This window comes from Lepidochelys olivacea, assembly GCF_965140295.1.
Source record: "Lepidochelys olivacea isolate rLepOli2 genome assembly, chromosome: 21".
Lineage (NCBI taxonomy): Eukaryota > Metazoa > Chordata > Testudines > Cheloniidae > Lepidochelys > Lepidochelys olivacea.
The window spans coordinates 12,877,669-13,020,063 of record NC_140431.1 but is presented as its reverse complement, the minus strand read 5'-3'; the positions used below and the strand labels follow the sequence as shown (position 1 = coordinate 13,020,063).

At 47.0% G+C, this 142,395-nt stretch overlaps 5 protein-coding genes across 9 annotated transcripts in view; 2 read left to right on the top strand and 3 right to left on the bottom strand.

Annotated features, from left to right (window-relative positions):
* The first annotated feature begins 34,995 nt into the window (after positions 1-34,995).
* Positions 34,996-43,339, top strand: RBM15 (RNA binding motif protein 15). Its single transcript, XM_084611530.1, has one exon. It carries the CDS (start codon positions 35,942-35,944, stop codon positions 38,831-38,833), a length of 2,892 nt encoding a protein of 963 aa, XP_084467656.1. The 5' UTR covers positions 34,996-35,941; the 3' UTR covers positions 38,834-43,339.
* Positions 43,340-54,429: 11,090 nt separating this feature from the next.
* Positions 54,430-71,418, bottom strand: SLC16A4 (solute carrier family 16 member 4). Of its 4 annotated transcripts, none has more exons than XR_014709198.1 (10): positions 68,855-70,403; positions 68,113-68,225; positions 65,995-66,127; positions 65,050-65,193; positions 64,231-64,392; positions 62,944-63,531; positions 61,837-62,048; positions 60,406-60,499; positions 56,363-56,573; positions 54,431-54,629 (listed from the first exon to the last, which is right to left on the bottom strand). XR_014709198.1 is itself a non-coding variant. In XM_084611388.1 (10 exons), the coding sequence occupies exons 2-10, from the start codon at positions 68,188-68,190 to the stop codon at positions 54,582-54,584; spliced, it is 1,599 nt and encodes a 532-aa protein (XP_084467514.1). In that variant the 5' UTR covers positions 68,191-68,225; positions 70,443-71,418; the 3' UTR covers positions 54,431-54,581. The 4 variants fall into 4 exon arrangements, 3 of the variants coding, with proteins under 3 accessions (XP_084467515.1, XP_084467514.1, XP_084467513.1); XM_084611388.1 differs by lacking the exon at positions 68,855-70,403 and adding an exon at positions 70,443-71,418 and having other exon boundaries at positions 56,434-56,573; XM_084611387.1 differs by having other exon boundaries at positions 56,434-56,573; positions 68,855-70,405.
* A 309-nt stretch (positions 71,419-71,727) lies between these two features.
* Positions 71,728-76,348, bottom strand: LAMTOR5 (late endosomal/lysosomal adaptor, MAPK and MTOR activator 5). Its single transcript, XM_084611390.1, has 4 exons — positions 76,200-76,348; positions 74,586-74,647; positions 73,523-73,640; positions 71,728-72,099 (listed from the first exon to the last, which is right to left on the bottom strand). Exons 1-4 carry the CDS (start codon positions 76,232-76,234, stop codon positions 72,039-72,041), a joined length of 276 nt encoding a protein of 91 aa, XP_084467516.1. The 5' UTR covers positions 76,235-76,348; the 3' UTR covers positions 71,728-72,038.
* A 5,881-nt stretch (positions 76,349-82,229) lies between these two features.
* On the top strand, positions 82,230-112,795 carry PROK1 (prokineticin 1). 2 transcript variants are annotated; one of them, XM_084611548.1, is made up of 4 exons: positions 82,231-82,373; positions 82,537-82,659; positions 105,694-105,819; positions 111,304-112,795. In XM_084611548.1, the coding sequence occupies exons 2-4, from the start codon at positions 82,621-82,623 to the stop codon at positions 111,421-111,423; spliced, it is 285 nt and encodes a 94-aa protein (XP_084467674.1). In that variant the 5' UTR covers positions 82,231-82,373; positions 82,537-82,620; the 3' UTR covers positions 111,424-112,795. The 2 variants fall into 2 exon arrangements, 1 of the variants encoding a protein (XP_084467674.1); XR_014709210.1 differs by lacking the exons at positions 82,537-82,659; positions 111,304-112,795 and adding an exon at positions 94,263-94,334 and having other exon boundaries at positions 82,230-82,373; positions 105,694-105,782.
* Positions 112,796-126,770: 13,975 nt separating this feature from the next.
* LOC311510926 (adhesion G protein-coupled receptor E3-like) overlaps positions 126,771-142,395 on the bottom strand; it is a gene marked incomplete at its 3' end in the record, with an annotated part of 20,511 nt that continues 4,886 nt past the window's right edge. Inside the window, exons 5-16 of the mRNA XM_084611047.1 lie at positions 142,307-142,383; positions 141,666-141,773; positions 140,106-140,283; positions 139,573-139,692; positions 137,478-137,674; positions 135,325-135,495; positions 131,451-131,648; positions 130,166-130,401; positions 129,845-129,911; positions 128,823-128,914; positions 127,429-127,597; positions 126,771-126,959 (exon numbers count right to left, since the gene is read on the bottom strand). Coding sequence (XP_084467173.1) covers positions 126,771-126,959; positions 127,429-127,597; positions 128,823-128,914; positions 129,845-129,911; positions 130,166-130,401; positions 131,451-131,648; positions 135,325-135,495; positions 137,478-137,674; positions 139,573-139,692; positions 140,106-140,283; positions 141,666-141,773; positions 142,307-142,383 — 1,802 coding nt within the window. The remainder of the gene's footprint in view (positions 126,960-127,428; positions 127,598-128,822; positions 128,915-129,844; positions 129,912-130,165; positions 130,402-131,450; positions 131,649-135,324; positions 135,496-137,477; positions 137,675-139,572; positions 139,693-140,105; positions 140,284-141,665; positions 141,774-142,306; positions 142,384-142,395) is intronic.

The following is a 142,395-nucleotide window of genomic DNA, read 5'->3' as shown; positions in this document are numbered from 1 at the left end:
TGACACCTACCTGCCCTGGGAAACAGCTTGGAGACCTGCTTGCAGAGAACAGGTGCTGTGTAAGTGCTAAGTATTATTAGCGGACCTGTCAGCAATAGCACCTCAGACGGATGCAGCCAATAAACTCACGAGCAACAGAAACTCACTGAGTCCCAGAATAAACCGATTGTGTTGCCAAGACAGTGCTGAGGGGCTTGGGGCACGGGTGAAAAATCTCTTGTCGGAGAGAAGCGCGCCTGGGAGCGTGGCGATGTGCATTGACTACCGGCGTGGGGATCCGAGGAGGAGTGACGGCTCTCACGCTGCAGGTAGATGTGCACGTCCCATGATTCTCGAGGAAAGATGGCGCCACCTTCTAAATTCTCCCACTCCAAATGTAGATTGGGGTTCCTTGGGCAAGTGGAGAGGACACTTGGAATCGGGCAGCGGGGGCCTGCGAGTTAGATCTGGGCAGTGGCAGTTGGACCTGGGTGGCTTGGCAGCTGGAACTGAGTCGTCTGAACGGGGCAGTCTGGCAAGGGCGGTTGGATTGGGCAGGCACAGTTGGAACTGTGCATTCAGGCAGTCGGAATTGGACGGTTGCGGAGTAGCAGCTGGAATGGGCCCATGTCAATTTGGCAGCTGCTCTGTCTCCCAGAAATCCAATCAGATAAATATCCCTGTTTAATTAACTAAAATGACTTTAACTGGCCCAGAATAACCACAAATAAAGTAATGACGGAAAGGAATCCATTTAGCACAGCGAGTCCTTGTTTACAAGCTACACCCAGCCCGCTCCCTTTTGGGGGGTTCGCTCTCAAGCTTCAATTCCAGCTGCTGGCAACGGACAGGTCACTTTCACTCTGCCACTCAGAAGGATCCAGAACTTAAAGAGACAGTCGCTGCGCTCGGCCACCAAAGTTGCATGACGTCCCTACACCACAGGTGTAACCGTCGGAGCCACAAGTGGAATCAGGCTGCTGGGGACAACCCCTGGAATTGGGCAGTTGAGGGAGATTCCCCATTTAGCAGAGGAAGGGACGGCATTTGAGCTGCTCAGATTATTAGCTGTGATGCAGCAAAGGGAACCCTGTGCTCTCTGAGTGACGTGTTTGCAATCCTGCTTGCCCTGGTGTCTTTGTTCTTCATGATGCAAGGCTGGGCCCCTGGCTGGGTGGTAAGCAGCTGGGAGTCAGACCTGAGCACTCTGCATCGGCAAGCATGCTGGTCTAGGGCTCCAGCTAAACGACCGCCAGTGTAGGAGGTTCATTGTTGTCCTGTGTGTGTGGACTAGCTGCCACTAGCAGATTACAGTGAGTGTGGCTTGCACTCTGTGTTAGTTCAATCATTTATGTGAACAGACTTCAGCCTCTGGGGTATTTGTGAACTGTGTTTCCCCCTCCCCTTCCGCCGTCCCGAAGATATTCATAGCGCGTGATTGGTCCTAAGTCACATGCTATTGTTTCTGTTCCTTACCTGGATGGTGAAACTTTTCAGAACAGCAGAGTGAGGAGGAGCAGGGGATGCTCTTTGGTTATGAATTTCAGGCAAATCAGTGTTTGAGGAAACTCATTATGGTGTGTAGGGTTCATGACTATTGAATGCTACAGGAATAACATGGCCCCATGGGAAATGAAGGGGCAAATAGGCTATGGCTATTCGTGGAAATAGCGACAGGTCACTTTTTGTGCTATTCATCTTGCTCTACGAGGACCGTGGGAACTGGATGTTTTCACAGCAGCTGGAGATGGGCAGTTGGGGCTGGGCAGCTGAAGAGAGACCATGCAGTGACCCCGTAGAGAGGGGTGGAGGAGGCAGGGAGTTAATCCCCAGCAGAGGGGAAAGGTGCATGACAAAATGCCTTGCAGTACCTCTGTGGGGTCAGGAAGGGCAGTTATCCCCATTTTACTGCTGGGGAGTTGAGGCATAGAAAGGCTAAGTGACTTGGCCAGGGCCACAGAAGAAAGCTGTGGCAGAGAAAGGAACTGAACCCAGGATTCGCAGGTCCTAAACTAGAGCCTTGAGCACTAGAACATCCCAACTCTCCTGCAAGGGATAGCGCAGCCCCTGGAGAGACTGCGCCTAACAGAGGTGGCTCCACAGTGCCTCCTACCAGGTCAGTGGCGTAAGTGCCATGATCCTGCCTCTGCTCCCACTGAAATCAACAGAAGCATCATTGACTTGGATGGGACGGGGCGCTTAGTGAATAGGACTGGGAGTCAGACCTTGGGGTCCAAGCCCCATTGCTCTCACTGCATGGCCTGGGGCAAGTCATTTCTCCTCTCTGTTCCTCTCCTGGAAACAGACAGTGATGGATACCTGTCTTTTTGTAAAAGGCTTTAATATTGATGTTGCGTAAGTGCTCAAGACGATTGTTATAATAATATTTTATGCCGTGCTCCTCCTGAGTTAAAACTGAGTAAATATTGAATGAGGCCCTTGAGATCTGGCCATTTCTCTTTCTATTCCTGTCACTCGTTCTTCTTTTCCTCTATTGGCTCATGCTATCTGCCCCACCTCCTCTTTCCCTCTCCCAGCTGCAGGGCACTCACACATCTCTTTCCATTTCTCTCCACCTGGATTTTCTAACTGCAAACCAGTGGGATGTGGCGAGTGGAATATGCAGGGAGGGGGTTATCCTGCTTCAGTTTGTTTGCTGCCTGACTGGATCAGGGCTTTGGAGCAGCCCCCAGTGCTGTCAGCGGCTGGCTCTGAGCCACTGTTTTGTCAATGGAAGTATTTCTTATTCACAGCAGCATAAAGCAGATGACTGCAGTGTGCCCAGCCCATTCATGTTCTGTGCAGCCTGTGGAACAGACAGGAGATCTCTGACTGACTGGCCTACCTGTGGGCAGGGCTGGCTCTAGGTTTTTTGCCGCCCCAAGCAAAAAAAAATCCCCCCCCCCACTTTTTTTGTGTGGCTTTTACACATGTTTGCACTTTGCAGTGTTTTTTTTGTTTTGGTTTGGGGTTTTTTTGACTGTTTTTTAAAAAAAAATGAAAACAGAGAATTTGCAGTTAGTGAAATAAAACAATTTCCTACGAGTGTACTCATTTCAGGTTAACAAAATCACAATTACAAACAATTTGGGTTCAACTGTAATGAAGAACGTTAGTGTCTTCCGGTGCACCTCGTCTCTCATAAATTAAAAGAATTTATATGAACTGAATGTTTCTGGTTTTTCTACTTGCATCGTCTTTTAATAATTCAGTGAAATCTAAATTTTTTGCAATGGTGCTTTTAATTGAAATTAACGTGAGACCTGACAAACGATTTTGAGACATGGTGGACCTCAAATAATTTTTTAGTAATTTCAGTTTTGAGAAACTGCCCTCACCAGAAGCCACGGACATGGGTCATGTTCAAAGAACGCATAATGCTAGAGCAGGGTTTGGAGTGGAAAAAAATCATTTCTTGCTATAAATTCTAATAATTTTAGAGGAGAAGTTTTAGGACTTGTTAGCTCAGATAAAACTATTAATTCATCATATAATTCTACTCCATCAATATCAGCAGCGTTATCAGTACTGAGCGCTAAATGTAGGTCTTAGCAGTGCGTCATGAGGTCTTCTTCTGAACACTATTTTTAATATTTCCAATATCGTATAAAAATTCAAAAGTTTCACAATGACCGTGCAACTGATAAAAATCTTTCTTCAGTGGAAGTTACAGCTACATCCAAAATACAATAGAAACATTCAACTTTAAACCTTTCTTTTGGATCGAGAGTAGGATCATCGTGAGCCTCATGACGAAACTGTCTTGTTTTTTTCCGAGGACGAATGAATTGTTGAGGGGCACATGTCGGTTCAAAATCAAGATCCTCTTCTATTGTTGTTGCTTCTTTGACAGTTTCTTCAAATTCTTCATCTGAACGGTATTTTTTAAAATATTCCAGTGTTTTATTCAAAATCATCTTTGCCTCGGATAAGTCCTATGGTTATGTTCTGCATAACTTTGCTGGTCAAATTAATTTGATTTAGAATATTATGCCGAATAACTGTGCAACGTGAAGATTGAAATGCCATCATTTTCTGAGGCAATGTTTCAGCTTCACGTCGAAATGAAGGAACACACGACAAGTCCTGGCTCATTTCGAATAGTGCATCGTAAATCTCTCCTGATGAATATCAGAATGGTCTAATAGCGTCTATCCTGCTTTCCCATCTAGTTTGACTTAGAGGTTTAAGTGTGAGTTTTTGTTCAAGACGCTTCTTCAAGACTGCCCAACGGTGTGTGGAAGCACTAAAAAATGTTTTTAAATGGCTTGCACTTTGGTAAAATATGAAACGGCATCTTTAGATGATTTGGCGGCATCACTGACAACCAGACTGAGCGACTGTGCATGGCAAGGAACGGGAAAAGCTCGATTAGTTAAATTCAGTATTCTTTGCTGTACACCTGCATGTCGTCCCCGCAGGTTTGAGCCGTTATCGTACCGTTGGCTGCGTATATTGTCTACAGCTGTTCCACAATGTTCCAATCGCTGTAGAATTACATCGGTGGGGGCTTTCCCAATAGTTTCATTCCCTGGTATAAATTCTAGAACGTGTTCGCAAATTTTCGCTTCTGCATTTTCATCAAGTTTCGCAAATTGTAAAACTATTGACGTTTGCTCGGTTTTGCTCAGATCTTGAGCACAGTCAACTATAATTGAGTAATATTTGGCGTGCTTCAAATCCGATAAAATTTCATTACGCACTCCATTAGAAATTAATTCTATTATCTCATTTTGTGTATTTTTACCCAAATAATGGTTGGGAATCTTTCCATCTTTCACTGCTCAGCCATAACACTATCAAATTTTGCCAATAACTCAACCAATTTCAAGAAATTTCCATTGTTGCTCTCATATAAAATATCCAAGGATCCACGGAATGTGAGGCACTGTTTGGCTAGGAAATTAATGATTGCCAGTAAATGTTCCAACACAGCTTGCCAATGTAGAATTTCTGAATTTAGTAGACGTTGCTGTTCCGCATCGATTGTTATACCGGAACGTAATCTGTTTGACAGCTCAATCCAATTTGTCAACCAGTGTAAATGATTTTTTGATGTTTCATGTTCTTCCAAATGCTGATGCAAATTTCGCCAGTCATTAAAACCTGCAGTTGCTAAAAGAACGTCCGAGTTACAGAACGGTTTGCAGCAAAAACAAAAAACTGCATCTTTGGTCTGTGACTACACTAACCACGATCTATTAATTTGTTCCCCATTTTTCATTTTTTTCTTCGTACTGGATGGTATAAATCGACGATTGGACTCATTAAAAGGATATTCAAATGTAGAATCTAGTTTTGAAGGACGTTTTTTCACAATAATCATTAGCATTGCATCAGTAATTATTGTCGGCCAAGTACTTGGATCCGATCCTATGTCAGTCTCTCCACCTTCCAATAATTGTTCTTCAGTTTTAGATTTGGATAACAGTTCTTTGTTTCTGGACTCTTCAGCTGAAGAAGTAAATCTTTGGATGGATTGTGATTGTTCATCTTTATCAGTTAGGGAAGATAATCTTTGGTCGGATTGTTGTTCATCGTTATCAGTTGATAAAGATAATCTTTGGTTCAATTGGTCTTCATCAGTTCATGAATAATCACTTTCAATGCATTGCTTAGAGCTTTCTCCTTGATTGTCGACTTTTAAAAAATACTTATTTGAAGTACGAGAGAGTTTTTTTCTAATTTTTTGTCGTTTTTCTCTTTGTTGCCAGTAGGCAGCACTGGAAAGTCGTTTTCGTTTTTGTCCCGGCATTTTAGCCCTATAACTACTGGTACTGACGCGACATGGAAATTGGCGCGAATGGCGCCGATAGGGCGGCACAGTACAGACAAGTAATCGTGATTCCTGATTTAATCAATCGATAACCATTAACATTTACACATTTATGCACGTTCACATTATGAGGGACCATGTCACAATGTGACACGATATTTTTCACGTCACGCTCCTGTCGCACTTCTGGAGATTTTTTGGATCTTCATGTTTTGGTTTGTTTTCCATACATTGGTGGATTTTTCCAAAAAAAAAAAAAAAAAAAGGGTGGCCGGAATGCCGCCCCTGGAAATGTGCCCCCCCAAGCACATGCTTGCTTTGCCGGTGCCTAGAGCCGGTCCTGCCTCTGTGCAGCGCCCAGCCACTGTGGGGGAGGGAGCTAAGTAACCTTTCAGCCTATCACCCCGAAAGGGAACAGCTGAGAATTGCACAGCACTCAGGAGGGAAAGCGATCTAGTGTTCAGAGCCAAGGGACTCCTGGGTTCCCATTCCCAGCTCTGCCACTGACTGGCTACATAAAAACGTAAGAATGGCCATCCTGGGTCAGACCAAGGGTCCATCTATCCCAGTATCCTGTCTTCTAGCCAGTGCCAGGTGCCCCAGAGGGAATGAACAGAACAGGTAATCATCAAGTGATCCATCCCCTGTCACTCATTCCCAGCTTCTGGCAAACAGAGGCGAGGGACACCATTCCTACCCATCCTGGCTAATAGCCATTGATGGACCTGTCCTCCATGAACTTATCTAGTTCTTTTTTGAACCCTGTTATGGTCTTGGCCTTCACAACATCCTCTGGCAAGGTGTTCCACAGGTTGACTGTGCATTGTGTGAAGAAATACTTCCTTTTATTTGTTTTAATCCTGGGGCCTATTAATTTCATTTGGTGACCCCTAGTTCTGGTGTTACGAGAAGGAGTAAATAACACTTCCTTATTTTTCTCTACACCAGTCATGATTATATAGACCTCAATCATATCTCCCCTTAGCCATCTCTTTTCCAAGCTGAAAAGTCCCAGTCTTAATAACCTCTCCTCATACAGAAGCCGTTCCATACCCCTGATCATTTTTGTTGCCCTTTTCTGAACCTTTTCCAATTCCAATATATCTTTTTTGAGATGGGTGACCACATCTGCATGCAGTATTCAAGATGTGGGTGTACCATGGATTTATATAGAGGCAATGTGATCTTTTCTGTCCTATTATCTCTCCCTTTCTTAATTATTCCTAGCATTCTGGTCGCTTTTTTGACTGCCGCTGCACATTGAGTGGATGTTTTCAGAGAACTCTCCACAATGACTCCAAGATCTTTCTTGAGCGGTAACAGCTAATTTAGACCCCATCATTTTATATGTATAGTTGGGATTATGTTTTCCAATGTGAATTACTTTGCATTTATCAACATTAAATTTCATCTGCCATTTTGTTGCCCAGTCACCCAGTTTTGTGAGATCCTTTTGTAGCTCTTCGGAGTCTGCCTGGGACTTAACTATTTTTAGTAATTTTGTGTCATCTACAAATTTTGCCACCTCATTGTTTTACCCTTTTTTCTAGATGATTTATGAATATGTTGAATAGGACTGGTCCCAGAACAGATCCCTGGGGGACATAGGCGCCAACTACCCCTCTTTTCCGTGGGTGCTTGACCCCCACTCTTCCCCTGGCCCCGCCCCCACTCCACCCCTTCCATGAGGCCCTGCCCCGCCCCTCCTCTTCCCCCTCTTAACCCCCCATTCCAACCCCTTCCCCAAAGTCCCCGCTCCAACTTAGCCCCCTCCCTGCCCCTATTCCAACCCCTTCCCCAAATTCTTGCCTCCTCCTCCTCTGACCGCACCACATTCCCACTCCTTCCCCTTCCCCCCCTCCCCTCCCAAAGCTTGCTAATGCCGCCAAACAGCTGTTTGGTGGCGGCCGGGCAGGAAACACTGGGAGATGGGTGGAGGAGCGGGGACGCGGCGCGCTCAGGGAGGGAGGAGGAGGTGGGGAAAGGGGGGAGGGGAGCTTGGCTGCTAGTGGGTGCAGAGCACCCACTAATTTTTCCCCATGGATACTCCAGCCCCGGAGCACCCACGGAGTTGGCGCCTTTGCTGGGGGACACCACTATTTACCTCTCTTCATTCTGAAAACTGACCATTTATATCTGCCCTTTGTTTCCTATCTTTTAATTAGTTACCAATCCATGAGAGCACCTTCCCTCTTATCCCGTGGCAGCTTACTTTGCATAAGAGCCTTTGGTAAGGGACCTTGTCAAAGGCTTTCTGAAAATCTAAGTACACTATATCCACTGGATCCCTGTGGTCCACATGTTTGTTGACCCCACCTCAAAGAATTCTAGTAGATTGGTGAGGCATGATATCCCTTTACTAAAACCGTGTTGACTCTTCCTCAACAAATTTATGTTCATCTATATGTCTGACAATATTGTTCTTATGTGTAACTTCCTCCCTCCGGAGCTCAGCTAATTCACCAGGGATAACACTTCCTTGTTGTGAGATGTAACAATTCTTTGTTTATACAGGGCATAGGTATGTGGTCGTTGATGGGGGGGCTCCTCAGCACTACTCATAATAATGAATGAGCCAAACTGATTTCTGGTACTGAGGCCGTCAGTCGAGTTACAGCAGGCATGAATGTGATGCAGTGATTGTAAAGTGCTTTGAGATCCTTAGATGAAAAGGACAATCGGTCTGTGCCTCACCTGGACAGCCTCTCTCCGACACGAGGAGTGAAAGTGGTAGCTGGGATGAGGTTGGTAGATTTTTAATAGCGATGGGCATGATCCTAGATCGTCACACAGTGGTCCCTTCTGACCTTAGAATCTACGAATGGGTCTTAATCTTCAACATTCAGCCTATTCTCCCCCATTGCTAGAGTGCTGGATTCTCTGCTCATTGGCAGCAGGTCTCCGCCGTGGTGGTGGCACTATTTTCCCCTCCAGTCCAGAGGAGGGATACCTTTCAGGTTGTCCAGAGAAGGATGGTGGACTGAAGAAGGGACGGACATAGCTAGGTGAGCTCTGATCACAGGGGCTGAGCCCTAGAGCTGCTGCTAAACAGGCAGCAGCAGAACCCACTGGGAGCGTAATTTCAGTGATATTAGTTGGGACATTTGTCCAAAAGAGAAATTGCTGATATTGGTGGCAGAGTGACACAATTATTTGATTATACATGAATGTAGGAATGCCCAGAGTCCACCAGTTCAGTCTCCTGTCTGGAAGAGTGGCCAGCACCAGAAGTTTCAGAGGAAAGAGCCAGAAACTCTACCTACAGAAGATTTGGGCCCCTCTACAGCCCATGAACATCTCCTCAGAGACTGGCTTAAGACCTGAAGCATGAAGTTATAAATCCCTTCCCAAAACTCTCTGTGGGTTTTTTTTAAGTCCTAACTAAATTCAGATTCAGATCCCATGCCTAGTTATGCAGCTCATTTATATCCTAGTTCTGGTGTTTGCTCAGTGAGGCATCTTTCCTCTTCGCTTCATTATATTTCATGAGGCTCTCTGAGATCTTCAAATATGGACAAGCTAACAGTTAAAATGTGTTATTACAGAGAGAGAGGCGGTAAGCAAAACCCCAGATCCGAACACTCCTGGATTATGAAAGGACTCTATCCTTGCCTCCGTTCTTGTGTAGAGCTGACCAGACTGGGGGACCTCTCCGAACCTGGAATGACACAGTTTGCAACAATTCATTATTTTGATCACTTGGTTAGCAAAAAGATCACAGGAAAAGGTAGAAATACTGGCTGGCCAGCAGGTGGCAGCATATCTGAGCCCCTCCCCTCCACCTCACCGCAGGAACATATCACGTGCGTGTAATTGACCGTTATGCCATGACTTTTTTCATTCAATTCTACAGGCCTTTGGGAACTGTGGGACTGGGGGCCTAAAAGACAGGGGAATCGAGACCTAGGCGGCACGGTGGGTCAGTGCACTAGCCTTTTGTCTCTGGAGACCTAGGCTTAAATCTTGGCTCAGGGCATGTAAATTTCATCCTGTTGCCAAATATTTAGTACAACTTTCTCCTGGATAAAACTCATAGTCAGGATGTCCCAGGGGAGGGGGAAAGAACAGTGTTGACTTCACTTTTTACTATGATGGATTCCAGTACCTTCAGCAGAGACCAGGATCCCTACCTTCCAGTGTAGTACTGGATTTTTTTTGTTTGTAGCCCCTTCCCCAATGTGTGGCTCAAGCCCCGTCCCTGATGCCTATCACTTGGAGTGGCTTCTCCACTCTTCTTGTAGGAAAGTTTGGGGCTTGGGTTCTTTGTTGTGACGCCTGGTGCCTACACCCAGTGACCCCCTCACTATGCCTGGAACACAAAGGGTGCTGTCCCTGGGGAAACTGACTATTGCTATCGCTCTTAACAAGGACTATGACCCGGTGCACAAACAACAAAATACATTAATCCACGCCCCCAACAAATAAATGCCACACCCTTAAGTAACAGTATAACAAAGGGGACCTTACTGGCAGCAGGAAATAGAGGCTCTAGGGAAGGGAAGGGTAAGGTTAATTAATAAATACCACATTAATAAAACAAAATTTCCCCCCATTCAGAACCGTACCACAACCCCCAGACCCCACCCTGGCACTCTTCCAGCCAGATGGAATGCCTAGGATAAGCCTGGAGATGGGTGTAGCAGCGCTGCAAACTTTTGGCTGCTTAAAGAAAATGAATGGGGCCCTCTCCTGGCTCCCTGGTCTGGAGTCTTGTGGAAGTCTCAGATGGCTCTCAGTAGCCAGCCTTGGACTGGTTCTCTGACCACTGGTCTCTGTAGGGCTGGAACTGCTTGACCATGCACTAGATCCCATGGCAGTTCAGTGTCTTTCTTTATGGAGACCAGGAGCTAAGTAGAGACTCCCTGAGCTGTTCAGCTGCTTCTAATCAGCTCCAAACTCAAAAGACCCAAGACCTTGAAAACTGGAGTAATAGAAATGGGATGAAACAAGAATTTTTGCTATAAACTGGGGACCTATCAGTTGGAAGTGTCAGAGGAGGAGAAAGACCTGGGAGTATTGGTTGATCACTGGATGACTATGAGCCACCGATATGATGTGGCTGTGAAAAAGGCTAATATAGTCCTAGAATGTAGAGACAGGGAAGTGTTAGTACCGTTATACAAGGCACTGGTGAGACCTCATCTGGAATAGTGTGTGCAATTCTGTTCTCCCATGGTTAAGAAAGATGAATTCAAACTGGAAGAGGTGCAGAGAAGGGCTACTAGGATGATCCGAGGAATGGAAATCCTACCTTATGAGACGAGACTCAAAGAACTTGGCTTGTTTAGCCTAACCAACAGAAGGCTAAGGGGAGATATGATTGCTCTGTATAAATACACCCGAGGGATAAATACCAGGGAGGGAGAGGAGTTATTTAAGTTAAGCACCAATGTGGATACAAAACAAATGGATATAAACTGGCCATCAACAAGTGTAGGCTTGAAATTAGATGAAGATTTCATCATAGTGAAGTTCTGGAACAGCCTTGCAACAGGAGTAGTGGGGGCAAAACACCTTAGTGGCTTCAAGACTGAGCTTGATAATGGTAATGGGGATGGGATGATGGGACTGCCTACAATGGCATATGGCCGATCTGTGACTGCTAGCAGTAAATATCTCCAATGGCTGGTGATTCGACACTAGATGGGGAGGGCTCTGAGTTACTCCAGAGAATTCTTTCGCAGGTGGCTGGCTGGTGGGTCTTGCCCACATGCTCAGAATCCAACTGATCGCCATATTTCGGGTTAGGAAAAATTTTTTCCACAGGTCAGATTGGCAGAGACCCTGGAGTGTTTTGCCTTCCTCTGCAGCATGGGTCTCTTTTTGGTTAGAACTAGTGTAAATGGTCAATTCTCTGTAACTTGACATCTTTAATTCGTGATCTGAGGAGTTCGGTAACTCAGCCAGAGGTTAGGGGTCTATTACAGGAGTGGGTGGGCGAGGTTCTGTAGCCTGCGATGTGCAGGTCTGGCTAGCTGATCATAATGGCCCCTTCTGGCCTTAATGTCTGTGAGTCTAAGAGTGACACTAATTACATCTAGTCTCTTTGCTTCTGTGTCAGTCTGAGCCTGCCCACCAAGGGACTGAGCAGTCCTATCTCATAACTGGCCCAGCAAACTGCCTGTATAAATCACCCCAACAGAAGCCTTCCTATTGGGTTTTGCAGGAGTTTCCAGTCAATTCTGTCCCTGCCCCAGATTTTAAGGTCCAGGGGGTCTGGAGCTGTGGTAGTTATAGTCCATAGGGTATGCCCCCTCCCCTGGGGGCTCAGTCCAGTATGATCCCAGGAGCTGACAAACTTCAAGGTGGGGGGGTTATGATGCTGCCATTTTCCTGCTAGGTAATACAGACCAGCAATGCAGCACTTCACTTAATACAAAGGGCTAGGAGGTGACTGAGGAGGAGGGGAAGGTAGCAGGTAAAATTAACTCTGGATTTCGTCAGAGGAAAGTTTGGAATTAAGGGGGACATGCTGGATGAAATCCACAGGCTGGAACGATGGAGGGAAATGCACAGAGGAGAAGTGGAATGCGTTTCACCATCTACTGTTGTAGCCCCCGGGGCTGCAAATGCCACCCTCTAATAAACATACACAGGGCGCAAACAACAGGCCAACGTGGATGAATAAGGCCATGCAAAAAATAAAAGCAATCCAGGGTGAGGGTGACTCCTGCGCAAGTGATAAAGCATTGGGCGGGAGGGAGGAATGGAGTTCACAGTGTGACGTTACTTGGGTGTGAAAGGAACCGAGCACAAGCCCCAGGGGCACTAGCTGAAAGGCAAATTGCCCCAGCAGTGCTGATGAATGATAAGAAGTTTTCTCAAGTGCATAAGTAACCAGAGGTAAGAGCAGGGGACAGTGGGACTGCTAGAGGGAGTTGGGCGCATTAGGTACATTAAATTATTTCTCTCCAAGCAGTGCCAAGTAATAATCTCGCTTCCCCTTCTTTTTATTTATATTCTGGTAGTATCTGTAATATGTTAGCGGCTGTGTATACACACACGCAGTCCCTGCCCCAAAGAGCTCACGCTCTTAGAAATACATTTTCCACCTGAGGGTCTCAGTATGCTTTACATAGATTAATAACCAGATTGCCAATATCCTGGTGAACTAGAATTACCCCCATATATCAGTTGGGGAAACTGCGGCACAGAGACGTGACATGTCTTGACCAAGGTCCCACAGTGAGTCAATAGCAGAGCCAGGAATAGAACCCTGGTCTCCTCACATCCAGTTCTTTGGGCCTCACACATAAGACCAGAGGAAGAGGAGAGCAGTGGCTAGAAACAAACTTTCCTGTGGAAGGGAAAATAGATAATGAAGGCAGTCCCAATAACAGCAGGTCAAGATATCAGAGTGGGTGGGTTGACCTGCCTTCACTTTACAGTGAAGGGTGAAGACCAACTCATGTCTAGGTGCTACAGAAGTGACCGATGCCATATAAATGCCTCAAATGAAGAGACAGAGGATGAAGGGAGGGATAGATAGACTTAGACTATTACAGAGAAGACACACAAAGATGCTGTGGTCTTTACCATGGACACTTTTTACTCTGTGTTTTTCTTGTTTTCCTTTCTAAAATCAAATTGTTTCAGAGTGAAAGCCTAGAGTCACTCTTGGGTATGGAACCCATAACACTCTATTCAGTTCCTAGCCCACCTGTGCTCAGAGGAAAGGGAAATACCTCCCCGCGCCCCATAACTCACTTACCTGGGCATACCATGGAATGGAAAATGTCATCCTGATCCCCCAGCTGGTAATCAGCTGATACCCTGAAGCATGAGGGTCAAGAGCTCTTATCATTGTTTCCTTAGCTCGGAGAGCTGCAGATCCTATTTGTACTCATGTATGTCTAATCGTTTTTTTGGGGAAGGCTTTTGTCTTAATCCAGCCAGCTTGTCTCATGTGTAGGAGAGATGAAAATAAGCCGTCTCTGGAGAGCAAGGCGATCCGACAGAGGGAGAAAAGCAAAAGGGAAATTAAACCAAAATAGCTTCACGGGTCATTTAAAAATATCCCTACGAGTCAGTTAAAAAAAAATATCACAAGAATTCACCGTCCGTGGGTGAGGGAGCTCTGGACAGAATAATGTCTGTGGAAATGGCTTATGATACAGCAGCACGGTGGGGTAATTGACAAGGTCAGCGAGAAGGAATGTGGCCGTGTAGTATGCAGAATACGCTGCAGGCAACAATTCTGCATGGGCAGGGAGTGGAGGGAGGAGGCGGCTGGGCTAGTGGTGGGTGAATCTTGAAAGAGTGGGGTAAAATCCCAGGGGCAAATTCTTCCGATGGTTACACCTGCCCAAATGGGGTCAAGGAGCCGCACGTGGTGTGACCAAAACCAGCATTTTGCTCCCAGAAAATGAAGGTGAGGCTGTTCGTTCACAGCTGATCCCAACTCTCTGAACCCACTGGGTCAGACTGAGCCCTGTGCGAGAGGTGGAGGGCAGGTCTGTGGACTTGAAGAGCTCTTCCCACTTATTCCCAGGAGGGATGAATTTGGCTTTGCAGTAGTGATATGAGAACAGGTGTCCTGGCAAGATTTCTGCTATTTCCTGCTCCAGAGTGGGGTGGAAATACCATGGGAGCACTTTCCCATCAGATTTTGGTACTTCCCAGGCCTTGCCAGATCCTGGAAAGGCAGAGCCATCAGCAAGTATGGAAGTAAGGGGGAAAGAGTGAAGCAAATGTATCGGAGCCTCTTAAAAAGGTTTGTTCCAGGTTCAGAACTTGTCTGTGGGCCAGATCCTGAGCACCTCCAGCTCCCACTGACCGCTCCCCTCCCCCAGCCTGAGGTTTTCAGGAATCCAGCACAGTAACCCCCTACCAATAGATTATCAGCAGGGTTTGAAACTGAGATCTTCTGTACCAAAGCACAGGTGTCTACTGCTTGAGCTAAAGGAGTAACTCCCTCAGCTGGTATCAGTAGTAGGCTGTTTTCCTCCACATGGACTAGGGGGGGATGCAGCATATAGTTTAAACGTATTCCATCATTCCCCAGCAGAATGTGGCCCAATGCAATTTGCATGAGTAAGAAGTGTAGGACTTCGCCCCCCTGATGCCATCACCCATGGTGGTTAGAGACTGAGAGTGGATTTATATGCCCAAGGCACCTAGCTCCCCATTGGTTGGGGAGTTAGGTACCTAAATGCCTTTGAGGTTCTGGGCCAGGGTGCTTTGAGTAGAAGCAGTTTCAGGTGGAAGGAGGTAACTAGAAGCAACTGTCCCTTTAAGAAGGGATTTTACTCTATTTGTGTATCTATGATCTGGAAAGGGAATGTGCAGAAGTTGATGGAAACTGCTGATCATCCAAAACCGGGGGGGAAAGCATAGAAAGGTGCAGCATCAAAATGGTAATGAAATGCCTAACGAGCTGGAGAGACGAGGAACATGGGCAGATGAGCCGCAGTTGCAGTGCAGCGAAGGGAAATGTAATAGCACTCAGCTGTTGTGCAGCCCGCCAGCTCCTCAGCTGCTGTGAACTGACGTCGCTGTGACTTCAGTGGAGCGACACTGAGTTACATGAGGCCAGGGTCATTCATCCGAGGATCTCAAAGCACTTTCCAAACATTAACTAATTATACGTCAGCCGCACACCCCTTGAGACAGACAGAGATAATGGTTCCCATTTTACAAAGGGAGAAGCTGAGGCACAAAATTGAGAGGCAGACTGGAGAGGGGGCCTGACTCGCAACCCCTGGCCCTATGCACAGTAAGGCCTCCGAATGTAAGATGATCAGGTCTTGGAAAATAATGATGCCTTACCCTACAACGCCCAAGCTGTGTGATGGAGTCAGGGATTCAATGCATCAGACCTTTGGTACGGGGCTGAATAACACTAGAACTAAAAAGGAAACCATAAGTTGACATGATCATGTTTCCTGCATGTATCCCCTCTGGGCCTGTCACGAGACACAGGGCCAGATTCTCAGCTGGTGTAAATTTGGCATAGCTCCACTGAAGTCAATAAACTTCCCTCTTGCTGAGGGTCTGTCCCATAGGGTCAAAATCAGAGGCCTTCTTACACGTCACCACTGAATTGGGCCATCACTGTCTAAGGCAGCATGGGAATTGATGGGGACATACATAATGGAAGGGGAACTCTCAGTTTTCATCTTTACCCTCTAAGTGCAGAAGAAAGTCCCCCTCCCTAAGCTAGCTGCAAAGTCCCACTTTGAACACATCCCACCTAGTGGAGAATGACGCCTTCTTTGGTCTTGTCTGTGGTGAGGATTTTAGGGAACTCTCACCGCATTGCATCAACAAGAGGAGCGCTAGTGTAGACCAGCCATCAGCATTCTTACCAACACGCCTGACAGAGCGAGGTTAGACAACACAATGATAAAGATCCCTGAGCCCTATCCAACTGCTACCATTGCTACCATCTGCATTGGTGCTCCAATGATGATGGAAGACTTCCTGACAGTCCTCAGGGCGGATGCAGCCCACATGCTCCATGCAGCTGCCCCGTATAGCTCCTCTAGAGCAGGGGGAAGTTAAGCCTACAGTGAAACCAAATTCCACCCTGGGAAGGGGACTGTGTTGGCTGCCCTGCCTGAGGTTCATCCTTCTTTTCCTGGAAGACGTGGCCTTCCGCCCATCTCACATTTCGAGGTGAAATGCCATGTCCTGTATGGAAAGCGGGCAGGATGCCATTTTCCCCTTGTCGTTTTTCCCCAGGCTGCTCTTTGTTTCTCTAAGCTGTGTCTATGAAACCCGCCTTGGTTGAGTGTGACTCACTGTCCTCTATTTGGCTGGTCCACAAAGGCAATGTCGGTGTCTGATGCTGCATCTGGCAAATAGCCTTAGTACTTTAGCTCAGGTACCTTGTTCTTTTTCACTGCAAAGGGCCTGGGCTCAAAACTCACCCTTGGCCCAAGCATTGGGCTATTTCCTACCTATCTTTCCAGCCACACCAGGGTGGCAGAGAAAGAAAATCCATTGGACCCATCCTGGAGGTGGGGAGGGGGAATGTATTTGGCCCCCTCTCACTACACATCAGGTTGGGAGAGGAAAGAAGACACTTTGCCTGGTCACAAGGGCAGGAGAGAGATCTCCTGAGACCTAACACCGTGGAGCACAGGACTAGAAGACCATACATCTCCTCCCACATCTCCCAGAGTCTAGCCCTAGTGCTCAGCTCCCAGTCCTGGAGCCTGAGAGGGCCATGTGATTAACCGGAGGCCATGAATTATTCACAGCTTATCCTCTCAAGGAGGATTCAGTTCCTTTGCAGGAAAGGGTCTCCTGAAACAGCCACGGAGCCTCACCGAGAGCCAGCAGCTCTCTCATGGAAACCCAAGACCTTAGGGGCTCTCAACATCCTCTCCCTGTGCTTCATTGGCTTTGACATGCTGTCTCTTCGCTCTCCAGAGGTGACACGGAAGAAAACACGGTGGATGCTTTAATAAAGACAAGTGGGATTCTTAGATGCCTGCAGTGACTTTGGAGGCCCTGGCAGTCTGAATGCTGTTGAGTGTCCTGTTACAGACCTGCAGAGTTTATTGATTGCCAGCAAGCTGCATTCAAATCATGCATTCTGATTTCACTCATTAAAATGACAAATTAAGCTGGCAGCCCCTGGGTTCTCTTGAATTTTTTTTTTCCTTCTGCAAAGTGAAACCTTGCCCGGATTACTCATCGCTCCAACACATTAAGAGGCATTAGACAGACCTGGCACCTTTCGGAGGCGATGAAGAGGTTTGTTTTGTGTCTGTTTTGTGCTCCCACCTGGGTGTATTGCAGACGACCTCTCTGAAAGCTCCTGGTAGGGGACAGAGATACTAAAGGAGCAGGGGAAAAGAAGGTGGGCAATCAAGCTGCAGCCATGGGGCACCGAATTGGTGCGGCACGGCGGAATCAAGAGAGTTGAGTAAGCAAGACACAGGCTAACACAGCCAATGCCTAAGTAGCAGGGTGCTCACTATCTATGCTACTCATATGGCCTCCATTACTGTAGTATCTGAGCACATCCCAAAACCTAGTACAAATAACACCCCTGGGCTACTATCCCCATTGCACAGATGGGGAACCCAGGCACAGAGAGACTGTAATGTGCTCAAGGTCCCATAGGAAGCCTGGGGAAGATGGAGTGCAGGTCTCAAACAGCTTGGGCTCATGCCCTAACCACTGGACAACCCTGCCTCCATACCAGAGAGGGAGGATGCTCCTTTGTTTAAGGTGCTCGAACGATGTGGGTTCTGTCATCTGTTCTATCGAATGTTTCTTGTACAAACCTTGGGCAAACCGCTTAATCTCCCTGTGCCCTTTCTTTCTCTCACCTTGTCTGTACGGCCCAGAGTTTTCAGAAGGGCGCAGCATGCACCATCAGGGGCACTGGGTGCTGAGCAATGTGGAAAATCAGATCACTAAGGGAGGCGCTGGGTCCTGAACGCTTTGGAAAACCTCCCCCTCCCCCCCACCCCAGTGTCAGTTCGGAACCAGGTGCAGAACCACAAGGCGTGGTTCTCTCTCTTAGGGTTTTATTCTGCCCCCCATCACCAGAGTCTCTGAGCATTTTCCACGTAAAACTCAATAGCAGTTGTAAAGTAGCAACGGCAAAGCCAAAAAGTTGTTATAAAGAGGACCATGATCAATTGTTCTCCATGTCCATGGGGGAGTCGGACAGACGGCATCAGCTTCGTTTGCAGCAAGGGAGATTCAGGTTAGATATTAGGAAGCTATCAGGGTCGTTAAGCACTGAACAGGTTCCTTAGGGAGGTTGTGGAATCACCAGCATTGGAGGCTTTTAAGAACAGGTTAGACAAACACCTGTCAGGGATGGGCGAGGTTTACTTGGTCCTGTCTCCGCATGAGAGGACCATCTTATCATAGAACATGAAGGTTGGAAGGGACCTCACGAGGTCATCTAGTCCAACCCCCTGCTCAAAGCAGGGCCAATCCCCAATTTTTGCCCCAGATCCCTAAATGCGCCCCCCCTCAAGGATTGAACTCACAACCCTAGGTTTAGCAGGTCAATGCTCAAACCACTGAGCTATCCCTCTTGAGGTCCCCTTCCAGCCCTACGTTTCTATAATGCTATCACTCTAGTGGCATTTCTGCCTCCGTTCCTTTCAGCTCTGGGTTCCAACCCCCGCCCCCCCCACCACACACACACACAAACGCACATTGACAGTGCATTTTGCTGTGGCATGCGGACACAGTGCCCTTTGCACCATGAAGCAACGCTGCTGAAGTGGCCATGTGATGAGCATGGTCGACATGCGTGTGGACACTGCATTGTGAGGTGCTACCGCACCACAACCCCCTCCCCCCCCATGAGAAAAATCTCATGATGTGAACACCATGACGCTGCAGTGTGGCAAGTTTGTCCTGACAGCCGGCCCAAGCTCTTCAGGGGGGTATCCCTGGGGCCTGGCAGTGACCATTCTAGACCTGACTCACCTAGCTTCCTGGGAAGAGCTGCCTGGAGATGGTCAGACGTGGGGCATCATGAAGACACTGGATTCCACAGGCAGAGGAATGGACTGAGTTGCCCTGGGATTTTCTAGCAGGAAAATGTCCTCCGGATGCAGCTCTCAGTGACATGGGTGTAAATCAGGAGTAACTCCTCCTAAGTCAATGGAATTATACTGGTGTAAGTGAGAGGAGCCTACAGTGCCTGCTTACAGGGCTTCACACCGGGATGAGTTTCCTGAGTCCTCTTGGTACCATTTTGATGATGACAAGCTCAGCCATTTTCCTGGGCACCTCATGCTCATCATCTTTTCACCCTGAATCCTGTCTCCCAGCTGCTCCATTCAAGTAACTGACGTGCTGCTCGCTACAGGCCACATCCCTTTCTCTTCCGACAAGGTTACTTGGCTGAGCCAGAAAACCTCCCACACCTCCGCCTGCCACGCTCCCGCTGAGTCCTGTGCCACCGGCTGGATTTTCACAGCTTCTCCTGACACAGATGAACGCTGCTATTTGCTCAGAGAGCGAAATGCCATTTGTCCCCGAAAGGCGGCCAGCTGGGGGTTTGGATTTCAGGTCAGAGCAAGGGAGCAAATCAGCCTTTATTCAGGCGCTTGACAGGCCCAAATAACAGGGTGAGCCCAGATGAGACCCAAACCTCCATTGTTCTGGTTGGTTTTAAATACCACGATTGTGCTGGTTCTCTCCTGGGCAGAGCTGCCATCTGTTTGTTATTTGCCCAGCAGGACAAACTGATCATGTCATGACACGGTGATGCTCTGTCAGACGATGTGTCAACATGCAAGGAGAGTGCTTGATATGGATAAATACAACTGGGATGCCTCATCTACCCTGTGAGGCAGGGCGGGGCTATTATCCCTGTTGTACAGGTGGGAAACGGAGGCACATGGAGGTGAAGTAACTTGCCCAAAGTCACAGAAGAAGGCTTTGCTAGAGTAGGGACTTGAACCCAGGTTTCCCAAGTTCACGGCTAATGCCTTAACTGCTGAACCATCCCTCCTCTTTAGTCTATGGCTCAGCACTTTCCAGCAGAGAGCTCAACCCCGGAACCCTCTCTGGTCACATGTGAGATCAGATCACGCAGGCCTTGTGATTTGTAAGCTGGCTTACTCCTCTCTTCGCTTTTTCTCCATCAGTCTCTGAGGGTTAGGGTAGAAAGTGAACAGTTATCATGCTAATGGCTCCATACGTTCCCTCATTATTTATTAAACTCTAGCTCTAACGACTTGATTGAAAAACAATGCCAAGGCTATGCTCAGAATGAATAACCCTGGTGACAGAATATGTTCCAAGCCCCACACGTCTCACTGGGGAGAATCTGCAGGTGGCCCATTGGCTCCCTTGAATTCCCTTAGTTCCAGCAGGATGAGGGTCCCTGGTTTACCAGCCCAGGCTAGTGAAAGAGATTGGACACTGAATGGAACAATCAGGGACAGGGGATTCGTGTGCAGTTTCTGCCCTCTGCTGGCCACTGGTATGGAAAATGTTGGCCTGTTCTCTCACCTTTAGCCCAAAACAAGGATTCCGATGGCACGTTAAAGATTAACAGATTTATTTGGGCATAAGCTTTCATGGGTAAAAGAAGTGGGTTTTTTCCCACGAAAGCTTATGCCCAAATAAATCTATTAGTCTTTAAGGTGCCACCGGACTCCTTGTTGTTTTTGTGGATACAGACTAACACGGCTCCCCCTGATACTTCTTTAGCCAGTGACTTAAGTGAAGTTACTCCTGATTTACAACAGGGTGGACAAGAGGAGAATCAAGCCTCTAGCTGTTGGAAGAAAACAAACCAACTCATAGATACACATGAGGCTATTTTCATGTTATCAATCCTGGCTACTCCAGCTAGAGGGAGAGGCACCATTGATTAGGGGAAGCTTTGCACAGTTACTCTGCTGTTAAGAGCTGCCTTCTTTTGGGGCCCTCCTACAGGCTGAAGCTCAGCAAGTGAAGTCCAAAAGCCAATCAAATTAGGCACAAGAATGTATTTAAAAACAAAAGGAGTCTACGGCTTCACCCAGATGGGACAATCAGAGGAGGAGAGCAAGGCTTGCCCACCAGTGAGAGGGGAAATGACAGGAACTCTCCATGCAGAGTCAGAGGGGTGTGTTTAGGGGTTAGGGGTTTCAACTCTCCTTCCAGATGGAAAAGCAGAGGTGCGGTGTTATGTCCCAGGTTCCTGGGAAAGAGACTCAGTAGTGATGTATGGAAGTAGGAGCTTTACAGACATGTCTGCAAGGCACTGGTAGCCACACAACCTGGGGCATCACACCTTCTCTTGGCTCAGGGGCCAACCTGGTGAGGATCCTGTCTGGGCAACCTTTGTTCCAGTGCCTGGGTCAGAGGTCTAGCAGGGATGCCCCAAGACATTATGAAGGTCAGCAACAGACTTGCCCTCTCCAGCTGGTGAATTGGGAGAACCTTTCTCTTCCCTCCCAGCACTTGGTCACAGTGAAGGACTGCTCATTAGTGAGTCTTGTTTCCTAGGATGTTCTCAAGGCCCTGTCTAAGTGAGGTTAATGTATTTTGACATCCCTAAGCACCCGCTGTGACTGAATTGCAGCTTCCTGAATAATGGAAACCTAGATGGTTATAACAGTTCTAGCCAGTCAGAAGACAGATCCTCAACTGGTGTAAATCAACATTAGTCAATGGAATGACACTAATTTACACCAGCTGAGGATCTGACCCTGTAATCCTCATTGCATCTCCTCCTGTGTCAAACTGATTGTTCTGCTTTTCCAAGATCAGCTCTTTAGAATAGAGAGGCAGCAACAGCTGTGCGATGGGGTGCCTGCCCCACACTGGGCTCTAAGGGGCTAACAGAGCCCTAGGGAGGCTGTGCAGGAGGCAGCCAATCAGAGAAGGACTGAAAGGAGCAGCCAATCAGGGCCAAGCAGGCCCATATAAAAACAGGAGCTGCAGGGCAGAGGAAGGCAGTTCTCTGCTGGGAGTCCAGGGAGGAAGGACTGTGTCTCTGGAGGGCTGAGAGAACTGCCAGAACCCTGGACAGAGCAGTGCTGCTAGCAGGGAGCGAGAGGCAGCTCCCAGCTGGCTGCTGGGGTTTGCAGGCTGAGGCCCTGAGGCAAGGGCAAAGAGGATGCTGGGGCCATGAGGAAGTGGCCAGACAACTCGCTGCAGTAGCCAGTGTGGGAAGTGGCTAAACAACGGACTGCAGGTCCCCCGGAACGGGGGAACACAGTGTGTGGCATGGCCGGAGGGCTATGCTGCTGAAGAGAATGCCACGGCCCTTGGAGAGACATGGGAGAGACTTGGGTCCTAGAGCAGGAGTGACAGCGGTGAGGCACCACCCGAAGAGGGTGCACTGACATGCTGAGCTAATCCCCAAGACAGCCAGCAGGAGGTGCCACAGTGGTGAGTGAACCCCGTCACAAGCTGCATATGGCTTAGGGATGAGGGGAAACAGGTGAGTGGTGCCTCTCAACTCCCTGTCAAAGTTTATTCTAAGTAGCAGAAGAGGGGGGCTAGATGGTTGAGCCCATTGGGAGCAGCGTGAACTGTAAAATCAAGTGCCAGTCCCAGTCATGGAGGTGCTGAGTGTCCTTGTGCAAAATGAATTTGGTGGTCATGTGCACACATCCTAAAACCCATCCCCACAACCAGCATCAGTGGGCAATCCCAGCAGAAAGGCCGTGCTTCAAGGGGCATGGAGTCTGAAATGACCCCTCACCTCAGGCAGTATGGCGAAGAGCTATCAAAGGAAGCCACTTGCAGTGGACAAGTTTCATAGGTCCCACAAAACCCACAAACCATGCAACATATTCCTAAGAGCCATCTGCTGACACCTTAACTGCGTGCGGATACAGGGCACTTCTGTAAGAAGCATGAGGGGAAGATTGCTGCTTGCTTCTTGGAAGATTGCTTCTTGGACTGATTAAAAAACTCCATTTTCCAGGGTTCTCAAAAGCTGCCTTTCCTTTCATCAGTGCCAAAACTCTTACACAATGTACTGAAGCTGCTGAACATCCAACAACTGGGCTCGTTTTGCGGAATTCCGGCGTCTGACTGCAGTTCAGATGGAGATGGAAAATCGCAAGACATCCAATTTAAAAAGAGCAACTTGGAAGCAAAATTGAAATCACATTAAATGTCACAGTACTCTGTGGATGGCCCTTCAAGGATACATGGTCATTACTCACCCAGTGTGTCTTTTAAACTATGAATCATCATCTGATGCTTTTAAGTAATTACTGTATATTTCACTTTTAAACTGCAGCAGATGAAGAAAATAGGACCATCACAAATTCTGAATAGACACAGGACCAGATCATCAGCTGTTGCAAATTAATGTAGCAGTCAGGGGAGCTTTGTCAGTTTACACCCGCTCAGAATCTGGTCCATAAAACTGAAGTCAAGTTTTGTATGTTCTCCTGCTACCTCACCCTACTCCAAACCCAGTAAAGCAGCTCCAAATGGACAATAATGGTCAACGTGATTTGGAAATAGATTCTTGAGTAACCCTTAATTTGTTTCTAGAACACCGGCTAGACCTCTGTGCATGTGTCTTCCATACACTCCAGGACAATTATATCTGCAAGAGCTACCTCCCTTATGATTGTGCAACTAATTACATGTGGGTCTGTCTCTGACACACATCTTAAGATAAGGTTGAGACCCTAATTTCCATAGACACAGACATAGCCAGATTTATATTTCCAGTATACAGTTCTGATCACTCCTGGGTCCCTACTAACACTTGTGGGGCATGGATCAGTGTTCATGTCGCACTCCCTGTCAGTACCCGGCCTAATCCGGGGAAGCTAATGATCCAACCAGTGGACCAAATTTGGTGATGAATCCTGGTCACATGCCACCCAAGGCATGTTGTGCATAAAGAAGACTAACACATTGGAGTTCTTTACCCCTAATTTGAAATCCAGCCCCCCCAAATTCAGGAATCCCTGTGTTATAGGATACCAGCTCCTTTGAAAAGAGATGATAAAGATGGGGAGAAATGCCATCCAGTGGACTGTCAGGGAAAAAGAATCCCATTCAGTTCCACCTCTGGTTTCTACTAAGCTGCAGCTGGGGAGCCATTTTATTTCCATGGATACGTGACATATGGATTAATGTGGACATTTCGGCCAGAAACACAGTAAGTGACCATCACACTTTCCGCTATTGAGGGCAGAACTGGATATTTCAGACCGTTTAGGACTGATTTGATAGAATTGCTGCTTGATCAAAGACTGGGAGTGGATGTGTCATTACCCGATGAAGTGAGATGTAGCTCATGAAAGCTTATGCTCAAATAAATTTGTTAGTCTCTAAGGTGCCACAAGTCCTCCTTTTCTTTTTACACAAAGTAAAACTATTTCCCCATTTTATTCCCCCACTCCCCTTACTGTTCCTCACACGTTCTTGTCAACTGCTGGAAATGGCCCACCTTGATTATCTCTACAAAAGGTTTCCCCGTTCCCCCCCCTCTCCTGCTGGTAATAGCTCACCTTACCTGATCGCTCTCATTACAATGTCTGTGGTAACACCCATTGTTTCATGTTACCTGTGTATATAAAATCTCCCCACTGTATTTTCCACTGAATGCATCCGATGAAGTGAGCTGTAGCTCACAAAAGCTTATGCTCAAATAAATTTGTTAGTCTCTAAGGTGCCACAAGTCCTCCTTTTCTTTTGGCGGATACAGACTAACACGGCTGCTACTCTGAAACCTGCTTTATCAAATGAATTTTCTCCTTTTTTTTTCCCCTGGGGATTATGGCAACTTTGCCTTCCCCTTGTTGTGATACACTTTGTTTGCTTGTTTGTACATCAGGTTGACCTGTGAAACAAAACTGGTCAGTTTCACTTTCTGGTTCTCCTGATTAGCCAGCACCCTGCTGTAGTATCTAGAGTTCCAGCATTGGAAGAGAGTGTGGACATTTTAAAATAACTGCAGTATTTCCTTTAACTACTATTAAAGTTTCATTTGGATAGAGCGTCTACAGCCCAAAACGGGGAGTCAGGAGTTCTGAGTTCTGCCCTGGGTCTGCCATAGACTTGCTCTGTGATCGCTAGCAATTCATTTCACCACTTGGTACCTTGCTTTTCATGTCTGTAAAACAGGGAAGATGATACTGGGTCCACCCCCTCAGTGAAGTGCATGGAGATGAAAAACACTCTCTTAAGTATTATTAAGGTGCTCACCGTTCTTTAAGGCTCCAAACATCACAGTGAGATAGGTAACTACTATCAGACTTATTTCACGGGTGGATAAACAGAAAGCTGAGTAGCACTAGGTGAAAAAATGTACGTATTTTCAGGGGGGAAAATTCAAAAGGCTCTCAATACTTTTTTCTATAAGCTTGCACAAAATGCAGAATTTTTCAACAAAACCAAATATTTTCTTTCTTTCTGCTGATGAACAGATTTCAACCAACTCTAGAGTTGAATAGTATTTGGTCAGAGCTTGAGTTTGAAGGATCAATAAACCACCCTTGGTTTCCCTTTGGTTCCTTTCCTTTTTCTCCTCTGACACCATGATAAAAGGAGAGACTCTGCAAAAAGTAGCTTGAATCAAGATTAGGGTGTGTAATTTAAACCTACAAAAAGTGAACACTCTGCAAGGCAGGTTAAAACAGAACCATCAGCTTTCACTACGCCCTTATCTACATTACAGTTTTGTCAACGCAAGTTACACTGACAATCAAAAACTTGTATAATTACATCGTTTGGGCATGTTCACACAACACTCCTGGTGGCAGAGCGTATCCACAGTTGGGGCTCTAGCATCAACAGTCAGAGCAGTGCACCGTGGGTAGCATCCCATTGTGCTACTCGCCACCTTCTGCAGCTAGGTGTTGTGGGAAGGCGGAGTGGATCCCAGTGCATCATGGGTGCAGGCTCAACGTCCCATGATGCAGTTTTTTCTGTCCCATCATTGCATGAGCTTCTGACTGCGTTTTGCAGCATTTTTCAACAGCCCCTGTTTACTGTACACCCGCCGTCTCTGTCTGAAAGGATGGATCACACACTGCTCTCTACTGTTGTGGTCACAGTAAAACACATATCACGGATGGTCATGCAGTATATCATGAACTCCCACTCTGAACAGGAATCAGAATTGCCTGACCTGCTGTGTGTGCATCTTCAGGAACACTAGCCTGTACAGAAAGCTGAAGCAGGGACTTTCTTTCCCAGATTCCAGTGGGGGATGTTGAAATGCCCACGTGATCTTGGGAGGCTCAGCGTACCCCTTACTCCCATGGCTCATGAAGCCTTAAGCAGGAAACCTGGACAGCAGCAAGGAGTGCTTCAACAATAGGCTGAGCAGGAGCAGAATGACCATAGAATGTGCCTTTGGCAGATTAAAAGTGTGCTGGTGCTGCCTTTATGGCTGGTTAGACCTAAAGGAGGAAAATATTCCTATGGTCATAGCAGCCTGCACCTGTCCTCTTTGTTGCGCCTTGGTCGCTTCCTTATCTAGCAGAGGCACTCCACCAGTGTATAGGGGGTTCCCCTGAAGGCCACATCTGCAGAAACACAAGAAACAGAAGCATGACTGTTAGTTCACGCACAGCATTGAATCGTTATAGTAAAATATACCTCTTTTTACATATGAATCGCTTTCTCACTGTCCCTTAGCAATCACACACCTTGGTGAACACCCTAAATGTGGCCCGGGGGGCAGGGATGTTTAGCGTTCAAGATGGGGCAAAGTTTCTCAAACTGGGGTCTGCACACTTCTGGGGGTCTGCAAGTGTACTCCAGGGGGTCTGCAGGCCTCGCTGATCAACTCGTCCTACTTCCACCCAGTGCCTCCTGCACACTAGGGAACAGCTGTTCAGCAGCGTGCAGGAGGCGCTGGGAGGGAGGGGAAGGGGTGGGGATGGAGCACGCTCAGGGGAAGAGGTGGGGAAGAGGAGGGGCAGGGGTGGAGTGGGAGCAGGAAGAGGTGGGGCCTTGAGGGAAGGGATGGAGTGGGGGTGGGGCCTGAGGCTGAGCAGGGGGTTTGGGGGTCCATGAAAAATTTTAAAATCAAAATGGGGGTCCTTGGGTTGCTAAAGTTTGAAAACCACTGGTGGTTTTTTAAGGGGATCTCTGGAGGCAACTAGGGACAATATTGTAAATTCTGCTACCATTTTCCATAGGCGGGGGTCATTGAAGCCCCCTGAGGGTAAGCAGGGTAAGGTTCCAGGAGGTAAGACTCCTGAGGGTAAGCACGGATGCATCATGCGGCTTCAGTCCCTATGCTGCTCTCCGGTGTGCGGCTTTGGTCCCAGCACATATGATTGCCGATTGGCAAGGGAAAGTTTCCTACAAAGGGGGAAGGAACAAAGCAGCTCTGCCGAGGTACCTTCAGCAGAGGATTGGCAAGTACCTGCAGGAAAGTTTCCTGGAGATCTCGCTGAAGGATGCCCGTGAAATCTCTGTGTGCATTAACACACTCTTCCGCCGCACTACTTAGCTACACAAGGGAAGTTGGAGCACACGAAAACTGGTACATTTCTATCCCTTCACCCACTTCTAGAATATACAGAGCAAAAGACAGCTTTACCTCATATAACCGAGCAGCAGCAAAGTATCCACAGAGCTGTTGGCGGCAGAGGTAGAGTTGCAAGCAGAGATAGGGACCAAACTCTGTGAAGGGTAGGGCTTAGCATGGCCCCCCCACCCCCTCGGCAGCATCTCCAGCAGATCCCATTCTGAGGTGCCTGTCTCTCCCCATTCACTGAAGAGGGAGCCTATGCACCTAACTCAGGCTTAGGGGATCCCATTGTTCTTCCAATGATTTTCTAAGCATCTGAAAGTGAGGGCTGGTAACACTACATATTGCCACACCTAAATCCCTGTGTACTGAGACAGAGGGGAGCTGAGACTGGGTCTACTTGGTCCATATTAAAGGCAGGCAGTACTGCGACTGTAAGGGGGCTGAAAATGGACATGACTCAGGCAAACAGCGCTGAGACCAAAGAGAGGTTGTTCAATTCATACCACAAGCACTGAGATCAGGATGAGGAATGCAGAATAGGCACCATCAGTGCGGGCCAGAGCCTCACCCCCCAAACCAAGGTGGGGAACAGAGAACAAGCAGTCTCACTGCATGCCCTAGACACAGAGCCCTGAGCCTGGGGTGCCCAAATGGGTGTGAGCGACATTCTGGAGCTCCCCTTTCCCCCATGCTCCTGCGGGGGGAGGGAAAGGTGCAGGGTGAGACGAGCGCTATACAAGCTCTAGCAAGTAATGGTGCAGTGATTGGGCGCTACTCATGAAGTCTGCCTGCCCATTCTGCGCATCCATTCGCTTTTCTCTGTCTGCCTTCTCCACAGCTCCAAATGCTTCTCTGAACGTCTGAGCTTTCGCCAAGACAAGTCTCATCTCATCTTCTGGGAGAACCTCATTGCTCATGTTGGCACCAAGTGCCAGCCAGTTCAAGCAATTCTCTGCCTCATTTGTAAGTTTGTGGATTCTACTGCCATGGTTATTGCTTTTCCTCAGAGCCTGGCTGATGCCTGAAGCACCATAGAAGACCAATGTTCAATTCCCTGTTCTGCCACTGATTTCCTGTGTGAACTCAGACAAATCATTTAGCCTTTCTGTTTTCCTTTCTGTAAAGTGGGGCTAATAGCATTGTCCAGCTCACAGGGGTATTGTGATGATTAATGCATTAAAGTCTGTGAAGCATTTTGAGTTCTACTGATGAAAAATGCTATTTCAGAGCAAGGTATTAGTATCAGAGTAACAGCCGGGTTAGTCTGTATCCGCAAAAAGAACAGGAGGACTTGTGGCACCTTAGAGATTAACAAATTTATTAGAGCATCAGCTTTCATGGGCTACAGCTCACTTCATCGGATGCATTGAATGGAACAGATTCACAGAGCCAGAAGAGTACCCAGAAGTCACCTACTACAGGACAGGCCCAACAAAGAAAATAACAGAACGCCACTAGCCATCACCTTCAGCCCCCAACGCATCATCACAGATTTAGAACCTATCCTGAAAAATGATCCCTCACTCTCACAGATCTTGGGAGACAGACCAGCCCTCGCTTACAGACAGCCCCCAAACCTGAAGCAGATAGTTTCCAGCAACCACACACCACAAAACAAAAACACTAACCCAGAAACCTATCCTTGCAACAAAGCCCGATGCCAACTCTGTCCACATATTTATTCAAGTGACATCATCATAGGACCTAATCACATTAGCCACACCATCAGGGGCTCGTTCACCTGCACATCTACTAATATGATATATGCCATCATGTGCCAGCAATGCCCCTCTGCCATGTACATTGGCCAAACCGGACAGTCTCTACACAAAAGAATAAATGGACACAAATCTGACATCAGGAATCATAACATTCAAAAACCGATAGGAGAACACTTCAACCTTTCTGGCCACTCAGTAAAAGACTTAAGGGTGGCAATTTTGCAACAGAAAAGCTTCAAAAACAGACTCCAATGAGAAACTGCTGAGCTTGAATTAATATGTAAACTAGATACCATTAACTTGGGTTTGAATCGAGACCGGGAGTGGCTGGGTCATTACACATATTCAATCTATTTCTCCATGTTAAGTATCCTCACACCTTCTTGTCAACTGTCTAAATGGGCCATCTTGATTATCACTACAAAAGTTTTTTTTCTCCTGCTGATAATAGCTCATCTTAATTAATTAGCCTCTGACAGTTTGTATGGCAAATTCCACCTTAATCATAAAAAGAAAAGGAGTACTTGTGGCACCTTAGAGACTAACAAATTTATTTGAGCATGAGCTTTCGTGAGCTACAGCCCACTTCATCGGATGCATTCAGTGGGGAGATTTACATACATAGAGAACATGAAACAATGGGGGTTACCATACACACTGTAAGGAGAGTGATCACTTAAGGTGAGCTATTACCAGCAGGAGAGCCGGGGGGAGGGGGAACCTTTTGTAGTGATCATCAAGGTGGGCCATTTCCAGCAGTTGACAAGAACGTCTGAGGAACAGTGGGGGGTGGGGAATAAACATGGGGAAATAGTTTTACTTTGAGTAATGACCCATCCACTCCCAGTCTCTATTCAAGCCTAAGTTAATTGTATCCAGTTTGCAAATTAATTCCAATTCAGCAGTCTCTCGTTGGAGTCTGTTTTTGAAGTTTTTTTGTTGAAGAATTACCACTTTTAGGTCTGCAATCCAGTCACCAAAGAGATTGAAGTGTTCTCCGACTGGTTTATGAATGTTATAATTCTTGACATCTGATTTGTGTCCATTTATTCTTTTCTCTGATTTGTGTCCATTTATTCATTTCATCCAGACCACACCACACGATCCATTGTCTGCAGCCAAGCTCTACGATACAACCGCATTTGCTCCAACCCCTCAGACAGAGACAAACACCTACAAGATCTCTATCAACCATTCTTACAACTGCAGTACCCACCTGCTGAAGTGAAGAAACAGATTGACAGAGCCAGAAGAGTACCCAGAAGTCACCTACTACAGGACAGGCCTAACAAAGAAAATAATACAACGCTACTAGCCGTCACCTTCAGCCCCCAACTAAAACCTCTCCAACGCATCATCAAGAATCTACAACCTATCCTGAAGGACGACCCATCACTCTCACAGATCTTGGGAGACAGGCCAGTCCTTGCTTACAGACAGCCCCCCAACCTAAAGCAAATACTCACCAGCAACCACACACCACACAACAGAACCACTAACCCACGAACCTATCCTTGCAACAAAGCCCCTTGCCAACTGTGTCCACATATCTATTCAGGGGACACCACCATAGGGCCTAATCACATCAGCCACACTATCAGAGGCTCGTTCACCTGCACATCTACCAATGTGATATATGCCATCATGTGCCAGCAATGCCCCTCTGCCATGTACATTGGTCAAACTGGACAGTCTCTCCCATTGTTTCATGTTCTCTATGTATATAAATCTCCCCACTGTATTTTCCACTGAATGCATCCGATGAAGTGAGCTGTAGCTCACGAAAGCTTATGCTCAAATAAATTTGTTAGTCTCTAAGGTGCCACAAGTCTTCCTTTTCTTTTTGCAAATACAGACTAACACGGCTGCTACTCTGAAACCTTAATCATAGAATCACAGAATATCAGGTTGGAAGGGACCTTAGGAGGTCATCTAGTCCAACACCCTGTCAAAGCAGGACCAATCCCCAACTAAATCATCCCAGCTAGGGCTTTGTCAAGCCTGATCTTAAAAACTTCAAAGGAAGGAGATTCCACCACCTCCCTAGGTAACGCATTCCAGTGCTTCACCACCCTCCTAGTGAAAAAGTTTTTCCTAATATTCAACCTAAACCTCCCCCACTGCAACTTGAGACCATTACTCCTTGTTCTGTCATCAGCTACCACTGAGAACAGTCTAGATCCATCCTCTTTGGAACCCCCTTTCAGGTAGTTGAAAGCAGCTATCAAATCCTGCCTCATTCTTCTCTTCCACAGACTAAACAATCCCAGTTCCCTCAGCCTCTCCTCATAAGTCATATGTTCCAGTCCCCTCATCATTTTTGTTGCCCTCCGCGGGACGCTTTCCAATTTTTCCACATCCTTCTTCTAGTGTGGGGCCCAAAACTGGACACAGTACTCCAGATGAGGCCTCACCAATGTCGAATAGAAGGGAACGATCACGTCCCTCGATCTGCTGGCAATGCCTTTACTTATACAACCCAAAATGCCATTGGCCTTCTTGGCAACAAGGGCACACTGTTGACTCATATCCAGCTTCTCGTCCACTGTAACCCCTGTGTCCTTTTCTGCAGAACTGCTGCCGAGCCATTCGGTCCCTAGTCTGTAGCAGTGCATGGGATTCTTCCGTCCTAAGTGCAGGACTCTGCACTTGTTCTTGTTGAACCTCATCAGATTTCTTTTGGCCCAGTCCTCTAATTTGTCTAGGTCCCTCTGTATCCTATCCCTACCCTCCAGCGTATCTACCTCTCCTCCCAGTTTAGTGTCATCTGCAAACTTGCTCAGGATGCAATCCATGCCATCCTCCAGATCATTAATGAAGATATTGAACAAAACCAGCCCCAGGACCAACCTTTGGGGCACTCCGCTTGATACCGGCTGCCAACTAGACATGGAGCCATTGATCACTACCTGTTGAGCCCGACAATCTAGCCAGCTTTCTATCCACCTTATCGTCCATTCATCCAGCCCATACGTCTTTAACTTGCTGGCAAGAATACTGTGGGAGACGGTGTCAAGAGCTTTGCTAAAGTCAAGGAACAACATGTCCACTGCTTTCCCCTCATCCACAGAGCCAGTTATCTCGACATAGAAGGCAATTAGATTAGTGAGGCATGACTTGCCCTTGGTGAATCCATGCTGACTGTTCCTGATCACTTTCCTCTCCTCTAAGTGCGTCAGAATTGATTCCTTGAGGACCTGCTCCATGATTTTTCCAGGGACTGAGTTGAGGCTGACTGGCCTGTAGTTCCCTGGATCCTCCTTCTTCCCTTTTTAAAAGATGGGCACTACATTAGCCTTCTCTGTATGTGTATATATATATCTTACGATATGTTCCATTCTATGCATCCAATGAAGTGGGCTGTAGCTTATGCTCAAATAAATTTGTTCGTCTCTAAGGTGCCACAAGGACTCCTGTTCTTTTTAGGCATTGGTATGTGTTGCATGCAGGAGATGCAGTCCCCAGCACAGGAGAATAGCAGTAGTTCCACTGTATTCAGTCCCTTAGCTGGGGGTGGGGGCGGGGGAGGGGCAGGATTAGGAAAATTAAGATGCAAATATATTAATAATTATACTGTAGCTGTGACTTAATTATTCACTCTTTTTCTTCCCCTTAGGTTGTTTCTAATGTTGGCTATTATAACTGGCAGAAGAATTGTGCGGGTCCCCTCAATAAAGTTTAGTAAGGGAGAGCGTATCTGTAGCAAGCTACTTGAGTTAATAATCCCCCGTTAATACTGCCCTCTCTGGTTAGTGATGTTTTTAAGAGAGTTGAGGAACCAGCTGCTGCAATCCCTTAAAAAGGCAGCAATTAAAGGAGGAGGAAAATCAGCCCATTCATCCAGATCTGCCTCTCGTCTCACATTTGGAGGACGATGCCATTTGAAGGAAGAGGATTTGGCAATCGGGGTTTTAAAAAGACACTTAGAATCTTGCGCCCTTAAAAAGAAAACCTCACTCATTTCATTGTATCTGCTCTCCAGAGACATGGAAAGTAGAGACGGATGGTGCTTTTGTGGTTAAGGCATAGAGCTGAAAGCTAGAGTTTGGCTCCTGTCTCTGCTACAGACTCTCTATGGGGCCCTAGAATGAGTTGCTTAATTTCCCTGGGTGTAATTCAAAACCCATTTCAACTTCAATTAGTGGAAATTCTGACTGAATTCAGTGGTCTTTACATCAGGGGCTCTGTGCCTCAGCTCCCACTCATCTGCTTGGAGCTTGTATACTTTTTTCCCACCCTATCTTGCTTGTTTATTGTTAGCCCTTCAGGGCAGGGACTGAATCCACTGGTGGGAAAAAAATTAGGTTTGACAAATCTCCCACTTTAAAAAATTTTGAATGAAAAACAATGGGCAATTCTCGAAATGATCGGTTTGGATGTCTGCAAAACAAAAATATCATTTTACTAGTTTGAAGGGATATTTTATTTCAAAATTTTAGTTAATTCATGCAAATGAAAAGGTCAGATTAGAAATATGTTGACAGACCTGATCCCCTTTTCTCAATTGGTTTTTCCCCCCCACAAATTATCAAACCAATCTGGGATTTTTCCCCCAGAGTACAGGAACGTGATCTGGGTTTTTTTCGCAGATTATCAAACCCAATATGGGTGTATTATTGGATCCAATCCAAATGTTTTCCTCAGATTATCAGACCGATCCTGTTTCCCATCCCCCCCTCCATATTATCAGACCCAGTCCTGAGCTATCACTGAATTATAGGACCCAAACGCATTTTGTCCCCAGATCATCGGACCTGAGCCCAGGTGTTCCCAAGGATTATCGGACCTGAATTTGGGTTTCCCCCCCCATATTATCAGATGGATCCTGCACCCCTCCCCCGCCAATTATTAGACATGATCTTCTTTTTCCTAGATTACTGACTGGGCCTGATGCCAGGACCTCGCACATTACTGCACCTGGTGCCAGGATTTCTTCTGGATTTCCCAGTCCTAAGCTTTCCCCCTCCCCCGGATTACCAGGCCCGCTCCTGAGCTCTCCCCCTCCCCCGGATCACCGGGCCCGCTCCTGAGCTCTCCCCGGATCGCTGGGCCCGCTCCTGAGCTCTCCCCTCCCCCGGATCACCGGGCCCGCTCCTGAGCTCTCCCCTCCCCCGGATCACCGGGCCCGCTCCTGAGCTCTCCCCTCCCCCGGATCACCGGGCCCGATCCTGAGCTCTCCCCTCCCCCGGATCACCGGGCCCGATCCTGAGCTCTCCCCGGATCACCGGGCCCGATCCTGAGCTCTCCCCTCCCCCGGATCACCGGGCCCGATCCTGAGCTCTCCCCGGATCACCGGGCCCGCTCCTGAGCTCTCCCCTCCCCCGGATCACCGGGCCCGATCCTGAGCTCTCCCCTCCCCCGGATCACCGGGCCCGCTCCTGAGCTCTCCCCGGATCACCGGGCCCGCTCCTGAGCTCTCCCCGGATCACCGGGCCCGCTTCTGAGCTCTCCCCTCCCCCGGATCACCGGGCCCGCTCCTGAGCTCTCCCCGGATCACCGGGCCCGATCCTGAGCTCTCCCCGGATCACCGGGCCCGATCCTGAGCTCTCCCCGGCTCGGGAACGTTTTCGAAATTTTGACTTTTCGTCTGATTGGGGGAAAAACGTGAAAATCTCGAACCGGGCCCGGGGCTGGGGGTAGGAGGCAGACACCCAGTTCCCGCCCCGCCCCGCCCCGCTCCAGCGCCGGCAGCGGGCATGAGGCGGCCGGCAGGGCAGGGCAGGGCCGGGCACAGCAAGCAACACGTGCGTGCGCTCCCCTTCCTGACTGCCAGCCCCAGCGTGACTGACATCTCCCACAGCCTATCCGTGGGGCGGGCTAGTCTTTTCCATCCAATCAGATGGCGAGGGAAGATTTCAACCGACCAATGATGACCTTGGGGCGGGACAAGCTGCGACCCGCGCTGAGCCGGGAGAGACGTGGACTGCATCCTACCATATCGCTAGGGAAAGGCTTCCCGTGACCAATGAGAGCGGGGGGGGGCGGGATCACGGTGGCTCGCGACGAAACGTTAAGATTGAAGGAACCCTCATCTAATTAAATGTTAAGGGTGAAGGGTCTCTGACCAATGGGAAATGGCGGGGCGGGATGTCGGTGGCACAAGTAGAACCGTTAGCAATGTCAGATAGCTCCACCAATCATAGAAAAGAGACTCTGCCACCTGACCGAGGCGCGTGAAAGAGTCGGGCAGCGAGAGCGCGAGAACCGTTAGGATTGACAGATACACGGTCTAATCAGAACGCTGCGATTCCACAGCTGTCCAATAAGAGCCTTCGAGGTGGGCCGTCCGCCAGGGAGCCCCGAGAGCGCGAGAATCGGCGATGAGAGACAGACCTCCCCGCCAATCACCACCTCAGCGTGCTGCGGCAGGGTGGGCCTTCCGCTGGCGAACCTTGGGAACGCCCGGGCCGCTGATCGCTGACAGACTCACTCTCCAATGAGGGGGGCGGGTGATGATTTAACTGCCCAATGGGGGCGAGGTGGGCGGGGCCCATTTCCGCGGCGGGGTCCAAGATGGCGGCGGGTGTGTGAGCGCGGCGGTTAGTCAGGGAACCCGTCCCGGAGCTGCTTGCCGCCATGAAGGGCAAGGAGCGCTCCCCGGCCAAGGCCAAACGGTCCCGGGGCGGCGGCGGCGGCGAGGACTCGGCCTCCTCCTCGTCTTCGGCCCGGGCCGAGCGCAGCAGCAAGAAGCCCGGCGGCTCCGGCGCGGGCGGCAGCAACGGGGGGAAAGCGGCGGGCGGCTCCGGCGAGAGCAGCAGCAGCAGCCGGCGGGGCCTGCACCTGGACAAGGCCAGCCGGGGCGGCAGCCGCGAGTACGAGTCGGGGGCGGCGGCGGCGGCCAGCTCCGGCGGCGGCCGCCACGGCTACAGCGGCGGCAAGAACGCGGAGTCGTCCCGCAGCGGCGGCGGCGGCGGCCGGGGCGGCGGGGGTGAGTCCCGGGCGCCGCCGGCCCCCTCCTCCTCCTCGTCGGAGGCGGCCGGGGCGGGCGGCGGGAGCGGCGAGTACAAGACGCTGAAGATCAGCGAGCTGGGCTCGGCGCTGAGCGACGAGGCGGTGGAGGACGGGCTTTTCCACGAGTTCAAGCGCTTCGGCGACGTGAGCGTCAAGATCAGCCGCCTCCCGCCGGGCACCGGCGCCAGCGACGAGCGGGTGGCTTTCGTCAACTTCCGCCGGCCGGAGGACGCCCGCGCCGCCAAGCACGCCCGCGGCCGCCTGGTGCTCTACGACCGGCCGCTCAAGATCGAAGCCGTCTACGTCGGGGGCAGCAGCCGGCGCCGCAGCAGCCGCTCCCCGGCCCTGCTGGACAAGGATTCCCATTCGCCCTACGGGGCCGCGGCCGTGGGCGTGGCGGCGGCCGCGGCCGCCGCTGTCAGGCACCCCCCGGCCGGAGCCACCCAGAGGGCGCTGTCGCCGGCGGGTGGAGGAGGGGGCCTGGGCTACAGGGACTACCGGCTACAGCAACTCGCTCTGGGCCGCCTGCCCCCGCCACCTCCCCTGCCTCGGGAGCTGGAGAGGGAGCGGGACTACGGGGCTTTCTATGATACCCGTGTGCGGCCAGCCTATGGGCTGGAGCGAGTGGCTGGAGTGGCAGCGGCTGGGGGCTTCCGAGGAGGAGGGGGAGGTGCTGGCGTTGCTGGCGAGGAGGAGATCAGTCCTGAGGATGATCAGAGAGCCAACCGCACTTTGTTCCTGGGCAACCTGGACATCACGGTGAGCGAGTCGGACCTGCGCCGGGCCTTTGACCGCTTCGGGGTCATCACAGAAGTGGACATCAAGCGTCCGGGTCGTGGCCAGACCAGCACCTATGGCTTCCTCAAATTTGAGAATCTGGACATGGCACACCGGGCCAAGCTAGCCATGTCTGGAAAGGTGCTGCTGCGCAACCCTATCAAAATTGGTTATGGCAAAGCCACTCCTACCACCAGGCTTTGGGTGGGTGGCCTTGGGCCCTGGGTGCCACTGGCCGCTCTGGCGAGGGAGTTTGACCGTTTTGGCACCATTCGCACTATTGACTATCGTAAAGGTGACTCATGGGCTTACATCCAGTATGAGAGCCTGGACGCAGCACAGGCCGCTTGTGCCCATATGCGTGGCTTCCCTTTGGGTGGGCCAGACCGGCGCCTCCGAGTGGACTTTGCTGACACTGAGCATCGCTACCAGCAACCCTACTTGCAGCCGCTAACCCTACCACCGCCTGCCCACTATGAGCTAGTAGCAGAGGCAGCTGCCTTTGGGGCTCACCGTGGAGCTCCCCCAGACCCACTTCGGGGGGCACGGGACAGGACACCACCACTGCTCTATAGAGACCGCGACAGAGATCTCTATCCTGAGGCAGAGTGGGTGCCACCACCACCTCCTGTACGGGACAGGAGCAATCGAGCAGCTGCCTACGACCCACTGGAAAGTCTGGAGCGCCGGCGGGATGGCTGGTCCCTGGAGCGGGACCGAGGAGAGAGGGAGCTGGGCGGTGGCAGCAGCAGCAGGGACCAACCCAGGAAGCGAAGATTGGCAGAGGACGGTGGCCGGCACTTAGACCGCTCTCCAGATAGCGAGCGTTCATCTGTGTCCCGTAAGCGACATTGTTTGGCCACGGCCTCTCCCCAAGATCGCAGTCCTGATCTTGGTGGGAGCAGGGAGCGCTACGCTAGCGACACAGAACGCTTATCCTCCCGTTTGCTCCTGCTGGAGCGGCCGTCACCTGTCCGGGAGCCACGCAGGGGCAGTCTTGAAAGAGGTCCGAATGAAAAGCGTGACCGCAAAAACTCTGCTGAAAGAGAGAGGAAGCACCGCACCTCCACAGCAGCTGCTGCCCAGGAATGCAAGAGCCCAGCCAAAAAGGACGAGCGTACCACGGAAGGGGGCAGTGGTGGAGGGTCCCGGCTTAAACCTCCACCCCAGAAGCAGCAGCAGCAAGATGGAACGTCACAGGCTGGCGGGTCCCCCAAACTATGCCTGGCTTGGCAGGGGATGCTCCTGTTGAAGAATAGCAACTTCCCGTCCAACATGCACCTGCTTCAGGGGGACCTCAGTGTAGCTAGCAGCCTCCTGGTGGAGGGAGCAACTGGTGGTAAAGTAGCCCAGCTTAAGATCACCCAGCGTCTCCGCCTGGACCAGCCCAAGCTGGATGAGGTCACCCGTCGTATTAAAGTGGCAGGGCCCAATGGTTATGCCATCCTCTTGGCTGTGCCTGGCACCTCGGACAACCGCTCCTCATCTGGGGCCAGTGATGCTGCCACCACCTCCACACAGAGGCCGCTCAGGAACCTCGTGTCCTATCTAAAGCAAAAGCAGGCTGCCGGAGTGATCAGCCTCCCTGTGGGGGGCAACAAAGACAAGGAGAACAGCGGGGTCCTGCACGCCTTCCCACCCTGCGACTTCTCCCAGCAGTTCCTGGACTCCACAGCCAAGGCCCTGGCCAAATCAGAGGACGACTATCTGGTCATGATCATTGTCCGTGGTGCATCCTAAAGCCCTTGTGTTTTCTGTACCCAACCCTGCCTATTTCTCCTCCACACAGCCCTTCCAGTGTGTGCCAGGTGCTATGGGATACAGCCTTAGCAAGCCCCACAATTATTTTTAATTAGATCTTTATTTGTAGCCAATTTTCCCCGCCTGTTTTTCTGTAACTACATTTTTCTATAGTTAGAAGCCAAGGAGGTTTAGCCTTTAGCCTGAGTAGGATATTTTGAGGATCCCTTATCAGTGAGGGTAGCAGGGAGGTTAAGCCTGCTTCAACTAAAAATGAAAAATTCCCACTTTTTTTTAATTTTAACTTTTGTTCTTTTTTCATTTGATTTTTTTTTTTAAAAAAGCAGGTTTAAAAACTCCTCTAGAATTACAAACTTAAAAGACCAGATTTAAAGCACTAAGTCGTTTAAACAGACCAGATAGTGGACTGGCATCGACTCATTCTGAGTCTTTGAAATTCTGGGAAGGCCTTAGACCAGTAGCCCTAAGTTAAATAAGTCCTTTATCAGGAACCTGAATGGTTTCACTTTGAGTTGACTGACTCAAGGTTGATTTCTTTTAGGTGACTAGCACCTCATCTTGTGGTACACTGGAGCTCGAACATTGAATTCCTTAGTAGGTATTGATTTGAGGATTTCAGCCAGTCCACAGAAATGCATGCCCAGAAGGTGTGCTTTTAACAGGCGTGTTCCTGCTGTTCTGAGTTCCATTGTATCCCATATGTGCACTTTGGGTTTGTAGCAGTAACAGCATTTTGGTAAATAGGTGAGGACTTTGTCACAAACCTTGAATGTCTTGTACTTACTATTGTATGCAAGAAACAAGTAGGTGCTTTAAGAACAGCTAATCATTTGATGGGTTTTTGTTGTTGTTTTTACTGCCTTTTTCAGAGTTGCAGGTACAGTGGATTCCACAATGCAGACTCCAAACAAGTATACTTTTTCAGAGAGGGCTTTTAATTCTGTGAAAATTAAACTATGTAAAGTTCTCATCACCATTTTATCTCTTTGTTAATAGAAAGAAACTGCTGTCTGTCTTCTGAGGACTTCTTTTAGATACTGTACAGTGGGCCTTACGTGAGGTTTCATAGTCATAGGGACTGCAGTGTTTTTTATCATCTTGGCAGAATATTAAAAATTCTCCAAAATGTTGAAAAAGCAGTTCACCTTGTTCAGCCAACCTAGTTCATTTCATTTTTCTCTATGCTTTTTTCCCTTATTATCATGATAAAACCTAGAAAAAAAACAGATATCAAAACATTTTAAAGCCCCCAACTTAGCTAGTCCCCAAATGAAGTGTAAATATGAATATACTTATTTACACTGTACAAACCTCTTTGTAGAAACAAGAACATGATCTTTCACTTTTTTTGCCTAGGTTTATACTATGGTTTTTGAAATGTGGCTGTGTAAAAGTGACAGTCTTCTTACTCAGACCCTGTAGTGTGTTCATTGTTCTCTACTGACTAAAACTAGTTTTAGCTACTCCTTACTTTTTTCTAGACTAAAATTACAAACCTCATTTAATACTCCAGGACTTCTGGATTGTCCTTCAGCATGAACGTAATAGGCTTATAGAAGGCAGAATGCAGCTGTTTGTCTTGCTATTAACAATGAAAACTGTTATATTTTTGGAAATGGCACCAATTACATAAAGGATGCTCCATATGTTTTAGGTAATACAGCATATTCACCACTTGTGATAAACAATGTTTGATTTAGCAGGTGTCTATGTTGCATATTATCATGTAATTCATCACAGATGCTGTGTTGCCTATTTCACTGTATTTTAAGCATTTGTTGCATTTACAGTGAGTTTCCTCATTGTATTTGTGATACAGGAGGAAGTTAGAATCACTTTAAAGTACTGGGCTAATTACTCTTAGGGTTTTAAAGATCACCTATCCAACTTTACCACTGGGAATTCAAAAATGTAAAATACTAGCAGTAAGCTTGTTTGTATTCAATATTTAAACTTGCCAAGAGCAGTGTTTGTTACTGTCAGATGCAACAAAACACCTGTTAGTGTGTGTGGGGGGGTTGTTTTTGTTTTTTAAAGAAACCAACAAAACTTGGGGTCAAAGTACACTTATCAGCAAATCTCTGACAACTAACACTTAGGGAAGTCCTCCCAGGAAAGAGCAATCTAGATGCACTGTCCTTTTTCCTTGAAAATTATGCAGTCATGTTTGTTATCTCTGGCCTCTGAGCTTGAGATGTGCTATACTGAATATTAATATGGATTAGACAAGACTGTACTTCAAACTCCAGGTTTCTTGGTTTCTTATTTAATGAGGTATCTGCTTCTGTTAAATCTGATTTATTTGCTGTTCTGTTTTGCAAACAAGGATTTGAACACCCTTTATGGATACATAAAGTCAAAACAAGTAACTGGCAACATTTTGACCCAGCACTTAGCCACAGGCTGCATCGATTCTAATACAGCTCTTTTGGCTGTATTTTCCCTTATGCTATAGAAGCGCACAGCATTGGAGTAACTGTCCACTTAAACCTCCTTTGCCAGGGCTGATTGCTAGCAGAAGTCCAAATTTAATGCCACTTCTGTATAGAGCAGAACAGATGTAGCAGAGTTACATTTTCTGGTTATATTTGTCATTATGTGGCTCTAGTAAGAGCTCAGTATCTCTTCTAATGCTGTGTGCAGCTGATGTTCCTATATTTCATTAGTTACAATGTACTGAATTAGCGTGGAAAAGGGATGTCCCTTTCCTGAATCATCATTTCATAGTGTGCTTTATGCTTTGGGGAAAGAACCTCAAGTGACTCATACTTTTGTTAATATTTGCGATTTTTACAAATCGCAAACTTTATACAACTCTCTTGGCTGTTAGCCAACGGCTTTGTTTGCTTGAATCTAGTGTACAGTCTGTTTGCTGGCAGCTGTGGTGTGAATCTCAAGGCTACCTCAAACTATTGCAAGGTATAGACTCCTGTGGTTTAGACAGTGATGTCACCCTTGCAAGGATCGCAGAGGAGAGACGAGAAGTACACGCAACACAGACAAATAGGTCTTAAACCTTTTTAAAGAAGTATGAGTTCAGTTAGAGGTCTCTTCTTGCCAATAGTGGTTGAAGGTATTTTGGAGGCAGCCTCCTATGGAGGGCAGAGAAGAGAGAACACAAGTTCTTTGCGTAGCTTAAGGAACCATCTAGCTGATGTTAGCTGTGGTGTGTAGGGCCTTGAGTATTAGTGGGGAGTGGAGAACAAAATGGGGGGGTGAGGGTCTAAAGATTTCTGAGGTTTTGAGTGAAGGCTGCTGGGGACATCCTTTCCCAATTCAGTGTTGACAGCAGTGCTTATCGGGAGCCTGCTAAGAGCCTGCTATGAAAAGAAGCCAGACTTGAAGAAATCATTGCCATGTAACTAGAGGATTTGGGATTCTTTCCCCCTGCCTCCCATTCTTAATGACTTTCTACAAATAAAAACCAAGGACAGTGACTCCAATGAATCATTAAACTTGATATAAAAGTAGTCATTGTGTAGACTTAAGCAAAGCAAACCGTATCGTTTTGAAAATGTTAAATGAATTTAATTCCATGCAGTTCGAATTGTATGAAAATGATGGATTAGAAATACTACTTGAATAGTAACATCTTAAGTTTTGTTTATTAGGTGGCATCCTTGATTTGACCTCTTTGCTACAATAATGGAGTTGCATCCTGCTGTTGGAATTATACAGCAAAATGAGAAGATATCAACTTGTAACACTACATTTCATGTTTTTGTTGAGAAGTTGCCCTCAGGAAATGTCCTTTGAGGAAAATCAAGTGAATTATAAACCATTCAGTTGGTTTTCCTCATGGCTGATTTTTGACATGTTGCGTTACCTGTTAGAAACCTGTTGAATATCTTCAATCCTGTATATCTTCAATCCTGTAAACCTGGTTTAACAGCAGTCCAAAAAACCTGCACTACTTGTTATGCATCTATACATAGAAAGTGACTTCATTTCAAGGTTTTGTGCCGGTGGGTGGTATTGGTGCTTTTCCAAGTCCAAGTAGAATACTTAGAAAGGCCTTGTAGTTCTTTATGTTCATATGTATAGTGTGGGGAGGGGAAAACCTGTTGTTGTTTCAGTACAAATGTTTACCTTTTCTTTCCTCCTGCAAGCAAAGCTGGCGGACTGTGGAAGATAACATGGGATTCCAAGCTCTAATGGACCTTTGCGAAGACAAATTGTTGCTCGTGTGGAATTTACATGGGCCTCTTGGTGGAAGAAAGCTTATCTGTTTAGTATTTGTGCATTTTACTAAAATGGCAGCTTAAAAAAAAAAAGTTGTGTATCTGCTATTGTGATGCCAATGCCCGTGTTTTAAAGTGGAAAAATGACCTCTTTGCTTTGTGCTGTGTACACAAGATTTCTGGAAAAGTAAAGGAATACCCTTTTTATGGCTCACACAGCTTAAAAGTAGCTGTCACTCAAACATGCGCTCACAGTTGAGCTGATTTTGTTTCATTCTAAATAAATTGTTTCTTTTGAGGAAAATGTTTTTCTGCCTGGAAGTGAATTGACGACAAACCTTTGACCCCTTTGTTTGCAGCTAAGGGGTACTTGCTGCTGCTGCTCAGTTGTTGATCTGATAGTTGTGGGTCTTGAGCAAGAAGCAGGGAGACCATCACTTTCATATTGACCAGCCTGTTGTATCAGATCTGAAGAATCTAGTTCATTGTGTTGCTGTGGCACCTCCCTTTGATTGCAATGAAGGGGGTCATTTGCTGCTAACTCCTCATCTTTACGAGGAAACGGTGCTGATGCGGGCATGCAAGAAGCAGGGAAAACACCATAAAAGCCTCAGAACAGTGTGCAAGTCTGGGGCTTCGCTGGTTTGAAGAGCTGGAGTTCCTGAATTTTAAGTTTCTGATTTATTTTGTTCACCCAACTTGTTTGGCTTTAGTTTTGATTTTTTTTTTTTAATTTGAAGAAAAAGTTTGAAATTGCTTTGAATCATGCACGTAAACCTTTGCACCAAATTGCCAAAAGAAAAGAAAAATGAGTCTCATTAAAAAGTGTTAAATGTTAATAAAACCTTTCCTGACACACTTTGAGGAGCTCCTCCATCTCCAGGGGCTTGTCACCAGAGTTATGCAGTGATGGGTTTAGTTCTGAATGGATGAAGAATTCCAGAGAGCTAGCGTTTGTAATTAAAACGTTTGCATTGGTATCAGTGCCTTATTTTGGCCGGTTTTGAAGCAAATGTTCCACACGCCTTGGATGTGCATGCACCCTGATCGTTTCATAGGTACGGCTGCACGTTTGCTTGCAGTCACCTCAGTTTGTAGTACAGATTGAGAGGAAAAGCACCTTTGAAAAAATTGTATGCTGTAGTTCCTGCATTATCCTGTACGGGGGCTCCTGAGCTTTGGAAGGCTGTTCCAGTACAGGAGTACAACTCCGTGTTTGCTGCAGGAGACTTCGGGGCATTTGACAACACCAGAGCTCAAGAGGAAGCTAACACTGCTGCATCGTTGGCTTCAGAAACCTCTCGTGTTATATTTGCCAGTCTTTGTTAGAATTAACTAGTCGCTGTGTGACATGCAGATGAAGACACCTTGAGATGCGAGCTTGCTCTGGTTGCCTTGAAATCGTAATCTACTGTGGATAAAGAACCCTAGTCCTGTCCTTCATCCATGCAGGATGATTGCTAGGCAACAGGTCCTTATCAACAAAGGATGCCATGATTTTGTTCTGCAAGGTGTCCGTTCCCGTGGCAAACAGCTGTATAAATCTCTTATAAACAGGTAAGGGGGTTTTAAAGGTCAAACTGAATTGTGATTTATAGGGAGAAGGTTTTATTGATTTAAGTGGCTTTTTTTTGTTGTTTTTGTTTATCCTCCACCCCTGAGGATACCTACTAATTTTTACTAACGTGTTCACTCCAGATCAAAGAGCCATGACCACCAATCTTTGGGGACTGGACTGTACTCTTCAGTACCACTCAATGCTACTTTTTAGTTTGGTCCTGGGAGTTCATGTTAAAGGCTGCAAAGCACCTCTAGCAACTGGAGGTGCAAGACACTGGTCTCATGAATAAAACCTCCAGTTTTCTGGCAGCGTAGTGTATGTCTACACCTCAAAAATAAAACCTGTGGCAATGAGTTTTGGAGCCCAGGTCTGCAGACTGGGGCTTTTGCTACAGGGCTAAAAATAGCAGCGTGGCTGTTTCTGTTTAACCTAGAGCTTGGCCTCTGAAGCCTGGTGGGGGTGATGGGTTTCAGTGTCCGAGGGGGGATGTGCATGCCCTGTAGTGTGAACCCAGGTCTGTAGACCCAAGCTCTGAGACTTGCTATCATGGGTCTTTTTTTGCAGCATAGACCTACCTCTTATCCTTCACCTAATGCTTGAATGAAAACACTAACTTAACCCACAGTGCTACTTAATTTGTGTGCATCGGGGTGGGAAATATTCCTGCTTAGGGCCCCCAATGGGCTAACGCTGGCATGGGGAGTGTGTGTTTGTGTATATTGGTACACTGACGACTGGCCAGTGGTTCAACAAAGATGCTCCTCTGTTTGTGGTATGCTGGTGTAAGTGTAGGATTAAGCTGCATAACCCAAATGGTCTGGAGCTGTTCTAGATATGTAATAACTAGAAAACTCCAACTTCATATGGAGCTTGTGTATTCATCGTAGTCCGAAATAAGACATTTTTACTCAGTGTTTGTTCTCCCACCTTGCTCAGATATGCCATCTAAATCTTAAATTTGGTACAATAATTTTAATTCCATTTATAAAAGGTATGTTGACCGTGGGCCTGTAGTAGTACTATGAATCAGAGGTGTGATTGAACATTTTCAGCATTGACATGCCTGGATTATCAATCCCAGACAGGGTGATGGAGTTTTATTCATATAATCCAAATAATTGGGACATCTTCAAGAAGATGGATAATGGAGACAGGCAATCTGGGTGGGTGGATCAGCGATCTGGCATTTACTGTCAGATTTTGATGTCCTTTTGATGTGAGAAGCTGGAACTTCAACTTCCTGCAAACGCAATGTGATGCCCCTGGAGGCTAATCCATAAGAGGTCTCTAGCTGTATTCAACATCAGTATGAATCTCCTTAATTAAGAGATTATTTCTCCTCTCCCTGTATTATCAGATACTTATACCCCAGTGATTTTAATTAGTGTTGGCGTGTGGCGCAGGATGATTCTCTAATGGCAGTTCTGTAATAGTGAGTTATTTCTTCACAGGATTGTTCAGCCCCTCTGGATTGGTTAGAGGGACGCCTTAACGTGCCAGGTAACTTCACACTTTTGTTAAAATTAATAATTTTAAAGGTTAACAGTGCTTATTCGTTGAATTAATTTGGCTAGTGGAACTTCAGGTAAACAAGTTTAATGGGAAAATGGATTTATAAGATGAACCATTTAACTGCACTGCCGTGTAAACTGATTCTAGCCAAACAAGAGGAGAATTGGCTATTTGAATTCACACCCATGTTTCTTTGGAACTGTGCTCTTTATCTGCTGCAGCTGTGTTGTAAATAAGTTTAAAAAAAAAAAAAAGTTCAGTCTGCTCTTAAACCTGAACAGCTGCTAACGTTCACAGTAAGATTTGTGTAACACTTAACGCTATACAACTAACATTTTATTGCAAAATGGCAAGAAATTAGATCTTGGAGAGACACTGTCCCAGAGAACTGAAAAAAACCGTATGTACAGTGGTTTTCAGACTGTGAGTAGTTTGGACAAATATTTTGAGAAGACAGGAATGTTTTAGGCCGACTACATCGTAACTGAAGGAGTCTGCCAGGCATTCACTTGAACTGTGTTATTGCTCACTTGATAAGATACTATTCAGCTCTCACTCCAGTAAACCATAAACCAAAGAGGATCTAATCTAACTTCATTTTGAGCATAAAGGAGTCTTTCCATTGACTATTTTAATGGGAGCTTGGGCCCTGTACGAGGGACCTGAGATGTTTGGATATTAATTGATGTCGTTCTGATTAAGTCAGGGCATCTCAAGCAGGAACAGAGAACTAATTATATGGGAAACAGTCTGGATTCCTTTCGCTGGCTAGTCCTTGTATTGCCTCCAGTGAAGTGCTTACCCAAGTGATATGTTACTTAAATCCAAAAAATAAACTTGACTGGAGAATCAGTTACATTCATGTTAGTTTTACATCCTGAACTGAAGATCAGTCTGGCTTCAGATTTTAACTTTGGTTCAGAGTTGCTGCATTCTCAGTGTGATTCTTTGACTATTTAATGATGATGACTAAAGTATCTAGCATGTAGGCAGCATTATCTAAATTAATACTAAGAGATACATGTGCTGTCCTGTTCAGGGCAGTATCTCTGCAGCACGTGACAATGATGTCTAGTCTTGGAAGCAACCTTGTATTGGTTATTTCCTTGTGGGTTCTGCAGTGTGCAACAAATAAGCTTTTAGGTATTTCATGTTTAGGCTGCACCTTCTTTCTAATCTCCAGGTCACACATTTGAATCACATCAAACCTAGACATGACTACCCTAAATTGTTCTACTTCTTGACTAGATTTAGGGTGCCAGGTGGACCTCTGGTGTGTGAAACACCTATCCTTCCATGGCCTAGTGCTTCCAAAAGCTATTGTGAAGATCTGGATTTGATAGTGCTTCTTGACTCCTAAGTCCTCATACAATGGGCTATTGTATTGTGGGTGGTGATGAGGTCTCTAGCTCATTGTGGCCGAGGAATTGCTCTTTGTCAGTTATTTAAACTTAGCCCAGGTCAGCATATGTGAAATGAGTCTTCATTCAGTGCTATGAACTCCTTGTCAATTTCAGTGGAGAAGGAATTGAAAATGAACTTTCCTTTTGGCCCTAAAAGATCACCACTTTGTCAGGGTTGAGGCACGTTGGTGGGGCAATGTAAGGAAGCTAACGTGTTTCCTGAACTGCCACTCTTGCGTGGATGAATGAAAGACTTCATTCTCTGTGTCTGTCAATCCCATATATGTTCATCAACACTAAAATTCATTTGAAATGAGGATGGATGTATCAGCATGCTTCCTAACTGTCAAATATTTCTTAATAAATGCCTTTTGGTCTTTCATTTCAAACTGAACTAGACTAGAAGGGCCTGGCATGACCAGGAAGCTACCCTGACTGCACTGTGCTGATTCCACACACATACGGCTTTTCTAGATATAGCTTTCTAAAACACATGAAAGCAGTTGGCTCTAGAATGTTACTGAACTCTAGCATCTAAAACTAGATCCTCTATATCCATGGGGATTTTCCCAGTTGCAGCTGTTCTTTGCCCACAGCTTCATCTCATTGCCTCAACAATACTTGGACTGGATGGATTTCCCCCCCTCTTTGGGGGGGGGGCACTCAGTGACCCTGGGAAGAAGTTGCTATTGAGCAACATAGATGCTCTTCTTTGTCTCTCTTAGCCCAGGCTGTGATCCTAGTTCCTGCTGGCCCAGATGAAAAAATAGTCTAGGGCAGTGATACTCACTCCTCAGTGGTTCAGGAGCCAAATTAGTGATCAGCATTACCCAAAAGCACCATAGTAGTATGAATTCATTATTTCATTTACTATGGTACTATGTATTCATATTTAAACAGTATGTCAGGAAATATCGTGTGTGTGTGTGTGTATTCTCACTGCAAAATGACTGACCGAGTATTATCATCTTATCAACTACAGTCGGTTAATAACATAGTAAAAGCTGCAAAGAGCCACAGGAGACCCATTAAAGAGTTACTTGCAGCTCGCAAGCCTCAGTCTGAGTATCACTGGTGTAAAGGTAAAATTTTCAAAAGTGCCTAAGTGACTCAGGAGGCGGCCTCAATCCACCTTACATCGGGGCTTTGGCTCCTGAGGCACTTAGATGCTTTTGAAAACTTTACCCATAGATTAGACAGAATTTTTTGCCTTCCATGTATTACACCAATAGTTCACCAACTAGTTCAGAATAATGTGAACCTTTTAAACCCTAGACTTTAACCTAAGTGAAAACTCCTGGGCGGGACTTTCAGAAGTACTCTGTTGGCCGAGTTCTGTTCCCACTGAGGTCAATGGCAAAACTCCCTCTGACTTCTGTGGAAATAGAGTTAAGCCAACACCGAGCACTCTTGAAAAGCTCGCCTCCGGTTTTCTCGGGTTTTCAAGCATGCTGTAAACTACAGAGTTTTGTTTTTTAAAAGAAAAGCTTTCCCATTTTCGCTCTGCAGAACTTTGTTGGGGAAACTTTTTTCCTCATCTAAACCAATAGTGAACACAGATGCACATTCATGTTGTTTAGAGACTGTTGTTCCTAGAGCTCTGAGTATTCCTGTTATCAGTGCTTGTGTATGGGGACAAATCAAGTCACAACCATACAAAGCATTTGCCAAACTGAGGAGGGGAAAACCATCCTGCTTCCCAGTGCCTGCATGATGGGAAGCCATATTGTCACATCTTTTCCTGAGTGTGTGTTGATTATTTTTCACATCATGTTATTCTCAATTAGGGCACAAGTAAGCAGCAACTTAAGGGGTGTAGTTATGCCAAGTACTCAACTTTGGGGGTCTTGGTGTGTACCTTAAATCAGCCAAAAAAAGTGTGGGTGTCCAATGTAGCCGCTAAAAAGCATGAGTTCTTATTAAAAAGTTGTAAAACTTTAAATATGCTTTTTATTTCCCATAACTAATACTCACTATACATGCTTTACATTTTGAAACTGTACAAATATTTATTCTCACAGTATCCCTATAGGCAGTGAATAGCATTAGCCCCATTTAGTACATAGGGAAATGGAGGTAAAGTGGTGATGTAACTTGCTTAAGGTCACAGGTGGCCAGTGGCAGAGCTACGATTGAAGTGAGGAGTCCTTGTGCTCAAACTGGTTGGCCATGATGCCGTCAACTTTTTAAATGTTAAGTGGGTTTTAATTCTTCAGTTGGCTTGGGAATTTGTCACTTAGGCCTTGTCTACACAGGGGATTGACTGGAATAAGCTGTTCTGAAATAGCTCCCCATGTGGACACACTCTTCTGGAGTAAGTCACTTGATGCTGGACTAATCACTGTGCTTATTCCACAATAAATATTCCAGTCAATTTCCGTGCATAGACAAGGCCTTAGCTTAGCAAGCAGTTAGCAGCTGACATTGACAACATATGGTCTTATTTCAGAGTAGCAGCCATGTTAGTTTGTATTCACAAAGAGAAAAGGAGGACTCGTGGCACCTTAGAGACTAACCAATTTATTTGAGCATGAGCTTTCGTGAGCTACAGCTCACTGTGAGCTGTAGCTCACGAAAGCTCATGCTCAAATAAATTGGTTAGTCTCTAAGGTGCCACGAGTCCTCCTTTTCTTTATATGGTCTTATGTTTGGCTGTTATCTAAATTCTTTTGGTTGAAAAGGTTGCTGTAAAAACTATAAGGCAGGGATAAGACTTGTTTTGTGTACCTTGGAGTTGTCTAAAGCTATATTTTAAACCTTTACCTTGACTTTTGATGATCCAATGTAGGTTTCCACAGATATGGAAGTAGGAACTGAAACCTCGCCACTGAGATCCAGAGTACTAACAGATTTACAATGATTTCTGCTTTTGTGGAGACAGGTACTGGATCTTCAGATACATAAGGTAAGGATTTAAAATACTGTATAAACTCTTATTTTAACTTTTTTGCAAATGTGACCTCCTTTTTCTACAGAACAAATCAAAAAAGCCACCAAGATGAGAGAGTTTTTTAATTTTTTTTAATCTTGGCTGTTCACCATGACTAAGGTTTTAGATTTGTCACTGCATTTTTATCAAAAATCAGAGTAGTCACAATAAATTTAGTAAAAGTCAAGGATTTTGTGCTGATTGATTAAAAAATTCTGTGACAAATGAAATTCAGCTGTACCTTGCTATAATCATAGGCCAGCATCCTTCTCCTCTGCTCCTGCCTCCTTGCCATGACCACCCACAGCAGCACCCTCTGCCCTGGCACTAAACACTAATCCTGGCATGGTGAAAGGGGACGGCCTGAATGGGAGGGGAGGTTGTGCTGGAGAGAGAGTGAGCCTGACCACACTCGCCCCAGATGACAGCAGCTCTTGTCCCATGGGTCTGGGTCTGGGAGTTGAGTGTGAGCCCGACCTGTATTCACTCACTCCAGGCGTGAGCAGCAGTGAGTGTTGCTGCAACTCTGTATCAGGCCACAGTGCCACTCACTCAAATATCTGGCCATACCCCTGCTGTGCGGTGAGTGTGGGGCTGGCTTACTCTCTGACACTACCTCCCCTCTGGGCCAATGGGGTGTGACCTACCTAGAGCCTTCCCACATTGAAATCATTGAGAAACAAAGAAGTTACGGTATCCATGACATTCTCACCCCTCTGACAAATCTTTAAGCATGACCTATGAAATCAATAGGGTCTTAGTCCAGCTTCGACAGGTGTCCATATAACAAACTACAACCACATTTGACACTAAATAGCCCTAACTGGCCCTCACTGGCAATTTCAGCAGCAAGGGCAAGGATTTCAGTGGGCAATGATGATGAGCTCTCCTTTCACACTTCGAGATGGCCCCTTTGGGTCAGGAGTGAGGTGCAAGCAGCCAAGGAGGTATAAGGGAACTCACAGTATCTCGGCCTGGTCACTGGGTCAGTAGCATCTAGAGCTGTCTAACAGGAATTCTTCCTGAGCACTACGTTTTCTTTCACAGTAAAATGGCCCATTAGACTCCATGATAAGGAAACTTTTTTTTTTTTTTTTTTTACTATAACTTGCAAAATGGGTTATAGTCACACAGTGGTTAAATTGGCTGGGATCTATTTTAATTATTTATGGCACATTTGAGTACCCCAAAACCCATAGTAATTCTTATTCAGGAGAATAATACTGTGACTATTCCATTGGACAAATCCTGAGTTCATATTTTGATCACTCTTTCCAAATCCTGTGCTGATGAAAAATACCAACTAAGTCTTCCCCTTTGGACCTTTTTTTGAGGAGGAGCTTGGATCTAATAGAACTAGGCTTTTCAGTGAAGGCTAAGGGAACTCCTTCCATTGACATTAAAGGAAGTAAGCACTCAACTCAATTAGGCACCTTTGAATATCCCAGGCTGAAGGAATCATTTATCATCCCAGTGAGTCTTGTTGCCATTCTGAGTCTGGTTGTACCTTAGGATGTGGTATTTATCCTTTTGGTCTTTCACTTCACCATCTCCCAAAAACTGCTCTTAGACAGATCCTCAAGTATAGGAACAACAATATGAATCAACTCCTACAAGTCTCATTGATTATAAGAATTGTATTTCACTTTTCCTCATGAAAGCATCTAAGGGGAGCCTAAGAACATGCAAAAGGTAGGCTTGGGAGAGGAAGAAATGAATTGCATGGCTCAGGATAATGAGGCGAAAGAGCCTTTGTCATTGGTTCAATCATTGTTAATGGAAGCAGTTACTCCCTGAAAGGTGTTCAGTGGCCTATTGATATCTGTTTGATCACGCACAGTGCAGGTGCAGTGTAATGACCACTTAAAAGTGAAAAGCAAGATGGAGCACCTGGGAACCCGATCCTGCATTCATAGAATATCAGGGTTGGAAGGGATCTCCGGAGGTCATCTAGTCCCAACCCCTGCTCAAAGCAGGACCAATCCCCAACTAAAACATTCCAGCCAGGGCTTTGTCAAGCCTGACCTTAAAAACCTCAAAGGAAGGAGATTCCACCACATCTCTAGGTAACCCATTCCAGTGCTTCACCACCCTCCTAGGAAAAACTTTTTTACTAATATCCAATCTAAACCTCCTGCACTGTAACTTGAGACCATTACTCCTCGTTCTGTCATCTGGTACCACTGAGAACAGTTGAGATCCATCCTCTTTGGAACCACCTTTCAGGTAGTTGAAAGCAGCTATCAAATTCCCCCTCATTCTTCTGCAGACTAAACAATCCCAGTTCTCTCAGCCTCTCCTCTAATCATTTTTGTTGCCCTCCGCGGGATGCTTTCCAATTTTCCCACGTCCTTCTTGTGGTGTGGGGCCCAAAACTGGACGCAGTACTCCAGATGAGGCCTCGCTAATCTCAAATAGAGGGGAATGATCATGTCCCTTGATCTGCTAGCAGTGCCCTTACTTATACAGCCCAAAAAGCTGTTAGCCTTCTTGGCAACAAGGGCACACTGTTGACTCATATCCAGCTTCTCATCCACTGTAACCCATAGGTCCTTTTCTGCAGGACTGCTGCCTAGCCATTCGGTGCATGGGATTCTTCCATCCTAAGTGCAGGACTCTGCACTTGTCCTTGTTGAACCTCCTCAGATTTCTTTTGGCCCAATCCTCTAATTTGTCTAGGTCCCTCTGTATCCTATCCCTACCCTCCAGCGTATCTACCTCTCCTCCCACTGGCATTAGTGAGTGCTGCTACACAGCTGCCACACTAGTCTTGCCTGGCGTTCACAGAATCATAGTGAAGATAAAGGTATATGGCAGTCTAGGTGTTCTTCATCCAGGCTAGTGTGCTTGGGCCTCAGATGAGTAGGTGTTAAAAAGTCTTCAGCCCTGTCCAAGACAGTTGGCTCTGTTTTTAACACATTTCTAATATGCAATTTTATAGACATATAGAATCTCAGGCACTTTGAAAATTGAGACAAAAGCATCTGTCCCAAAATGTTAATCTGAGGTCAGGTCTACACAACAAAATCTTGATGGCATAGCTGTGCTGGTCAGGGATTTGATGAGGAGTGATTTGTTACCATCATAGCTGTGCTGGCAAAAGCCCCTAGTGTAGACACAGTTATACTGGCAAACTGAATTCTTGCTGATTTTAAATTATCCCAGCCCCCTTGAGGAAAATAAGCTATACTAGCAAAAGGGCAGTTCTGCTGTTATAAACTGCATCCTCACTAAGAGAGCTTTGCTGGTATAATCTACCAGTGTAGTTATACCATCAAAGTGCTGCTAGTGTAGACATAACCTAGGAGTAACCCACAAAATACCTGCTCTTGTTCTTTAAAAAAGATTTTGAAGCCTATTTAACTCATTGAGGTGTTCTCTTTCAGCACGCACAGTTTCTTTGAAATCAGCAGAGTTAGTTGAGAGCTGAACTTGACCCACTATCTTTAAGAGAATTTCCTTGCCTTGAACATGTTGTTAGAACCGCATTGAGTTGAAAGAGGACCCTTAGAAATCCCTGTCTAGTGCATATGTCTTGTGTCATGGATTTAAGAGTTAGTTCACACACCCAAATCCTAGGGTAACATTTGATGCTACAGTTAGAGATTAATGGACTGACTATAAGAGGTGTTCATTGCCTCATTTTCCATTGAAATTATTTGAAACTATGAGTGCTCTGAATCTTTGAAAAATCAGGTACCTTAATATTTATACTTGACAAATTTTGCAGATTTAAAGCCAAATTTTTCCCTGCTATAAGCAGGCACAGATTTTCTTTGAAATCAGTGGAGTTAGATGAGGGCTGAATTTAGCCCATTATCCTTACGTGAATCTTCTTGCCTTCAGCAATGTCTTAGATCCTTAATAAACTTGTAATGTTCAGTAGTTTTTTTTATTAAATATACACCACTTGCTTTCATACTTGAAATTACATGTTAAAGAGAGGTTTCTGTAATGGAAAATTCTTTTAATGGTAGAAAATGGATTGTGCCATTGACCAAAATAATTTTCATTTAAAAATACTGCAGATTCCAGAAAATTAATAAGTGTTCAAATAGCTGGTGATAGATATTGCAAAGCTTGAAGTCACTGCAGTGTGAAGAAAGCTAAAGCTGCTGTATTAGGTCTTGCCCTTCAGAGATCACTTTAAACATTCTTGTTCTGCTACCTTCAAACTGGTGTGAAGTGTCTAGATAAACACAAAGAGTGGAGGCTAAGTGAGAACAGAAATACAATATTCCCAAATATTTAAGGATACTAACGATATTTTGGGGCATAAATGGAATTAGATGTTTAACAATAGTGATGCTTGCTTGTGTGGAAAGAGCTGCACTGATTGCTATAAGTTAAGAGAAATCCCCCACCACGCTCCCCCCTTAGAGCACATACACAGATATCTAGAGTTTTTTCCCTTTCTGGGAATATTCAGAGAATATTCAATTTCTCTATCATTAGGAGAAAGTAAGAATATATTCCCTGCAATGCGCACACACCTCTTAATCCTTCCAGTTTTTTGTTTTTTTTTTCTATTTCTGTATGGAATGTAAAATAAGACTATCTGGAGACTCATTTAATACGTAGGCCCAACCAGATAAGGTTAAGCTAAAATTTTTGCCTTGGCTCCGACAGCTGCATGTAGTGTGTGCATGCCCCAGTCACTTGGAGGGATGTGGAGATCGGAGGAGCCTTTGATATCTGCCTTGCAGTCCTTTAAACCTGCTATTGTATGACACATTAGGCAGCGTGGCCTGGTACACAATGCACCCAACTGGGTAGCCCAGAGACCTGGGTTCTGGTTGTAGCTTGCTGCTTACCTTCTGTGTAATGCTGAGCAAATGTGTTCACCTCTGTACCTCCCACCCATTTTTTTTCTGTTTTGATAGTAAAATCTTTGGACCAAAAATTATCTTAAGTCATTTGCCCAGTGTCAAGTACAGTCTGGATTGGGCCTCGGGGACTATTATACAAATAACAGGAAAAGACCATCTGACCTAGTATACCTTCCCTTTTGCATTATACGGGAGTATGATAACTTATGGGGCTAGAAGTGAGTTGCTGGTTTCCCCATTCTCTGTATCAGAAGGGTCTCTTTTCTTGTCCCGTTCCTTTTCTAGGTTTTTTTTCCAACTCAAGAATTTCAGTTGTGCTGTTAAATTTTTAATGAAAATATACCCAGCACATCAAATAATTGGTTATATTGTATGAAAAGAAGATTGAATTTAACTTTATCATATCATAGTACCTTCTTTAATTAAATTACTTTTGGTTCCATCCTGTGTGTTAACAAAGATGTACCATGCCAATGGTCAGGAGAACTTTTAGCAGTCACAATGTTTTCTTGGTGCAGAAAAACCGGTTTTTGTGGACTCCATCTTTGTTTCACTGAAGCTTAAATTTAATCCTCTTTAGTGCACTCTCTTCCCCGGATCATTATTCCAGTTATTTTTAACCTAATTAACAAGATCCTCTATGTTTTAGCACTTTTGAGTGTCTCATCTGCTTTATGTTGAAAGGTGAGTCAGTTTTTAACTCCATATATTGGGCTGACTGGGTTTAGATAACCCTTCAGGCTAAGGACACTGGCTAAGCAAGCTGGAAAAGCAGAAATGAATTACCTAATACAAAGGCTCTTACTAATCATGTTAAACATATGAGATAACGTACACTGGGGGAAGAACAGAAGCTGTGAAGTTGTTTTAAGCGATGACTAGACTTCATGGCAAACTGAGGATATTTTAGGAACTAAAAAGTCTTAGCCAAAATGCATATCTTGCTGGGCTCATCTTGATCTTAAACACCACTTGCTCATGAAGTAACATTTATGGACAATAAGATCATTTGAGCCTTTTGTTGCGACAAATGTCAGTTTTCATTTTTCTGCCATGTTTTATTTATTAGTGAAAAGTCTGTCCTAATTATCACCTTCTGATCATATACTGAAGGCAGGCTTCTTTTCTTTCAACTGCAGCAGAGCCTCGCCACTAAGTGCTCACTTTGTTCAACTCCGCTTCTTTCCGTAGCTTCCACTTATGGGCTGAAGGCTCAAAGAAGAAGGAAATGGGTGCGATGAGATAACAGGTTCCAGCAAAGAAAAAGGAGCAGGCATATGTCTGAGTGTAGTCATACAGCCAACCTGCAATGGATGAGGGTTCAGTTATTAAAGCTGCTGGACTTTCCCACATATTATTACACCCTGGAAGGTTTACTAACATTGAAAACTGAAATGAGCTATGACTCATAACTTCATTGAGAAAATACTGAACCATAATGCGTACAAAAAGAAAAGGAGGACTTGTGGCACCTTAGAGACTAACCAATTTATTTGAACATAAGCTTTTGTGAGCTACAGCTCACTTCATTGGATGCATTCCAGACATTCCAATGCTCAGTATTAGATTACATATTAGCATTATGCCTACTGCAGGTTTGTTTTATTTGTACAACCCTAAATCAATCTCTGAATCTATTGAATCAAAGTGGAATGTGGTGTGTATTAATTCAAGAGTTTTTAAAATAGAGAATACTTTAAATGGGACTAACTAGTTTTTTCCACAGGTGGTACAAAACATTATTTAACTTGGTAAAAGCCACTGCTGGTGAATACCGTGACATCCTTGTGTTGCCACTGCTCAAGCTATGTCTGCATGTGCTGCAGTCACACCTCTGATTGCAGTGTAGACAGACACTTGGATATACAAAGCATGTTGATAACATGAAGACTTGATGAGCCAGACCCATGGAAGCCAGTGGAGTTACTCCAGTTCAGGATATGGCCCAGTATATCAGAGGTTCTAAAACTAGTCTCCAATCTGGAAGAAATATGTAAGAGCCCCTACTTTTCCTTAGCCACATGGCTGTTTTAATTGGTGGTTCTGTCTGTGGGGGGAGAGCCTAGACAGTAATAGAAAAATAATTTCTCAAATTTAGACGTGAATAAAAATAGGAAAATATGAAGAGGGGAAAAATCATTTTTAAATGTAATTAAGGTTTTTAATGGCCATGTTAAGAGATGAAGGCTAATAGGCGCTTATGAGCCTGTAGTTGCATCTCACTAACTGCTGCTCTGAACTCAAGTTAACTAATTGGGATATTTCAATTCCCTGCATCATCACTTCACTACAGTGACATCTTGTCTCATTTTCTCAGGGATATTGTTTGGGCCCTTCCTGAACTTGTAGGTTTTAAATGATGTTATCTGTAATCTAATGGGATGAGATAAATACTTTATTTCATAGGATGTGGTGACTTCATATTGTACAGAAGCTTGCTGTACAAAAGTTGGGTGGAAAGAAAAGGAGTACTTGTGGGACCTTAAAGACTAACCGATTTGAGTCTCTCAGGTGCCACAAGTACTCCTTTTCTTTCTGCGGATACAGACTAACACGGCTGCTACTCTGAAACCTGTTAGATGGGTGGGTTACTTTAAACTCTGGAATCATGGGATTAAGATGTCCAGCATGAAATGACATGAGCTCCAGTTTTTAAACCCATTATGGGTAGAGCTTACTGAAAAATACCTACTTACGTAAAGGAAAGAACACACATTCATGTTTTCTCTGCAACTCAGCTGATTTCAAATTCATCAGTAGGTGGTGCCTGCCTACCACCTCTTACCAGCTGGCATTACAGTACATTCTGCAGCACATACATCTGAGAGGCTTTGATCACAGAGAGCGATCTTAATGGTTTCTCTTTTTGCTTACTGACTGGAGAAAGCAGATTGCAGGTGATTAGTCTGTGAATTGGAGAGAAACTAAAGGGGATGCAAAGTTTCCTGTGGAAATCTCGAAAAGCATCGTTGCTCTAAACGTAAGTAGCGCTGTGAAATCCTTCCTCTGTAACTTAACGCTCTAACCCCTCACAGCATATGCCTTTGCTATATCATGCCTTTTATCACCAGTCATGGAGCTGGAGGTGCCTGGTGTGCTCTCTTTCTGCAAAGCGGCTTTTTGCTTTGAAGTGTAACTTTTTTGCTAAAAGCATGGTAGTTGGTTTGTATTGTTCCTGCGAAGCTTAACATGGTTCTCTTCCTATGCTTGTTTGTGCCTCTAAGAATCAGCCTGTTTTGTTCTCCTGTGTTATCTTTAGTTTTGTTTCTAGAATGTCAGAAGTTTTCACCGCTTAAACAGGTGTCCCTTGTATGATGAGCAGGTAAGTGGTCCCTACTTGCTGGTGAGGCATCAGACTTTTTAGCTCTGGGTGTTCAACCACTGCTTTTGACTTTGGATCTAGAAGTAAGAATTGGGAAATGAGTCTTTCAGGTAAGTAGCTCTTTTTCTAGTATTTGTTTTGTTGTGTAAAATATGCATCCTTCACCTCTTCTTGGTGTTGTGTATAGTGTACTAGGAGTAGTAGATGCTTTGAGTTTATGGAAATTTTTAAATTAACCTTCAGTACTGTAGATAAGTTAGGAATAATTCATTTAATCACAGGAAGAGAAACCCTAGACCCATCTTTAATAGCAGTAACAAGCCTCATTTATTTTCACCAGAATTCACTTCCAGTGTGAAGTGCAAGGAGCAAGTTTTTTAGCATAGGGTGGTTTGATTTCAAGGGAAAATCTTAGATCATAGGATTGTACCCTGAACATACAATCATGTGCTTGATCCTATAGAATCACAGAATATCAGGGCTGGAAGGAACCTCAGGTGGTCATCTAGTCCAACCTCCTGCTCAAAGCAGGACCAGTCCCTAAATGGCCCCCTCAAGGATTGAACTCTCAACCCTGGGTTTAGCAGGCCAATGCTCAAACCACTGAGCTATCTTTCTCCCTCCCCCAAAAAATCTTCCCTTCCCTTTTATGGGACACACAATTGAGGGGGCGGGAAAAATTAGATTGCTTCGTTCCTCTGCCTGGTTTCCTTTCCCTCCTATTGCTGGCCCTTTCCCATCTCAGCTGTATTGGCAGGACGTGGACTGCCAGGAGCTGCCATATGAATAGCCTGCACCCTCCTCTCGCACTCCCCTGCCCCCCCAAAATAAACTATTAATGGTTAGTGTTTATAAAAAATTAGAAATAAAGGGGACATCACCAATTAGTGGATATGTTACAAGCAGCTGAAAGTGCAATCGCCATGTATGATGCGTAGACCAAAGAAAATACAAAGTGAAGTAATTCCCCACATAAGGTACTTGAGGCAGACTTGGAATGAAGCAGATTATTGGGTGGGGATACATACAAGGAACAAGATAGATGACCTAATGCCATTCACTCACTGGTATTTGACCTGGCAGTTTTATCCATACACTGTAAAACACTAGCCTGGGGATAACTGAAGATACTGATCCCACATCCAGATATGAAGGTAAGGTGAAAGGTTCAGTGAAGGACAGGCTTTGCCTTGGGCAGAGGTGCATGAAACATGCCAATTCCCCCTCAATTTAAGTGGATAAAGAAATATGACTTTAATAAAAATATTCAATATAGCACCCAAAATGTGCCCCACACTATATATAGAATAAGATGGTATTTTGGGGAGGGGAGGGGGAAGGCTTATATTTGAGCCTATGTAAGCTGTTTAGCAGAGAAGATTTTGAATCCTTAGTCAAGTCAGGAGATGACAGCTAGAACCATTTCGGTCCCCTCTGTTCTATGCAAAGCACTGCAAATATAGCACCTTCCCCTCATGCTGCTGGGACCACATCACCCCTTCAGCATCAAGTTAAACTGAAATAACAGTGAGTCTGGTAAAGTCAGTTTTTTACTCTTCTTTAGATGATTACAATTCTTCTTCTGAAGGGAGGGTCAGAGCTAAAGAAAATGCTCTATGTTTTACCACCATTAACTCATTCACTTGCAAGTTAAAGCTTTTGTTAGGAATTAGTTTTACCTTTTGAAGAAAAGTGTCATCTTAACTACCTTTCACCTTGGCTCTCAAATGTTTCCTAGTAAGTACTTTGATGCTAGAGAAGAACTAAGTATTTTCTATCAAGAGAATAGAGGGAAAATATTGCTTATATGTTACCTGCTATAGGAGGTCCAGCGATGGCTGCTATCCCAGCAAAGAATGAGGCAAATCCTAAAGAACTGTGGAGTCTGGGGACACCTACAAGATCTACCTGTTTATGGAACCAGAAATAATTTTTACACCTCTACCCCGATATAACACTGTCTCCGGGAGACACAAAAATCTCACCGTGTTATAGGTGAGACCGCACTGTATTGAACTTGCTTTGCCCCCCCTTGTTCTCTGACCACCTCTCTCTAATCACCCCAACCCCCCTGCTCTGACCCCTATCCACACCCCCTGCCTGCTCCACTCCACCGCTTCCTGTTGCTGGTGACTGCGGGAAGGTTGGGGGAAAGGACGCCCTCCGCGCTCACCTGGCTGGGGCTGGGCTGCTCAGCTTCCACTGCTGCTGGTGAGTGAGGTGGGATCCCTCCCCTGAGCAACACAGCTGGGGCAAGGGAAGTGGAGCAGGCTGCTCCTGTTACCCCGCTAATCCCCCAGGCCACTGTGGGACCCCCAAAAGTCCCCACAGCTCCTGCCTCCCAGATCCTGGGGGGGAAGCCCCTGACCACCCCTTTAATATTCTGCTCAGAGCAGTGTGTTGGAGTTTTACTGCGCTGTATGTGAACCCACGTTGTATCAGGTTGCGTTAGACGTGTACTTTATACAATGTACAGACACATTAGAATGAAAAGTGTTTCTCTGGGGAGTCTCCTCTTCACTCTGTTAAAGTTTGAAAAGAGTTTGTCCATACAGAATTAAACCCAAAATTGACATTAGGATGCTTGATGCATTTCTAGCCCTTGGCTGTACAAACATTTGAAATTAGTAATCTTTGTCTTTGAAGATATTTTAAACTCACTCTCTTGGGATGTGATGCACAAGCAAGATTTGTACAGGTACATAGCTACATGAAAATGCAGCAATATTCTACTGCAGTTTGCCTTAACTGGTCATAGGCATTCATAGAATCAGACTAAGGTCAGAAGGGACCATTATGATAGTGTAGTCTGACCTTCTGCACAATGCAGGCCCTTCATTTTACTAATCTTGATTTATGTTACAAATGAATGAAGTTTAGTGTTCTTATTGTCTTTACTGGACAGAGTGCAATACCTAAGATGGAACTATGGCATTGAGAGACAGGACTTGGGAAGCCAAGTGATTGAGTTAGGTCACTGGAAATACATTGAGGTGCCCAATACTGTGCCTCTGCTGTGTCTGGCCTGCAAATGACTGTGTAATCCTAAAAGCAGTAAACTAACAAGGTCCCCAGTGGTTTGATTTTTGAGAGTTCTGAGCACACAACCCTCAGGCTGAAATCTGTGGCAGCTGTGGGTGTTCATCACTCTTGAAAATCAGGCCACAGGATTTCAGGTGTTTGAGATATTCAGTTGGAAGTGCAAAGCATTACTGTATTACCTCTTGATGAGATCCTTTACTCACCAGTACAGGGAGCAGCAGAGCCAGGTATCCACCACAGAATATGGCAAAGCTTATGGTGTAGACCATAAGTAATGGAAAGGATGTGGCAAGAGGACCCAGCAGGTTAGTGATGCCACACAGAATAAGGTAAGTCTTATGGTAATGATACTTCTTGATCCAGTTCTGATCAGCAATCCAACCAGAAAGCAATTGGCTGACTGTCTCTGTAATCCCTAGAGAGAAACAGAAAATTCTTGTGAAGGCTCTAGCCAAATCTTTTAGAAATTGGTTTTGGGCTCTTGATTCTTCATAATCTACAAAAACATTTGCGTGAAGTGTTTGTCAAGAAAATTCTGCTGATGTTTTACATTTAGGATATGACATCACAAGAGAGGAGAATGGGATTCTTAGATTGTTCAGTGCTTGGTAAGCATCCAGTAGGCATCTGGAGTTCAGAGAGGATGCTCTAAAGGGTGAGAGAGTTACAGTAAACCTGACATGTACAAAGACATCCAGCAAAATCAGAGATGACCAAACTTGGCATTCCTGATCAAACAAAACCAAACCCCACCTTAATCCATAATGAAGACGCATAAATTGAACACTTTTAAAAGTGCAGGGCCGACCTTCTGGATATGTTATATGTACTAGTCTCAAATTCAGGAAAGTGATGATTACCACTGAATATTCATTACCTGTATTCCTGCTAGTGTCCTTAATCTATATCAGTTGCCTCTTTAGCCCAAGTAGCCCCTAAATAACATTCCAAGGATGTTGATTTCACTTTACAGAGCCCTTTCTTTGTACAAAGAAAGTTTACCTAATGATTGAGAGTGAAGCTACTTTCCTTAATGTTATCTTATTTGCATATTTTGAAGTTTAATATCTTCACTCACACCACAAACTAGAAAAGTTTGATTTTTGAGGTAGACAGCCTTCATGTACAACAGCTGTACTTAAAATAGGCAGGCCTGTAAAATTCTTTGTTTGCATTTATGTAACAGTTGGAGAGGTCACAATAGCAGCCAGGATTGGCTGACTGCTATACTGTTTTTTGCTCTCAGGGGCTTATTACATTTCTTTAATACAAATATATTCTTAAAATAAGGTTAGGAGACTCTTACCTACCAGCCACTGAAATGAGGTAAGAGGCATCCATGCCATTTATGCCCAAGGTTTTGGCTCTTGCTGCCAGGTGAAAGGTGGGAATGAAGTAGGCCAGTTGGCTGAATAAAAATGACCAGGCAAAAATACAGAAGAAGGGATCTTTCAGCAGTGAGAAATCAAGAAGAGGCTGCCTGCTGGGAACTGGCCATAAGTGGGAATTCCATTCCTTTTGCAGTGGAAGGTGGTTATAGCCACAGTCCCTGTCACTGCCTCCATCAGGAGAGCAGCAGTTGGAGGTTTCTCTCTCAGGCCCTTCCAGACCAGCAGAGTTCACAGGAACTAGTGATCCTAATGTTCCAGCTGCCTGGAACCTGTTTGTGACAGTGGAATCTTGCATAGGAAAATCCAGTCTAGTATTAAACTGTGTTTCTGTGGTACTGATTTCATCTAGGTGGCTTGTAAGAGTTGCTGGATGTTTACTTTGTGTTAATGATCCACTGTCTACATTTCTACCAGAAAAGTCCTGGAGATTCTTGATGATGATAGGTCGCAGTAACATACTAGAAGGCACAAGGTTTAACATGATCCCTCCAAAGATCAGTAGGGTACCTGAGAGAAGAGGGGGAAGGAAGATAAGTGGTTTTTCCCCCCACTATAATGCTCTGATCAATACACTCAAACATTTGTGTTTAGAATTGGCTCTGTTTTTATACTGAACACACGGAATTATCTGTTGCAAGAAAAACAGTATTTGTCTTGCTTCTGTCCTTCTGTGAGACTTCTTCCCGAGGTGAAGTCACCTTCCTGCTTGTGAATAAGCAATGTCATGTCAAACAGAAAGCAGACTCTAGCTGGGAAGCAGATAAGAAACATAGCTACTCTCCATCCCATTGCCTGCCTAATAAATTAAAACAAGGGGAAGGAAAGAACTAAATATGTTTCAAGGTCTGTGTTTTTTCTCCTCTACTATTCTTAAAAAAATTAGTCTGTCTCATTTGGCAGACTCCACGATGAGCAGCGAAAGTACAACATTGCAAGAAAGTTTAGCAAATAAGAGAGGAATTTATAGTCACTGTTTAACACCAATATAACTTCAGTGACTGATTACATTTTGGAAGAAGGATCTCTTAAAGATTTAAGACAACCAGAGTTGCCATTCCTGATATGTCAAAGTAGCTTAGCCTCTCTAGCAGAAGGTGCTAAAAACCAACCCCACAATCTTTAAAACAACAATCCCTTCTAGGTCACCTTGAGTGATAGGTACCTGGTGCTGATGGTGAAATGTGGAAAAAGTAAAAACCAATTTACCTTGCCAACCATAAAAATCTATCAGAAGTTGAGTGAAAGGTGCTAGTACAAATGTCAGTCCCATTCCTGAGCGTGCAATTGCATTGGATAGAGCTAGTCGCTTTTTAAAGTACCTGGCAGTCATCACAGCAGCTGCTTGATACAAGCAAGCAAAGCCCAGCCCTGAAATAGAAGAAAGAAGGTCAGTGCCCAAGCAGTGACTCTTGTGGAGTGGAATTTTCATCTCATGCAAGTGAGGAGCAGAACTTCTAATTCAAGACCTACCCTCAATGAGTCACCTCAACTAACAGCTGTATTGTAAAGACAAGAGAGTCCTTGCTATATGTGGCAGGAGAGTGGATGTGACGCACACAAGGAAATGCCCAAGCTGTGCCTGTTTAGAAACAATGAAGAGTAGCAGGGATTGGTGACTGGCAATAGTGCTTTCTGGGAACCCAGGTAAAATGCAGTGGCGTGGCTCTCCAAGGTACATGGGGCAAAATCCTGGCCTTAGTGATCAGGATTTCACCCGTGGTGTTTAAAAAACCAAGCTTTGCTACATGTAGTCGGTTTAAAAAAAAACAACCTGAAATTCACACAGTGGCTGTAGTAAGTCAGAAGTGTCATTAGGCATTCCTGAATGTAAAGCCTGCAGGGAAGAAATTGTCTTCTTTTTGCAGCCTTTGGGTGATACACTAATAGCCATAGGATAATCAAGCAGCCACGTGGATTAACAGTTGTCTGGATCTGCTGATGCACTTTTGTAAATGCTTTCATTACTCAGGAAAGTGGCAAAAAGGCAGCCAGAGCGAAACTTGTGAGCTGTAGGAAGTTACTCACCCAATAGCAGTCCCATAGACACACACAGGAAGGAGATACTAGTGGCCTGTGTGCTGATCAGACAACCACTGCTAACTAGACCTGCCCCAATGATGGAGGTCAGCTGGTCCCCCAGCTTCCCACAGGCTATAGTGACCAGTGGACCTGGAAGATAAGTCAGTAGTGAGGTAAGCAGTTGGAGGATCTAGAGGAAAAACACAATAGCTCAAGGTACAACAACATCTAGGATAGTAGTCTTGATATTCTCTGATCCTGCTCTGAGAATTCCATCAGAGCTGCAAGGAGCACTCATGCTATGATCTATGAAGTAGGATAGTGGAGAGAAAGGTAATCAAGTCTCCTGTTTGGAGATGGTCAGGAAGGATTTCCTCAACCTTCCCCCTTTAGACAGCAGTGCTCAGTTAAATTGGTGGATTATTTCGTGGTGGGAGAGAGACTACTTTATTTTGAAAAACTGGGTATTAGAGGTAGGATACTGCACTAAATGGATCAGATTAGCATAGCCAATCCTGTACAGAGAAGCACAGTGACTTGTCAAACGCTGTGTTTATGCAAACCCTCTTCTTCAAAGATTTCCCTGGGCTACCACCACCAGATCAGCTCCCCTAGAGTGCTGGTGTAGACAAGAGCACTTCCCCCTAGTCAGCCAAGGGTCACTGTCCTTCAGACGGAAGTCTTCAAAGAACCGGTATGATAGTGCTACTGAACCCTGCTTTGGAGTGATTGCCCTCTAGCCCTGGAAGGTTGTTCAGCATCCAGGCCCAGTTAATTTTTGGACTCTCTAGGAGTGCTAACAAATGTGCCAATTGCACTAGTTTGTCACGTAGACACTAGGAGTTTGGCAGGTCATTTAATGTCAGCTATTTAATGCGATCAAATGGACGTAAAATTCAAAGAGTGTAGACCGGCCTCTGCTACTTTCTGAACTTGCGTATCCCTGCTGACCTGCTGAGAAGCGAAGAGAGGACATGATGGAGCCGATCCAACTGATTTGTTCTGAAGAGCCTCCCACCTCTTCTTGAAAGACCACAAAGAAAATTCCAAAGGTTTTCAGCATTCCCATCACGAGCACGTTTACCTAAACCCAAAGCAGATACAAGTGAAAGGCTGCACATAGTTGGAAATAGATTCCTGGCCACAATATCCTCTCCCTGTTCCTCAGGACTGTGACAAATCTTCATGTATTGGGAGAAAAGCTGATGACAAGTTAGAGTCAGGAAAAAAATTCCCTTTCCTCCCCTATAAATTACATTACACACACACTCCTTTTCCCTCCTCCCATTATTGCAAGTAGGTGCAATATTGGGATGGGACAGCGTTGCTGCTTTCTAAGCCATCTAGTAGCATTGCTTAGTGGCAGAAATTGGGACATATGTCTGGTAGGATTGTGAGAGAGACTTTCAGTGACTAGGTCTCAGTGGTGCCCACATTCTAACTGGAGCAAAGCCTACACGATATGGACATTTTTCCAACAAGAGACCAGAATGGCATTGCACTTGAGATGTGTTTAAAAATTCAGATTCCTTTGAACACTATTTGGCATATTTCTATAACTAGTTCTTATAAAAACTAGAGACTGAAAAAATCTTGAAATAGTTAAACACTTATTGTCAGTAATTTAATAAGTACTTGGGTGGCTTTTTAATTCTTGGAAATCTCAGTAGTCATTGACAGATCAGAGCTGATTGGCTTTTTGGCATGAGCATTGGAAAGATTTCCCAGTCAGAAACTGCCATGCTGCGTAATTTTCTTTTTCCAGTAGCTGACTGGAAAATAAGCAGGTAGTAGAATATACTGAACACACTTGAGTCAGGATGCCTAGCTTCTATTCATAGCATTGCTGTTTTGAGCTGTGATGTTCTGAAATATGGGTAATATAAGGCTCCCTACCTTGGAGGCTTAGCTAAACAAGCTTGTCAAGTGCTTTGACATCCATGGTCAAAATGTGCTTATAGAAATAACTATGTACTACTTGATGTTAACGTCCAAATTGCAGGTAAATGCGTTGTTGTTTTGCAGCCGCTTAGCAATTGATTCTTGTATACAGACTGTGAGCCAGATTCCAGGGTTGGCAATTTCCTGGGAAAAACTAGTTTGGGACAGAGCACTGGTAAATACCAGTTTAAACTGGGAAAAATAAAGTTGTTAGAATACTAATGAAAATTACTAAAAAATATAGATTGCAAAAAAACTTATCAAATTGCTAGATATAAATGTGAAAATAAATGAGTCAAGACATCTATAACTACCTTGAGAAAATACCTAACCAAAATGTATACGGACATTCTGAAGTTTAGTATTATGTATACTGCAGTTTTAATTTGTATTTGTAGAACAACCTAAATTAATCTCAGAATCTTCTGCCTTATGGAACCACACTTTGAATATGTAACTAAGGGTAAGCAATGTGGTGTACATTAATGAAACAGTTCTTTAAAATAGAAAATACTTTGAACTGGGGCTAACTAGTTGGTAAAAACCGTGATTTTACCGGGTTAAAAAACAGCTCTGGTAAATGCCATCCCTGCCAGATTCTCAGCTGCTGTAAATTGATGTAACTGCATTTACACTAGCTGAGGATCCGTGGCCTTTTTCCCCACAGAGCCTCATGAAGGAGACCGGAGTTGGGTTCCTCTATAGTTATCAAGCTACCAGAAGTAATAGGAAAGCTGTATGATCTTTACAGTGACAATGTGTACCTCTGGAGACTTGTGGGGTGGAGGGAGGGGAAGAGGAAACTGTCACAAGCAAAGAGTACCAAGTCCAACTGCTTTTTAATGAAGGACAGAGATCAATCCTTTCTCAGAACTAGTTACCCATTTCACTGTGAGCATAATCTCTACGTGTAAAGTTAGACCAGTGTGCTAGACTCATTAAAGTAGGACTCTAGCCCTCCTTCGCAATGTTAGTCTCTGCCATGAGCATGTTAGAATCAACACTGTGTGCATCATATGCTGGTTTTGTTGTCTAAGAAGCATTCTGTGTGAGAACACAACCTGTGAAAGCATCTCTTTCCTCCCAGGACTTAACTCCCAAGGGTCCCACAAGGTTCTCTCTACTTACCAGAAAGAAGTGAAGCACTATCATCCATCCCCATCCTCCATCAGGAGTTATGGGTTGCTGTTCCTCCTCCTCCTTCATTGCTGTTGGCCGATTCTCTGCCCCCTTCCTTTCTCCTGAAAATGAGAATTTCAGGAAATAGTCACACTTCACCTTACTGATCAGGCTCTTTTAGGGAAACAAGACTCAGGATTCACTTTGCAGGACTGACCTACTTCAAAAACAAAAGCTGATACTTGCTTCCATCTATCCTTCCTCCTGTTCACCAGCCTCTGCTGCTGCTGCCATGGGAGACAATATTTTGCCTTTAGTCAGAGATCACAAGTTGCTTTTTAAAGCTGGTTAGGCGCGGTTATACCTTTGGGAAAGAGGCACTTAAGTTTGCACAGTCACACTGTGGCAGAGCTGGAGATGGAACTCAGGTCTTCTAACTCCCACCCTTTTACTCCTTTCTAGACTATAGCTGTCCCCAAGTAAAGACGACTCCTGCATGTTCAGGTAAGTTTCCTTTGGCGTACGTATACATCATTGAATCTGTGCCAGAACTAGGGAGCCTGCTTCACCATCTGCCTGTGCCCCTCTGAACCTCTTCCCAACCCCATTGCCTCTGTGCTGTTTTATTCCTCCACCATTTATCTGTGAGGTTTCTGTCCATTACTGAGTTTGCTCTAGGAGTTTTGCCTCATAGTACAGCTGAGACATGCAAGGGGGTTAGCGGGATTGTAACCCAAAGCTTTTCTCTTACCGTCTGGATGATGCATAGCATAAGATGCTGCAAAAATAAGATTTAAGAAAAATAATCTGTCTTCATTTGTTGGGGCTAGCTACAGCCTCCTGAGTTAGTTCAAGTCTGTTCCTTAATTCCTCTCTGTACTAGGGAACACAGGGCTCATTCTTCTAAAAGAAGCCACGAAGCAAAGGAGGCAGAGCTAGGAAAAAAAAAGCCCCCTTAAGTGCAGGGCCTTTTGGACTTTATCCCTCCCCTCAGGAAGTAATTAGCATATCCAAGGCATTTCAGCCCCACCCCTTACCCAAGACTGAGGGTGGGGAAATAAAGCTCGAAGCTCTTTGCTAAAAGTATCCTGCTTGGAGGAAATTTGAGTCCTTAGAGTGCTGCCCAAAAACTGCAAGGGAAGGTTTGAGGGTGGGCATGAGGTTTTGCTTGTTAGTCACCATGCTGCCCAGTAGGTGGCATCAGTGTACAAAACCAGCTTCCAGTACAGGAGCCACATCTGAATTTGTGTGTGTCTATCACAGCAGGTAGAGATGGGGAACCAGAGACAGAAGGATTCCCTCCCTGCTGTATATCAGGTAGCATAAGGAAGATCATATTCCTTATTTCTTAATTCACTGTTATTGAATGTTTGTATAGTCCTGACACAAGGACTGCCTAGAGACCCTTGTGAGGCATGGTGCTTGGCACCTGCCCCAGTGCTTCCAGGCTAAAGGAATGTCTTCACTGCCAAAAATGGTGTGTTTTTACTGCAGGGAAACTAACATGCATTAGCTAGCCTGCTGTAAAACCCTAGTGGAGGCAACGCACTGTAGTATTCAGATAAGGTCAACCACTGATAGACCTTATCGGAATACTACCTCTCTATATAAATAAATATAAAATGTTGATGTTACTTGGTTATCTTGTAATGTATTGTCTCCTCTAGGATTTTACAGTAGACTAGCTAACATGTAATATCATACTGTTAAACAAAGGAAAACATCTTTTTTGCAGTGGAGATCTATACACAGACAGATTTGTGCTACAAACAGGGGAGGAGAGCTCAGTGAGTGAGATTATTAATTAGCAGTGGCCACAGGTGAGACCTGCTGCCCTCATCTGCAATCCTAGGCTCTCCTGCAGCAGCTCAGGTCACTTCAGAAAGAGTGGCATAAGCTTCAGTGCAGCAGCATGGAGGTTCTTCTGGCTGTAGAGGCTCCCATTGGAAGTGGCTTAGGAAATCTGCTACATGAGAACAGAAACACAATGGGAGCAAGCTTACCAGCCCCCACAATCCTAGACTATAGTATTCCTGTGTTACCCAATCTCCTCTATACTCAGCCTGCTTTATTCCTCTACCTTACGCAGTTATCCACTCCTGCTGTGTAAAGATTCGGTGCCCCACCCTATTTTAATTGGAACACCAAAAGCTTGTGATCCCCAGCACAGATCCTGTCAGATCTCAGATTTGGCAAAGCAGCCGCAACTGTTTCACTATCATTGTGTTTTAAACCCCCTCCAAAATACCACAGCCCTCACTCAGCAAAGAGCAAGCTGTACAAAGGGCCAAGAGCCTATAAACATGAAAATGAATTTAAAGAAAAATCTGACAACTTACCTTACTAGCAGATAGTTGACAGCTTTTCTCAGTATGTGGTGTTTGATGGAAGGGCTGGGGGAGAGAATACATCTGCTGTCTGTGTCCACTCCTCAGCGAATGTAACTTTTCCCCTTAAGTAACTATGTATTCATTCCAAATAAGAATGAAACTAAGAGGATCTTAATGCATCCTGGACAGTTTAAGAATATACTGTACTTTCTTTAATGCATTGTTTGGTAGCTATGATTGATCACTTGAAAAATTAAACTACTGGACATTTCACTTCCTTACAAAAGACTTGATGAGGTATTGGTCAAAGCTATAATGGAGAGAGACCATAATCAACAGAGCTGTAAGAGTACTACTTAGTCCCCATTGGCACTACAGGAGGCCTGAGGGTACCGAATGTAAAAGGAACAGTCAAACAGGAAGTCTGAAAAGTAGGGATCCTTTTGGCCATGTCCCTGTCAGGGATTGTATTGCTCGGAGACTTAGGACTAACAGTTGCACCATTTTCCAGCTAATAGCATGCTAAGAATCACTAGGTCTAGTATTATTGATTGATGTCAACATTATCCACTCTGAGGCCACCACTACCTAACTAAAGCCACCTTTCTTATACTGATTTAAAATCATGCAGCAGAGATATGTGTACCTCCATGGGTTCAGTAATTGGGACACAGTCAGGTCAAATTTGGCCTCAAATCTGGGTTTTGTAAGTAAACTTTTACCATACCTAAAACAAATTTGTTTCCACTTGAACACCAAGGGAGGGGCTTTTTAAACAATGTTTCCCCTGCAGCCTTTGCTGTTTTAACAGTATCATTAGGGGCTAAAGTGTGAGACTCCTGATGTGAAATTGACAGCTTGACAAATCCATTTCCAGTGTCAAAACAGTAACCCAAGAAGCAAAACCCCGTTAAGTAGTGAAGTTTAAACTTAAAACTTCAGTTTTAAACGAAGACTTTTGTAACAGACAAGGAAACTGTTTATAAATGTATGTATTTTTAGTCAATGGGATTAAAGGTGTCTACAAAGAATCTTAATGGGGCTTGGCTCTTTCTTTGATGTATACATGTAACCTGCATGAGTAAACTTTTCTGCTTGTTTATCTTAGAAAAAAATCAGAGCTTGCCTGATGTTTGAGAGACATTGGGAAGTCCAAGGGATCTTTATTGTAAGATGACCACCTTAGTTGGAGGGGGAGGATGATGAATCTAAAAAAGTCTCTCTCTCTCTCTCTATAGTTAGTCACTGAGCTTCAGACAAACCAGCATTCAACTGAAGCTTACAGAGTCAGCTGTGTGTTTTATAATGTATAATTTATTGAATTCAACAAGTAAGGCCACAGATTAGGGTATCTGATCATTACACAAGCAAGGTGAGTTAAACCACATTCCATGCTTGACAGTAAATTCTGGGCTGTGCTGGAAGTTAAAGACCCTGACTGAAGTACAGTACCAGTTTAAATAAGGAGGGAAGCTACCACATATTTAAGATTGGCCCAAATTTAGTTCTGCAAGCACTTTCTGTATTAGATCAGCAGAGGAAATAGATCAGTCCAACAACGAGTTGATCCAAGGGTGGAAAAGAATCAAGCTGATGGATGAAAGGTCAAGATGCCATTTTGTGCACTGCCACAGTGATGCTGTCATGCTTCTGGATCATGATGTTCCTGAAACAAACAGAAACCATTGTTCAAGACAGTTATAGCTACTACAGTCCTGAAGAGTTCTCACACTGCAGCTTATCTGCAGGTCACTAGTAGAAGTTTAGTATCTGCTGCATGCTGTCAGAGAGGAAGCACTGACTAGATCAGCATTTCTCAAATGCTGCCACCAGGGGCTTTTCTTCAGCCACAGCCTTTCCCACAGGGCTGCTGGCAGGGGTTGGGTCCTGCCCCCCTCTGGAGCCAGAGGAAGGTGGGGAACTCATGTTCCCCACCTTCCCAGGGGCAGCAGACTCCATCCCCCTCGATGCCCTGGCCTCTGCTGCCTTCCTGGACCCCCACTGCCTCCCTATCCACAGCTTCATTTACCTTCCCCCCCCCCCACCCTTTGCCAGGGCTGAGTAAATCCATTGTGAAAAGCAATATTTGCATGTTTAATATCACTTTTCACTGCCTCCTAGCTAACAAGGCTGCTGTTGTGAAAAGTGATTATAAACATACAAATATTACTTTTCACAGATGCAGACTTACTAGCTAGCAAGTCTGAAAAGAAAATGCAGCCAAAAAAACAAAAACCCCCCCAAGAACATGCAAAGCACATTTGTTTGTTTCTTTTCTGTTTAGGTCCAGTAAAGAACACAGACAACTGTACATGGTTTTTCACAGACTGAATAATAAAAATACATAAATTACTACGATTTGGACATGTATACGTGCATATTTATTTGTTTTTCTTAAAGTTAATTAGGAATTTTAGGAAAAGGTGTCATAGCGGCCACCAGCAAGAGTTCGTGGCCACACAGGCCACCAAAAAAATTGTTGCCAAGACCCCTGGACTAGATCCTGTGCACAGAGGACTAGGACTCCATTTTCCATCTCTGCCTACTCTGAAAAAGTTTGGGCTCAAATCTTCTCACCTAACTCCAACACCTCCACATACTCCAAAAGCTTGAAGTAGGGGAGATTCCTAGGAATCGGGTCTCCCTTTTGTGAAAAGTTTTCAGGAGGATTAAAACAGGATCGTAAGGTCTATTTAGGTAGCCATTACAAACATGATGCAGGAATGACTAATACGTAGCATTGTATCCTTATCTGGCAGCAGCCTCTCTGCTTTTTAAAGCATGCAGTAGGTATAGAAATAAGGTTACATTCACCATTGCCTTAGGGCCCCAATTTTAATAAGTAATCCACATTCAAGCTCCAGAGAAAGGCAAGAATGGCCTTCCTAGAGTTGCTGCCATATGTGCCACTGGGGGTGAAGCTTTCTAGCCTTATATCTGTCATTGTAACCAGGGACACATGAGCAGAACCACCTTGAAGTGAAAGAGGCTGTTGAAAAGATCTAATATTCCCAGAAGATCCTAATGATAGGATACAGGGCAAACCAAAAAGAAAAGGGAATGATAGACATACAACTCCAGATGCTCACCCATTATCTGACTCCAGACACACAACAGGAACATCAGTAGGATCTGAAGTGAGTTTGGCTGCCTGCTGGGCTAGAACTGAGATCACACCTGCATGTTCATCTGAAAGGGTTCCACGACCTATACAATACACAAGTCTTTATGTAAGCTGAAAAGCCCTCATTACTTTGCAGTAATTACATAGCCAGCCAGCCCAAGAATTTAGTTGAACTGTGTGCCCTAATTTAACCCATTTGTCAGGTTATCCCAATAACTGCTAAAGCATTCAAAGGAGTTTTCCCTGCCAGCATACACCACCATGTTATCTGTACCCTTCCCAGATAAATATGGTCATCACAACTGTGATTTTGGTGGATTTACATAGTCATATTTGCAGCATACCCTAACATTCAGTTTCCAATGCTGCCTTATTTCAGGCAAGCCCATTCTTTTAATTTTAACTCAAATAAGAGGCTAATCATTTTACCTATAAGCCCATCAACATACCTATGTCAATAGCAATCTTTACAATTACAATTCATTCTTGGGGTCCTCATTCCAAATGTTGAGCCACCTTTTAATTAAATGGCCAGTGATCAGATGATATTTGTTACCAAATCAGCAACAGCTGTGTCTTATACTTAGATTGTTGTGTGTGCTAGGACAAACTGGAACTTGGTCCATAGCACCAAGGAGCCCTAGCTACAGCAATACAAATAATTTCATTATTGAAACAAAGGCTAGTTGTTCCCCCTATATAGATTAGTTTTTTTTTTTTTAAATGAGTTAGTTGGCAATCACTGGTAAAGAGAGGCAGGCAGGCAGGCAGACCACATACACTTTGATATTTCAAGTATTGGGACAGGAGAAAGCAAGAATAAAACACAGGATTTTAAAGGAGTAAGAAATGGAGAGTTTTTAAACAGAAATTGCAGGGATATGCCCGACGCTGGCAGACAGCAGATTTATTTTTCTAGGGTGTATTTTAAAGCATGTACAATATTTCAACATTAAAACGTTCCTGGTACAACACAAAAGTGGAAAGGGGCCCATTTTCTGAAGCAAATCAGCTGCTTTGTTACTTACAGCCAAGGTTCAGGCCCTGTGAATCTGTGCACAGGACTCCAACGATTGAGGGATTCTTCATTCTAATAAAGACAAAACCTGAGATCAGCAATTTTTAAGTATTAGAGGGGAAAGAAACGAAGTCAAGACCGCAGTGTGAGCCTCACATAAATCTGAAACAGTTTAAGAAGTGCCATCTTTTCAGCCCAATAACAGGACAACAGCTCCCTTTGAAACGGTGTCAAAACAGTTCAGGGTGGAGGGAAAGCAGAAACTTTCATAACTGCAAAATGCATTTCATTATTTAGAAATGCTGGTTAATTTGATGACAGCTCAGTTAGGCAATGGGGTAAGCCTCACTGAGAATCCCCTGTTCAGAATGGGGGTTTGCTTCCATTGGAGCAAGAGAGCAGAAAAGCTCAAGGATTTTTGTCAACAGGAAACCCTGCTCCATGGAAGCAGGAGAGAGAAAAAAAGAGAGATAAGGAAGAAGAGAGGGTTCTCAATTACCGGGGAGAAAAGAGCAACACTTGCCAGTCCCTTGAAAAATTCCTACCCTCTGTGCCCCATAAAATCATCACCCCCACTTCCTACCAACCAGAAATCATTCTCACCCCACCACTCCCTCTTCATACCTACCCAGGTATGCCCATTGCAGATCCTTCCTATGCCAGTGCCCACTTACCCAACACATGCCCCCAATCCAAGTAACCCCAATGCTCTGCCCTCCCCACCCCAGCATCCACCCCACCCCTGGTGTCCCCAAACCACCCCCTGCCAACCCCCGCTCCCAGTACCAATCAGGTGTCCCCAGCCCTCCTCCGACAGTCCTCCTTCCCCTCGCCAGTGCCCCCGGCATCCCCAGGGCTCCCCCTACCAATGCCCCCCACCCCAGCGTTCCTCCTCCCCCCGCCAATACACCCCCCGCCCCCAGTGCTCCCCACGTTCCCCTCCCTCCAGCCAGCGCCCCCCGCCCCAGCGCTCCTCCCCCAGTGAGCCCCCCGCCCCCAGTGCTCCCCACGTTCCCCTCCCTCCAGCCAGCGCCCCCCGCCCCAGCGCTCCTCCCCCAGTGAGCCCCCCGCCCCCAGTGCTCCCCACGTTCCCCTCCCTCCAGCCAGCGCCCCCCGCCCCAGCGCCCCTCCCCCAGTGAGCCCCCCGCCCCCAGTGCTCCCCACGTTCCCCCTCCCTCCAGCCAGCGCCCCCCGCCCCAGCGCTCCTCCCCCCAGTGAGCCCCCCGCCCCAGTGCTCCCCACGTTCCCCCTCCCTCCAGCCAGCGCCCCCCCGCCCCAGCGCTCCTCCCCCCAGTGCTCCCCACGTTCCCCCTCCCTCCAGCCAGCGCCCCCCGCCCCAGCGCTCCTCCCCCCAGTGAGCCCCCCGCCCCCAGTGCTCCCCACGTTCCCCCTCCCTCCAGCCAGCGCCCCCCGCCCCAGCGCTCCTCCCCCCAGTGAGCCCCCCGCCCCCAGTGCTCCCCACGTTCCCCCTCCCTCCAGCCAGCGCCCCCCCGCCCCAGCGCTCCTCCCCCAGTGAGCCCCCCGCCCCCAGTGCTCCCCACGTTCCCCCTCCCTCCAGCCAGCGCCCCCCGCCCCAGCGCTCCTCCCCCCAGTGAGCCCCCCGCCCCCGGTCCCTGGCACGTACGTGTCCTCCAGGTGCTGCTCCAGCGTCCCCTCCATGCTGCTCGGCTGCGCCGTCCCGGGGGGGGGGGGGGGGGTCTCGGTCTCTCCCTTTTCCGCCCGCCCTTCCTGCGCGGCCCCACCCACGCGACCGACGCGAGTCGCGCTCCCGGACGGCGGCTCAGGAGGGTCACACTTTCCAAGGCGCGCGGCGGCTCTGCAGGCGCGCGACCGGGGCTCGGGAGGCGGGAGCGCGGCCGGCCGGCTCTCAGCGCCCCCTGGCGGGGCGCCCCGGGCTGCTCGAGCCCGCCTCGGGGCAGGGCTTCCTGCTGCGGCAGGCCAGCGGGGTGTGGCGCCCTGACCCCCGACTTTTCCACCCTCCTGTGCTCCTTTCACCGAATCCGAGACGATCAGGGGTGGAGGGGGCCTCAGGAGGTCACCTAGTCCCACCCCCTGCTCAAAGCAGGACCAGTCCCCAATCTTTGCCCCAGATCCCTAAATGGCCCCCTCGGGGATTGAACTCGCAACCCTGCCAATGCTCAACCCCCTGAGCTGTCCCTCCCATAACCCCAAGATCCACCTCCCTTAGAAACACCTCGCGTACAAAATCAGACCGCAAAATGTAAAAGTCTCACAGCCACTAGTACTGAACAACGACGTTTTTTTCTCATTTTTAACCCTACCACTGTCAAATACATCGACGGTACTTACATTTCCGTGTGACACCTGAGCTTGTTTTTCCACTTGTGAGCCTCGTTTGAAGCCCGGGTCCCACCACCCGAGCGTGTAACTTAGCTTCGCCGTGCCCCCGGTGGCATGGGGCCTCAGGCAATTGCCCTGCTTGCTGCCCCCTGCTGCCAGCCCTGCACTTGCAACCCCCCTAAACCTGTCCCATGACACCCCCCCGCCCCCCCAGGGGCTGCCACCCCCTCGGTTGAGAAACACTGATCTAGATGAGTTGAGTTCCTTCTGGAAGATCTCTGAGTGCCCCCAGGTGAGCCACTTCCCTAAGGTATCAGCTGTTGGTTACGGCGAGAGACAGGGCTTGATGAGTAGTCTGATTTGGAATGAAAAAAAAGCCCACGGCAGATGCCCAATCTAGGCCCGGCCCTGTTCCGTTGCCTGCTCCTCCTCTAGGCCCCTGAGCTCATGTGTAAGAGCTCTAACACCAGTACATGGCAGGTGTTTAATACTTTAACACACTTGTTTTCAGTAAGCGATAGAATAGAGGAGCCCATCTCCTGAGGTGTGACGCTCTTCACTCCCCCCCCTGGAGGGCATTACACTTGCATCCAAATGGAGACCGCACTGACTGGAACCGCACACCTAAATCCGGTATGCAGAGGCCTTTCCAAACAAAATACCTGACCAGCAGCCGGCACAAGCATACGCATACGCGAGCTAAGCGCTGTGTAGAGACTGGGTTCCAGGTCGCATGGGAGTTCATGGCTCCTGAGGGCTGAAACCACAGCTACTCCAATCCAAGCCTCCCCAGCTGCCGGGAATGGAGGGCGGGGGGGAGTTCATAACTACGACGCTTCCAGCTTGTCCCAACAGGAGGCGCTGAGGTGACAGCTACCCTGCACCAAGCCGGTGTCTGTTACTTTGCACCTTGTGTTGTCATTTATACTGCTGGAAGTCAGGGGTAAAAGGCTCCCAGATCAGCATGGTCTTGTTTTCTGCCCACTGGTGTAAGCGATGACCCACGGTGCAGGACAGGGGTGGCCAGCCTGTCGCTCCGGAGCCACGTGCGGCTCTTCAGGAGTTACTGTGCGGCTCCTTGTCTAGGCACCGACGCTGGGGCTCGAGCTCCAGGTGCCAACTTTCCCATGTGCCGGGGGGCGGGCCTCAATGGTCAACCCCTGGCTCTGCCACGGGCCCTGCCCCCACTCCACCCCTTCCCACCCCCTCCCCTGAGCCTGCCGTGCCCTCACTACTCCCCCCCCAGAGCCTCCTGCACGCCACAAAGCAGCTGATCGGGAGGTGCGGGGAGGGAGGGGGCGGGGCTGCCAGTGGGTGGGAGGCGCTGGGAGGGGGGTGGGGGAGCTGATGGGGGGCTGCTGACGTATTCCTGTGGCTCTTTAGCAATGTACATTGGTAAATTCTGGCTCCTCAGGCTCAGGTTGGCCACCCCTGGAGCAGGACAACGGTGAGTCAGACCCAGAATCTATAGGGCTGGGATTTTTTCCTCCCTGTTAAGCTGGACTCTGAAGCTGGTTTATTGCCCTATTGACGCAGGGCGGACGTGACGAATGGAAAGGAAGACGCCTTGCGTAAGAGACATTGGCGTAAATGCCTCCTTGGCTGCAGGGTGATGCGTTCAGGGCAGCGTGACGCTGGCGGGGTGGGAGTGCAGATTGGATCAAATCGCCATGAGTCGCCCCATCCCCACAGCAAATGGAATTAGGAGCTGGAAATGAATGGAAAATTCATTACAGAGGTCGCTGTTGGAAATTACAGATGGAAATTTATTCAAGACCATTCAGCTGGTGCTGAAGCCTCTCATCTATTATAGGATTTCAGTTCCTGGGAGATGAAGATGAGACCCAAGAACCTCCATTGTGACTCCCTTATTCCACAGGCATAGTCTGACTTCCATAGCTGGGGGGTGGGGGGGGGGCGAGGGAGCTCCTGCCAGGCCAATGGGGCCCTGCGTGAGGCAGGCAAATTCTGCCCCTGCCTGAAACTTGCAGGTTAGAATCATTGGTCAGGGCTTGCCCCACGTCCATATCTAAGCTGAGGGCCCAAGCCTGCAAGCTGTGGCAGATGCAGGCTCAGGGGTCTGCTCCATGGAAGAGTGATCGAGATCAGAGGCAAAGTGAACTGCGTTTGATCCACCTTTGGGTACCACTGGTTTAAATGGCATGCCACTAACTGGCAAGGTGCTTCAGAAGCCAGAAGCTCAACGTCAAAAACTAGACCATTAAGGGATGGTCAGATCTAGGGCTTAGTCAAATCCTTCCACACTGGGGCAGCACCTTCTCATTTGGGCCATTGATTTTATTTAAAGGGATACTACCCAATAACAGAACGCCACTAGCCGTCACCTTCAGCCCCCAACTAAAACCCCTCCAACGCACAGCAGACTGATACCCAATTCCTGTACACTACATTCCCCCCAACTCAGACTGGAATAGAAATGATATTCCAGCCTTCCCTTTCTGGCCAGCCCCAGTTGGTTGGTCCCAGCTTTCCTGTGTAATGATCTGAATTGAGTGTTGGGGGCTGCATATTAAATCAAATGGCACGTTAATTCTGGCACTTCAGCACTCTCGCCCTGATGAGAAAGTCGGAGGCAGCGAGAATAATGCCTCTCTTGATAGTTCCAATTGCCAGCAGCAAAATATCCCATCTGTCAGAGTGGCGCTGGCCCTCGCTGGCAGGCAGTGTCAATTACTTGGGGGAGATAAAAATTTATCACTCTGTGGACATGGAGATATGAAACAGAGCCAGACCTCCTCCATCATCCCAGGGAGCAGCGCATCCAGCCGCCCTGGGGCAATTCCCTCGCCCTCCTAAATCCTGCACTGCTCACCCTACATTTGCAATTCACCCCAGGCACTCGTACTCCATGAACATCACGTACACATGCCTAATGCTGTACACTTTCCTCTACCAGCCTACCCAGAATCCTGAAGAAAGCCCCGCAGTGCAATTGTGTTCATTCCCCCAGGAAAGCGTCATCTCTCTGCCGAGCAGCAGCAGATGTTGGGGGCCTAGCAGGGTAGCTTCCCATTGGCGGAGATCTCAGGGATAAGTCTGGGTATATTCGTAAAGTAACTTGTTTATTTACGCCGAAGACAGCAGTCCTGGAACAGAGGTGGGCACACAGGCAATCCCTTATTTCTGAAATCTCAGCCCAGCCACCGCTGCCCAGTTAGCAGCAAGCAACTCTGCCCCATGAATTGATGCTCGTTGGCGAGTTTAAGGCAGAGAAGAACCTCGCTAGCTGTTCTAAGACTACCCTGAACACAATATTGAAAATTCCAGGACCAAACACTGCTCGCATGCTAAGGAAAAGAACATGTACAGTTCTTTGTAACGGGACACTCTGGTGATTATCACCATAACAACAGTTGTTGTGACTGTCTGGTCAGAGGGAAGTACAGACAGAGAAGGAGACCCTGCAGGCAAATTGGGAGCTAAAGCTTATGGTCCATTGTTGTCGGCATTATCCAGGAAGAGGGGAAGTCTGACCTTGTGCATGTGTGTAGACTTTATTTGGAGCAGGGTTAGGGTGACCAGACAGCAAATGTGAAAAACTGGGACAGGTGTGGAGGGTAATAGGAGGCTATGTAAGAAAAAGATCCAAAAATCGGGACTGTCCCTATAAAATCAGAACATCTGGTCACCCTAAGCAGGGTGGGAAAGTCTTCTGCTCACACTACAGAGGCATCAGTTCACTGTCAGGTACTTTCTTTCATGTAAGTAAATAGCGCTGGGGTTGGCATCCCAAAGCCTCCACCTGAGAAGACCAGATCTAAGCAGTGGTGGCTTACAGCCATCAGAAGACCTTCCGAAGCGTTCTCTTGCCCTGAAGGCTAATGCCGGTCTGAATTAATGCTCCCTCGACATCTATGCAAATGGGTGCACAGCCTCTGCCCGGCCATTTGCAGCTGATGTCTTCGATTGACGGTAACATTGGCAGAAAGATATTTTGCAATGATGGGTGTTTGGCAGGGGGAGGGAGGAATTCTGCACTTGATGCTTCCTGGGGGAAGAACTGGGCATTAGTCAGGTTGGGACTGAACTGGGGCCCCCGGCCATATTGGTCACTCGTTTACACAAAGGGCAGCACAAGCTCAGAGAGGTTGTCCTGAGATAGCCGGTAAGCGGTAGGGGACTCCTGGCTGTAACCATGACGAAATAGCAGCAAATCCTCCCGTGCTAACACACAATCTGTTTGAGCATCTCTTTCGATACCCTTTAATATTTGCACATCAAGGTTGCTAAAGCCAAATTCAGTGAGGAGATGGTAAGCCCGAGACGTGACCCCTTGTGGCCATTTGAGCTACTCAGCTGCTACTGTGAACCGCCTAGGATTGGAGATCCCACAGCATTATTTGTACGCAGCTGGGCCACTCTTCAGCTGGCATCAATGGCACAGCTCCGACTTCAGAGCTATGCCCATTCGTACCAGCTGAGCTGCATCCTCTTCTTCCTGCGATTTCAATGGGAGGGGGGGGCGTCAGCTCTTACACCGTGTTGTTATGTGCGGGTATGCAGCTGCCAAATTCCACCCCAGAGGTGGCTGCATTTCAGGGTTTAAAGCAATTCCTGACTGTATCTATGATGTCTGAAGGCACGCTGTAATCTAAGATGCTGTTATAGGTATTATAATGACCAAAACACACACCCTGGAGCCCATGAGATATGAGCTTTGTTAGTAAGGAGATGAACTTTCACTTACTGTAGGTGTGAAAATGCCTTCTGGAGCCGATAGGGTGACAAGATGTCCCGATTTTATAAGGATGGTCCCGATTTTGGGGTCTTTTTCTTATATAGGCTTCTATTATCCCCCATCCCCAGTCCCAATTTTTCACATTTGCTGTCTGGTCACCCTAGGAGCCGATCCAAGGTCAAATTCAGCAGTCAGTCAAGAGGGACCCTCTGGAGGTAGAGTTGACCAGCCCCTTTCATTGTATGTTACACCCATAAAACTCTCTAGACTCACTGGGACTCAGACCCCTTATCCAGCTGTCATTACACCTCACAACTCTTCTAGACACCCCAGCTCTGAGTATGGCTCCCATGCCTGAAAACAGGATATATAGGAAGATACACATGTTGGCCAATGACATCAGCTCTTTAATTTGGGGAAACAAGTCCTGAGTCATTGTCTGGCCTGTGGTAGCTCCCAGAAGGGAGAGCCTGGAGCTGGGCAGCTGGAGGCGGTGAGAGCAGGGGTTGGTAGCTGTTCTCTTGGGGTATTTTGCAAGCCTGTATTTTCTGGTTCATTGGCAACCAACCATTCACAGCAAGTTGGACTCTGCCTTTTAAGCTCACCAGAGGCTGGGCTTCATGGGGACAAATTCCAAGCTCCTCAGCCAGGCAAAACTCACATTTAAATCAAAAGGAGTTTGTTGGTGAGAGGACTGGGTAGAACCAGAGCACTGGGCTTTTACATGCTATCCGGTTCCTCTATTCTCGGAGTGAGAGTTGTATTCACATTCTTGGCATTAAGTCGAGTTCATTTAAGGTGGGTATTGGAGTTTGCCAAGGGTGTGTCTTGTCCCCACTCCTGTTTGTGATTTTCATGGCCGGGATATCAAGGTGAAGCCGAGCTGTGGAGTGCATCTGGTACGGGGACTCGGAGGTGGCATCTCTGCTGTTTGCAGATGTTGTCCTTCTTGCTTCTTCAGACTGCAATCTCCGATGCACACTCGAACGTTTCGCTGCCGAGCGCGAAGCGTCAGGGATGAGTCAGCACCTCCACATCAGAGGTTATGGTCCTCTCCCGGAAGAAAGTGGACTGCTCGCTCCAGGTGAGGGGGGAGCAGCTGCTCTTAATGGAAGAGTTCAAGTATCTAGGGGTCTTGTTCAGGAGCAATGGCAAGCGAGAGCATGAGATCGACCGGCGGATGGGTGTGGCGGTGAGGCAGGTGATGTACCAATCCGTGGTGGTGAGGCGGGAGCTGAGTTCATGGACAAAGCTCTCGGTTTACATGTCGATCTATGTCCCCATCCTCACCGATGGTCATGAACTTTGGGTAACGACCTAAAGGATGAGATTGAAGTCTTTAAACCATGATTTGAGGACTTCAATAGCTCAGACATAGGTGAGAGGTTTATCGCAGGAGTGGGTGGGTGAGATTCTGTGGCCTGCATCATGCAGGAGGTCAGGCTAGATGATCATAATGGTCCCTTCTGACCTTAATATCTATGAATCGCGGGTACAAACGAAGGAAAAGAGGTTTCTCCGCAGGGTGGCTGGCTTACTCTCTGAGACAGGGGGAGGAGCTTGGCTATTCAGAAGGGCCTCACAGTAGAGCCACTATTCCTCCGGATCGAGAGGAGGTGGTTTGGGCACCTGATGCTTCCTGGTGGTTTGGGCACCTGATGCTTCCTTTGGAACTCTACCGGGCATGTCCCACTGGGCGGATGCCGTGAGGCCGACCCAGGACACTCTGCAGGGGTTATATCTCCTGGCTGGCCTGGGAACGCTGGGCAATCCCCCAGGAGGAGCTGGAACCTGTTGCAGAGGAAAGGGAGGTCTAGTCCTCCCTACTCTCAATGCTGCCACCCAGACCCTCACCAGGGAAAGCAGCGTAAAGGAAAAAGACGACGAAGATGACGGAGGGAGGGTGAAAGCAAAACAAACAGCAAGGAGGAGAGGAAAAGAGAGCGGTTAGCTTTACTCCTAATGCTCCATAGAGAAAGTATGCACAGGCTGCAGAGGGCTGGAAAGAAACAGGGGGGGCCTGACTCCCCTCTGGCTCATCCCAGTGTAAATCAGGCCTAAAGTCAACTGAGTGACACCAACAGCAAACAAAAACCTGGGTGCTCCAGTTCTACCCGGCCTTCACACACGCAAACGCCTTCTGATTTTAATGTGAGTTGTGCCTGGCTGAGGAGCTCGGAATTTGTCAAGGTTCTGCAGCCCGGATGGCCTGGCTCCCTAGCAATCAGAGATGAGCAATTGCATAGGGGCATGTTCAGGAAAGCCTCATTGCTCAGGCTTAGAGGTAGCTCCAATCCAGACGCTCCAATCCAGACGTGGGGAACACATGACCAGTGAGAGTTTGCCCCCCCATCTCCATTTTCAATGGCTCCCGTGCCCAAGCCCCTCAGGCTTTATAACATTCACCTTCTGGTTTTCAAATCACCCAAGGCACAACGCCAGACAGAAGGGAAACAGAGCAAACTTCACTGGCACAGATGCAGCCCCAGAAAGAGATGATCTGTCACAGTACAAAAGAGGCCCTGCCTGCCGCAAGCCTAAACAATGCACAGCCCACAAGTCGACCAAAGGATAGAGAGTCACTCCAGCGATGGTGCCTATTGATTTGGAAATGTCAGAATCAGAATGTTCACAAGGCCAGGATTAAGGGGAGACTTTTAATTTACCCTCCTCCCCCAGGGGAAATCAGGGCGAGTGGCTGCTTCTGAAGTCACACAACAAGCAGGCCCCTCAGCAATTCAGTTTGCTGCCAAATTCATCAGGGTTCATGCTTGCAGATGATCCATATTCCTCCCTCCCTCCCTCTCTCTGGACATAGCTGTTTCAGACAGGCCGGCGATGACTACGTGCTGTGTCCCAGATGAAGATGTTAAATGGGAAGGTTGGTTTTCCACCCTTAGAAGTGTCCCTCTAAGGCCTGATCTTCACTTAAAAGTTTGCTGGCCTAGGCTACCTACATTGGGTAGGTGTGAGGAAAAATACCACCCACCTAACCAACAGAGCAATGCCAGAAAAAGCCCTAGGGTGGACACAGTATCAGGGCGTGAATCTACACTTTCAAGCCGTTGTAATGGAAGCTGCATGCCGGTCCTTTCAGTGCCCTGTAGCAGCGTCCTCGGGGGACGTTACAGCGCAGCAAGCTCGTGTCCTGTAAATTCACACCCTGGCTTGCAGCCCTGTTACTTGCTCTGCAGACGAGCATAGTTACTCCGGCATCGCTGTGCCGGCAAACCCTTCCTTGTACGCACCAGACCTGAGGCCATGTCTACACTGGGCTAAAAAGGTGGGCTTTATAAAAAAGGTGTTCGCTACAATGTTGTAATTCAGACTTGTTTTATGCTATACGCTTCCGTCCGCGTAGCTACTGTTGTCCAAGGGAAACGTTCCTTCACTGACTGAAAACCCCCGTTCTATCGGTGTAGGCTGCATTACGGGGTTATGCCAGCAGCTACGGTGACCTTCCACCCCAATCACCGGCCTTCTCCGCTGTGTCCCAGTGAGGGTGAGAATTCACACCAAGGGAGGGTGAGGAAGCGTTAGCACTCTCTGCCACCTTCCCAGGCTGGAGGGTGGGGGGTTCCCCCCCCCCCCCCGGAGTGGCAGGAGAGCTCCAGGTTGCACTCTGGGCTCCAGAGATGCCACAAAGGCTGCTGAGGGGATGCTCCGGGTCAGCACATTGTTGGGCATGCCCCATTCGCAGTCAGCACCACCTAAGGATGGGCCTGGGATGAGCCGCCCCTCACACCCCCAGCCCAGGCACGAGGGAGGTTTTATTTGCTTTATACCCCAATTCCCTGGCTGCCAGTTTCATGTGCTAAATAGTATGGGGCAAACTGAACTGGAGGAGCCCATCAGTCAATTCAGCACAGGCAGAAAGAACTAATGGCTGGATGCTGAAGCCAGAAAAAATCCATCCGGAAATATGGCACAAATTTTTAACAGTCAGGGTGATTTACCCATTGGCACAAACTACCAAGGGAAGCAGTGGATTCTCCATCTTTTGAAGGCTTCAGATCAAGGCTGGATGTCTTTCTGGAAGAGATGTTTTAGCCCAATACAAATGATTGGGCTCAATGCTGGGGGCTCGGGGAATTGAAGGACCTGTGTTATGCAGGAGGTCCGATTAGGAAACTGAATGGCCCCTTCTGGCAAATAGTTCCCCCTGAAGATGGGATGGCAAAGAGGAGGTTGCATCAACCCCAGATCATCATATTCCAGCGGCAAATTTTTGCTCACTTGTTTCTATGTGGCTAAGCCTCATGACTAAATATTTCTGGCGGAAACAAAGAAGACGCTGTACCCTCAGGCAAAAAAGACATACCTTTCGATTAGATCCCACGGCAGCTGAGGTGCACCAGACAGAAAAGAACCCTGGCAGTGCACTGATCAGAAACAACACCACAAACAATCACCTTCCGTTCCACAAGAAGAGAAGCCAGAGGGACCAGATGGCTCAGGGGATAGTGATTGGAATTGCAGCTTCTGGCTTATCTATTCATGGCCACCTCCAACTGGTAGAGCACCAAAAATCTTAGCACAGCTGTTGGGGGACATTAAAGATCCCAGAGCCTTTTATGTGAGAGGAGAAGTCCCCATGTTTGTACAGCATCGAGCACAATAGGACCTCAGTCCTGATTGGTGTTTTTGGCTGATTGCACTCTAAACACCAACAACCCCCCATCCTCGCCAAATTATAACTGAAATGATTATATCCTGCTGCCCTAAAACGCCTTTGCAATTTCAATAGGAAACAGTATTTTTCTCCACTTCCTGTCCTAAACTGTTGAGCCATGTTGCTTTCATCCATCCTTTGTCTCGTTTGTCTATTTCCACTGTAAACTCTTTGCGGGCAGGGCCCTGTCTCTCACTGTGTGTTTGTACAACGCCTGGCACAATGGGCACCGATCACAGCTGAGGCCTTTAGCCCTATATATACAAACAACACACAAACCTTTTCTTTTCTCCTGGGAATGGCTTTATGAAGCCAGTCAGACAAGCATCTTACAGAGGAGAACCACGTGATTCCATCAGCAGTGGCCGGGACAACAGCTCCATACATTTATCAGCACGTTCCGTCAAAGGCCGGATAATGTGTCCAGCCAAGTGCTGCTGGGGTGGGCTGTGTGTGGGTTACAATCCTCCTGCTGCTGTAGATTTCCCCGAGGGCAGTTCAGGGGTCGTCTTTATTTCAAAGGCTCCATTTACAGTTGCGGAGGGTGAGGGTCAAGCTTTGCTTTCTCGTCTTCTGAACAGCCCCGGTAACTCTGCTACACTTTTCCTGTCGTGGTGCTGAACTCCAGGGGAGCAGTCGTGCATAACTGTGACACTATGTTTCTGTCAATCACCCTGGAGAAAGTCCCTTCATTTGTCCTTGAGCCAGAATATCCTTTGTTTAAGAGCCTGAATGGTAATAGCAGCTGGAGAACAAGGAAGAGAGGCACTTGACGTGTGCTCTGAATTATCATTGTTCATCCCGTGGCACCAGCCTCTCCTTGATTTAAGAAGTCACAACTGGAGACCCAAACCTCTGTTCTTGTTTCTCAGCTATCAGTGATGCGTAGTCCAGGTAAAGGTCAATAGCTGGAGCACCTGGGCGTGCAATGCAGGTTAATCTTGTTGTTGAAATACTAGCATGGTGATGTGGGTTCAACTCCTTGCTCTGCCACAAACTCCCTGTGCGACCTTGTGCAAGTCACTGAATCAATCTGTGCTTCAGCTACCCCTTTGTGAAATGCCATATCCCATAACAATATCAAGCTCATATATCCTACTCTTTCGCCACAGAACTGAAAGCACTTTATAGGTCTCATTATCCCCATTTTACATCTGGGAAAACTGAGACACAGAAAGAGTAAGTGAGTTGCCCAAGGTCACACAGCAGGCCGGTGGCAGAGCTAGGAGTAGAGCACAGGCTCCCTGACTCCCAGGCCAGCGCGTGAAATATTGGACCTCACAAGACACTGTCCATTTTCCTATTTAAATTGTATGCTCTCCAGGTCGGGGCTCATCTCCTAGTATGTCTATACAGCGCCTAGCACAATAAGGCCTGGATTTCAGTTGTGGTCTCTGGTTGCAGCTACAACGTGCATCATAAAATTGTAATAGTGGGCCAGATCCTTAGCTGGTGTAAACAGGCAGAGATCCACAGAAGTCAATGAAGCTGTACCAATTTACACCAGCAGAGGATCTGGCCCCGTAAGAGAACCTAAAGAAAGTGGACACTTGTGGGGGTGTTAGAGAGACCAGGACAGGGTATGGCTGGTTTCACAGCATTTCCTATTTCCATCTGCATCTCCTGATGCTGTGACAACTTGCAGACAACTCTCTGGAAGAAGTAGAGGGGAGTTTGTGCCCTCAGATGAAAAGGAAATTAGCCATGCCCAGTAAAGGCTAATAATCTCTAATGAAAGAACATTAGAGCAGCAGCAGCTGTGAAAATTGGCCTTAAATGGTGGCAAGTTATTTTGATTTGTGAGTTCCACAGCACAGGTGACTTATCTCTGCAAGAAGCCCAACCTGGATATGCTGCTCCCTCATTTATTGCATTGTTAAGTGGGCCGACCTTTCTCATTTGTTTATGCAGCAAGCCCAGAGGTGCTGGGGCTATGAACCGCCAAGCCTAGAGGCACCGGGGCTTAGCCCTGGCAAGCCCGGGCACAGATGAAGCGCTGCCCCCAGCTCAAAGGCAGGAGTGGAGACTCCTTGCAGGTCTCTCTACACCTCGGAGGTTGCATGGAGCCTGGCAGGTGGGAGTGACGGGACGTTGTCACTCCAGTTGGAAAGCTTATAATAAAACCAGCCTCTTCAGTCCTCCCTTGGAGCAGCTGCAGGAAGATCAGGAGCGAGGGGAGGTGGACTCTCACATGGGATAATGGTAACGTCTCTCCTCCCCATCCTCATCTGTGCTGGCTGAAGCCTTAGGTCTTCTGGGAAGCCGAGCGTAAGGCAGAGCAGACCTGAGGCTGCGTGATTTACGCTGAAGGACTTGTGCGGTCCCTTGAACAGCTCTAGAATGAAGAAAAAGTCTACAAGCTACCTCAACTACCCCATCTCCACCCTGGCGCCGAACACGGAACCTGAAAAGGAGGCCCATTGTTCTCAGCAAGCAGGGAAGGGGGTCTTACTTGGAGTGACCATGATTAGTAATAGTATTTATTATTTGTGGTGCAGTAGCACCTAGCAGCCCCACCCATGGATGAGGGCCCCATTATGCAAGGCGCTGTACGAACAAAACAAAAAGGCAGTCCCTGCCCCAAAAAGCCTACAATCTAAGTGAGTCCTAAGCATCTCAGATCCAACTATTTCCTGGGGCTTTGAGTTCTGAGGATTTTAGCCCATCATGAAATATGCACTCTGACAATTGCTAAGCATGAAATGTTTTACCTCTACGAGGGATCAGGCTCCCCTCTGCCCACCAGGAACCTCTCAAAAAGCCTTACTGTAAGAAAGAGTCTGATTTATGGAGAGTACTAGGGAGAGCCTCAGAGATACAAAATAAGGCGTTTGCTGCAGTCATTTCAATAGATCTTGGCTTGTCGGAGGAGAAAATTAAAATGTTATTGATAGGGGAAGTTAAGGAATTTTTTAAAATGGTTTTGAGAAATGCCACCCGTCAGCAGAGCTGGTGCAGCTTTCACGCTGCTTTCCAACAGCAGACGTCGCAGAACTGACTCACTTTGTCTCATGCCGTCTCTAGGGCAAGAGATGCCTGCAAAAGGCTTGGAAAGTCCTGAGCCAGAGGAAGGGGAGTCAGGACTCCTGGGTTCTGTTTCCAGCTCTGGCACTGATTTGCTTAGGTGATCTTGGGCAAGTCACTTAAACCTCTCTGGGTGGGTCTGTGTAGCGGCTGGGAGACGTGATGCCGCGCTCGGGTAGAGGCAAACGCTCGAGATAGCGCCTCAAAATGGCAGCGTGGCCGCCACAGCCTAAGCTACAGCTTGGGCTAGCCAGCTGAGTACAACCCCCTGGGTACGTACCGGACGGCTAGCCGGAGCTGTGGCCTGGGCTACCATGGCCATGTTGCTATTTTTAGGCACTAGCTGGAGCAGAGCTAGCCCGTGTAGGTCTACCGGTGCTGGGAATTACACCTCCCGCCTGCTATGCGGACTTACCCTTTGTGACTCAATTCCTTATGATTAAACTTACCTCCCTCTTTGGGGATTTCCGGTTTAAGTGCTGAGGGACCAGAGCCTCAGCTGATGTCAACAGTGTAGGTCCATTGACTTCAGTGACGCTGCCAATATGTCCTTGATTTTCATGGCGCAATGCTGCTTTGAACCAGCTGAGAGTAAGGACTTTAATGTGACAGATGCTAGTTACATCACCGGAAGGCACTCGGATACCCCGGTAATGGATGCTGCCTAAGAAATGGAATAGACTGGAACTGAATGTGGGTTAAGCACTTTGAGATCCTCAGAAAGAAGGCTCTGTGGCACTCTTCCCCTTGCCTTCATTGGGAGTCAAACCAAGTGCTTAACCAATGCAAAAGAGGAGGAGGAGGAGCAGGGGAGATGCACATTTGTGTCTAATTTAATCATGTTTCCTTTCACATTGTCCACGTTTACTGTTTCAATCCAACAGCCTCCCAGGTTCCAGTGTTGCCACTTCTCATTTTATTGCAACTCTCACAATGTTTGATTGTTTTTCTTTAAATCACCAGCTCCTGGAGCCCCGTGATTACATGAGAATCTCAGCTTCCCATTTGGGGTTGTTGGGTTTTTTTAAATGAATGTTTCTCGCTCTTCTGGTTGCGGAGGAAAAAGCTGGAAAAACATGATTCCTAAAGACCCCAAACACCAGAAGGCAAATAAAAAGAACCCAACATTACTTTTAAAGACTCTCATGATTTTTTATGGGGGGGTGGGTCTTGACTCATGAGTTTTGAATGTTTAGGGTTGGCAAGCCCTCTTCTTCTCTCTAACAATTGTCGCTAGCTGGACCCAAGTGAGTATTTATTCCAATGGAAAAGAGAGGGCCTGAACCTAATCTTACTGACACTGATTTGAAATGATGCATCTCCATGGACCTCAGTGGGGAGCACAAGAAGCAGCAGGTCTGGGCTCTCCTTCACTCTGAGCATCCCTCCCCACCCGCTGAGAAAAGGCAATGCCTGACAATCAGCCTTTGGGGGAATGTCACCCCAGCTGGTCTCATATTTAGATGACGATGTGTTGAAATAGGTCACTGCATGAGCCAGGGAAAACATGAATGTGTCACTGAATGTAGAAGTGACAATCAGTGCAGCATGAGAGAGAGCCATGCTGCAAAGGGGAAGGGGCTGGGTGGGAAGAGGGTAGCACCGTAGAGCATGACCCGAAGTCCATGGGATTTCCCTGCCGCTCTAGAGGCACCTGGGAGGCCATGTTTCCATGAGCGCGCAAGACTGGCTTCTCCAGTGACACGTTGCCTTGGAAGCTTCCTGGCTTCAAAGCTGCTGAGTTTTCTGAGCAACTTGTCCCCCCATGTAGGTTTTCCATAGGAGGCTGCACCTAGATCTGCTCTAGTAATTAGTTTGGGCGAAGTTCAATGGCCTGTGTTATATGGGTCAGCCTAGAGAGTCACCAAGGTCCTTTCCGGCCTTGGAATCTAGGACCAGAAAATAGCTGAAGGAAACAAGAGGAACAAAAAAAGACTGAAAAACCTCAATTGCATGATTTGGTTCAGGGCCCAGGTCTTCTCTGCCCCACAGGAATCCTTGAGGGGAGAAATCGGAGCGATTGATTCCAGGTCATTCCCTGGGCCAGGCCATTTACTGCCTTGTTTTCTTTATGGTTGGAAGTAATTAGCTGGGGTCCACGTGAGTTAGACCTTATTGAAGCACTAGGACGAGTTAGAACAGCTGCCGCTTCAAAGGAAGGACTGAACTCCAGTGCAGAAAACTGCTAGGGTATTTTTAGACCGCAGACTAATTAAATATATAGACAATTCAGCATCTCGCTGATAGTCTCACAGAAAGGAGTTCTGCTCCCAGTGGAAAAATCCAGCCAAAACATAGAGAGTGAGCTGCAGTGATATTCAGTTTCACTTGCTTTGTCCATCCATCTGACTCTTAATTCCAACAGCCTTGGCCAAGTTCCTCCATCAGTATCAACTGAGTTATCCCGGGGAAGACTTGGGCTCAATAATTCAGATTCACTGGTCCACTCCACCTGCTTTGTGCTACTCCAACCAGGCCAAGCAGCCATAAACCTGGCTGAACTGGCCAGTTAAACTGGGATTACAGCAGTTTTGCAGCCAGAGCATACTGGTGAATCCGGCCCCATCGTTTTAATCTCCCTCGCAGAAAATAGCCTGACACATCAGGGCTAACTGTCAGCTTTTTGGGGCAAGAGGGCTGTCTTTCCAGCACCTAGCACAATGGGGCCTGCCTGGGGCATCTAGGCCCTATTGCAATATGAACAATAAATATTAATGACAATGGGAGGCGGGTCCAAGTGAGGAGTGCAGGCAAGGGGTTAAAGGAGAAAGATGCTGTTGCATTAGAAAGGCCTTTACACAGTGAGAAGAGAGTGGAGTGGAGCGGAGATTGCAAAGGATTGTGGGTCCTCGGCTAGATTCCTATCTCACACTGCTGTAAATTAGGAGTCATTCTGTTGAACTCCATAGGGTTGTTCTGGATTTACACCAATGTAAATGAGACTGGAATTTGCAGATGATACAAAACTACTCAAGATAGTTAAATCCAAAGCAGACTGCAAAGAGCTACAAAGGGATCTCACAAAACTGGGTGACTGGGCAACAAATTGGCAGATGAAATTCAGTGTTGATAAATGCAAAGCAATGCACATTGGAAAACATAATCCCAAGTATACCTATAAAATGATGGGGTCTAAATTAGCTGTTACCATTCAAGAAAGAGATCTCGGTGTCATTGTGGGTAGTTCTCTGAAAACATCCACTCAGTGTGCAGCGGCCGTCAAAAAAGTGACCAGAATGTTGGGAATCGTCAAGAAAGGGATAGATAATAAGACAGAAAATATCATGTTGCCTCTATATAAATCCATGGTACGCCCACATCTTTAATATTGTATGCAGATGTGGTCACCCCATCTCAAAAAAGATACATTAGATTTGGAAAAGGTTCAGAAAAGGACAACAAAAATTATTGGGGGTGTGGAACAGCTTCCAAATGAGGAGAGATTAATAAGACTGGGACTTTTCATCTTGGAAAAGAGATGACTAAGGGGCAATGTTCCCTCTAATTTTTGACAGGGTGTGTGTGCAAAAAATTTCTTCTGTGCAATTATTGTGATTCTGTGAAAATTTTTGTGCGTGCAATGTTTTGCCGTGCGCGGGGCTTAGGATCTGTGTGCGCACGCACACTCGCACAGCTTAGAGGGAACAGTGCATATGATAGAGGTCTATAAAATCATGACTGGGGTGGAGAAAATAAATGAGAAGTGTTATTTACTCCCTCTCATAACACGAGAGCTAGGGGTCACCAAATGAAATTACTAGGTAGCAGGTTTAAAACAAATAAAAGGGAGTGTTTCGTCACACAACGCACAGTCAACCTGTGGAACTCCTTGCCAGAGGATGTTGTGGAGGCCAAGACCATAACAGAGTTCAAAAAAAGAACTAGATAAGTTCATGGAAGATAGGTCCATCAATGGCTATTAGCCAGAATGGGCAGGGATGGTGTCCCTAGCCCCTGTTTGATGATTGCCTGTTCTGTTCATTCCCTCTGAAGCAGCTGGCATTGGCTACTGTTGGAAGAGAGGATACTAGGCTGGGTCAGACCAAGGGTCCATCTACTATGGCCGTTCTCATGAATTTGCCCCTTCTGTCTTAATCATTGAGTTAATTAAGTAACACCAGGCCTAATAATGCAGCAGAGCAACAGGAAGCTTTAAAGGTACGCAGAGTTCCTGTGTGAATGGGATTCTATACACATGGGTGCTCGCTTTCAGGTGTGAGCCTGTTAAGCCTACGGTCAATATATCCCGCACCCACGGAACGGACACAGGCTGTTCAAGCCACGGATGGTCATTTTCTAGATGTTTGTGCAGCACCCAGCGGTTCCAGCCAGACTGGCCTCTAGATCCTACCTCAATATAAATATTTAATAATTGAGGGCTTTAAAAACCTCTTGAGGTTGCGATTCCACTTAGCAATGGAGAAGGAGGTGTCCAGCAAACAGTTCATGTTGATGGGGCGCTACCATCAACCCCTGTTTTGCATCGTCGACCCTCCTTTTCTCCATTCCCCGCCCCCACCCCCGTGCTCCGATTCCCAGCTTAGCTCTGCACAGCACAATGGCAGGAGCTCTCTCTGAACTGCATGGCGTCTCCCATTCTACTTAGGGCCTGATCCAAAGCCTATTGGAGTTCATGGAAAGACTCTCATGGACTTCAGCGAGCTTTAGAACCGGACCTTAGAGCTCTGGCCGTTTCGACCTTTCACAGAAACCCTCGTGATTCTCTTTATAGGTAGACGACCCTGAGCGTCGTAACATGTCTCCTGCGCTCGCCTGTTTTAGCCGCTATCGCTCAGCAAAAGCAAAAACAATTCCTGAGTAGCTCCGGAGGAACAGAGCGCGAGATGGAAGGACGGGCCAATCAACTGGAGATGGAGAGCGGCTCAGGGGAAGCCCATTTGGTTGGGAAGCAATTGCAGGGATGTCCCCGCACCAGAATGTTAGATAAACACTGAGTGGTGAGCAGTCGTCTCCTCTGCTTCATGTTTTAGGAGGCCTGGAGTTAGCTGCGAGGTGACGATCCCAACACCAAAGCCTTTGGAGATGCTGTCTCAACAGGGCAGGTAAGAGCCCCATGCACAGGTCAGCTGGTCTCGACGACATGGAATGTGGGGAGAAAGCCACGGGGAACCCCACCAGCAGAGCGGAAGGATGATCTCGTGGCGAGGAAGGACGGATGGTCCAGTGGATAGAGCACTGGTCTGGGATGTGGGAGATCTGGGTCCGGTTTATTTCGTCTCAGACTCTCTGTGGGTACGTCTACACCGAGGCAGGGAGGTGTAATTCCCAGCTTGGGGTAGCTAGACATGAGCTATCCCAGGAACATTAGCAGTGTGGCTGCAGAGGCACGGGCTAGCCACCCAAGTACAATGCGTCTGAGATAGCAGGCAACGAGATGGGTCCTCATGAATTCTCTCCCCTTCCCCTGCCCAAAAATCAGCCCCCCGCAATGGGCTTGGCAGATAGCTTATGCTGCCACCCCAGCTGTGGTTTGCCCTGCTCTTGAGAGGCATCTCTGGGGGAGCTGTTGGCTGGAGGAACCCCTGTGCTGTCCAAGGGCTTGCAGGGCAATGCAGAGAATAGGGAACTAGGCGTATAGGCCTGTCTCCAGGTGAATTCTGCTGCCTGGCAGGCAGATCCTCACTCATATAAATCAGTGTAACTCCCTTGAAGCCACTAGAGAGATATTGACAGGTACCAGCTGAGGATCTCAGCCTCAGAGCCAGGATTTTACCCAGGGGGCAGGCGTGGAAGCGTTTTGCTGTCTGTAAAGTTCCGGGCAAATTTACAGCTCTCTATAAATACTTAATAATAATAATATTGGGCTTGCTCAGGGACCAGACAAGCTTGCTGACTCCACTAGTGGCCAGAGGCAGGCGAGCTCATGGGTGAGTAAATGTCACCATAAAGCAAATGCTATGGAACCGAATAGAGACAGGGTGGTAGCTGATTAATGGCCAGCCGCAGCCCCACAAGCCCCTGGGGAGCGATGCAGACGCCTGTCGGGTTTAATCGCACAGCTAGTCTGAGGTTAATGCACCAACGGCCACAAGCCGCTCTTTCTGGCAAACTGGAACCATGGCCTCCCCCCGTTAACTTGCTAGGCAGGAGCCTCGTCGGCAGCCAGTTCATTTGTGGGTTATTGAAGTGACTGCTGAGTTATTATGTGGGATGGGGCTGTGATTAATATGGGCAGGCCCCTACGTGTGTGCTAAGCAGTAAGGCTGGGATTTTCAAAGCACACTTTGAGAGCCAGGCACCCAACTCCCACTGATTTTTCAGGGAGAACTGGGTGCCTAATTCTCTTAGGCACTTTTGAAAATAGCAGACTCAGGGCCTACAGTGGGTGCTAAAAATCTGAAAGGAAAGGACCAGTGTGTATGTGTTGCGGGGGTGGGGGTGAGGACTAACTGTACCCCGAGTTTGCAAAAAGAGATACATTCTCTACAGTGCAGAGGGGCCAGAAAGGGGCCTCAGCATCATTTACGTCCTATTTTGGAAGCTTAACTGGAGTTTAGCTGGTGCCTGGGCTTTGCGCTTTGGCCTTCTGCACAGGGGGTAATTCTGCCTAGTGGAAGCAAAGAGGAGGCTTATGCCACATGCTCAGTGGCAACTGGGCTGGGTGTAAGTGATCCCTCTGCCCAGCCTGCTAGAGCCTCTCTTGTACCTGTCTGTTTGAATCAAACAGGGCCGGACCCAATCATTCTCTACATGAGGAAATGAACACAGCTGATGCATAAATAGACTTTCCCCTAGGTGCATCAATTCCATGTATAGCAGCAGACCTCTGTAAGACTTAGGGGGAGATTCACTCAGGGGGCCAGCACACTTAAGTCCCACCTCATGCCAGTTTTGAAGCCTGGCATTGGTCCACAGCCCAGGAATTAATTCCACCCTAGATCTCCAGTGCTCCACAGCCCCCTCTGTTTATACCATTTTGCTCTTCCGATTTTCCCATTTGCTTTTTGAAAGGGACACTGTCAACATAAAAATCCTCTATATTAAAAATCCCTTTTCTGCATTACTTGGATTAATTCAAAACAGGAGGGATGCACTTTTTTCTCTCTGCTGTTCATGTACTTTATTTGTAATTCACGCAGCTTAGATGGTGATTTAGATTAAAGCCGGTCAGTTTCGCTTTAGAATCACAGAAGCAGAGGGTTAGAAGGGACCACAAGGGTCACCTAGTCTAGGATTTGGCTCTGGGTGCCTCCGGGAAGCACATCCGCTCCCCTTTTCCTGCCCAGGTGCTCAGGGTACTGAAACAAAGGTACCTTCTTCCTAAAGCTCTGGGCTAAGAGAGCAAAGAGCGTGAGGAAGGCACTGACACAAAACAAAGGAGAAAGAGAAGGAAATAACGGACCAGTGATGATGATCATGCTAAATAAACACCCATGGAGAAGAACTTGTCCATGTGAGGGACTGAAATTGGGGATTGGTCCTGCTTTGAGCAGAGAGTTGGACCAGATGACCTCCTGAGGGCCCTTCCAACCCTGATCTTCTATGATTCTATGAGATGGCCGTCATAGGAGAGCAAGGTCCACAGCCTTGGGGGTCACTGCAGCAGTGGGCTGATGATCCACCAACCTAAGATGCTCCCTAACAGGCAGGTGGCATCAATGCAAGGCTTAGGGAGGAGGTATCGGTGCGGAGTCTGCTCACTCCTGCCCGTGTGAAGCAGGAGTAATTCCAGTCAGGTCTGTAAAGAGCAGCAAAAAAAGGAAGGAATTTGCAGGGCACAATGTTAACAAAGGATGGGTTCGCCCTGGACAATGCTACATATTCCTGAGCACCATCTACAGTTGACTAACTGCTTACCGGTCTACGGACCTAGCACTCTCATAACAAAAGGACTGGATTGGCCCCAATACAAAACCAACATGAGATCAGGTACCTTAAATATAGCAAGGAGGACCAATCCTCTTAGGGATTTATATCCATAGGGCTAATTTACTGACTCATATCTAGTGTGTCAGGGTATACCACGGTAATGCAATAGTCAATGCCTTAGCCAGGATACAGCTTAGTTCTGCTTTGCCTGGACTGGACCAAACTGTGTGCTATAAACCATGTTCCAACCCCGTCAAGCCCATGAGCCAGATTGTGCTCTCTGTGTAGGTCTGCCCGTGTGGATATACTTGAGCTACTTGTGTGGACGTACTGGCTGTTGCTTCAGTATAAACCCAGTGTTACCCCAATGGAGAACTCGACCCATAGATTACAAGTAGCCTTTCAAGGTCACCCACCCCAGGATTCTACATCAAGCAGGATCGGCCTCTCCCCTACCCATTGTGCTCGACTCCCCTCATTAGGCAAATTGTCCTGCTCTGTGATGATCATCCTTCCCCTTAATGTTGTCCCCTCCCCCGCCAATATCCCAGCTGAATGTTACTGCTGTTAATTGAAGCCCATCTCTCCTTCTCATTGCATTAGTGTCTGGTGTCATTTTCCCCCTCTTACATATTACCATAGATACTGTGGAGCACCAACAGCTGCTCATTAATTAAGGCTGCAACTTTGAGTTTCCATCCTGCCTTCTAGAGCTTTTCCCTCATGGTCCCCAAACAATCCTTGTGAGTCTTCTCTGGCCCAGCTCACCAGAGCCTGGGGGACCAGGGGCAAAGGATGAACCCCTCCATTGTGAGAGGAACAGCACAGAGAAATGAGATGAGCAGCCCCAAGTAGCTCAGAGACCCCAGAATGTGCATGGGATAGGAACTGGGCACATTGCTTTTTAAAAAGCCTACATTTGCGGGCTAAGTCTGTCGGTATTAGCTGTATTCCAGTAGCCCCTAGAGGCCTCAATGGAGATCAGGGCTAGATTTGGGGATGGGGAAGGTTTTCCAATCCTACAAGAGCTGGAGATTTCAAAATCCACTCCCACCCCAAGTCGGGACAAAACCTAAAGTCATTTGACCAAAAATGTCAAATCTTGAAATATTTTGTGAACTGATCATCAGAAACTAAACTGCATTCGGGCCATATGAAAGGTGTTTCAGTAATTTCAAAAAGATGTGTTTTGATTTTGACTTTGAAAAAATAAAGTTTTTAAAATACTTTTTAAAAAGTCTGAATTAACTAAAATTTCTAAATGAACAGTCACTTCAGACTGTACAATGAAACTCTTCATTTAGAAAATGTTTTGAAGTTGAGAGAGTCGTCCAAACTGACCCTACCCAGTGAACAGTTTTGGTTTTGATGAATCAGCACCTGCCGCGGGAGGGGCGGGGTGGCAACCAAACATGGTCAGAAAATTCCCAAATAGCTGTAATCAGGGCCTCACTGTGCTAGGCACTTTACATACACCTACTTAGAGTCCTTTTCCCCAAAAAGCTTACAATCAGGGACCATTTGTTCTGTGTTTGTACAGCACCTTGCACAATGGGTTCCATGGCTCCTGGGTGCTATGGTAATAAAAACAATTAATACAATTAAGACCATACAGACTAAAGTATTGTCATTCCCATTTTAGAGATGAATAACTGAGGCTCAGAGAGGTGAAATGATATGCCCAGGGTCACAGGAATTCAGTGGCAAAACCAGAAATTTAACCCAGATCCTCTGCAGCTCAGGCCAGTGCCTTAACCACAGAGGCACCCTTCCTCTCAGAGAAGACAGTGTCAGCCACTGAAGCCTGCCCCAGTGTTTCCTAGAGCAAGCAAACACGTGACCCCCATCTCAATTGGGAGGACTTCTGTCTATAGCAGGCACAGAGAAACAAGGCACTTGAGGGCTCGTTAACAAGCGGTGATCCATTTTAGGAGACAATTTAATGCTGCAAGAGTGCGCTGCACAGAGAATTAGCTAGCACAGATGTCACCCAAGCCGCCTTTGCTAACGCGAATGGAGGTAATTCTTGATATCCTTACGGGACCGAAACATCCTGCAGGGATGCTGGCCTGCCTCTGACCCTGCTAATGCGTCAGGCTATGAGATGAGCTATGGAAATGTTCAACATCCAGGGAACAAATATGCCCATCTGAGCCTTGACCGGCACTTTGGAACGTTTCCCCTCTTCTCAGGAAGAGACCCCTCTTCTGCAAGTTATTCTGCTCATCGGGGTTAATAGGGCTCCATGCATTGCAGGGATCTTCCCACCCAGCAGAACACCTTGCAGGATTGGAGCCACAGTCTGTCAATTGTTCAGTCCACCAGGTTTTTGGACTGTTCCTTCAGAACCTTTTATTGGCTGCTTTAACCTTTTCTCGGAGAAAATTATGCAAAAAAAAGGAAAAAACACTTTGACAAAAGTGGGCCGAGAGGTGATGGGGAGGGGATAGCATGCAGCATCTGGGAATGGGGAGAATGGTAGAAGGGAAGCCAGGAAAATGAAAGGGGAAGAGAACGGTTTGCCATGCCCCCAGAGCAAGGCTCAGGTGTAGCAGTTCTTGCTCATGCCGTTATGTGGGTTTTATAAGGGTTAAGGAATAAAAACACAGCTACTAATAGGCTTAGGATGCCGCTTGGAGGGATTCGATTTTTACTGGTAAATGTGGTTCAGGTATCGATTTCACTGTATGCACAAATATTTCTATTCATGCGAATTGAAATTTACAGTTAGGCAAAGAAAGAAAGATAGGGCTGAGAAGGGATTCGAGTTTCATTTAGGGTTGTTTACTTGGTGTATTTTGACCAGTGATGACGACCGCATGCATGCTAAGGGTTAAAAAGCTATAACTTTTCGAATCACGTCTACAGTCATTAAATAATTGTCCGCCCCCCCCTTATTGCCTGACACCCCCATAATTTCCTGCAACTGTGAAAACTTAAACTGAGAAAATTTGGGGGGGGAATGCTTAAAAATTAACATTATCTGTTGAAATTATAACACCCCCCCCCACCAGAAATAGAATTCTGCCAAGCCTACTTATGAAGACAACCTAGGGATAGGACCCGATACAGACAAACGTGGTCTTCTCCAGGCTCCTGCTCCAAAGCCCACTGAAATCACTAGGAAGACTCGCTGACTCCAGTGAACATTGAACCCAGGCCTGCATCTGGCTTCTAGGTTTCTCTCATAAGGGCAGAAAAGCCCTCGCAGACAGGGATTTTCAAAAGGGAACCTAAGGGAGTTAGGTGCCTAACTTCCAATGGGATTCAGGCACCTTGGAAAACCCCCAAACGTCAGCCTCAGTTATACTTACCTCTTAGCTAGAGCTTTTGTAGAACCTCAAAGCATTGAGCAAAGGAAGGGCAGTATAATTATCCCGGTCTTATTGTTTTCGTCACAGTGGTGCCTAGAGGCCAAATCTGAGATCAGGGCCCTTTCGTGCTGGATGCTGCACATATATAGTCAGGCTATGTGTACACAGACTGCGGTGTGTAGAGAACCCTGTAGCCCCCCCCAGCATGGGTATAAAGAACAGTGTAGACAGGGAGGCACTGCTTAGGTGAGGACAGACATCTCAACACTGGGAGCATCTACCCTACCCAGCTCTCTACACACTCAGGAAGTGCCACCCATGTCTATGCTGTTATTTTATTTTATTTTTTTTTAAAAGCAGCATAGCTCCCGCTGCCTCCCCCCTGCCTAAGTCTTTCATGGCCGTGTGCTGCTACACAGCACAGTGTGGACGCAGGCTGCTTTACACTGCTGTGTGTTGCCAGACACTCCCTCCGTGCTGCCACGACCTGAGAGACAGAGCCCCAGCCCAAAGAACTTACAGTCTAAGTAGACAAGACAGGCAAAGGGGTTAGAGGTAGAGCTGTCAAATTCTCTCCAGGGGGTTCCCTAGGGAGGTGGGGGAATCTCCTTCTTTAGAGGTTTTTAAGGTCAGGCTTGACAAAGCCCTGCCTGGGATGATTTAGTTGGGGATTGGTCCTGCTTTGAGCAGGGGGTTGGACTAGATACCTCCTGAGCTCCCTTCCAACCCTGATATACTATGAAAATGCCGGGTTGTTGAAAGCGAAGCTTTCCATTGCAATGCGTCAATTTCAATATCACTTCATTTCCAGCAGGCAGGCCCTGGGGAGAAAAGTGAAAGTGTTTAGAGAAGGATGAAACATTCTGTTTCGACCACCTCAGAATGGGATGTTTTGATTTTTTTTTTTAAAATGACTTTACATTTTGAAATTATATTATTTTTAACCTATCAAACAAAACTGAAAAGTCAAAATCAGAATGAAACCTTTTGGTTTTGTAAGAAATAAAAACATTTTGATGGACCTGAAATAGTTCTTTGAAATAATTTCATTTCGTGGGCAACTTTTTGGTTTTGTTCCAGTATGGAATGAAAACAAATTTTGAAATTTCCCACAGAACAGAAATTCTGAATTTCGACCAGCATTAGAGGGAAAGGAAACTGAGGCACAGCATGGTGAAGAGACTTGGCTCAGGTCACACAGCAGGTCAGTGGCAGAGTCAGGAATGTCTTCTGAAACCCAGCTGGGTTCTCTGTCCATTGGACCATGATGTGAAATACCAATATGACTTTTCACAGGTTATAATTCTCTCGTCTATAAATCCATTTATCTATTTAAACAAGTGTGTTCATATTGTTTCCTGGACCTAAAATGTTTTGGAAGATATTTCAAATATAAGCAGACACAGAATATTTTCAAGGATATTTACATACTATATTCAGACGTAATATAGTCACACAATTCTCCCCCCTCTCCCCCACAACACACTTATCACGGATACCAACACGTTGCACACTCTGCACTAGCATGGGGGGGGGAAATCAGCCTAATTTTGTCTTTGTTTTTGCAAAAAGTTGCAAATCCTTAATTTTATTCTAACACAAATTTATAGTGGCTATAGAAGGACAGTTTAAAACAAATCTAGATGTTTAGAAACAATTAATAAAATTAAATAAAAAAAATAATAAACTAGAATGAGAAAAAATTAATAAACTAGAATGAGAAGACAATCATTCTACCCTTACAAATTATGCAGTTTTTAAATGATTTAGAAATCATTTAAAAACTGCATAATTTGTAAGGGTAGAATGATTGTCTTCTCATTCTAGTTTATTAATTTTTTTTCCCCCCCACACATCAGCAGAGTTGGGTCTCATCTGCCTATTCTGAGATCATCAGAAAAAACATCAGTGAAGGAGATTGAAGGGGCTGAGATGTTATATACAGAGCCAGGCGAGGGAGGGTGCTCTCAGATCTCATCAGGAGGAGAGCAAGGAGAAAGGGGACAAGGACTTCAGACATCGCGCTGTTATTCTGGCACGCCAGAGAGAGAAGAGTTTCCTTATTTTCCTAGTCACCATGAAAACGGTCATCCAAATCTTGTGCTTCTTCCTTTTAATAACTTTTTACAAATGTGCAGTCATCACTGGGGTAAGTCTGACTTTCTTGCCTATCTAATGTGACATCCGAACAGGTCAGAGATCTTGTATTCCTTCCGAGATGTGGGTGCTACAAGATTCCCTAAGACTAGAGAAGATAATTGCATCTTCTAGCAGTGACAATATTTATTTTCTGAAATTCAGAAAAGAATTTCCTCCTGAATGCTCAACTAAGAATACATACAGCAAAAATCTATACTGTGCTTATATCTTCAAAGCGTGTCTTTAAATGAAATATCATTGCGTGTGTATTAACAGCTCACTTTTGGGTCCCAACATATCAGTGATAAAAAATAAGCAACCCTAAACCCAAGAGAAATGCTTGCACCGTTTGAATTTTCTGTTTCTGATGGAAACTCAGTTTGAATTAACTCAACATTCCTCCAGCAGCACTTGATGCCCAGTGAATCTGAAAGTGACACTGACTATAAACAAAAGTGAAACAGACTTGATTCCCCCACCCCTACATTTCAGCAGAAAGTTCTAGAAAAAAAATAGAAATAGAATAAATACGGAAAAATGGGTTATGATTTTTACATTTGTTTGGTTTCTGTAGAGGTTTATTAGTAACACAAATAATGGTTTTACTTGTACATGATTTTTTTGAGCTGTGATCACTCGTATCTAATTACATTATTTCCAAAGTGAGACCAGGCTAGCTGAAGGATAAAAAGTACTGGATTTTTGTATGAGTTAGACTAAACGCTAAATTCTTACTCACTGATCATCTTTTGTACTCTATCAGCTATGAACCCACAGAGAGAAATGTATGCAGATAAAAAGCAGGCGGGGGAATCATAAGTGCTTATTCATAACACTATAGTGCCATAAACTGGTATTTGAGTCAAAGAGGGGAGGAGAGAAATATTAAAAAGTTTTCAAGCTGAGAAAAATGTCAAGTTCTAACACAACACAAAGGTCAGGACATGTTAATAGACAGCCCCAAACTGGCCCATGAGCATTTTGGGGGCTTTGATCCTAGGAGGTACTGAGCATCCCAAACCATCACTGACTTCACTAGATGTGAGAGGAGCACAGCACCTTCAGACAGAGGCCCTGATCTTCAGCTGGCATAAGCAGTCCTAACGCCACTGAAGTCAGCGTCGCCTATCTGCCCCAGCATCCTAATTAATGTCAGTCTCATTAATTTATACCCAGAGAAAAAAAATCCAAATTTAAAGAGAAAAGGAGAGAGGCCAAGAGTCCAAGCAATATATCCCAATTTATTTAAATAGTGTTAATTTGTGTTGGAGGTATATACATTCTGCTTTTGTGAGAGCATATTATTAAACTGCTCTTGGGTTAGAGCGAACTCTGAGCTGTTGGAAGGGCCTGGCTGAAGTCAAAGCACAGAGGAATAGTTTTCAGAGGAGCAGCCGTGTTAGTCTGTATTCGCAAAAAGAAAAGGAGGACTTGTGGCACCTTAGAGACTAACCAATTTATTTGAGCATGAGCTTTCGTGAGCTACAGCTCACTTGAGCATCACTCCAAAGCCCCTTATGTTACTTTACATTTCAAAGTCCTGGCTTCCCTTGTTTTCCATTTCAGAGACATGAATTCAGAAAAGGATTAAAATACGAAAAAGCAGATTCACTCTCTCATGAAAGAAAGCAAATCCTAGAATATCCCTTTCTTCTCCCTGCAAATAAAATGTGTAGTGGAGACTTCTTATGCCCAAAGAATTGTTTAAAGAAGAGAGCTTCATTTCAAAAAAGGAATGTACAAAATATAATTCACACCTGCCTTTCCGTGCAATTTCAGCCTGATCCTGGTCCCACAGCTGCGAGTTTTACCATTGACTTAAACAGGATCAGCATCAGGCTCTCCTTCTAAAAGGTTTAAAGTTTTTACACTTTACTGATCAAATCTAGCTTGTTTTAAAAATTGAAACTTTTATAGTTCCTCTCTCTCAATACACACATGTAAATACTCCAGAAGAGATTGCAATTCTATCCCACTGGTTTCCGTTATGAGCTCCACTATTCTTCCCTTATAAAAAAAAAAAATCTAGTGGCTATTCTTAGTCTGATAAAGCCACACAGAACAAAGGCCTTTTTCACTTCATTTCATCCATTCCCAAATGGTACTCTAAAAAATGAAAAGTTAGCCCTAGAATTATGACACTCCACCACCAAGTAAACTGTAAAGATTCTCCAAAGCAGCAAGAAAACTCCCACTGATTTCAGTAGGACCACTTGTGAAATAAACGACCAGGCACCTTGAGGGAGGGGATCTGATTCTAGCCACACATGTAATTTCAGCAGCTGAGAAGCTAAAACCTGCCGCCCTGTCTCAGGCATTGACTGGTATCAGCTTGCTCGGTATTAGCCAAATGTCTCAGACATGGAGCATTTTGCCACGCTGCACTGTACAGTAGCTTGGTGATTTTGGATACAGGAGACCAATGCTAGGTAGGGAGCCACTTGTGTCTTTGATTTGAAAAGTGCCCCTACTTTCCAAAGTTCAAATCTGTGCAGATTGTCAAAAGAAAATAGCTTGCTTTAGCTCTAAGCGTTTCCTAGAATATTTGGGCCTAGAACCATGACCTTCTGGTACACGTTACCGGTTCCAAGCTTTCATTCTCTAGAATCTGGGAGCCAAAAACTGAAAGATTTGGGGCCAGATCCTCGGCTGGTGTAAATCAGCATGGCTGTTAGTTTCAGTGGGAGCAACAGTGATTTCCGCCAGGGTCCTGATCCCTGACTGTAATGCAAACGAATAAGTGACTATTTTATTATGTAGCCATTGGTTTAATGCTGAACTCAGCATGGCTGGCTTCCCTAGCTCACCTCCTGCATCACCTGTCAGCCTCAGGAGCACAAAGACCTTTCCTCCCCGTTGGCATCTGAGTCCTGAACATGTCAGAAGAGCTTGTGTAAAGCCCTTCTAGCCAGAATCGGATTCTCACTCTCACCACAAGCCCTCATCAACTTAACGTGAGATATGTGGCTTTTAAAGGGTCTCTTGTTCCGATTAAGGATAGATGCTTGTCTTTGAAGCACTTGCCAGTGCAACTTGACTTATTTACCTGTTGCCCTGGAGCAGGGATTTCCCCTGCTCACAGTAAAGCTGATGTGAATGCACCTCCGGCTAATTGGTGCTTGTTTTGCCTCCCCGTTAGGCTTGTGAGAGGGATCTGCAGTGTGGAGCAGGGACATGCTGTGCCATCAGCCTGTGGCTTCGAGGACTCAGGATGTGCACTCCGCTGGGACAGGAAGGAGATGAATGCCACCCGTTCAGTCACAAGGTATGCCCTTAACCCTTTCACAGTCTCGTCTAAGCAATGGCCCAGGGGCTGATCTTTTTCAATACTGCTGCAGCTATATTTTCTAGAGCAACTCTTTGTTGGGAGGGATGAGTTCAAAGGTAGTATTTTTTTTTAAATGGCACATCACATTAGTCTAGGCAGTGCTATAACCCTGCTAACCAGATCCTGTAAGGTATGTTCATGGCATACACAGAGAATTCTCTTGCGGGAAGGTTGCAACGTAACATTACCTTATTTCTCAGAATTCAGATTGATAAACATAGAAGAACCCAGAACAGAGAGAGAGAAAACAGGCTGCTCCCTAAAACAGAGGCACAACTCATCCCATCTTATTCTAGACTGGCTCGCTGCAGACTTCCAATTGCAGACTTCCCTACAGACCCCCCCCCCCCCGCCTACTAGCAAGGCAAGGAAACCCCTTAGGATTTAAAGTTACAGCTTGTAATTTTTACAGTTTAACATATCACACTGTAATCTGAAGGACTTTCAGGGATCAGGGTGCACGATGCCATCCATCTGTGGATGTATACTCCAGTGGGGCAGGCACGGTCTGGGACTCAAGCACTCTGGGCTCTGCTCTCAAATGGAGAGAATCCCTGCATGACATGTGGTGCCTAATCTGTGCCTCAGTTTCCCCCTATCTGCACCAGCACACAGAGGCTTATCCAAACATGCAGAGCTGAAAAGAGAATCCAGGAGTCCTAACACCCAGCTTCCCCTACCATGACCACTCACGCTTCCAGCCAGATCCTCAAACAGCACTCAACTAACATCAACCTGTCAAAGCTTCTACAGGTCACTGCTGGCCTATGGCCAGCGCTGTACAAGCCTGTTTAACAGCTCAAGTCGTGCTGTGCACGTGGCTCCAGGGGGCTCAATCTGTGCTTTCAGTTTATTTAAAGAAAGGTGCTTTTGTCACTTGAGATTTAATTCTAAATACTCAACAAAGCAAACCAGAAGCCAGGATAACGTCTGTGAACCTTCAGAACTCTGTGGCTTTGTCCAGCACGCAACACAAAAGCTTTAGCATTACCCCAAAGTGGAAGTACTTAGCACCAGTCGCTAAGGCCTTTGAGGGACTCTGCTAATAACTCCTCAGACATTGATCTCTTAGGAGGGAGACTCAGTAAATAATGCAGGGCTTTCTGCCCAGGATCAGCCTGCAGGAGATGGAGAAAGATTCAGAAGGGAATCAGACTTTATTAAAATCACCGCCAAGGGGAAATAAAGATACATTCTCGAGGCTTAAATTTCATAAGGGATTGTTTTGAAAAGACAGGAGATAAATGTCTGTCACCTCACCTTCCCATTTAATACCAGAAAGGAGGGAGAGAAGATGGGGGATGAGAAGGACAAATGGAGGAGAGGCGAAGGAGGAAGTTGAAGACATTGGGGAATCCAGGCCCTTTCCACCCTGACTGTTCTAATGGTGAATCTCATGGTGTCCCCTAATTTTCAGCAAAAACAGGTAACAGCTAAACGATGGCTGCTCATAGCCAAAGGATAGTTTATCCCAATAATTTGTCCTGCTCAGCTCCTTTCATTATTGAGGACCTCCATGTGCTGTATAAGTCTCCCTCTGAGGGAGGCATTATCCTCGTGTTAAAGCTAGGGGAAACTGAGGCACAGAGGTCTAGATTCTGCAACCTTTATTCAATGAGACCACTCCTGTAATGGCTGCATAATCAGAGGCTCCAGGCCAGTATCGCCAAGGACACAGCTGGGGCCAGCATGATGAGCTGTTGCAGAAATCTGTCCATTTATTCTACCGCCCAAATGGATGCCACGTTCTTTTGAATGTCTAGCCCTAAGTGGCTAGCCCAGGATCAGAGAGATGAGATGGGCTAGGCGATAGCTTTTATTGGACCAACTTCTGGGGCGGGGCGGGGGGGGAAACAAGTTTAGCAACTGTGGCTCAAAAGCGTGTCTCTCTCACCAATTAGAGATATTAGCTCACCCATCTCATCTCTCTGATGTCCTGAGACCAACACAGCTACAATCCTGCATAGCCTAGACTCATGCAGCCCCTGCTGGAGTTAGGAATAGAATCAAGGGGTGAAATCCCAACACCCCCAACCAAATCAACAGCAAAACCCCAGTTCACTTAAATAGGGCCAGGATTTCATACTGAATTTGCAAACCCCCCAGCCACTACTCTCTAGTGTGTGCTACATCCACCAGGAGATGGAGCAAGGACTCAGCAGTTCACATGGCAGGTGAAGGGTTAGAAGCAAATTTGAACCACCCTGGGGAAAGCAGAGAGCTTGCCCGAGATTATATGTTACAGAAAGAGACAAGAGGTTCCTAGGGCTCTCTAAATACATCAGGGGATAAACATCCAGGAGGGAGAAGAACCATTGAGGCTAACGGACACCGTTGGTACAAGAACAACGGAGGATAAACGGTCCAGGAATAAATGGAGGCTGGAAATTAGAAGCAGGTTTCTAACCAGCAGAGGTTCTGGAACAGCCTCGCAGTAAAAGTAGTGGGGGGTCAAACCTCCTAAGTGATTTGAAGGTGGAGTTTGGTCAGTAGATGAATGGGATTCTGATAGGGTTGCCTGTGACAGCAGGGACAGGATTTCATAATGCGGCAGGCCTATGTCCCTATGGATTCTCTAGTGTCTAGAGGCAAGGAGACAATCAGTATTCCCTTCACCCCCAGAGATCCGGTGCAATTAGTCCCCCATTCACAAACACCCACACAACAGCACATCTTACTCCAAAACTTCTCCTCCCACTACACTTCACAGGACCTGATCTTGCTCTCACGCATGTCAGCAATCAGGACCGGCTCCAGCAGAATTGGAGAGGTGAGAGGAGAATCAGGAGCACCATGCATCACAGTTGAGTTAACTCTCATGGGGGAGCAATAGCTCAGTGGTTTGAGCATTGGCCTGCTAAACCCAGGGTTGTGAGTTCAATCCTTGAGGGGGCCATTTAGGGATCTGGGGCAAAAATTGGGGATTGGTTCTGCTTTGAGCAGGGGGTGGGACTAGATGACCTCCTGAGGTCCCTTCCACCCCTGCTATTCTCTGATTCTAGGATACTCATTGTGAGCAGGTCCCAATGCAGGCAGAATGGCTGACTTTAATGGAACTTCCCCAGCTCACACCAGCTGAGGGTCTGGTTCTCCGATCCCTGTGAGAACAGGGAGCAAGTTGAAGCTAGACAATTCGGGCTGGAAATAAGGCATTCATTTTTAACAGGGGAGGGTCATTAACCACCGAAACCATCTACCGAGGGTCACGGGGGTTCTCCATCACGGACCATTCTTAAATCACGATGGGTGTTTTCCTACCAGATCTGCTCCAGGAATTATTGGGATGCAGTTCTCTGGCCGAGGTGAGACAGGGGGTCAGACTAGAGTCTTGCCCCGGGAATCTCTAAATCTATGAAAAGCGAACTAAGGGAGCCGGTGAAGTGAGCGGTAGCTCACGAAAGCTTATGCTCAGATCAATGTGTTAGTCTCTAAAGGTGCCCCAAGTCCTCTTGTTCTTTTTGCGGATACAGACTAACACGGCTGCTACTCTGAAACCTAAGAGCAGAATGAGACAAAAACAGGAGGGGGGGCCTGCTGCAAACCCCAGCACCTCTGAAAGTCAAGCTGTTCTTATGTCACTGCCCACTGGGATTGTCAAAGGAGCCAAAGTGACTTTCAAGGGAAATTGGGTGCCTTAGCCCCTCCATCCCCACTTTAAAGGCCTAACTTCACGCACCCCAGTGTAAAAGTGGGGGAGGTTTAGATTGGATATTAGGAAAAACTTTCACTAAGAGGGTGGTGAAACACTGGAATGCGTTACCTAGGGAGGTGGTAGAATCTCCTTCCTTAGAGGTTTTTAAGGTCAGGCTTGACAAAGCCCTGGCTGGGATGATTTAACTGGGAATTGGTTCTGCTTCGAGCAGGGGGTTGGACTAGATGACCTTCTAAGGTCCCTTCCAACCCTGATATTCTATAAAAAATGCTGGTTCCTAGTTTCAAGGGAAAGAGGCAGCATTGTCCAATAGTGAAAGCAGTGGGCTCTGATGCAGGACCCTTGGGTTCTGTTCCCAGCTCAGCTCAGAACTCGACCTGCAATGCACTGCAAGGCACCGACTGAAGCTCCACTTGTCTACAGAGCACGGGGAGCGTACACTGCTCTGTTCAGAACACGTACAGCGACAAGGCCCCTATCCCTAAGGGGTGACAGCCTAACAGATGCATGCGAGATGTGAGAGGACAGCCCTAGCGGCAGACAGCGGGGAAGTGCTGGGCAGGGGGATCATGCTGGGAGGCCTGTGAATCTAGCATGTTTTAAGGGAGGATCCAAAGGAGAACTGTATTTATCCACCTGTACCATCAAGACACCTGACAGCACACGACCCCTCAATAGCCGCCTGATGAGGCTCACGCTAGTTCCTCACCTGCCCTGACCCAGCCAATGGGAGTTGCACCTGCAGGCAGGGCAGCACATGCACCCCCCCGGCCACCGCTCAGGCTAGGAGCCGGACATGGCGGCTGCTTCCCGACCTGGGAGCCATGCGGTGTGGCATAGCGGCTAACAGGGAGCTGCCAGCCCTGCTGTGTAGCATGGCAGCACCACCAACTGGACAGTCAACAGCCCAGGCGGCGGTGCTGACCAGAACCGCCAGGATCCCTTTTTGACTGGGTGTTCCGGTCCAAAACTGGACACCTGATCACCCTACTCCCTGGAGTTGCCAGGCTAAATTCACTCATGACTGTAAGGAGTTCTGAGTTGAAAGCCTCAGCTGGCTGTGGTCCAAATGAGCTCCAAGAGGATACCCGAGTCAGGACCAAGCACCCAGTCCTGCAACCCTTTACTCTTGCTAGGAATCCCGTGGTCAGCAAGGGGACCCGTGCTGCCCATCAGAGCTACAGGATTAGGCCTTGATTTGCAGTGTTGCCCACTTTGACCATTTTATTGTCAGTCTGGTCGCAGCGGGTGCTTTCTCACAAGGCCCCAGCTCTTGGAGTCATGCCATTATGGGAGAATCTCAACTTCCATTTTAAAATTAGGCAGTTGCTAACCCCCATGGTTAGAGAGAAAAGCTGGTTAAACAAGACCTGGGCGCCCCCGAAAGCTCAGACACTAGGAGGCTAATTAAATGAGCCAATACTTTTTAAAAAGGCCTGTGATTTGTCAAGTCAAGTCCCTGAGTTTTGTGGGCTTGAGTCCTGAGTTTTGAGCACTTGGCGTTGACAATACTGTGCCTGACCAGTCCTATTGAAGCCAGTGGGGATTACTCACATGGCCAAAGTTATCCATTAGCTTAAGTGCTTTGCTGGATTGGGGCCAGAGTAAAGAACTTCAGGATTTGGCCCATTGTCACTGGACATGAAACACCTACAGGAAGACAGGGAGGAGTCTGTTTCACCCAGCCAAGGGTTTTCCTAGCATTGCTCTGTGGTTGAAGTTCTGACATTCTTTGCGGTGTCTTTTGTCTCTTCCATTTTCTGCTGAAGGTCCCTTTCCTTGGAAAACGCCAACACCACACCTGCCCGTGTTTGCCAAACTTTATATGCTCCAGGTTCATTGATGGCAGATTCCGGTGTTCAGTAGACTTCAAGAACATAGACTTTTAGCAAACAGGATGGAGCTTCAGAGCCCTTCCCAGCTGGAGGACCGGGCAGCACTGCTCTCTGAAATGAGCACCACCCAACACCTTTTTTAATTTCCCTTCACCACCACCAAGTATTCTACAGTGAGTGTAAAGACAAAACACAGGTAGAGGGAGATTTTCAAAGGCACAAATAACATTGAGCACTGATTAAGCACAGCCTTCAGTAGATCTCAAAATGCATTACTAAAGAGGTTAGGATCATTATCCCCATTTTATAGCTGAGAAAACTGAGGCACAAGTAGGCAAAGTGACTTACCCATGGTCACTCAGCAGACCAGTGGCAGAGACAGGAATAGCACCTGGGTCTTCTGAGGCCACATCCAGTGCTTTGTTCACTAGCGTGTGTGCACTCACCTAACTCCCATTGACTTTCAATGAGCTGGGTGCCTAACTGCCCTTTGAAAATCTCCAACATCTTCTGAAAATGTCACTCTGCATGTAAAAAAAAGTGGGGGATGCTGTCAACAATACTTCAGACCCAACATTTATTTTATATAACGGAACGAAGGGGTTTTACTAGAAAGAAAGGTTTTCAGGATTAAAAAACCCTCACTCATATGGTTAAGTGCTTACTCACCCAAATAACCCCTGTGCTGTTATTCTTAGTAAGGCATGGAGCTTATGCTTAACAGTTATGGGATGCTTGAATAAAAAGAATATAAGACCAGAGGCAGGCTGCAGCTTATGGCATCCACTGTCTGATCTGCTCCGTGCCATCTACACCAGAGCTCCACCTTGCAAAAGGAGGAGGAACTTTGGCCTCTGTAGTCAAACCCCACATCCCTGCACACCAACAGCAGCTGCTCCACGCAGTCCTGTTGTATCCAGTGGGTCTACTCTGGGAGTAAGTACTGATCAGGGTGAGTACAGGCTTTACAATCAGACTAGTGCCGGGGAATAGGAACTGAAAATAAACAGCAGGTGAAATTAACCAGCCGAGTTTCATTAACCAACCACAGTGAAATGCTAAGCTGAACAGCAGCTCTGTGGAGCTCAAAAACTTGTCTCTGTCGCCAAGCAGAGGTTGGTCCAATAAAAGCTATTACCGTGTGTGTGAGATCCTGGGACCCACACAGCTACTACAACATTGCAAACTAAATAGTGTACATTCTCCCCCCCCTGCCCCATTTCATTTTTGAAAGTCTCAGCTGGTCAGAGAAACTTTCATAGAACCATATTTTGAGAGAACATACAGGTCCATCAAATCAAAATGCTTTGCGAAATTTGGTTGTTTGCAGTGGAATCTCCTTTTAGAAGAGAATTGGAAAAAAGCTCCAACAATATCAAAATGGGAAAGACGTTTTCAGAATAAAATCTTTTGATTTGTGTTTTGTGGTGACTTGTCATTAAATTTTATTATATTAAAATATAATAAAGAATCAAAATTAAACAACTGTGTCAATTTATTGTTTAAAATCAACCTGAAATGATTGTGTCATTTGCAGAGAATTTCAATATGGTAGGTTTTTACCCTGATTTAGAACAGAGCTAAACATTGAAGTCTCAGAATCCTGCACAAAACAGAACTTCCATCCTCTGCACAGCTGTTAATCATTACAGCTTGGATTAACAGTTAGGTTTTTAAGGATAGGACCAGGTGCTAGCATCCACACACATGTTGTGTAGTAGCATACTCCACAAGCAGTCCTATTCGTTCTTCATGGGATTGTTTGCAGAATCAGCTACTACTCAACATGGGTAATAGTGGAGAGACAGACTTTAAGACCAGAATGGACAATCGTGATCGTCTTGTCTGACCTCCTGCACACTGCAGGCCACAGAACCTCACCCACCACTGCTGCCAGAGACCCCTATCCTCTGGCTGAGTTACTGAAGTCCTCAAATCGTGGTTTAAAGACTCCAAGTTACAGAGAATCCACCATTGACAGTTTAAACCAGCCCAACCCGTTTTTTATACTGTGTGTCCCTTTAATTATTGAACGGTTTGATTTCCCTTTAGGTGCTCACCCAGATACAACCTTTTATCGTAATGTTTCAGTTAAGTCTAGCATTTATTCACTAGGAGCTTGAACCAAAGTCCATTCAGGTCAGTTGCAGTATCTCCATTGACTTCAGTAGGTTTTGAATCAGTCCTTAGGGAAAGTATGTAATACAAAAAGGAAAGGTTTAGTTATTCACACCCTACTCAGCATCTGCGTAAGCTTCAGATATCCTATCATTATGATATCACAGGCTGGTCTTTACATTTAGGTCTGTCAAGCTCACTCCAAAAATATACTAAATACAATTAAATATTGTTCACTAATATATGTAGTACGTTACCTTCAGGAAATTTGATCAGTTCAGAGGCCTGTATGCACTTGTCCTTTTTAAAGGCCTGTTTAAGATCCTTCTGCATCATTTGACCTTGATTTCTGGTTTAATTTTAGCAGCTATTGCAAAATGGAGGTTTGTTTCCAAGAAGATAGAAGCAATGCAAAAAACTTTTTTGGAATGGATTCAAAAACCCTGTTCACTGGGAAAATAACATTCTGCTTGTAATATGTACGTGGGAAACCTGTGTGTTTGACTGTATTATGATAAACATACAATGGTAAAACTGTGTTTTGAGGTCTCAATTTTTATGCCATCTAGTTCAGCACTAGACCATTCATTTGTATTACGGTAGCACCCATAGGGCTGCAACTGCTGTTAGGACCCTGTTATTCTTTACAACTATAGAAAGAAAGACAGTCCTTGCTCAGAGTTTACAATCTAACTGGACAAGGCAGGCAAAGGGTGAGAGAAAGGCTGTATCTGTCTCTTTCCACTTAATTTTATCTGGAACATCAGATGAGATATTGAGTTTGCAGAGTCTTATTGACTAGGATACATCATCTTTAGTGTTATAATAGGTGAGCGGGCTGATGTGATACTTATCTGGCACTTTTCTGGGGACATGCCATGTGGATCCTAGTTCATTGTTGGAACCAAATAAAATAAGCGTTAGTGGAACGATTCTCTGTATGTACTAAAGAACTAAAGGGCTTGGCTTGAGCTAAAGGAGTAAGACCATTAGATTGTTGCAGAAGTAGGTCGTTACCCTATGATGGACCAGCTGCTAGAGCAGAACGTGACAACACATACCCTGCTAGTGAGTTTCTCATTTTGTTTTGCACACCAAGATACACTTTCAGAGCCAGATTCTCTGCTGGTGTAAATGGAAGCAACTCCATTGAATTCAAGGGACCACTATCCACTTACCCCTGTAGAATTTTGCATTCAGTCGGAATGACTGTTTTAAAACTAAAGAAAACAGCAACAAGAATGAACAGAAGTAAAGTTTGGGGTGGGAGAGAGAGAGAGAGAGAGAGCGCGCAAGCACAGTGCATGACCCCCCTCTAACAAGCTGCAGTAATGCTGAGAACAAAATGGCCACTGTCGCAGCACATAGGTGGAGTTCTTTGACATTCTAAAAAGTGCACTGTGCAGAAAAAGGAGTAATACAGTTTCACAATGACATATACCCCCATAAGGGATTATGGTCTTTAAAGTCACTGTGACGGGGTTAGGACTCACCACCACTGGCACCTCCTGCTGGTTGCTCCGGGAATTAGCTCTGTCCAGTCAGAGAGCACCTTTTTCGCATGGTGCCTTGCCCTTCGTCTGCTCTGCTGCTTCAGGGATCCTTGTTGCTCCCCGCTCAGCAGCATCCTCTTCAGGACACTGCCCTCCGGCAGTACCCACTGCTCCAGTCTCACCCCCTTCCGGGGTCTGGTGTTATCGGCAGTACACGATCTGCACCTTGTTGGAGTGGCTTGCTGCAGCCTCCAAGCCTAGCCCCTTATCACCGGGACCAGCCACAGCCTGGATGGGGCCACGCTCCTCTTCAGCCTGGTGTAGCACAAGGGGAAGGGGGGGGAGCCAGGCCCACCCACTACTCTGGGTCCCAACCCAGGGACCCTCTAGTGGCAGCCTCCCTGCCCTCCTTCTCTCCCCTGTCCTGCTATTGTCCCTGGGCCACTTCCCCTTCAGCCCTATGCACCTGCCTGGCCTAGGCCAGCAGCCTGGGTTTTCCTTGGCCAGAGCTCCCCAGCTCTGCTCTGCTCTGTCCAAGGTGCTACCTTTCCACAAAGGAGCCTGTCCTCCTCCCTTGCCAGTCAGGGAGAGACTGCCTGCTCCCTCCCTGGGCAGCCTTTATATATGGCTGAGCCTGGCTCTGATTGGCTGTCTCTCACTCAGCCTCTGATGGGCTCCTTAGCAGGCCTTCTCTGATTGGCCGCCCATGTGCACCGCCTCCCTGGCCTGCTGAAGCCCCACCTAGTAAAGGAGTGGGGCAGCCACCCCACTACAGTTACCCTAAGGGCTTAAATGAGACTAGGATCGTACCTAGGTCTCATGCCATCTGCACTGGGGTGAATTTCACTAGACATGAGGACTGGTTGTAAAACTGAGGGTTTTTAATTCCCCTGCCAGAAATTTCAAACAATACATTTGTTCAGGTTTTATTATTTTGTTTCTCCCCCATCCCCACACACGCTTGTCACAGGACGTTTGAAAAGTTTGGTTTTTGTTTCTTTTCAATTCTAATAAAAATTGTTGTTCCATTTCCGTTCTGGAAAAATATCAAGCCGAAAAGTGCACCTCAACCCCGAAAACATGGTTGCAGTTAAACATTTCCCATTGAAAAAAAAAAATAAAATGTAGCCTGGAAGTGACATTTTCCTGTAAAACCCTGTTTTTCGGTCAAAATGTGGACAAGCTCTACTCGACATGCGTAGCAGACATACCCGTCATCCTGAGTCACTTATCTTACTCCAGACGTTTTCCTTTATCGAACACATGCTTGTTTCTGTTGCCACCTCGTGGAGGGAGCATTTTATTCTTCAACCGTATTGAAGCGAAGACCTTGGAGAAGGTGGAATTATCCAGAAAGCTAATCTATGCATAGGTGCTGGAACTAGGGGGCTGCCACACCCCCTGGCTTCAAGTGGTTTCCATCATATACAGGGTTTATGGTTTGGGTCAATGGCTCTCAGCCCGCCCCCCCCCATAAAAACTGTTCTGGCACCCCCGAATCTATGGCATTTTTATGAGCATCTCTGTATTATGAAAACTGACTAAAGTAGCAATGTTATAGCATTTAGACACCCAACATAGAGGAGACTGAATTACACAAACCCTTAAATAGATGGACACATGAATATGCTGGTCGCAGATTTACATTAGGACTGGAAAGGACCCAGAATACGGCATTTTCTAGACCATCTCCAATAGGTACCCATCAAGCAGAAACTTAGAGGTCACTAGCAATTTTGGTTCCACCATCTTTTTCAGAAAGGTGCGCTACTAAACATTGTATTCAGAGAAACTGATTGTAATGACAATATAGAAGATAAGGAGCTTACTAACAATAGTGTTATATACACCCACCTATAGGCCAGAATCCTTGGTATAATTCAGTCCTAAGCCTTTAAAACATGTAAGACAGCAGATGCTGTCTGTTTCACACATAGGAGATGTAGGTTGAGTCACTATAACTGCTAACTAGTTAGATTTAATGACATACTCTTCCTAAGTTGTGAAGTAACTTCCTCTTTTACCTTTGTCTTCAATTTTACAAGCTTTAAACTTATCATTTGTAACAGAGATACTGCATCAAATAGTATGGCTTGATCTACTGCAGGGGTTCTCAAACTGGGGGTCGGGATCCCTCAGGGGGGTCATGAGGTTATTACATGGGTGGTTGTGAGCCGTCAGCCTCCACCCCAGACCCTGCTTTGCCTCCAGCATTTATAAGGGTGTTAAATATATTTAAAAGGTGTTTTTAATTTATAAGGGGGGGGGTCACACTCAGAGGCTTGCTATGTGCAAAACGTGCAAAGATCATCTAAAGAGAGCAGGAGATAAAATTGTCTTGCCCTTCATTTCCTTTACTTTTATTAAAAAATGCCCCAAACATTTCATTGGGCCTACTTTTTTAAAAAATAGACTTTTCTGATTAGCTGAAAATTCCAAACCGTTTTGGTTCAACCCAAACAGATTCCCATCCCCCACCCCCCCTGTTTTTCAGGGCTGCCAGTGAATTGAAAAATCAGTTATTTGTCCAGCTCTAGTCAGGACCTAAACCTGGACAGTTTTGAAGATAAAAATCAACACCATGAAATGCACCCAGAAATGAATGTAAAGCCGGGGGGAGAATTAGTGTAATATGCTCCCCACACAGTGGTCCACTGAATGGGGAGAGACATGTTCTGCAGTAGCTGTAGCCTCTGGATGGTCTTCAGAAGTAAGTGCTATAAATAAACAAGAACCTAATAAATAAGTGCTTCTGAATTCTACGGTGATGCTCCCAAACACTGCAGCTTCTGACAGGGTAAGGACACGTAGGACACAAAGTAGTAACCCTGTCTGGGGCTCGGACAGTGGATAAATTATGGCAAGGCCTGGATCAGAGAGAAATATCGAAGCAAACGCAGATGGAAAGAGGTGCTTTATCACCCCCAAGTGATGCTACCTGGGACTGCAGGAGGAATCAGGGATCCAGACCCATCTACAGCCTGTGGTGAAGATGGGGAGAGGTAAGTCCCCAGCTGTACCATACTCTCTAGATGTTTCAGCTGATCTATCAGCATCATCTTCATTTTGTTCAGCCTTAGATTTAGCCAGATTTCTATCAGCCATTCCCCCAAGCTCACCCAGGCCCTGGGATTTCACACTATCTTTACAACTTGAGGGGGGACACGTAGAACCTGGTTGGAGCTCCGAAGAGAAAACCCAGGGGATGGATGAACAATTACGCACATCCATCCTTTGTGTGAAAAAAGAACAAACAATGAAGCAAGAACCCATGTTCTCCTGCCAGGGAAATCAATAGAACCTCATCATCAAGGGTATCAAAGGCTGCTATCTAGAGGTTAATTGCATTGTTTACTGACATGCCAAGCTCAGTTCTTCTGCACTTATGTGTCACTTGCTATTTAATGTTCTCTTTGTGTCGTTGCAAACCCGGGTTGCTTCCGATATACCAGAAAAGTTTTCCCTCTTTGAAAGTCATCAAATGCATGCCTGGGATTGAAGTGGAAAGCTCCGCATCTCATTATAAATTGATGTTCTAGTTATTAATATTTGATGCAAAAAATTGTGCATGTAATATCCATATAAAAAAATCCAGCCTCAAACCACCAAGTAAATTAGCCTCCGCATTTTATCATGAGTGCATTTGCTTCACTTCATGCACTGCAAGAATTGGTGAACCCAGAAACAGTAAAAACCAGTTAGCAAAAGAGAAATCCACCTGGTCTTGCTTTAGTTCATTCTGGGCCCAAACCTGGTTGAATTTGGTGGAGGGCTGACAGGATCAGGCCCTCAGACTCAGGTTGTATCTACTCTGCAGTCAGAAGCGAGACCGTAAAACTCGCCTGTGTTAAATAGTCCTGTGATGCTCGTAAACCTTCCCAAGCTTCATAATGGCCACATCTCCCACTAGAGAAGCTACATTCAATCCCTGAACAATATATAAACTTTGCATTTATAATTCAGTGGACTCCAAAACTATTTAAACTCAATTCAGTAACATCTCCCAAAGATATTGCAGGAAATTGCCATATCTGTCACAATGAATCTGTTACAGGCCTAGCTGCAGAATCTTGCTTCTTTAATTCAAGCTGTAGCTGCTAATGCTTTTAGCTCTGGAGGTGCCAGGTTCAATCCCAGCTGCGCTGGCCAAGGTGGCAGCCATCAGATAAATGGGGGACTGTCTGGGCTTCGAGTCACTGTGCATCTCAGATGAGCTTCCTTTAGTAGCCTTATTAAATTACTGTATGTGTGAATGTCCCATGGCAGAACCTGCCCCACAAAATGCATACAATATTGAGCTAAGGTCCAAACCCTGAGCCACTTGCTCAGACCTTTAGATTACCCACTCCTGGAACGAGAGCACAAAAACCACAAGGCTAGGGGCCTAGCCTCTATTCACTAGTTCCAGTCTAGCCCCTCTTTACTCCAGAGAATGATTTTCAAACCTGGCGTGACTGACCCATTGCTTAAGCATCCCCCATTGACATCAGTGGAGTGACACCCGCTTTTATAATATTCCGCGCCCATGGAAAGGATCTCAGGGCTGGTCTGCATGGTAAAGTTATACCGGTAGAAGCGAATATGCAAATTTAAAGTGATGCAGTAATATCAGTGTAACCTTCTGTGTACACACACTTATTCCAGGAGGTGTCTTTTTTCAGTTTAGTTTGTTAGTTGGTTCCGTTTATACCAGAATCAGATAGGGGATTATGCCAACATAACTATACCAGTATAATTCTACTGGTAAAACTCTCCCATGTAGACAAGGCCTCATTCTCTCTCAAATTCTATAAGCTTTACAACAGTCTCTATAGAGCCCTGTTACTTATCGCCATTCAAGTCACTGGGTAGGACACACACGGCCAGATTCTCAACTTGTGTAAGTTGTTGTAACTCAGTTAAAGTCAATGGAGCTAGGACCAGCTGGGGATCTGGCAATGGCACCTGTTCCAAAGCCACTGAAAGACTCCCATTCGCTTCAACGGACTTTGGATCAGATTTGTATTGGTGCCTTTAGACAGGTCCAGCTCCTGAAGTCTGTGCTGGGTCAGATCTCTCAGTGCAGTCAGTGGGAGCCGGCATGAGTAAGGGCAGAACATACAGTGAGCGAAAGGCTCAGGATCTGAGCCCGAGAACATGTGTTTGTGTTCCATTGTCAGGGTTTAATTCTTAGGAAAAAGTTCTAAAGCACCACCTGCATCGTTAAGATTTGAATCATTTCAAACTCAAGCACACCCTTTGTTTTGGCAACTGCTCAGCATCACAGCAAATGGCCTGGCGATTGCTGGCTGCCAGGCGATTGCGGATACGGGCACTTTCCTCTGGGCTGTGCTAACACCTGCCAGCAGCAGCATACAGAATGCCACAGGGGCCATGCCGGGCCAGATCCCTTCTTAAAAGCTTTGTCACGGCATCTATGTACTGCCCTGCAAAGGGGCAGGGTCCCTTCCCCATTCTCAGCAGGGCATGCCGACCCTGACTAAGCCTAGGCCTTGACTCCCTGCTAACTCCAAACCAGTAATGCAGCTTATACGTTAGCCCAAGCTTGGTTATTCCTAGCGTTTCCCCGCCAGACCGCCTCTGTCCTAGCTCCCTGGTTCCTGCTGGTCCAAAGAGCCACTTCCACTCCCCTTTGTAGCCTGACTGGAGTGAATGGGGCCTGCCTGCCAGTGTGACGCAGTAGTAATTACTCTACATTTAACACAGGGTTTTAGTGTCTGAGTTTAGCCGCTCAGCAGAAGAGTCCAGCATTTCTAAACTGGGCTGTCATGGGGCTCACTCACCGCTAGGGCACCTCCTCCTGGCTGCTCTGCGGATTGGCTCCATCCAGGTCTGATGCCCCGTTCCTTTGTTTGCTCTGGCCACAGTTGCACACACTCTCTAGGAGTCAGCAAGCTCCCTCTTTCCTTCTTCATGGCTTGGCCCTCCAGCCAGTCACTACTTCTTTTCCTCTGCTGTGGGTAGCAAAGTCTCTCCTGGAAATCCTCTAACCTAAGACTATGCCACTTTCCCCATGGCAGGTAGGGGAACACAGGCCTGCCCACTGCCCCGGGCTCCAGCACAAGGATTCTCTATCCAGCAAGCAGAGTCTGCTTCTCCCAGACCTCATCACGCCTTCCCTGCTCGGTGTTCTGGCCAGACTCAAACTCCCAGAGATTAACTACAGGCTACTTCTCCTACAGCCCTTTCTAGGCTCAGCTTCTAGCTTTGTCCCAGGCAGCCTATAGCTGCTCAGCTGAACTTCATCTGTCCTTAGGCCTGCCAGCCTAATTCTCCCCTGGGTGCAGCCTACTAAGTTAATTAGCCCCTTCCAAGCTATCTTAACCCCTTCAGGTGAAATGTGGCATGAACACTCCATCACAAGGGTAAGTTTACACTGCAATACAAAACCATTGCACCAAGTCTCAGAGCCTGGGCAGCTGCCACGGGCTTGTGGAGTTCAGCCTGTGGGGCTAAAAACTGCAGTCTAGACATTCAGGCTCGGGCCGGAGCCCAGGCTTCAACTCGAGTCCAAATGTCTATACTGCAATTTTATAGCCCTGCAGCCCAAGCCCTTCAAGCCCAAGTCAGCTGGCTCAGGTCAGCCACAGCTGTGCCACGCGGGTCTATTATCACTGTGTAGACTTAGAGTCTGCCAGCCTGGGAGCGTCTATGAGCCCTGTTCCTTTTGTTCTCAGAGCTCCTGCTGTCTGTTACTCCTCCTGTGCTCCCTTATTGGGTTCTCTTGCTTTCATTCTTCTTGTTCCTGTCTGTCATCTTAAACAGCAATTGCCTCTGAAGTATTTTATAGCCCTTTGCAAATAAGTCTCTGTGCATGGAAAACCAGTAATACCTCATTCTGTTCCACCAAGGACGTCACTGGAGTTACACCAGTATAACTAGGGGAGGAATTTGGCCCCAGACCATATTTTAACACTACATGATCTGAGTCCACTATTGGGCTTTTTGCGGCAGGGGGTTGGCTGAGGACCAGAAGGTCTGGGTATATTTGGCCAAACCGGACAGTCTCTATGCAAAAGAATAAATGGACACAAATCTGACATCAGGTATCATAACATTCAAAAACCAGTAGGAGAACACTTCAATCTCTCTGGTCACTCAATAACAGACCTCAAAGTGGCAATTCTTCAACAAAAAAACTTCAAAAACAAACTCCAACGTGAAGCTACAGAACTGGAATTAATTTGCAAACTGGATACCATCAGATTAGGCCTGAACAGAGACTGGGAGTGGTTGGGTCATTACAAAACCTAAACTTAATTTCCCCAATACCTATTTCTCCCTACTGTTACTCACACCTTCTTGTCAACTGTCTGGAATGGGCGACTATCTTACCACTTCAAAAGTTATTTTTCCTCCTGCTGTTAATTGATTTACCTCATTAGACTGACCTCACACTTGATAAAGCAACCCCCCATCCTTTCATGTACTTATACCTGCTCCTGTATTTTCACTCCATGCATCTGATGAAGTGGGTTCTAGCCCACAAAAGCTTATGCCCAAATAAATTGGTTAGTCTCTAAGGTGCCACAAGGACTCCTTGTTGTTTTGGGGTATATTTTGTTATCTCCATTATATCTGTGGTTGTCTAGCTATTTATGGGATGATTATCAGGATAAGAAAAGGAGTACTTGTGGCACCTTAGAGACTAACCAATTTATTTGAGCATAAGCTTTCGTGAGCTACAGCTCACTTCATCGGATAGCTCATGAAAGCTGATGCTCAAATAAATTGGTTAGTCTCTAAGGTGCCACAAGTACTCCTTTTCTTTTTGCAAATACAGACTAACACGGCTGTTACTCTGAAATCTATCAGGATAAGGTAACCTGAAGAGCAGGCTCCAGTGGGCTGGCATCAGTCTCCAGGAACTCGAGCAAATGGCTCAGAACAGGACTCACTGGTGGTCTCTGACAAGATCAGCATGTAACAGGTTCGAGCAGCATCGACAAAATCATCTGCAGGCTGAAAGGCACCGCAGAGCTGCATCATCAAACGTCCCAGATATGGACTTCCCAAGCCCTCTGTCTATCAGGGTTCAGGCTTCAGTGTCATATGTGTAGCCATAGATGAGAACTGTGACAATATTGTCGTTGCCATCAGCGATGGACTACCAACCACCAGGATGGGGTGCTGATGATCATCTGGATTGTTTATTCTTGTAACAGGCCATCAGCGCATTGGATGGGTTCGTTTGTTCAAACAAATCATGAAGATTTCAGGCTAAAGCCAAACCCTGTGAAGCTTGCCCACCTTCATCTTTTATGCTCAGCACGGTGGGCTCATTGTTTCTTTCATAAGAGGATTCCCTTCTTGTCCCCTCTAGTATGACATTACCTACAGCAACCTGATCATGCCTGATGTTGTCTTTGTCATCAACGGGATGCAGTTTCCTCTGATTCCTTCAGCCTATGTAAACCAGGTAGGAGAGGGAACCTTTTCCCCAAGCAGTGCAAGAGCACAGGGCGGCACTGTGCACATGGGAACCACTGTGACATTAACAAGCAGTGCGATCAATGGCAGTACGATTGTATTTTAACGACTAGTAAGGTTGCACTAACCTGTGATGATGTCTCTGAGGACACTCTGTCTGGTCTGTAGTTGGTAACATTGTTATATTAAACAATAAATAAAGCATCCGTAGTTTAGAATTTGTTAAAGACACATTGGTTTATACGCAAAGTAAGCAATAGAACAGCCCAAAGTTCAAACTGTTTATACAGCCAGAGGCTGATACCCTCACACTGAGTAGCACCTTACTTTCCAAGCAGATGCACTGAAGTCCATGGGCTGGATCCTCAGCAGTTGTCAATCACCAATGCGCCATGGAAGTCAAGGGAGTGATGCCACCTTTCATCACCTGAGAATCTGGCCATATCTTACGTGCTATTATCCACATTTTGCACATGGGGAACTGAGGCACAGAACGGCTGAAGCCCAGATTGTTAAAGGTATTCAGGCATTGTTCTTTTCAGCATTGCTACACCTAACTCATTTTCAAAAGTGACTTAGGAATTAAGTTAGGGGCTTAATTCCCTTTAAAAATCTGGCCCTAAGTGACACAGAAAATCGGTGTAGAGACAGGCCCTGAACCCAGCTCCCCCAAGTCATACATCAGGGCCCTAACCACTGGACCACACTTCCTTAGCAAGATGCCTGCTGAAGTAAGGCAGGGCCTGCAGATTGTTATTTAAAGTGTGTAGAGGAATTGGTTCCCCTCCCCTTAGTCCCTGACGCTTCTCTTCCCTTCTCGGGTGCGTCTCCCACCAGCAGCTTGACGCCCTCCAACTGGGGAGCTCCTACATCTACCCCCTTCCAAATTTGAGTGGTGTTGCAACTTGGCCTGCAGGGTCACATCACCGATCAGGTTTGGCCTTGCCAAAAGGTGGTCAGACCATGGCCCGGTTGGCCCTCCCAGGCTCCGTGGCCTATGAAGTAAGCTGCTATTCATCATCATAATCAGACCCATAATGGCCTATATTCCATATAGAAAAACTACACCAAGAGAACATTAAGGCTGCTCAGCTAAGCACTCTGAAGTCAGGGAATGGCAAAGTTAAGACTGGACACACAACCTTAATTCTGACACCTTCTGTCTAAACATTACCTGTATAAGACAACCTTTAATCACATGATCACAAACTGCTTCTCAAATAGTATAAATAGAGTATTATACCATATTTTTTGCTCAAACTTTCCAGAATCATTTACCAAGCCTGGAAAATTTCAGCCCCAAAAGTAAAAATTTCAGAAAAGGAAACGTTTAAAGTTATGAATGAACACTTGAAAACAGGGGCTTGGAATGGACACACTTGGGCAACCTCAGCCTTATTCATGGCTCCATCTCCAGCTATAATACAAAAAGAAACCCACTGACAATACAATCTGTGGGTGAACTCCCGCCCCACTCAAGCCAATGGGGGTTTTGCCATTGACATCAATGGAGCCAGTATCCCACCTTATGTATCTATCACCAACCACCATAGTATCTGGGTCCTAGATTCATGCATGACTAGTACAAACGAATCTGTATTGCAATGAGAATGATACAGGATTACATAAAGCAAAGAACAAAAGATGGGCTAAGATGAACCCCTGGATCTCTCACACCCTTCCAAATGTCAAGATGTTGAAAAAGCCAGATCTGGATCCAAATTTTGGGCCTTGAGTCCAGACTGTAGATCCTAGTTTAGAATCAGTTTCAGGCAGAGGTGAAAGTAAGCCGGTGCGGTCAGGTACGGCGTACCAGTGAGAGTCGATGCACAGCCAACTGTACCAGCAGGAGGCAGCTTCCCCAGGTGGACAATTTAAAAGGGCCCTGGGCTCTCAGCAGTGGCTGGAGCCCCTGGCCCTTTAAATTTCCGCCAGAGCCCTGCTGCCGGAGCCCTGGGGTAGCGGCGGCGGCCGGGAGTCCCGGGGCTCTGGCAGCGATTTAAAAGGGCCCAGGGCTCTGGCTGTGGTAGCAGCGGCCGGGAACCCCAGGCCCTTTAAATCACCGCTGGAGCCCTCTGGTAGTGACAGTGGCAGCTGGGAGCCCCAGTGCTCCAGTGGTGATTTAAAGGGCCCAGGGATTTAAAGGCCCCGCCCCTTCCGCCCGGGGCCACGCCCCTTCCGCCCGAGGTGCCCCCCACATACACCTTGCTCAGGACCCTGGCCCTGAGTTCCGGTAAGTCCCTTAAGTTATTTTCACCCCTGGTTTCAGGGTAAGGTTCAAACAAGGCACACACTGGGCCACTGGGTAAATTGGTTGGATAAAGATCCAACCTGAGCCTTCCTTAAGCCAAACCTGAATGAAACTGCTTTTACACAGGGGGAAGGGATTGGAGATCAGGATTTCGTAGCTCTGGTCTCCTGAAGTATCATAGTTTTGCCTGGTGGCTCAGAATCCACCAGTTGAAGGCTTTGTAGCTTGTGGGCTTGAGAATGGAGACATTCTTTAGTGACACAGCAGAAGCGTTTAATGAGACTCTGTCAACCCCTTTCCTCTGTGTCTGGGACCAGGGGAGGAGAACAGCACTGAAAACCAATAAAGAGAGGCCAGGCAAAGGAGATCAATCCCACGTCACTTTCTGCTGGTGGGATGGGACAGCGTTTTGCTGAGGATCCTGGAACAGAAAGAAAAGGAAGCAAAGTATGAATCAGGCACTGGAGATAGAATCCTGGAGTGCAGGGCCAGCCTTACACATCAGCAGCACAATGTGGACATCAGGGTGGGCGAATCTGGCTATAAAATGATAACGCTCTGTGGGTATCCTCTGCCATTAAAAAGCCACTGGTGGCATTCAGACTCCCAATAAAGCCACTACTGAAATTATCTGCTGGCTAGAGATGGTTGGACATTTTTAAATTAGCAAAAATTTGTCAACATTTTTTCCTGGCAAAAATTTGGCCCTTTTTTGTTTTGCAAAAATGTGGCATAATATTTTTGACAAAAATTTGGCACCCTTTATTTTTGCTGGAGAGGTGGAGTGGCAAAAATTTGGCACCAAAAACGCATCAAAAACACTTTGCCGACATTTGTGACTGTTTTTTTTTTTTTTTATACCTATACCAACTTCCTGAGTGGTCGCAATGCTTCAAAAATTCAAAATGTTGGTGACAATTTTTCTTGAAAATGTTTGCAAAATGTCATTCCGTATTTTTCTCCCGATGGCCTAACCCATTCGGTTTTTACCGCAAAGGGGGCAAAACCCAGGGCTCAGCTGTACCAGTGTGAACCCTGTCCTCCACAAGGAGACTTGCTATATGGACTGGGTGAGCTTTGGCAAGGCTTGCAGTACCTTATCGATGGAGCTAATTGAAGTGAGAGAAAGGGACAAAGCCGGGAGCTTCGAGGTTAGTACATTGCTGCTCATCTACATTTCGATTCTCTCTTACCGGGGCCTTGCTGGAGGGGAAAGCAGACATAGTAATATTGGAAGACGAAGGTTCTTCCTTGGAGCATCGAAGCCTCGTAAATAATTTCCAATACTCCTCTCTCACCTGAGGGTTGAAAATCCCCCGTCACTTACGGGATCTGAGCAGGGATGTAAACAGAAGTCCCTGATCACATCTTGACATGCTAAATCCCACAAACACATGCCAATCCATCCCAGCATGCTAGCCAAATCCCAGTGCAGGTAATTCCATTCCGCGGGCCAGGTCCTCAGCTGATGTTTGACTCCAAAGGCGATATCTCAGATGTCCCCATGGAGGATCCAGCCCAGCTGTTCCGGCGCTAAAGGGTTGTACTGTGTTGCTGTATGCTGCTAAACAGCTACTGTGCTTTGCCCCAGAGGTGGCTGCATTTCAGCACCCTATTGCTGCCTCACAGCACCCTACTGCTCTCCCGTCCCCTCCCCTTTTCCACTCCCTTCATTTCTCTCCTTCCCCCACTCCTTTGCCACCCCCAGTAAAAGCTCAGACCCAGCCCACACCTGCTGCCCGTAGGCTGGGGGCATGCAGGCTTCACCTTTCTATTGAGCAGGCAGTGCACCACAAAGATGAAGGTTCCCAGCATGCAGTTGGTGATGGTGAACAGGTACCCCATCACCGTGGCCAGCGGCCCGAACTGGAAGGTGCCCAGCCCCCAAGTGAGGCCCAGGACTAAGAGATGAGCCAGGGCTTTAAAAGTCAGTGACCTGAAACAGGGGGAAAACAACCATGTGACAGCCACTGGGATATTGGCACTGGGAGGGAGAACATCAGACATGAAAGCAGAACCTCCCCCTGAGTTTCCATTCCAGATTCCTTGAAAAGGTAACGCCCACGCTCAGTGAAGAGCAAGAAAGAGGAACACCCGGTTGAAAGTGGATCCTGGCGGGTCCGGTCAGCACCGCTAACTGGGCCGTTGACTGTCCAGCTGGCGGCATCACACAGCTCCTGGGAAGCAGCCGGTATGTCCGCCCTCCAGCTCCTATGTGTAGGGGCAGCTAGGGGGGCTCCGCGTGCTGCCCCCGTCCCAAGCGCCACCCTCCCATTGGCCGGGAACTGGAGCCTCCTGGCCACGGCTCCGCTTGGGAGCCAGAGGGGGGACATGCTGCTGCTTCCGGGAGCTGCTTGAGGTAAGTGCTGCCCAGAGCCTGCACCCCTGACCTCCTCCCAGGCCCCAACCCCCTGCCCCAGCCCCAGCCCTGATCCCCCTCCCACCCTCCAACCCCTCAATCCCAGCCCAGACCACCCTCCTGCACCCCAAACCCCTCATCCCCAGCCCCACCCCAGAGCCTGCATCCCCAGCCGGAGTCCTCATCCCCCCAACCCCAACCCCCTGCCCCAGCCCAGAGCCCCTTCCCGCTCTCCGAACCCCTCAGCCCAAGCCTGGAGCCCCCTCCTGAACACCAAACCTGGTGAACATCATACCTGGCCCCACCCCAGAGCCCTCACCCCCTCTTGCATCCCAACCCACTGCCTCAACCTGGAGCCCTCTCACACTCTGAACTCCCCATTTCTGGCCACACCCTGGAGCTCGCACCCTCAGCCGGAGCCCTCACCCCTTCACACACCCCAACCCCTGAGCCAGCCTGGTGAAAATGAACAAGTGAGTGAGGGTGGGGAGAGCGAGTGACAGAGGGAGGGGGGATGGAGTGAGAGGGGGCGGGGCCTTGGATAAGGGGTGGGGCATGGGCAGGGTATAGAAGGAGGGCGGGACAGGGGCGCGGCAAGGGTGTTCAGTTTTGTGTGAGTAGAAAGTTGGCAACCTTCCTCCATGCCTCAGTTTCCCTATCTGGAAATAGGTTCATAGTATTTCATCCACCACTCAGAGGTGTTGTGAGGCTAAAACTGTTAGTGAGGTATTCAGCCACTGTCGTGACAGGGACCACGTAATAACCAAGAGAGAGATTATCCATTTCCCCCTAGGAATCTTGCCTGGTGTTCCTCAGAGTAGACAGCTCTGCATTGAGGGAGGAAAGATGCTCTCGCAAAAGCTTCAGAGTAAGGCAGAAAAATACAAAATTTATCTGTAAAGAGAAAAATCAAAGGAGTCCCTCGTACATTTCATCTCAACCTCAGGGTCCAGAGCCCCACCTAGTGTAAATCAGCCTAGCGCCTGACCAGACCGTAACCAAGTTCCACCAGTTGAGGATCTGGCCCATGGGATGGAAGATTAAATTGGACCCTGGGGCTAGAATTACTTTTGGCCGGTGGTTCGAGATGGCCTAGTGTCCCAGAGAAATGCCTCACGGCTGACCTGCAGCCCCAGCACTTTGTTGCTCTAGTCCCCAGGCCTTGTGCAGGTCGACGATATACGGGGGAAGCCTAAACGGGCCAGGAAATGTTCTGGACTGTGAGAATATTGAACATCAATGAATGTCAAAAATACCCGGTGGTGCCTGACTGCCCTCTCACTCAGCCTGGTGTAAACGAGGAGTAACTCCATTGGGCCTGTTTCCCCTCTCCCTCACATCAGTGTAAATCAGGAGGAACTCCACTGAAGACAATGGAGGGAGACCAGGTGTGAGGAGAATCAGGCCCACTCTGTTGCTCAGACGGCTCTGAACAATGTTGTTCTTTATATTCTAGATGGCCCATCCCCCCAACTCCCCCACACCATAGGCTATAGCTCTCCTTAGGAGGTTTATCTGTCTGGGGTGTCTGTCACTGCTAGCCTCACTGAGGACGTGTAGGGGCCAGAGCTCTGGGATTACACTAGCTGCTCCTCGGGGGGCTGCCGTTCCCAAAATGGGGTAGCGATGCATTCATTCTGCAAAATCTCCTTGGTCAGGTCGGGTTGTATGCCTTCAGACTCCAGACCCAGGGCGCCCCAGACCCGCCTCCTCCTAGTGACTCTGGTCTGGGCCCCATCTCTTTGGTGTTCCCATCTATAAGAGATTCCACCACAGCCCTCTGGTTCTGCTGCTCTGGGAAACCCGAGACCCTGCTGTACCCACCACAACCACAGCGCAGACAGGCCCAAGGAAATTCCATCTAAAACCATTATCAGGATTGAGCCAGCAGCTACAAAGAAAGAGAGAAAGGCCATCAGCAGAACCCTGGCAAGACCTGTACGGCCTGCATTTGCTACCTCGGCACCACTGCCATGTGAGCTGGTTGCACCGGCATTGCTGATCTAAGGTGGGGGTCTTTATACAGTCAGTGTGAATGGAATTCACCCCAGTGCCTGGAGGATGCACAAGTGCTCCTAGGCACAAGGCTCTGGCACAGGTTCTCCATACTGAGACAAAGCTCCCCCTTGCCACGCAAGGACTTACTGATAAGGAGTTCCATAGCTGTTGGGAGCGCTGGCTGCAGACGTGATCACAATCACTGCGGGGAGTCCGTAGCCAAAGGGGTACATGCATTTCCGTGTGCATCTGCCCGTGCCTGAGTAATTTTTCACCTTCAGATTCCTGACAATGAGGTACAGACTCACTGCTTCTAGCAACATCCAGGCAAAGCAGGCAAGGAAGAGGTAATGCAGCAAGCAGGCAGTGATGGAACACATAAGCTGGAGGGGGAATGGAGTGTCAGTCCAGGTTTATTTGGAGAAATGAGCTCTCTTCCTGCCTCGGGAGGGTGCACCTAGATTGTGGGCAGGCAAACGCTTAGGGTGGGAAACTGAAACTGACCCTAAGTCTGTTGGACACCTGGCGTGAGCACTGCCCCAGCTCAATGCTGCATTATAGGTACAGCCAGTGGAAATCTGGGGATCTTGTCTCAGCAGGGTCAGAGCAGGCTTTGGCTTTGTTTCATACCTGCTGAGATTTGCATTGGGATGGAATCAGTTCCAGCCTGCTCCAAATATCAGCCCAGATTCACTGAACTCAGCCCAGTTATGGGGTTGAAAGGAAGCCTCTAACCTGGGGCAATTGGGTGAGGGTTAGATTATTGAGGTTTTACCCAGCTCTAGTTACAGACCCCAGCAAAGGTTGCAGTTACAATGGGTCACAGAATCATAGAATCATAGGAGTAGAAGGGACCGCAAGTGTCATCTAGTCTAACCCTCTGCTGAGAGGCAGGATTTGTTGGGTCTAAAATCATCCCTGGGTGGTGCAATCTCTACTGCAGTCCATTTACTATCATTCTCCTCTCACTCACCCTGGTGTAAATCAGGAGTAACTCCACTGAAATAGGTTTCAGTGGTAGCTGTGTTAGTCTGTATCAGTAAAACAAACAAACAACAAAAAAAACCGAGGAGTCCTTGTGGCACCTTAGAGACTAACAAATTTATTTGGGCATAAGATTTTGTGGGCTAGAACCCACTTCATCAGATGCATGAAGTAAAAGATACAGGAGCAGTATAAATACATGAAAGGATGTGGGTTGTTTTACCAAGTGTTAGGTCAGTCTAACGAGATAAATCAATTAACAGCAGGATACCAAGGTGCCACAAGAACTCCTCGTTTTTTTCCCCACTGAAATAGCGGAGTGTAAGTGCAAGCAGAATCCGGCCCAGTTGGGAGTCAGCCCAACATATGTGAGATCCCAATGCAGGTAGGTGAAGAAACCACAACGGGAGCTGTGAACGGTGCCTGGAGAATTCTGCGCCTACTGTACCTTGTTGTAAGTCTTGTCTATTCCCACTAGGAAGAGGAGATCGGCCAGGAAGAGGCACATGCTGAGCTGCAGGTGGAGGAAGGTGCTGCTGGTGTTACGGATGGGGTGGCAGAAGAGGAAGGTGACGATAGCCAGGATGAGACAGATCAGGGAGATGATGAGCCCAGTTTGGCTGATCACAAAGAGGGCAAAATCCACCTGTGACACAGAACAGCTGAAGTCAGGGCCATAGGTTGCTCCCACTCACCAAGGCCTTTGGTGCTTCTAGTCTGTCTGGGAACTCATAGAATCATAGAGTATCAGGGTTGGAAGGCACCTCAGGAGGTCATCTAGTCCAACCCTCTGCTCAAAGCAGGACCAAGCCCCAATTTTTGCCCCAGATCCCAAATGGCCCCCTCAAGGATTGAACTTACAACCCTGGGCTTAGCAGGCCAATCCTCAAACCACTGAGCTATCCCTCCCCCGCTTCTTACTGCATCATGCTGGTTTTGCGTGCATGAGCAACGTAGCCATCTCACCTTCTCGTGGCTGCCCAAAGTGTGCGTCAGGGGCCTGGTATAATGGTGGCCACAGACGTTTTCCTTTAGCTAAAGCGGCAGAGGCCTGGGCTTTTGGAGCTGAAGTTCTAGTGGCTTGATTTTTAGAGATACACTCTACCCAAGAGGCAGCTGCATTTCAGAGGTGAGAGAAGCGATTCCTCTACACATGCTGCATCAGACATGTGAGAATTGCTGTAAACTGCCCCAACCCTGTTTCTGCTGTATTAGCCTGACAGCCATGATCTAAATTCAGTGGATTCTCATGGGACACTGACTGTCTTGGGGGATTAGCATGACATTTTATTAAACGGGCAGCCCAGGACTAGAGAAGCAAGAACTAGACCGTACACTGGATTGACTCATTTTACAGCAGTTTGCGAAGGCCCCTGGAGAGAGAAAGTCATTAGTTCAGTTTATCCAGGGAGTTAATTGCACTTCATTTATAGGCCTGGATCCTCAGTGGGTGTAAATGGGCATAACTCTGCTGACTTCACTGAGTTCAATGGAGCTATGTTGATTACACCAGCTGAGGATCTGGCCCATAGGTTGTTTTTTGTTGTTGTTGTTGTTTTGGGGTTTTTTTAGATATAATGAGATAATGGCAAGAGATTTTTCTAGATTATTATATGCAATATTTTCTCTGCCACCATGATGAGCATAGCCCCCCATCCTGTGCCATGTTAACTAGGGTGACCAGAGAGCAAGTGTGAAAAATCGGGACAGGGGGTGGAGGGTAATAGGCAGCTATATAAGAAGAAGCTCCAAATATTGGGACTGTCCCTATAAAATTGGAACATCTGGTCACCCTAATGTTAACTGCCTTCAAAGGAAGGGAATTGTTTCTCTCCTCTGAGCTTTGCTTGTCTCTTCATTTGCTTGCTTTGAATTTGCCAAAGCAACAGCGCCCCCTAGTGGAAAGACACAGAACATCTTATAAGCAGGCCTATACTTCCAACATGTCTAGTTGTCAGTATTTAAAATTATACCCCTCATGGAAAGTAGAGGTTGATGATCTATGGATGGTTATCACAATGGTCTTTAACCAGCAGTCTGATCACTGGCTCACCAATTAAATCCCTCTGGAGTAAATCTAAGTAGCAAAGTTGTGCCTAATTGATAGATTGGGCATGGGCTGGAGAAAGCTACAGGGCTAAGCAAGCCATTAGCCCAGAAAATAGAAACGTGTGGGTGATGGTGGGGGTGCAACATGACATGATATGACATGACACCAAATCCTATGCTTTGAGAGTTGGAGCCAGAACAGATCTCAAAAAGGGGAAATACCTTTGTTCCCCTGCCCTTCGCTGAGTGAGCTAAGGTCTCCAAGTGGTTTGTGGAGAGACAGGAGAGGAATAATGCCCTGTCACAAACCCCAGTACTAAAAAACAGAATTTCAGGTTCATGGCAACATGGAGTTCAGTTTTTAACTACATCCTATACAAAGAAAATTGCTCGTGTTTTTAGATTTAGATTTTAGATTTTTAGATAGGGGGAGGGATAGCTCAGTGGTTTGAGCATTGGCCTGCTAAACCCAGGGTTGTGAGTTCAAACCCTGAGGGGGCCATTTAGGGATCTGGGGCAAAGATTGGGGATTGGTCCTGCTTTGAGCAGAGGGTGGGACTAGATGACCTCCTAAGGTCCCTTCCAACCCTGCTATTCTGATTCAAGGTATATAGGATTAAAGGTGCCCAGAATGGGTCTTGTTACTTGTGATCACCTTGACTACAGTGTGGGTCTCTGTAGAAATAGCACTATGTTTAGCCTCTCTGTGACCCTATTAAATGTGCCGCTCAGCGGATGGGTCAAAAGAAATATTTGTCTAACTCCCAGTCGTGCAAACTCAGCTTGGGGTCAGAGCATATGGCGCGGTTCCTTCTGGAGCGTGCGTCACGCACAACAAAGATTCTGCAACTGGAATCTAGTGACCAGTTCTGCTAATTCTGCACGAGTCACACGTAAATCTAGCAGTGCTGGCTCAGTAGGGCTAACAGTAAAACAAACTAATTTTAGTCAGCAAAGAGGAAGACGCAGCAGCAAAGAGGAATTTCTATTGCAACAGCACCCAGAAGCCCCTTCTAAGATCAGGGCCCACTGGGAGGGGTGCTGTACAGGCACATGGTAAGAGACAGTCCTTCCTCCCAGTCCTCTGTCTGAGCTAGAGGAGAACCCTGCTTTGTGAGTCAGTGGTACTAGGGGTGGGTGACCAGTCTGGGTTGTAAATATCGAATTCTGTCAGTCCTAAGGCTCTACAGGAAGGGTCCAAGATCTCCAAGACAGCAGGAAACCTGCAGTGATGTTTGCACGACAATGCTACGTGTGCTGGGTGCAATGGAGATTGGATTTGACAGAAATGAATGTCGGTTTGGATTTCTGCCCCGAGGCCTGATCCTGCTGTCCCTGGGGAGAAGAGTAAGACGTCAGTTGAGATGGGCTGGAGCTGTTGTTGTTTCTGCTGCTGTTAAAGTCTGATCCTGTTTATGTAGCAGAGACAGCTATGAACAATGGAGGGACTGCCCAAGGCACATGGAAGGTCAGAGCTGAGCCGTGTGGGCTGAGGAGTTGCACTGGCTGCAGACGCAGGGTCTAGGAGATTGGTTTTGCAGCCTGTGTGCATAGGCGCTGACATCCCCTCTTTTTTGTGGGTGCTCGACCCAACCCTTTGCCCCCTGTTCTGCCCCCACTCCACCCCTTCTACGAGGCCCCGCCTCTTCCCCCCCTTCCCCGCCCCCATTCCAACCCCTTCCCCAAATCTCTGCCCCGGCCCTGCCTCTTCCCCGCCTCCTTCCCTGAGCGCGCCATGTTCTCGCTTCTCCCCCACCTCCTGAAGCGTGCTAACGCTGCCAAACAGCTGTTTGGCGGCAGCTGGGTGGGAAATGCTGGGAGGTAGGCAGAGGAATGGGGACGCGGCGCGCTCTGGGGGGCAGGAGGAGGTGGGGAAGGGTGGGAGGGGAGCTTGGCTGCCAGTGGGTGCAGAGCACCCACTAATTTTTCCCTGTGGGTGCTCCAGCACCGGAGAGGCAGCAGAGAGACAGAACTTCCTGGGCACAGAGCTCGCTGGAGTGGCTGGCGTGGAGATTTATGAGCCAGAAAACTGCCTATTCTTTGGATGTCCTGTGTTCAGGAAAACAGGACTTTGTGTACATGTTTTGTACATAAACAAGATTACGCTGAAGTACACACCTGAGCAGTAGCATCAATTTCTCCACCCTGCAAGGCTCTGAGTATTGGCCAACTGCTTGGGCCAAGGGGACATCATTATGCCCAGTGGGGAGCCCAGCATCCCATGCACTGACCCTTCCAGAGACACCTGATTTTAAGCCCAAAGTCCCAAATACCTGAACAACACCAGGCGCCATCAGCACCGCAAAGCTGGCCAGGTAGCGACAGCTGCACCGAGTGTGAGTGACATTGGAGTGAAGGTGCTGGCAGCCCTGGGGGGACCAGACACCATCCTGGCCTGCAGAGTTCCAGTGGACACAGATGGCCCGATCCAGCAGAGTCTTGTCCTGCAAGGATTTGCAATCACAGACAGAAAGGGGGTTCAGACCATATTAAGCAACAGCAGAGTCTTTAACAGCAAATCAACACAGGGATGAGTTCGGAGCTCCTGGATTCCCTCCAGGAAATGGTGATTAGGGTCAAGCAGGAGTTTCTCTCTCCCCACCGTGCTCTGCATGGCACAAACAACTAGACTCATCAGGAAGGATGCTTGTGTTTGTTGGACACATGGGCTGAACTGCTACAGCCAGTCATGTGTCCCTGGGATCCTTTGATGTGTTTGGTCTTTCCTAGATCTCAGGGGATGAGAGCCCATGGGACAAGTCTTCAGCTAATTTCAGGCATCAGAAATAATGGACTGGCATAAAGTACCTTTATTGAGACCCACATCTCGACACTCTACTACAGCAATGGTGCAAAACACAGAGTGATTGTTATTATTAATCATAAATATTTGTATAGCACCATCAATAATTATTTTTATCCAAGGACCTTAAATGAAGGTCAGTTGGATTAACCTGTTTTTACAGATGGGGAAACTGGGGAACAGAGCAGTTAAGTAATTTGTCCAAGTTCACCCAGCAAATCCACAGAAGACCCTGGAGTAGAATCTGCATCCTTGGAGCGCCAGTCTGAAATCTTATTTTTGATATTCCCTACTGTCTGGGAGATACATACAGGGTCCCTGCCCCAAAGAGCTTAAAACCTAAGAAGAGACAAAATGAGGGGGTATGGACAAACACCAGGGGGAGGAGAGGTGGTGGGAAGACAAGGTTCATTCATCCAATGGCATCAGCTGAGCTACACCAGGGTGATTTTGAGCCTCAGTATTCAGCCCCAAGGGGTTAGAAATATTCGTTGCAAGAAATGGGCCCACGGCACAGCTTTCGGGGATGGATCCTAAAACTTGGGGTATTTGGTCCAGGCTTTGGGTTTGGCCAGTCCTCTAGAATTGGGATTGTTCAATGATGGGTCACGACCAAGCAAAATTAAATGAACAGAACCCAATGGGGGCTCCCCCCACACCCAGAAAACCCACCACAAAGAGAATGAAAACATCCACCTGCTCATAGGTTCCTGGGAATGGGGAGGTCAGGGACGGGGAGACAGACTGAGAGGTTGGAGAGGGAGAGAGGGCTTGGTGTGCTGATCATATCCCAGTCCATGTCAGGCCAGCAGCCACCCAAGAAACAGAGGAGCCAGGCAGCAGCCTCAATGGGCCGGTGATACAGTACAGGGGGTGAGGCAGTGACCTCACAGAAGTCTAGGGCAGCACCATGGGATACAGGGATGCATCTGGTGGTGCCCTTCCCCCAGCCCCTGGCGCACTATCGGGATCCCAGGTGCTTCCATGCCAAGCAGAGGGTATCCGGGGACCCGACTTGCCAATGGGATCCTATGACTTGCCCTGCCAAATACATTCCATGACCTGCTGTGCCACGGCAGTGGGATCCCATGGCCGGCCCTCCCTGCCATTTCCGGGGTGGCAGACGTGGTGAACACATCATCCCATGATACTTCTCCAATATCCTCCCCCCTCTCTGAGCCTTTCACTGCCACAGGGCATGAGGCCAGGAAGACAGAGATTCTTGTCTTAACCTATCACCTGGGGTTGCCACCTGTCCAGGTTTCCCCAGGATCGCCCCCCCCCCTTTTGAGGCGGCTGCCCTGTGAGAGCTGGAAGGGCACAGCATCGTCCCACGTGTCCTGGTTTTTCGTACCTGAGAGGTGGCAAACCTATTACCACCACTCTGACTGAACTCCTGCAGCATGCACCTAAAGCTGGGCCCAAGTCATGGAGTTCCGATCCAGACGCGAATCCAGATCCAAAACTCCCTGAGGCTTCTCAGAGACCCAGGGTCGTGGTTTGGGCCTTTACGGACTGCCATACTCTGCGGGGGACCATAACAGACGAGATGGGTTGATAACAGACTCTCCTTTCCCCCAGCTCATGCTGTTGACATATTGAGGACACACATTGTCGACCCACCTCAAGGTGCTGGAAGGTGAGGTTGATGGGACTGGAAATCTTCTTCTTCCAGGTGCTGGTGGAGGCACTCACCACTCTGGAGTTCACGCGAACCTGTTCTGGTCTTGCCTTGCTCCCTGGATTTTCATCCTGCAAAAATCTCCCTCCCAGTAGGGACTCCAGCCCCATGTAGGAGATAAAAGCGACAGCAGCAGAACCTGCAAGCGGGTGAGGGTGAGGGTGAGGGTGGAGGGGCTGAAACAGCTTAGGGGCAGATGGTGGGGCTAGTTGGGGAATTTGGTTTTCCTCCTGCAAAAAAATTGTGATGAACATGACTCCCCCCCACCCCCCGTCTCCTTCAATTTTTTGTATTTTTGTCAAAAAAAGAGAAATTTTTCCAACAACTGAAATTTTTTGCTCAACATGCCATTTTATCAAAAAAGCCATTTTCTGCAGGACAAAAAAAAAATGTTTCCACCAGCTCCGGAGAATGGCTGAACCAACGGGTAAAAATGATTTCCCGGACGTGTTGCTTAAGGTAAGATAGCACAGAGTCCAGCTCTGCAAGGTGCCGACAAATTCCACTAACTTCAGAGGGACACTCAGCACCCACAGCTTGTGGCTATCCTAAACCTCTGAGTTACAGAAGCCAGGAGGGGAAGACAGGGGTTGATTTCTCCAAATTGCTCTGTTTGTTACACTCCCCCTGAAGCTCTGGCACTGGCCACTGATGGAACATTGGTCTGATGCAGTACGGCCGTTCTTGTGTGAACCGGACTGGGGTCAAATAGCATCCGATTGGACAATATTCCCAGACTGTGAGGCCAAAAGGGACCATTAGATCTTCTAGTCTGACCTGGCCTGAGAATTTCACCCTGTTATTCCTCTACTGAGCTCAATCACTTGAGTTTGGCTAAAACATCTCTTCCAGAAACGCAACCATCTGGATCTATCAAGAGATGAGAAATCCACCACTTCCCTTGACAGTTTGTGCCAATGGCTAATTGTCCTCTGTTAAAAATCTGTGCTTTGTTTCTAATTTGAATGCGTCCAGCTTTAACTTCCAGCTGTTTGTTCTTGCCAGGCCTTTCTCTGCTAGGTTTAATGGTTTAAAAGCCTGTCCACTGTCTGGGATTGGCTTTTGATCAGGCCCATATGACATTCTTGCCCGCACAGCGAACTTTGAAAGGGCCCACTGAGTCCCTACTTGGGCAAACTTGCCCTGACCTCGGTGTCTGTGGAAGTGCTTGATCCAATAAGAACAGGAAGGAAGGACTTTTTAAGGCATGCAAGACCTGGGCCTGACCCTGGGGAATCAGTGAGAGTTGAGGGTACTGAGCAGAATCAGGGCCCTTTGGCGGTGCATTAACACCAGCGGGGGAGCCAAGAAATCAATGAGACGCTCATTTAGAAAACTGGCCTATGAGGAAGAATTGTGAATATTTAGTTCAGAGAGGAGAAGGCTGAGTAGGCACCTGATAACAGGCTTTCAATACATACAAGATTGCGATACAGAGGATGGTGATCAATTATTCTCCATGGCCACTGAGGGCAGGACAGGAAGGATTCAGCTTTTGCAGCCAGGGAGCTTCAGGTCAGAAATTAGGAAAATCTGTTTAACTCTAAGGATGGCTCAGCACTTGAACAGGTGACCTAGGGAGGTTGTGGAATCCCCGTCATTGGGGGGTTTTAAGAACAGGTTGGACAAACACCTGTCAGGGCTGGTCTAGGTATATTTCATCCAGCCTTAGTGTGGAGGGATGGACTAAGTGACCTCTTGAGGTCGCTTCCAGCTCTACATTTCTCTGCTTCGGTGATTCCATTACTAAGGGACTTGCACAGTATGGCTGGTCCCCACACTACGGGCTGCATTCTGCCCCTTTACTCATATGGGATCAAACTCACTGTTGTCAACCCATTGAAGACAATGGATAGTAAATTGCTCCACAAAGAGTCCTGTAGACCTCATGGTGCCATTCACAGAGTAAGGGCCAACTTGCCATGAGCAAGTTACTAATCCACGAGGGTGCCAGTTTTATATATGAGCCCTGAACTACAAGGCACCGGAGAGGAAAGTAGTTATGATCAGTGGGTTGCAGGGATGTCTCCATGGTACCTTCCATGTCAGGATCAGTGACGGCAGTGCAGTGAATATCCATTCTGTCTTCGTGAGCACTGAACCCAAGTACCTCACTCCGCAGACTACAGTTCTCATCTGTGAGCTTCGTCTGAATCGCTGAAAGGCGCCAAGAGAAAGGGGCTCGGGTAACTGAGTACTTCTCATGCACATGTATTAGCTGTATTACAGTAACATGCAGAGGCCCCCAGTTAGAGATCAGGGCCCCACTCTGCTGGGTGTTGCACAGACAGGTAGGAGGAGACAGTCCCTGCCCCACTGCTCTTACAATCAAAGTAACTTCAACGGCAATATCTCTGTACATGGACCAGCCCCCAAGGCATTCTGTCAAAAAGCTGGTTCCAGCCTCTAAATCCACACCTGGATCCAGGGCTGAATGTAGAGCCTCTTTCTAAGACAGACTTAATCATAACCCTGTGCTGAACATCCCAAAAACCTGGGGGTAAGTGGTTAAAAACCCAGCGCCCGACACCTATGTGAATTTCATGGCTCGGGCCCAGTCTACTTCTTACCCATTAGCTTGGTGGTTGCAGTCTGGGTTTGGTTCTCCGGAGAGGCCAGGGCAGCTGTCACTGCGGCTGACCCCACACTCTGCAGAAGCAGCGTTGCCGCAGAAGCGACTTCTTCCATGCTTTCGATGCTCCAGAGGGAGCTGTCCACAAGGACATGTTCGAAGGATGCCGCTGTCTCCTAGAGAGGGTAAGGGGGTCAGAGCCTGCATCATGACCGTTTGGAAAGTCTCCGGCTTTCCCCTTCATTCCAACGGGGGCTATGTTCCCTCTGTCCAGCTCCACGCACTTAAGTGTGGAACTCCTGGTGGGAAACGGGTTGCAGCCCACTGATTTCTGTGGCCTTTGGGGTCGGGCCCTAGGAGACGACTCAAATACTTATGGAGATACCAAAACGGTGAAGGATAGTCCTAAAATCTGTGTGGAAAATCCATGCAGGCGGATAGGCAGACAGACAGACTGACAGGGACTATCCTGTCGAGCGATTGCCACCCCTGTGCAGAAGACCAGAACAAGGCCTGTTTCAGTCTCCTATAAACCCTACAGAATGTAAGTGACACATACACCTTTTGCAGGCCCACTGCTCAGTGATACATTTGATGTCAATGGGAGTTAGGCAGGGCTGTCCTTAGGCATACGCAGCAAATGCGGCTGCCTAGGGCACCCAAAAATTTGGGGCACCACCGGGACCATAGGCGCCGACTTCTCATCTTGCTGCGGGGATGCTCAACCCCTGCACTCTGCTCCAGGCCCTCCCCCGACTCCACCCCTCCCCCCAAGGCCCCACCTCCACCCCACCTCATCCCACCCCTGCTCCACCCCCGCCCCACCTCTTCCCCACCTCCTCCCCCGAGCATGCCCTGTCTCCGCTCCTCCCCCTCCCTCCTGGAACTCGAACGCCGAGAATCAGCTGTTCGCGGTGCTCTGGAAGCACTGGGAGGGAGGGGGAAGAGTTGGTAACTGCACTGGTGGGTGCTCTGCACCCACTAAATTTTCCCTGTGGGTGCTCCAGACCTAGAGCACCCACCCACGGAGTCCGCCCCTATGACCAGGACAGCAGGTAAGCGTGGGTCGGCTCCCACACACCCAGTGCACGCTGCAGTCTCCTTACGAGGCAGAAGGCAGGGGCCGTATTCATTTTGTGTTGCTAAGAGTAAGGAGGGCATAGGGGCACCAGTTTAATAACACTGCGGCAGGCCCCATAAATCCTAAGGGTGGCTCTGGAGTTAGGCATGCAATACCTTTCAGGCTCTGGGCAGTTGTTCCTAAAGTGAACAGGAGTATTTGTGGCACCTTAGAGACTAACAAATTTATTTGAGCATAAGGTTTCGTGGAGCTCACGAAAGCTTATGCCCAAATAAATTTGTTAGTCTCTAAGGTGCCACAAGTACTCCTTGTTCTTTGTACGGCTGCCACTCTGAAACCTGTTCCTAAAGTGGAGTGTTACAAGAGGATTCTAAACAGGCTCAGCCAGTGTCAGTCAGGGAGCTACACCAGTCCTGGCAGAGACCGGGGTGTCCCAGTGTTAAAGGTGGGTCTCTCTAACAATGGAACATTTCTGACCTCTAGGGAAGTGGTGAAGCTGACATTCTCACAGGCAGGTGTCAGGAGGCTGAGGGTGGAATTGACCAGCGAACAGAACAAGCTGTTTTTCCTGTTATCCCAATTAATCTAGGAAACCACAAGAGATAAGACACATGTCATTAGGGTTCATCCAGTGAATAAAGGCCAGTCATGCACAGTGTCCCAGAACATAAGCTCGTGTAAATCGATATAGCTGCATGCAAGCCAATAGAGCTACATTGATTTACATCAGTAGGAGGCACAAATACCGTTCATGGAAGAACTGCATTGCTCATATGTTCTATCCCACCCCTTCTATCTCATCTCAGCAGGGCAGGAAACCCTGCCTGGGAATTATCATCAGTGCTCTTTATTGACACTTAGAATAGGGGATAACAATCCCTAGCTCTTTATATAGCACTTTTCATCAACAGCTCTCAAAGGAGGTCAGCATCATTAGCCTATTTTGAAGAGGGGGAAACTGAGGCATGGGAGGCGAAGTGACTTGTCCAAGGTCAGCCAGTAGGCCAGTGTCAGAGCCAGAAACAGAGACTCAGCTCTTCTGAATCCCACGCTGGCGTCTTGTCCATGTGTGTGTCCTCCAGTGCTATTTTCACATCCACGAAACAATGCTAACTTACCTGCTGTGATCCATTCAAACACATCTTCACGTAGTCATTTTCTCTCATGAAATCTGATCGGCAGTGAAGGGGGATTTCTGTGCAAGGAA

Excerpts from the sequence above, each read along its gene's own strand:
- RBM15 (XM_084611530.1), top strand. The coding sequence starts at position 35,942 with ATGAAGGGCAAGGAGCGCTCCCCGGCCAAGGCCAAACGGTCCCGGGGC.
- SLC16A4 (XM_084611387.1), bottom strand. Across the intron at positions 66,128-68,112 it reads TAGTGCTTCACTTCTTTCTG|GTAAACGTGCTCGTGATGGG; the intron begins GTAAGTAGAGAG and ends CTTTGGGTTTAG. Across the intron at positions 65,194-65,994 it reads CTCTCTTCGCTTCTCAGCAG|GTCCACTGGTCACTATAGCC; the intron begins GTCAGCAGGGAT and ends CTTATCTTCCAG.
- LAMTOR5 (XM_084611390.1), bottom strand. The coding sequence starts at position 76,234 with ATGGAGGGGACGCTGGAGCAGCACCTGGAGGACAC. Across the intron at positions 74,648-76,199 it reads GAGCAGCACCTGGAGGACAC|AATGAAGAATCCCTCAATCG; the intron begins GTACGTGCCAGG and ends TGTCTTTATTAG. Across the intron at positions 73,641-74,585 it reads ACAGGGCCTGAACCTTGGCT|GTCGTGGAACCCTTTCAGAT; the intron begins GTAAGTAACAAA and ends TGTATTGTATAG.
- PROK1 (XM_084611548.1), top strand. The coding sequence starts at position 82,621 with ATGGTCCTCTCCCGGAAGAAAGTGGACTGCTCGCTCCAG. Across the intron at positions 82,660-105,693 it reads AAGTGGACTGCTCGCTCCAG|GCTTGTGAGAGGGATCTGCA; the intron begins GTGAGGGGGGAG and ends CCTCCCCGTTAG. Across the intron at positions 105,820-111,303 it reads GCCACCCGTTCAGTCACAAG|GTCCCTTTCCTTGGAAAACG; the intron begins GTATGCCCTTAA and ends TTTCTGCTGAAG.